This window comes from Rhinolophus hipposideros (genome assembly GCF_964194185.1).
Source record: "Rhinolophus hipposideros genome assembly, contig: HAP1_SCAFFOLD_100, whole genome shotgun sequence".
Lineage (NCBI taxonomy): Eukaryota > Metazoa > Chordata > Mammalia > Chiroptera > Rhinolophidae > Rhinolophus > Rhinolophus hipposideros.
Genome location: NW_027669401.1, coordinates 103689 through 247867, shown reverse-complemented (window position 1 = coordinate 247867; position 144179 = coordinate 103689). Strand labels below are relative to the sequence as shown.

General features: G+C 40.0%; 3 protein-coding genes and 1 pseudogene across 4 annotated transcripts; 3 read left to right on the top strand and 1 right to left on the bottom strand.

The window, feature by feature from the left end:
- Positions 1 to 8772: 8772 nt before the first annotated feature.
- Positions 8773 to 9327, bottom strand: LOC308495609 (large ribosomal subunit protein uL22-like; annotated as a pseudogene). The gene has a single exon. The product of its transcript is annotated as a large ribosomal subunit protein uL22-like (transcript).
- A 15476-nt stretch (positions 9328 to 24803) lies between these two features.
- On the top strand, positions 24804 to 70161 carry LOC308495607 (uncharacterized protein). Its single transcript, XM_081080576.1, has 9 exons — positions 24804 to 25190; positions 28623 to 28737; positions 28899 to 29072; positions 34176 to 34282; positions 35598 to 35735; positions 38079 to 38149; positions 46524 to 46557; positions 49066 to 49138; positions 67943 to 70161. Exons 1-9 carry the CDS (start codon positions 24940 to 24942, stop codon positions 68108 to 68110), a joined length of 1131 nt encoding a protein of 376 aa, XP_080936702.1. The 5' UTR covers positions 24804 to 24939; the 3' UTR covers positions 68111 to 70161.
- On the top strand, positions 68357 to 89986 carry LOC308495608 (uncharacterized protein; the record flags this gene model as incomplete). Its single annotated transcript, XM_081080577.1, has 11 exons — positions 68357 to 68409; positions 70454 to 70526; positions 72186 to 72362; positions 73026 to 73059; positions 75591 to 75663; positions 80394 to 80478; positions 80806 to 80867; positions 83738 to 83810; positions 86813 to 86883; positions 88056 to 88193; positions 89612 to 89986. Exons 2-11 carry the CDS (start codon positions 70499 to 70501, stop codon positions 89984 to 89986), a joined length of 1116 nt encoding a protein of 371 aa, XP_080936703.1. The 5' UTR covers positions 68357 to 68409; positions 70454 to 70498.
- Positions 89668 to 141637, top strand: LOC308495606 (ankyrin repeat domain-containing protein 26-like). The gene is made up of 11 exons (XM_081080575.1): positions 89668 to 90528; positions 91868 to 92017; positions 95112 to 95182; positions 95522 to 95615; positions 101847 to 101956; positions 103240 to 103294; positions 109862 to 109876; positions 110297 to 110502; positions 111694 to 111777; positions 138123 to 138171; positions 139488 to 141637. The coding sequence occupies exons 1-11, from the start codon at positions 90028 to 90030 to the stop codon at positions 139560 to 139562; spliced, it is 1410 nt and encodes a 469-aa protein (XP_080936701.1). The 5' UTR covers positions 89668 to 90027; the 3' UTR covers positions 139563 to 141637.
- Positions 141638 to 144179: the final 2542 nt, after the last annotated feature.

The window sequence follows — 144179 nt, the reverse complement described above, 5'->3', positions numbered from 1 at the left end:
GACTCACCCCAGGCAGCCCTACCAGGCCCAGGAGGGGCGCTCTGGAATAGAGTCTGGGGGCAGTTACTAACGCGCTAGCTGCCCCTGCTCTGCTCCCGGGGGGTTAACCTCAGGGTGGTGTGAAGAGCCAGGCAAGAGGAGCCAGCCCGGAGCAGGCGGTCTAGATAGCGAAGCAGAATCCTGCGGAATCTTTCCGAGAAGCCAGGAAAGGGCGCATAGGCCTCTTGCCACTTGTATTAGGATTCCCCCGCACCCCTGTGCTGGCGGCTCGTTTCCATCTCACCAGTGGGCAGCGTGGATGCTCATCCACACGCTGCTTATTCCCACTGATTTCAGCAGCGTCAGCTCCTTAATTCCAAAATCAAGGCTTCCAGGTATGACGTCCTTCTCGGTCTTCAGCACAAACCTGCTCCCAGACTCCCATCCAGACCACCTGCAACCCCACCCTAATTGCTGTTCTCCAGTCTTGCTCGAGGGTCCCCTTGCCTGCCAGGCGCTCGGACCGCACCACCTTGGCATAGACCTTGACCCTAGATCAGATGACTTCTGCGTCAGGTATGTGCATTCCTCCTCACCGTGCTTAGACTGCAACCAAGCGCGGTTCTCTCTCCTTCCTCGTCTTGTTTCCTTCCTTTTAATTCTGACAAATCCGGAAGCATCTTCCCTCCTCTGGTCCAGTATAGCAAGACTCCTGCTTCCCAGGTACAATCCAGGTCAATGCAGTAATCCCCCTGCCTGGGGCAGCCGAAACATCCAGGAACAAAACCAGGTGTTTTATTCCCTGGTAAGAAAGGCCGGAAAAGCATCCTGCAGGCTTTTGGTTTATAATGAAAGGTCTATTTTAAGCGTAAAATCAGGTGGAAAGCCATGGTGCTCAGTTACCTATATCCAGATGTAAGGCTTTTAATAGAGCTCCCGCCTAGTTCCAAGGATGCGTGGGACCATCCTCCTCTTTCCGCGGGGTGCAGCGACCCCCTGTGGATATGGCTTTATAGAGGGACCCCGCGGGGAAGACCGACTCCGCACACATGGTTTAATTAGTAATTTATTTTGATTATCGCCGTTCGTCACAGTTATCACACTGACACCTTGGCGCAACCCTCATTATCCCGGTCGGTGCCTTGAGCCAGCGGAGTCGGCGCAGGAGAGAGGAACAGCAGGATATTTGCAGCGGGGCCCTCGGAGGGGCGGGGCCCTCGGAGGGGCGGGGCCCTCGGAGGGGCGGGGCCCTCGGAGGGGCGGGGCCCTCGGAGGGGCGGGGCCCTCGGAGGGGCGGGGCCCGTCGAGGGCGGGAAGGCCCGCACTGCGGTCCGCTGAGCGTCGCTGGCGGGGGTTGCAAGGCCGCCAGGCAGCCCGAGGCTCCCGAGTCCCCGCCGCCGCCCGCCCGCGGGTCCTCTGTCCGCGTCTGCATCCGGGTGCCCAGCCTCCCCGAGCGGGAACGAGGCCGAGGAAAAGGTGACCCGGGGAGAGGCGGGAGCGCGGGCGCGGGGTGACGCGGCGCCGGGACCGGTAGGGGTTGCGCGAGGCGGTGGCTCCTTCTCTGTCTTACCTGGAAGCTGTTCCCGCAGACCCCTTCCTGCCATCCTGAGACGGCAGGGGGAGTGGGTGGCGAGGGCTGGGGGGTCCCTCCTGGGGGTCCTGACCTGGTGGGAAAGGGGCGGAGGGCCCGTCCGTAAGCGCCCTGCCCGCGTCACCGGAGGTGACTTCCTCTGCGGGCCGCGAAGGGGGGGTCAGGTGATGCCCCCCCGCGGGTTGGGGCTCCCTGTGCAGCTAGTGCCGCATTATAAGGGAAGTGCTGAAGGGTCACCTTTGGAAGACGTAAGAAACTGAAAACTCCTCTCGCTTTAGGAAACGGCCCAGGAACGCTGAACAACAAGTGACTTCCCTCAGGTGGGGGGTACTGAACAGCCAGCCGAGAGGAATCTTCATAAACCGTGGTGTCTAGAACGTGTGTGTGAGTGTGTGTGTGGACATGTGTACATACACACTTATATACATGCATTTAGACAGAGAATGTGAACATTGGATGAGGCTGAGGAATTGCTTTTACTGTTGGAGATGTGTACGCTGGAATAAACATCGAGGAGAGGAAATGAAACCAGGTTCCTCTGCCTCCTCCACCAGGAAAACTTGTAGGGAAATGTATGCCACAGAGATATTTAAGGAAAACCAAAGCTGTAGGACCTAAGGTGGTGGTAGGACATGGAAAGCCTGAGATCTGCTTCAACAAGTGGCATTGTGAACAGGAAATCCCCCTTGCTCTTTGTCTGGGGGCGAGGCTAACCCTCAGGCCCTGCCCAGTCTGTAGTGGGCTGGGCGGTCCTGAGAGGAGGCCAGGGCCAGGGACCGCCCTGGAACCGACTACCCTGGAGAGAGAGGACAATGATTAGAGTCTGTGGGATGAATGATCCATTTTTCTACTGGGACAGTTTCAGTAGTTTTTTAGATATTGTGAACAGCATTATAAAAGTAGTGTCTTTTTGTAATTGACCTCAGATTGCATCTTATGCTATGGAATCCAAATAAACCCTCCAAAATCCAAAACAAACTTATTCTTGAAAGGAGGTGGTCACTGTATTTATTACCTTACCATGGAAGGCCCCCCTTAAAGTAGATCTCCGAGCCCTGCATTTTGTGAGCTTTATAGATACTTGAACCGTACGATGTGTTCTTTGGAATCTATGGAACAGTAAATACAAAGGAAAAGGAAAAAAGTAAACTTTGTTTTTGAAAATAACATCTATTTCATTCAGAAAAAAATATATTAAAAGTTTTCATTGTTTTCACTTTGATGTGCATGAGGATTGAATAACAGAATATATGTTAGGAATTGATGTCCAGATACCTTTGCATTAAGTTGGGTTGGTGCAAAAGTAATTGTCGTTTAAAAGGTTAAAAATAAATGCAAAAACCTCAATTACTTTTGCACCAATTTAATAGTAATATAAAAAACAGTACTGATTTTCAAGGTAAGTTTTAAATGTTGAATTTAAGAATCAGGAAGTGAATGTCGTAGAACTGTAGAAAAACTCATAATACTAGCATGTGGGTTTGTCACCTACACAGCAGAAAGTGTTTTACTTGTGTTAGACTTTAAAATACCTTGCTAAACTATATTCGCATTTCATTTCAACAAACATTTACTGAGGGCCTGCTGTGTGCCAGTATCTAGAAAGAATGAAATAGAGATCTTGGCCTAAGTTTGACAGGAAGATGGATGGGCATGGGGTGAACACTTTGCAGAAAAGGGCCAGGGAGGTGGAACACAGGTGGAACACACTATTGGGTACGCAGAGGAAAGAACGGGACATCTATTTGAGCTGCTCATTGAACTGTCCAGTGGCTGTTTGTCAGGGCAAAAGGGGGCCATTCATTTCAAGCACAGGGAAGAACACAGATACAAGGGCATAGAAGCAAGAGTGCAGGTAACTTTGAGCTCTGTAATGTCCTCTGGGTGTGAGTGGCAAGGCGACAGATGATATTGGTGGTTAAGTGACAGCCAGATCCTGAAAGGCCCTACTTGTCTCACTCAGGAAGGAGCTGGACCTCTGTCTTGTGTGGGAAGGGTTTTAAGCAGGCAGATGAGCTCATATTGGGAAAGAAACCAGTGGGAAGGAAAGATCTGAGAGTCAGACTGTGTAGGAGACTATGAATGCATTATGTTCAATACAAAATACATTCAGGAAGTATTTGTTGGACCCCCAAATATGTCAGGTAATGTCCTAGGTGCTGTGGACAAAATAGGCAGAAATCCTGTACTCTGTGGAGTGCAACGTTGATATCTACAGTCCAGACAAGACAAGAAGGACCTGACCTAAGCTGGCGAGGATGGAGAAGGGGTGGAAGTGACTGCCTTTGGTGACCCATTAGTGACCCATTAGACTTGGAGGAAGAAGAAATGGGAAGAATCAAACACAATTCCCAGGTTTCTGCCTGGGGAGATGAGGTGAAATCTATTTCCATTTTCCATGTATTAGCAAACTGCAAAATCAGGATACCATTTCTGGCATACAATGTGAGAGTTGTTTTTATCCCACTAGAAGGATACATACTTTGAGTTCTTTTCCCAGGATGGGGAATGCATTTCTGAGATTGGATGGCCAAGAATAATAATTAAAGCAGTTTGCATCTAATTGCTCTCCTGCTGGCTTTTCTAGTTATCCTACAAATGGAATTTAGATTTCTCCAATTGACTACAAAATAGCATTTGGCTAAATATTTATGATCATGTTTTCTGTGGTGTTGGTGTTAAAGCAATTCAAAATCGTGAAATCCTTTTCTGTCAGTTTTATAGCTCTGAGACTGACCCCAGCCTAGTGAGTTTGGGACAATAGCTGAAAATGACGAGATGGCATCAGATTAAGCATGTTTGTTATAATTTTTTTCTGCATTAGTTTACAAGTGTTAAAACATGTGCCTCAAAGGACTTAACGTAAAGATAGAATTTATTTCTCATTCAGCTGAATAATCCACAGGTGGCCTGGCTTATGAACCATTCTCTCTTTCCTTGCCTTCTATGACCCAGCCCTCACCTTGTGTCCTCACTTCCTCTCTGGCTACGCCTCAGTCCCATGTACAGATGTGTATCCCACTTCCCAGCCCCTGTATTTACACCTTCCAACCACTGAATTTACTCTTTGCTCTGGTTTATCTCCCCTATGCCCAAAGTTTAAATGATCACCTATGTGAAGTTGATTCATAAATAGATGTCTCCGTTTTAGTCCTCTGAGTCCTTCCTGATCTATAGATCCAGTTAGTTTCTTGACATGTGCACTGGGCTGTCTCAGAGATTCCTTCAGCTCAGCAGTTCTTAAACTTATTCCTCAACCTCCAAACCCAGTCCTATTTCTATATTCCCTTTTCAGTAATGGGCACCAACATTCATCAGGCTCTGCTAGCTTACCTCTCACCCAATCCATCATGGAATTCCGGCAGTTTCTTACGTCCACACTCTCTTCTGAATTCTTCGCTTCCCTCAGTTTCCATCTTGGTCTAAGATAGCAACGTCTCTCATGTGGTGTATTGCATTAGCCTGAAAAGTGGCTTTGCTGCCTCCAGTATGAGCTGTACTGGGCAGAATAACCCTTTCAAAAGCAAATCTGACCGTGCCATCTCCTAGGTAAGACACTTCAGAAATTGCCCTCTACACATAGGAGAAAGACTAAAATTCGAACTGTGAGGGACCCGGGACTGCATGATCTGGCTTCCACCTCAGATGCTGGCTTTCCCCAGCACCACCTCCCGCACCTTTCTTTCTATGCTCCCACCTCTTTGGCGTTTTTCAGGCTGTGCCACTCTCTCTTGTCACAGAACCTTCTCCCATGCTATTCCTTCTGTCTGGATCATGCTCCTACCCCTCTACTACTTACCCAGTTGGCTGCTGGCTTCCTACAGTAAAAGCTTAAGCTTCACGTCCTCATGGCACCCGTTCTGACTTCTCTTGCTTCTCTCTTGGCACTGATCATGGTTATAATTTTTCATTTGCTTGTTACGATTGGTGAATGTCTGGCTTTCCTGCTAGGCTCACGTTCCACAAGGTCATGAATCATGTCTGTTTTTATTCATCTTTATGCCTCTAGTCCCAAGCAGAAAAACACAATAGTAACTGAAGAGATATATGTAAGAGGAAAGATGGCCTGCATGGCCCTATAACATTTGTCTATCTACATGGAAACTGTGTGTAATTACTGTTAGATTTGGGATGTCTTGAGAGTTTGGTGAAATGGCCAGCAGAAAGCTTCATGGCACACATGAGAGGGCGTGTAACAGGCTATTGTGTGTGTTCTTTTAGAGGAGGTTGTGCATACAAAAAACTAATTTCCCAGAAGAAATAGATTGTTGCCTTCACTTTATTTCCTCTAGACAAAGAATAACAATGAATGGAAAAAGTTAATTCAGGACAATTTCAGGTAAGGTCCATACTATGCTGAGAACAGAGAGAGTATTGTAGGACAGTCAAGATTATCTCAGATTGCCTTTGGAGAAATGCAGTGGGTCTTGTTCCCCACACATTGGGAAGCACAGAGAATGAAGTTTCAAGAAATATTACCCGAAGAAAAAACCTTGTGTTCCTAAGAGTTGGTCCCACCTTTTCTCCTGATGCGGAGCATTTATTGTGTTCTTCTGTGTAGCCCTAACCCATGGGACTTGAGAGAGGTCACACTATCCATGTCCCAGGAAGAAATTCCACGTGATCCATGCCAGTCATTGTGATCCAGTTTTTTGTGTCAGTTACTGAATCAGATGTGGGCATTTTCACCCAGAGAAATGCCAGAAGTGTTCTGAGTCCATTTTCTGTTTTTTTAATTAAAATGTATTGGGATGCCAATGGTTGGTAAAATTACATAGGTTTCAAATTCAATTCTGTACTACCATATGCTCATATCACATTATGTGTTCACCACCCAGAGTCGGTTCTCCTTCCATTACCATATATTTGACCCTGTTTACCCTCATCTCCCATCTCTCTCCCTCCTTACCCTCTGGTAACCACTAAACTATTGTCTGGGTCTATGTATTCTTTTTGTTTCTTTGTTTGTCTTGTTTCTTTGTTGCTTTAGTTTTATATCCCACATATCAGTGAAATTAAGTGGTTCTCGACTTTTTCTCTGTAATTTATTTCGCTTAGCATAATAATCTCAAGATCCTTCATGTTGTCACAAATGGCACTATTTCATCTTTTCTTATGTCCCAGTAGTGTTCCATTGTGTATATATACCACATCTTCTTTATCCAATCATCAATCGAAGGACACTTTGGTTGTTTCCATGTATTGGCCACCGTAAATGAAGCAGCAATGAACATCAGAGCACTTATATCACTCTTTGTAGAAGCACATGGGAAATAGTCCTTCTCCCCCTCCATACTGTTGTATCTGACTGATCTGGAAAGTGCTGCACCAGCTTGTGACAATGAGGAGAACTGGCCTACAAAAGAGTGACATGCTAAGGATGGCTGAGAGGGAAGACAGAGAGCACTGAGGTGGCAGGCTAGCCTTCCTCATTGAGGGGGCGGGTGGGCGCGCACAATTTGCTGGACACACGTATAAAAGTTCATGTTTGGTTGGTGTGCACAAGAGAACTTTGTAAAACATTATGTGCTTCAGTTTCCTTCTGCTTTTTATTTATATATAAATAATCTCCATCATGGAACAGTCTTGTAGCAAGTATTTCAGGAATAAGAGTGACGGTCAATCACTTTCGTCAATTTCATTTACAGGTGAAAGAAAAATTGTGGCATAGGAATCACTGAAAAATCCCTTAGCCTGTCTAATGGTCTTCTGGGTCTAGAAAAAGAGAATTACTGTTTATCCCATGAGAGTCATTTCAGGATGACTACACATGTCACACCTGGCTCATTTTGCTTTTCCAATATTCTGGTTCAGGAGGCATTTACCATATTTTCCTTGGACATTTTCTAGTCTGCTACCCTCAAATGAGGCTTTACCTGTTTTCCTAAACAATTTTACCACCAAAGCACCTATATAATTTGTTTGGCAATCTTGAATCTTGGCCTATGATGTCCAAGCAAGGAAACCCATGTCTTAATCATATATTAGATTTCTCCGAGTGATTAGCTGTTCTACTCTGCCTCTAAACTTCAGAACTCCCAGAGATACCAGTAAATCCTTCCCCTGGAAGGCCAGGTTCTATCTAACTTGGTCACACCTGGAGACAAGGAATGTGATGGAAGGAAATCACATTTATTGAGCACATACATGTAGCAGGTACTGAATTAGGCCCTTAATTTCTGTTATTTCATTTAATTCTCATAACTCTGTGACGTATGAATTTTTCACAGTTTATAGAAGGGGAAAGTAATGTATGATTTAATGATTTGCCCAAGGCCACACAGTTAGAAAATGGTGGTCGCAGACTATGAATACAAAGCTCTATAACAACAAAGTTCATACACTTTTACCTAGAGCAGGGCAAGAAATTAATTCCTCTGAATGAGGACTGGTATATATCAGCCATGCTGATGAGGCAAGGGTCACCTCAGTGATATCAGTGCAGGTGTGAAAGAAAAACCGTGGAGATAAGCAAAACATTCCTTTCAGAAACCAGAAACAATTCTGGAAAGGTAGGACTAGAAACTTCCACAGCAGTGATGTGTGATAGAACTGTTTATGATGATCGAAACGTCCTCTGTCTGCCCTGTCCAATATGGCAGCCTCTCACCACATTAGCTATGGAGCACAGTGTGCTGGGGGTGGGGTTCATGGCGAGACTTTGTCTCAGCCCTTCCTAACCGCTTGGATGCGTTTTCCCTCTTGTTTACCCAATGGGCAGGGGTCGCTCTACCAGTTGTTAGTTTTTCTTTTTTTTCTCAGAGTAAATTATTCCATATATAGCTGGAGATTTGGTGTGCATGTGGGGGGTGACGAGTTCAGGATCTTCCTATGTGGCCATCTTAAATCAGAACGCAGTCCAGCAATTTCAAAATGTCACGGCCCTGCTTTCCGGCCTCCATTGTGTCTGATGAGCAATATGCTGTGCATCTCATTGCAGATCCTTTGTACTGACTTCGTTTTTTGTTGCTCTGTTTGTTTGCTGCTCTCCAGATTGCTTGCCTTTGGCTTTGAAGAGTTTGGTGAGGTGTCTGGGTAGGAACCTCTTTGATTTATAATTTTTGGAGTTCATTAAGCTTCTTGAATATGTAGACCTGCATCTTTTATCAAATTTGGAAAGTTTTCAGCTATTGTTTCTTTAAATATTCTTTATGCTATTTTTTTCTGCTTTTACTTTTATTAGCATTTGTGTGAGGCTGAATTTATTCCCGGGCCATAAGTTTTAGTTTCTTCACTTTCTTCTCAGAGATCATTTCCTTCTGTGCAACCTCCTCTTCTGGTGTAGGAACAATAACAATCTGCTCTTTCTCAGTTAGGATCATCTCTCTGTTGCAGGGAGAGCTCCTGTACGGGTTTCTACACCCATGAACTCTGGAAGTTCTGGGCTGCATCTCGGGAGCCCTGTTCACCTGGATGTGTAATGACCAGAGAGTCGATATCTAAACCCTTAAGTTCAGCATTACTCTGCATTTTTCAGCATGTGCAGTAAAAATTCTGCTCTCTTTTTGGGTTGGACTGTTTGTCCAACCCTATTGTTTGGCCCGGGCACACCTCCTAACTCCACCGTTATAACAACGGTACAGCACACATTGCTTTTGTAATGTGACATCCTTTAGATACTTGGTGGCTTTTCAGATATGCATACTCTTGATGACCTGGGCAGTTTCACGAGTGTTCTTAAAATGAACAGGTAGATTCGAACCTCTTGATTTACATGATTTTGTGGGGTTCTCTGAGTCAAGCGAACAGCGAACCATTTTCAGAGGTCTCCTCAGGCTGCTTACGAGAAGAACTCTTTATGGTTTTAAAAAAATTTATTTTATTTTATTTTATATTTTCTGTCTTCTCTTCTTCTGGGATTCCCACTGTATGTTGGTTTGGTTGAACTCTTGGGCTCTGTTCATTTTCTTCATCCTTTTGCCTTTTTACTCTTCCAATTGAATAATTTCATTAGGTCTATTTTCCAGGTTGCAGATTCTTTATTCTGTTTATACAATTCTGCTATTGAAATCCTGTAGTGAGCTTTTCATTTTAATTACTATACTTCTCATCACTAGGATTTGTATTTGGCTCTTTTTAATATTTTCTCTCTCTTTATTGATATTTTCTATTTGTTCACACATTATTCTTATGACTTCCTTTAACTAGTTCAACATATTTGAGATACATGATTAAAAGTCTTTGTCTAGTAATTCCAATCAGTGTGCTTCCTCAGAGACAATGACAGTTAACTTTAATTTTTGTATGAATGGGCCAAATTTTTTTCCATGCTTTGTAATTTTTCATTGAAAACTAGACATCCTGAATATTATCATGTTGTCTTTTCAATCAAGGTTTTCTCCCTCTAGGGTTTCTGTTACTTGTAGGTTGTAGCTGCTTGTTTAAGGAACTTTATCAACTATTTTACATGTCTGTATTCTTTATTATTTGTGATCTCTTAAGTCTCTGTACCTCTAGCTATTTTTCAGCTAGTATTTTGACCTAAATTTTCTTGAACATTAGAAGCAAAAAATAAAAATAAAAAGAACAGAGAGAGAGAGAGAGAGAGAGAGAGAGAGAGAGAGAGAGAGAGAGAAGAAGAAGAAGAAGAAGAAGATAGAGAGAGAGAGAAGGAGAGAGAGAGAGAGAGAGAGAGAGAGAGAGAGAGAGAGAGAGAGAGAGAGAGAGAGAGAAATTTAAAAATATTTTTAGGGGGGAAATTCTATCTGTTTCTACATGTTTGCAGCCATTCAATGGAAGGTGGAATGTGTCCTGAATCTGAAGAAGTTCAAACAATAGAAAAAGCACATAGGAGCTCACTGATACTAGCTACCATTTACTGAGTGCTCACCATGCCACACACTGTGAGAAGAGCTTTACTGCTATTGTTTCATTTAATTTCCATAACAACCATTGAGGTAGGTATTGATAAAATCCACAGTTGACAGGGAAATAAGTATTAGAAAGTTTAAGCAACTAGTTCGTGTTTTTCAGCTAATGGGAGGTGAAACCAGGATTTAAAACGTCAGCGCTCTCAGCCTGGGCACTATGTTGTCTGCTCCTTAGAAGTGGGATCACATCCCTGCCTTTTCATTTAAATTAATATTCCTCGGACATGAATCTCAGGAAATTGCTTGCTGCCCTTTCCCACTATGCTTCCAGAATGTGTTTCCTTGCAAGTGATGAAGTGGAAATGACACCAATGAGTATGAATGAGTGGATGGAGGTGAAGGTGGGAATGGTGAAATAATGAGTCCTGTCCATGACAGACACCCATTTGCCCCACAGCCAAAAAAAAAAAAAGAAATTTTTTAAATCCTAATCTTTTCCTGGCTTTGCAAATTCAACCTAGGCTGGGGCACTCCTTCAGTGCTTAGCCAGGCCATTCACAACTGCTTCTTACCCTTTCCTTCCTGCTACACTGAGCCCAGAGATCAGCCAATGGTGAAAGCTTAGAGTTTTCTTGTGTCTTTCCTGAGCAGGCAACCTGCCTTGAGGATGTGTGTGTCTAAATTTCCAGCATACAGGAGTGCCTTTGAATACCTCAATTTTACAAAGAAACTCCCTCTCTAGCTCTTCACCCATGGCTTTCACTGGTCTATTGTGTGCCTCAATCTATAATGTTTTGTCCTTACTGGCTGTGGGTTGACAGTTTGCCCTAAATTGCTTTTGCAGACTGCCTGCCTCTTTTCACCAGGAGTGAGTTCTGAAGTAGTCAAAAGGGGGCAATGCTTTGTGTGTCTTCTAGCTTTCAGACAGGTTTGAACATACAAATACCTCTTTGTTAACAAGCTCTGTTCTGCGCCCTCTGAAACACAGCCAAGGGTCCCATATCAGGAATACAGGCCCCCTTCTTGAAGACCACCACCAGCACTGTCCTTACCAGGCAGTGGGTTGGAACAAAGGCTAATTAAAATGCCACAAAACATTCTATCATTTTTAAGTTGTTTTTTTCTCTCCCAGATTTAGTGTTCACTTTGTTGATATAAAGACTGGTTGTTTTCTAGAGTTCTGTCAGAGTTGATTTTGACAATTTTATGTATTTTTTTAAAGTTTCTGTGGTGAAACAGGCTCTACGATTAGCCTCTTCTCTTTTGTGCACTTATGTCAACCCAGATATATTTTGCAGTGTGTTGTGAGTTCAATCCAGGGCCCCAAACCAACAAATTCCACAACCAAAGTAAATTGCTTTGTTACGATAAATCTTGATTATGATGAAGACTTTCTTAAATTAGAGTATCAGGTTATAAAAGTTTAAGATAAAAGTACCTAAGGTAAACTTTGAAATCTGAAAGATTAATGAGGACAACAGTTGTATATGACGTTAACTCTCATTCTATCTTTCAAATTTCTGTATTTTGTGATGTAATTTTTTCAGAGAATGGAGAGACTAAAGTATATTATTGGGTATCGTGATATGACTTGACTAGTTGAGGTGTTGACTTTCACTACATGACCTATATTTTAATGTTCAGTAGACAATGAGAGAAAAGATTTGAAGGTGGAACACCATAGGAGTTCAGTGAATAGACTTGAAGATATTCCAGTTACCAAGAAGGCAATCATTTAAGCAGTTTATCGGAATGAACGAGAAGAGTGTAAAAACCTTAGATTCCCTGGAACCCAGCGGTCTAGATTCTGATTTAATAGGTTTGTAGTGAAGCTGCAGATTCTTGTGTCTAAAAATTTACTGATATAATTCCAGTGCTCAAGCTGATTTGGACATCACTGGCAGCAAAATAGCCAATTTCTTGAATTTTCAATTCACATAGTATGGAAGGCCTCAATTAGAATTATTACACTTAGAAAACCATCTATATGCTTGGTGAGGAATTCACATCTCCTTTGAAAAGGATCATGAGCAAGGAGTAGTTTACTGTATGTTTGAGAGGCACAGATTTTTCCAGATTTTATCGTCAATTGACCTATTTAGTATAAGCTTTGTCATTTCCAAAATGTCAGACAATTTTGAAATAGTTTAGAAGCTCAATATACCATTACATGCCATAGAATGAAATTCCTTTTGGAGCATAACCTTTTAAAAACCTCTCACTGTTGTTCAAATGCATCTCTGCCAAACAATAAGTATGGAACCCTAGGATGTATTTGCATTAGGGTCTGTCTGAGGTGAATGCATGTAGGCAAAGAATAACCATCACATATGAGTGTGTGTGAGACAAACAGGACGGGGATATCTTAGGGATGGTCGAGGAGGTGCTGTCCAGAAAAGAGTTGAAATTCTCAGGATAACAGAGAAGTAACAGTGAGAGATGTCCAAAGAACTTTCAAAAGCACTCACATGAGGATGAGTTTTATATTCAAGCCCAGAGAAGGCATGTATTAGACCATCATGGCCGCATGTGTGACTTAAGAATTTTCCTGCTCCCTATCCTTTTCTCATTGGGCATATTCCCACCCAGGAACCAACTTGACAAGATGGAAAGGAGAAGAATCTATGGTTGTGAGGCCTGGCCAAAAAAAAAAAAAAAATTTATTCTACTAATTACACAACAGAGTGTTTTCATTCTGCCTACCCTCATGCTTTTTTGGTTTGTTTTCCAAGAGATGTTGTTTCCTCTCCAGAATAAGGAATTTATGAGGCAATTTACTAGTGGTACCCACAGTGGCCACGTCCCTATACCTACTGGGGCCATGTTTCTCCTCCTTAAAACTAGGCCAGAAACCAGTATTCACAAGGAATGGAGTTGGCTCCTTGCTTGGCTTGGGCTCAGCTTGTGCTCTGACAACCAGAATATCTCTGGGCCCTGCCCCAATGCTGGTCTCATCTTAGTTTAGGGCCCTGGATCTCAGGCTTACAAAACCTGTGACTTAGGGCCAGTTGTGTGGCTTGGATCTGGCCCCTGCTCCCATACTAATCTTTTTTCTAGATCTCCCATCTTTCCTTTGAGGACCCCAGTGTCTCTGACCCCTGTTCTGACTGACGACTGCTAAGAAACCCTCTGGGGTTGTCAAAGAGCTCCCTGCCCTGACTCCATTTCTGGTTCCAGCCTTGCTTCTGGTTCTAGCCTTGCTTCTGGTTTTAGGCTCCCTTCAAGCTAGGATCAGACTGGGCTTGGGATCTGCCTCTTACACAACCTTAGAGGGACTGAGGATCATGTCCTGGAAAGAGAGGCAATGTTCTCAAACAACAAAGTGTCAACTGATTGTCATTGGTGCTAATTCAATGTCAAGAGGATTTACAATTTGTGGTGTGGTGAAAGAGGGAAGTTTATTCAATGTAAACTGCTCAAGTGTGATACAGCAAAGCTATGGTGAAGCTCAATAGTGCTACAGTTCAATTAAGAGACAGCACGGCTGTGCGTCTGCATGGCTTTGAGATGGCCCTGGAGCAAGGCCCCTCTCTGGCTTGATAGTTCTGCTCTGCTACAGTCTGGTCTGGCCCACTCCACCTGCTCTCCTCCACTCAGCTCTGGTCTGCCCTGCTTTGGTGAGATGTCTTCGGTATTTCAACTCCAACTAGGTCAACTCAGGCTTCAATAACAAGGGAGAGTGTGGTCTCGAATGGGGTTGGAGGGGGTGATTTATACAGAGAGAAGTCCCCACCTCAGGTCCCTGATTGGTCTTCATGCCCATGAGAATGTCAAATCTCAATTTGATTGGTCCAAAAATCACAGTCTTAATTGGTCAGAGTGGAGCCACTCTGTTTGGTCGGTGTAAATGCTAATGGGGTTATAGCTGTGCAGTTCCAGCTCTTATTGAAAGAAGAAACAGCTCAATCCTTTTGGTTGAAATACAATTCCAGGATCTCCTTTGTACAGGTTAGCTCCAATGGTAGGAACACAGTGCAGGCAGAATGTTCTGTTCAGTATGGGAGGCACGCAGCTTAGAGCAGGCTTCTCCCTGAAGGGCAGTTTGCCTGAGAGGCCCTTGTTTAGAAATGGCTGCTAGGCTCTGTTATCATAATTGAGCTCAGTTAGCCATCAGGAACCCTTCTTGGTGGGTATCTTCTCAAGATCACCAAAAGTAGCTGCTGGTTATATTGCCCATCTCCACCCTACCCAACAGTTTCCGGGAGAATTTCCAAGGAAGTCAGTTTGAGCTCTGATTACTTGCATGCAGATGCTGGAGCTCTGTTGGGCAGCACGTTATTTGTCCTGTAGCCGGACCACCTCCATATGTGTCTGTGGCCTGTCCTCTCAGGAGTCCAGTTAATACAAGGAACATTTTAAAGGCAAATAATATGTGTGCCTGTCTTACATGATCCACGTTATTGGAAGACTTTAGCTTGTTCACAGGCAAACACATACAAATCACACAGATATTACATGTGTTGTGATTGACATATTTTTTCCTTCATGGGACTCATCCGGTGGCATATTTCTCAGTGAAGGCTTTAATGAACCTGGTTTCACCTAATTTATTTTTTCTAACTAGAATTATTTTTCCTAACTACACATGTAATATATACACATATGTTAGAAATAATTATATACAATGAAAGTTGAAAATAAAAAATCCAAAATCTATCCCTAAACCATCTTTCTATACCATTCCTCTCTTTGAAGAACATGGCAGAAAGTGGGTGTTTGTCCTCACAAACTCTATGCATTTATAGGAATATCAAAATATATGTAAATATATATTTTCATAAATATTATTGAATTATTTGCATATGCAAATTACATTTTTGACCGAAGATGTACAAAGAGCTCACCATAACATGTAAGTGCATATAAATTTATCTTCTTCTTTTAAATTGCTCCATAATTTTTCCAGTGTATGGGTGAAACATAAATTAATGAGTCATAACCTTATTGATAGACATGTGAGTGGTTTAGAGTCTTTTACTGATACAAGAAGTGTCGAATGAATGAATGTCTCTTATTTAGAGAATAAGAGCTGTATGTATGAGATAATTTTAGAAGAGGTTTACTAGGGCAAAGGGTATCCCTTTTTTAAATTTCTACAACCATTGATTAAGATCTGTAGAAGTTGTATCAATTGACACCTTCATAAACAGTGTATAAGGTTTTGTTTTGCTATAGCCTATCTCAGAATGTCAGTCAGTCAAGTGTTTGATTTGTTCCATTGGCATATTATTTTGGTTTTATTTTTAATTTATTGCTTAGAATCATCATATTTCCTCTTTGGGTGAACTATCTTCTATTATCTTTTGCCAGTTTTCCTTTTGGATTGTGGGGATTTTCTTCTGGATGTATAGGAACCATTTATATATTGAAATGATTATGTTTTGCTGTCTTTTGAGTCATGAGCCTCCACCCTGCCTCACCCATATCGCTGCTTGTCAAGGCTGTGTTTTCAGTTGAATTAACTAATTCTTTTCTTCTATGAGCTCTGGATTTTGTGTCATAATTGACAGACTTTTCTTTTTTTCTGTTATTATAATTACCTACTTTTTTGCATTTAAGTATTGATCCATCGGGGGGATTCATTTTACTGAAATACATGAAAGTAAGAATCAATGACATTGAGTGCTTGCTGTCATTCAAAACTTGTGTTACTTTTCCATAATATAAAACTGAAATGGAAACATGACAGCCACATTAAGGACGGATTTTCTAGTCCTTTTGACTCGAATGTGACCAGGAAACAATTACAAAATATGCAAAGAAGTGGTATGTGTCACCACAGGCCAAGACTTTTAAGACTTTTAAGAAGTTCTCTGTCCGGTTCACCATCTAGACATAGGCAACAGAGGAGCCTATTTGAAATATGGTGACGTAAGTTACCAGGAACTTGGGTCTCTGAATCACCAGGGGCCAGTCTTCAGTGACTGTTACATGAAGGAGAAATACACTTCCATTGTAATAAGCCACTAAAATCTTGGGGGCTTATTTATTAAAGTGGCTGGCATGGCTTTACCAATAAAGAGTCCAATGAAGAGATAGGTATCTCTAACCACTCGTATGTGAGCACACTTCATTTTATTTAGTGAGTGTTCTGCCCACTGCCGATGAAAGGGAATTGCTAGTAACCTAGCATCTGTAAAGGCCCTGGAATGGAGGTGCTTTATCAGCTGGTGATTTTTAGAGTTAACCACATATTCAAGTGAGAATTCTGTTCAGTGCACCTGTGTCATCCACATGAGTAGACCAGAACTTGGCAGAATCTGAAAGTAAAAAACAGAGGTATATCAAACCAGTCAAAGCTTCTTATAATTCACCTATTAAACATCATAATGCATTTCAAAGAAGACATCTAGGACAAAGTTAAATTAGAGTTGTATACCAGGACAACAGTAGAATACTAGTTCTGGCTGAAGGCAACAGAGTTACCTATTGCATAGGAAATTTATTAATGACCTATACCATCCAAAATAGGCATCATTTGTCAACACGAATGGAGAACCAAAGATTTATCTGCGGAATACATGAAGAAGGAACTTGATGAACAAATAAAAAACAAATATTTGGTGCTTAAGCTGAGGTTGATTGAAAAGCGTGACTGTATGAACTTTTCCTCTTGGCTGTCTGGCATGAGCCAGATTTTACAAGTAGTTCTTTGAAGAACTACTTTGAAAACCAATCTAGTGCTTTACAGTAGTATTGAAGTAGTTTGTGAGTGCGTCTTCTATTCATTTTTGCTGCAATCTCTTCAAAACCATTTGTGAATCTTTAATCAAAGCATTCAATGAAGGGAACACCTTGGAAACTGAAAGTTTTGAAGCCTTTAGCAAATTGGAATTATTAAAAACAGAGTGTGTAAATAGGAAGCTATTGAATTTGTCACTACCAAAGCGAGGAAGGATGTGAATTAAACACAGACAGCTCGGTGTATCTGGTTTAAGTTTGAAATGTTATAACTGTGTTTTGTAATTTCCTCCCTTTTGAGAAGAATTTTTTGATGAGCTTCCTGGGGATGAATTTGCATTTGTATTGAATAGAATGAAATAGAAAAGGCCTGTTATTTTGCAACATCTCCATTTGGTTTGGCAAAACATTCAAGATAATCAGAAATAGAAACAACTTATTTGCTGAGTTTTATGGCATAAAATATTTATCTAAGAATGGCAGTGTCAATGAAATAATGAAGACAATGCTGACGAAAATATTTGGACTAAAATATTTAAACATTTTCACATATAAAAGCATAAATCATAAGCTCCACATAGTAGAATTTCCTTGAGCTTTCCAGGAATCTCACCATAGGTAGAAACAACATTTTTTTTCAATAAAATATGGGCTACAGAGAAGTGTCGATTAAAGGCATCAACACATTCAAATTCATTAATGATAAAATGCAAACTTGAAGAATATTGCCATTTTATAAACCGACTAAAAATAACAAGTTGGAGCACCAGAAAGGGAGGAGAAATATTTGAAGAAATAAAGGTTAAAATATTTTCAAGTATGATGGAAAGTATCAAACAGGTTCAACAGCTCAAAGAGAACCTTAGAGGCCTGAATAGAAAACACATCATACACAACCACATCATCGTCAAATTTCTGAAAACCAATGATGAAGAAAAAATATCTCAAAAAGTAGCGAGAGAAATAAAAAAGGCAGATTTTATTGAGAAGAACTATGTAACAGGGAAGGCTGACTTCTAATCCAATCATTACATCAAGAAGACAATGGAATGACATTTTCAAAGTACTGAAAGAAAATAACCATGCCAACATAGAATTCTATGCCCAGTTAAAGAATTCTTTAGTATTCAATAATGTTGTAAAGATTTTGTTGGGTATCCGATGGACATGCGTCCTATTTGGGAGACCACCCCAGGGATTCTGTGGATACCTGATCATGGCATTGTACACCAGAAGCTAAACATTAATGAATGCCAACTATAATTTTATATATATAATGTGATGGTTCAGTGTGAGGTCGGAGGGATAGATGGGGGAAGGGGGGTTCACAGTGTGAGGGATATAAATGATGAACGTCTAAGTATTACCTTGTCTTGTACACCTGAAACTAATGAATAAAAAAAAAAGAATTCTTTAAAAAGAAAGAGGAAATAAAGACATTGTTTGATCCCTAGTCAAAGAAGAAATCACAAGGGAAATAGGAACTTATTTTGAAATGAATGGTAATGAACACACATCGTATGAAAATTTCTCGGTATAGTTAAAACTGCATTTAAAACAAAATGTGTAACATTAAAGGCTTTCAGAGAAAAGAATAAATGTTTAAATCCATGGCTTGAACTACCACATTAAAAAGCTTGAAAATAGAAAGAAAATTAAAGTAAAAGTAGAAAACAAGAAACAATAAAGAAAAGAAATCAATGAATTAGTGAATGGAGAAATCATAAAGAAAATTCAGAAAGCCAAAATTTGGTTCTTGGAAAAATATGATATCATCAGTAATCCCTTGATCAAGACATAAAAGGATGTAATACTCATGGTCAATATCAAGAATTGCACAGGAGACATCACTGGGAGCTTTAAAATGATGCTAAGAAAATAATTAATGGCCACTTATGAATATGGGTAAATTCCTTTAAGATAAGACATACCTAAACTGACCCAGTAAGAAACACGACATCTGAATGGTCTTACATTTGTTAAAGGAAATGAATTTGAAATGCAAAGCCTTCCCAGAAAAACTGAAGGCCCCAATGATTTCACTGGTGAATTCTGCAAATATTTAAGGGAAAAATAAAGAAATGATTTTAATTATACATCATAAATTTCAAAAAATAGAAGAGGAGGATTATTGACCAGCTCATTTCCTGAAGGCAACATAACCCTGATATCAAAACTTGAGAAAGATGGTACAAGTAAATGGAAGTACAGACCCATATCTCTCATCATCACAGGAACAAATATTGACAAAGTAGTCACAAAACAGAGCAATATTGAAAATCATCATATGACATGATCAAATGTGAGTCATCCTAGGAATGCAATGTTGGTGTCATATTTTTTTTAATTTATTTATTGGGGTGAAAATTGTTAATGAAATTACATAATTTCAGGTGTACAATTCTGTATTACATCATCTATAAATCCCATTGTGTGTTCACCACCCAGAGTCAGTTCTCCTTCCATCACCATATATTTGATCCCCCTTACCCTCATCTCCCTCCCCCCACACCCCTTACCCTCTGGTAACCACTAAACTATTGTCTGTGTCTATGAATTTTTGTTTCTCATTTGTTTGTCTTGTTCTTTTGTTGTTTTTGGTTTATATACCACATATCAGTGAAATAATAGGGTTCTCTGCTTTTTCTGTATGACGTATTTTGCTTAGCATTATACACTCAAGATCCATCCATGTTGTCACAAATGTTCCTATATCATTTTTCCTTAACGCCGAATAGTATTCCATTGTGTATATATACCACAACTTCTTTATCCATTCATCTATCGAAGGACATTTTGGTTGTTTCCATGTCTTGGCCACCGTAAACTAAGCTGCAATGAACATTGGAGCACACGTGTCTTTATGTATAAATGATTTCAAATTCTTTGGGTAGATACCCAGGAGAGGGATTGCTGGGTCATATGGTAATTCTATTTGTAATTTTTTGAGGAACCTCCACACTGCCTTCCATAGCGGCTGCACCAGTCTGGATTCCCATGTTGGTGTCATATTAAGAAGTCATTCAACATAAAGAGAATTAGATTAAAGTAAGAAATGACATGATAATCTTAAAAGATGGATGGAAATTGTATGATAAAATTCAGTATCTATTCGTGATAAAGCATCTCAGCTTACTCAGAGTAGAGAGAATCTTTCGCAACCTGATAGAAACCGCTATGAAATACCTCCAGGTAATTATTATACTTGATGTTTCCCATAGAGATGGGAACAAGGCAGTGATCCTGCACTTAGTATGTTTTCCCACGTTTTTCTGGATGTTTTAAACCAATATAATAAGACAAGTAAGAAATAAAGATTATATCAGAAGAAATAAAATGGCTTTTATGTGCCCTTCCCATAGTTGTATAGATATACTACTAAAATCTGCAAGAATAAATGAACATAGTCAAGTTACACTATATAAGGTAAGTTTACAAAATCAATTGTATTTTTATGTACTAGAATAACATGGGAAAGGAACTTAAAATTAGTATTATTCAAAATGCCATAAAAATAAACAATACTTGGAAGTAAATATGCCTACATCTATAAGATGTTCTTGAGACAAATTAAGGACATAAGTCAATACACACATAGACTATTTTCACAGATGGAAGAATCCATATTGCTAAAATGGCTATTTTCCAACTTGATCTGTAGATTCACCATAAACTAGTCATGATCCCAGAAGGCTTTCTCTCTCTCTGTCTCTCTCTTTTTTTTTTTTTTTGGATAAATTGACAGGTGATTCTAAAATGAATATTTAAATCTAAAGAAACTAGAATAGCAAAAACAATTTGGAAAAGAAGAAAAATGTTGGACAACTTACACAACCTAATTTCAAGAATTACTGTACAGCTTTAATAATCAAGGCAGTGTGGTATTGGCTTTAGTACAGATAATAAGATCAATGATTAGAAAAAAACCACACATAAATTGTCAACTGATTCTTTGACAGAGGTACCAAGTTAATCCAAATTAATTAGGGAAAGGATAGTCTTTTTACTAATGATGCTGGAAAAACCAGAAAACTATTATGGAAATAAATGAATCTCTTTGCATACTTCCTGACAAACACAAGTTTATGGATCAAATGTAAAATCAAAACTACCGTGTTTCACCCAAAATTAGACCTAGCCGGACAATCAGCTCTATCGCATGTTTCAGAGCAAAAAATAATATAAGACTGGGTATTATATTATATCACATTATATTATATAAGACCCGGTCTTGTATTACAGTAAAATAAGACCGGGTCTTATATTAATTTTTGCTCCAAGAGATGCATTGCAACTGATTGTCCAGCTAGGTCTTATTTTCAGGGAAAGACGGTGTCTGTTTTGAGAACAACACAGGGATGAATTTTTTTGTAATCTTGGAATAGGCAACATTTTCTTAGAGAAGACACAGAGAGCTCTAACCAAAAATGGAGAACGAAGGGGAAGAGGAGGAGAAGATGAAGAAGGAGGAGAAAGAGAAGAAAAATGGGATTTCAAAACTTTAAAAACTTTAGTTCATCAAAATACACCTCTAAAAGAATGCATAGCAAAGCCCCAGATTGAAAGAAAATGTAAGTTGAACTTTTACGTAATTATGCATATTGGAAATATAATGAAAATAATACTCTATGCAAGCATAACATAAAAATCTGAAAAATACTCTTCATCTAGAGTAAAATATTGTGTCATGTAGAATCGTAACTTGCTAAATTTCAAAGATCGAAAATTTCTGCACTTGGAAACAGCTACGTCCACTACTTAGGAGGTGCATAATATATAGAAGCACTGCCAAAAACTTGCACTCAGTGCTTGTGACAAAAAGGCCAAAATACTCTCCAGAGCATCAGAAATAGTCTTTCTCTGCTGGAATCCATTTCTGAAAACTCAGAAAAACGCAACAGCTAAAATTGGACTCTTTCCTCTGAAATGGTAGATTAGAATAATAGTAGATACTTTTTCCACTAGCTGCCAAACTTACGTAGTGATTAAGGAGAAGTGATTATTAGTTCATAGCATTTTAGGTTCAAATGTATATGCAACTTAAAAGCACAAAAACCTAATAGTAGCCTTAACGTGTTATAATGTAAGGGTTTCATCCCAAGAAAGTTGTCAGAGCTATTACTGGTTTTACCTCGATTACTTCGATTTTTACCTCGATTTTTAGCTATAATCTTCCATGATTTATTTCTAATGATTTACATATTTAATTTGTTTCACTTAACGTAAGGATGTTTCTCAGAATGCCTAATCATGTCTAAGTTTAATAATTGTATTATGTCTGTATGATCTGTGCTTCTGGGTGTTGGTAAATTCATTTTTATATTTCCCACTCAGTTTTATAATGACAAAAAATGATTAAATACTCAAATATTGGCAAAATAATTGTACAGACAAGTGTGTTGACACTGCCAAAAATGAACAGTCAGTAGTGTGGTTAGTTATGAATCGATTAACTTAATGCAAACTCACCTTTGGAAAGACAACTGAAGGATTTAAGTGACAAATTTAAGGTGGGTTTTTAAAAAGGTGTTTGAAAATCAAACCGGCTATAATAATACTGGTCCAGTTGTCACAAATTGACAAGTGAATATAATACCAACTAAAGAAAGGATTGGAAATGTGGATCTTTTCTAGCCATTCTAGACTGAATAAATTGGTGAAATCCTGAGGCAAAACAGCAAATTTCCTTTCTTTCTTAACATATATACTGAAAAGAGAAAGAGATTTCTAGTTTCACAGGCCTTATTCAAAAAGCAGATAAGTACAAAGTATACTCCAATTTTTAAAGAAGATTTTTGGGTCTAAGGTGATAGATATTGAGGTTGAAAATAAAACGTTTCAAAATACAAGAGTTTCCCTCACAAAGTGATAAGCCCCCAATGTACTACCCCTGTGGCAGTGTTCATAGCTGTTACAGTACCACTGACTATTCCCTATGCTGTACTCCACATCCTGTGGCTATATATGTGTTAAATTGTGGTTGACATTCAGTATTGTTCAGCCTCGGGTGTACACTGCAGGGGTCGGGCGTCTACACCGTCCGTGGGGCGGTCTGTCTGATGGGACGGGTGCCCGTCTGACGCTTGCAGGGTTTTCACGGCATTGTTGATTACATTCCCCAAAGTGTCTTTCGTATGTATCCCCGTGGCAATGTTGTGGCTACTGATTTGCACTTTCTGGTCCCCTCGGCTTCTCCCCCACCCCCACCCCCCAGCATCTGGCAACCCTCGGTTTTTCCTCTATATCTCTGAGACTGTTTCTGTTTAGTTTGCTCATTTAGGTTGCCCACTTTAATGATCATTTGAAAACGGAAGTGGCGGGGGATTTCATTGGTTTGTCACGGTGAACGCCGCTGGGGAAAGTGCAGTTGGCGGCGGGCAGGCCGTCCCGCGGGTCCTCGGCCGAGGCCACAGGGGGCCCTGTCGCGTCTCCCGAGGAAGGCCGCGCCCAGGCTTCGCAGAGAGGTCCCTGCCCGTGGCCCCGCCCGCGGCCCCGCCTCACGTGTGTGCCCTCTTCTTGCGCCCGCAGAGCCCCCCGGCGCGGACCCGGACACGCTGCGAGCCGGCGCGCGGGGCTTCACCGGCTGCCTCTCCGCCGTGCGCTTCGGCCCCGCCACCCCGCTGAAGGCGGCGCTGCTCCCCGGCCGCCCGGGCCCAGTCGCCGTCCGCGGACAGGTGGCCGCGTCCCGCTGTGCCCCGGGGGCGGGGCCCGGAGCCCCGGCGCGCGCGGCGACCCGGCCGCCCGCAGGTGGCGCAGGTGCGTGGCCCTCCGCCCGCGGCCTGCCAGCCGCTCTGCGTCCCGAGGCTCCCCGAAGTCCTCTGTGGGTCCGCCTTCCCCTTCTCTGCCCTTTCCAGTCTCAGTGCCTCGGCTCTCGTTCATTTCTGTGGCTGCGATTGTCTGCTTTCAACTGTTTGTGGATTTTCAAAAGTCCGCCTTTCCACCCCCCTGTCGTTCTGCCTTTTTCTACTGTAGGTCGTTCTGGACCGACAGATGGGGGCGAGCCCTGGGTCAGAGCGGACGGACATGGCTCCGCGGTCATTGGAGGTAACAGGCCCGCGAAGGGCACCCTCGGAGGTGCTGTCGCTGTCAGCGGGATCCCCACGGGAGAACCGCGCCACGGAGGCCTCAGAGGCAGGCCACACCCCTGTGACGTGTGGTGCACAGGTGGCCCCCGTGCGGCACGGCTGCCAGGGCCCTAAAACTGCCGTGTTATGCGAAACAAGAGCTCCTACAAAAGGGGTTAGGCTCCAAAAATCAAAAACACAAAGTATCATATTTTTATAATTCAGTGAAATATCTTGATTAAAGCAATTTTCACCCCCCCCCAAAAAAATACAAGAGTTTTCTCTGGGAAATCAAGCTTTTAAATGCTTTTGTGTTTTATAAATCGAAATTAATACATTTCAGTTTTAGGGTACATAAAGGTATTTTTTCTTCTCTCATTTATGGTTTTTGCTTCCCCCAAGTTCTCTGCCTGTTACATATCTGCTTTCTTAATTCAGGAAATGAAATTTCCTATTTCATTTTGCTCAGACGACCCAGCAGAAGCCTGGGCCAGCGCCCACCGAGGTCCGAATGGAACTCAGCGCTGCCCACAGGCCACCTCTGAAGCTTGAGGCGCCTGGGCCTTGCACGTAGGCTCCGGGTGCCCTTGACCTTGGCCACGGGGCTCTGTGCTCATGCGCAGCCCTCGGCCTCTGCCCCGTGCACCGTTGCTTGGTGACGGCCGTTCTGGGCGGAGAGATTCCAAACCGCCTTGCTGTCCTGCGGGGATACTGTGGCGACTGGAGTTGGCTGCTCTAGAGGCTACTGTTGGCTGGGCGCGGAGAAAACAGGCGTGAGAAGTGCGGAGGAGGTTCTGAAGCCCGTGGCTTGGCCATGAGGAGGTTCATTGGCTTAGGGATTCTGAAGGTCAGGTCCGGCTTGGGTTTCCGAAGGAGACCCCAGAGCGATGGTGGTGGCTGGCAGCCTGAGACCGGAGGTGGGGTCACCTCGGAGTCCGGGTACTGCATCCCAGACAAAGATCTCCAAAAAATCCACAGAGCTGCCTCCAGGGGCGACGTGGCCGGAGTGCAGAAGCTGCTCTCGCTCCATCCAGAGAGACTGAACGACAGAGACCGGCAGAAGAGGTGAGCGGGCCTGGGGGGCCGCTGGGCACGGGCCGGAGGCGGCGGGGGCCTGGGAGAGGGGCCCACCTGCCGGCTCCCCCGGGAGGAGCGCAGCCTGGGCGGGGCCCTTACCTGGGGGCCAGGGCCCAGGCCCACGTGGTGAGCACCAGGACAAACTCTCAAGGTCCCGTCACTCATAATTCCCCTTATAAAGCACTTTACTGACAATGTTAAACCAATTTAACTAAATATCAGTAATAGAAATGAAAAGAAGTATATGCAGCATTTTACTTTTGATGTGCACAGTTTTAGACCACATTGTTAAACACTATAGAAAAGTCCGTAATGAGAAAACTAATTCCCATAATAGAGCGACTTGTGGGCTAAAAGTTCTTCAGCTAAAACCCAGTATCCGTTTTACATCAGTGTCCACCCATGTATGTATGGTGTTTATTGAGGGGCCTTAGAAGGGAAGCTTCCAGTGGAAGATGCCTGTGGTCTTGGCTAGGAAGACTCGTTTTCTCACCGTGTGTGCTCTTCCTCTAGTTATCAGTTTTCCATAAGCCAACTAAACTCTCAGGGTTTTAAAAGTTTTGGGTTGCACATGCTCTTTGATTGTAGTGATAAAATTAAGAATCATTCTGTATAGTAGACGAAGATTTGCCCTTCTAGGTGTCAACGGGTGCTGTATTGCCACAATTTCTTTACTAAGAGCTGAAAAGAGAGATAAATGATTGGAATATAGCAGAAAATGCCCAAACACCCTAATATATGCAGGATGTTAGAGCTTCATAGTGATGACATTTAGGGTTAGTAGAAAATATGAATTACTCATGAATGATGGAAAAATACCTGTTAAGTATTTGGAGAAAATTCGTTAGATTTTCATATCACAAAAATAAGATCCAGATGTACTGTAGATTAAAAACTATAAATATACGAAATGAGGAAAGTACCAGAAGAAAACAGAAATTCCTATTTATACATTTTTTTATGTTGGCGAAGACTTCAAAAAAACCAAGAGTTCAGAAGGTTGGTTGAGCAATATAAGAAATCAATAGTCTCTGTATGTCAGATAATAATACTAACAAAGCACAAGAAAAGGTACTTGTAAATTATGTACAGCATACACATATCAGGGAAAAGTGTATCTTTGTTTTATAGAGAAGTGTCTGAAATCAACAGAAAAAAAGCAGTCGAATTTTGAATTTGACCAAGTTCTTTCTGTGTATCTATAAGTGACCAATACTTAGTGTCCTAGGTAAAAAAAAAAAAGGAATTAAAGTTGCAAAAGAAATGAAAACTTCTTTTCCATCCTCAAAGGTTGAGAAGATGAGGAACCATGGTACTTGTACAGCTGCTTCAAATTTAAGTTGCTTCTGACTTTTCAAAGAGGCAGTTTGGTGATAAGTACCACATTTAAAAATGTATATTCCCTTTACCCATCAATTTCAAGCACTAAAATATCTTTATGAAATAATTAGATAAATCACATACAATTTGCTTTTCTCAGCACTGCTTACAATATCAATGTCTTGTGAAAAATTCACATCAACGGATTTCGTAAATAAATTGCAGTGCGTCTGTAGGGTGGAATTACCTGAGACCATTGAAGGTGGTATGGATAATACATACATGTTTACATGCAAAGATGTACTTTGGTAGATTGGAAAAGGAGAAAGCATTCCTTTGATTATATAGACACACACAGACTATGATGTTATTTTAGCCAAAAATATGTGCAAACTTGATATCTGAGTGTTTGTACTGTGACATTTTCTTTTTTAAAAAATCTGATCTCTACACTGAACATATACAGGAATTCTAGTAACAGCTTGTTATTAATAAAGTAATCCCAGGTAATATTTCATTATTCCCAGGAATATGCATCTTGTACAGATTAAAACAATTTCTCACTTCTATGTCCAAATTTTTTTTTTAAAGATTGGTATATTCTGGCAACTTTTAGCCTCTTCAAAAGTAAAGGCAGTCTTTTTATCTGTGCTGGTAGAAGTTCATGTATCTATATTTCTGTACACACTTAATTTTTTATTATATAGAGCTTCACTACCTATAATATTAAATGATTTTTGATTCATCATTTTGGTTCTGTCTTTATGGAAATCAAAAAGAGCACATATAAGTGATTATTACTATTGCAGAAGTACTGCATTACTATAAACATTTTGTTTAAAAACATTGAACTCTCCAGCTGTAGTTATCCCTTCTTTCAATGCATTTATTCATCAGATATACACTGAATACCTGTTATGGAGCAGACACAGTCTACTCGGGACTCTCAGAATGTATCTCTCAGGCCCTCTTCATCCTTAAAAAACTTTATGTTGCCCAGTAGGAGCGAAATGAAAAATTGTAAATGGAAGTATTAGTACCTAATATCCATTGAAGCTTTTCCTCCCTCGTTTCAAACAAAAGGATTTCTCCAGTTAGGACATTGTGAACAGTGACCAAACTTGCTGTTTAGCTAGTGTACAATAGTATTAAATACGAGTATCGATCACTGGAAATCATCCGATTTTCATGTAATCTATGAATCAAAACAGTCAATGAAAGGAGCCATCCCTAGTCACTTGAATGCTGAGTCTCTTTTGGCTTCAGGTTTCTTGAAAATCAAAACAAGAATTTCTTGGTGATGTTAGTCCTCTTTCCCCATGATGCTCTTAAGAATGAACATTTATTTAGATGCCAACTTATGATGAGAACTGCGGAAGGTCTGGTGTGTTTCCATTATTTCACTTCACGTTAGGGTGGTAGGATGCCCGTTCTTATAAATACCAGTAAGAAATTATTTAAATGCTCCAACTATACTTTCAAGGCATTCTGAATTATACATTGCCTTCCAGAGTCAGAGGTGTTAAAATATGAGAAAAGAAGCATCTTAGAATCACTGAAATACAGTGTTCTTTCTTAATCCTTAAAACACAGCTGCAAAGTAGGTGGAATGATATCATTTTACTTAATTGAAATGTTGTCTTTTAAAGTAGTAGTGATGGTAATGATTCTGATAATATTACCAAACAGTTATTGAGCTGTGTGTTTTGTGCTAGGAACCTAAGTAAACACTTTGCATAGATTCCCATGTAAGCCCACAACAGTGTCCTGTGATGTTAACTACAGTTTTTATCCCCATTTTGTTGATGAGGAAATGGAGGCACACAAAGGCTAAGGGACAGCTAATAAGTGGTCGAGTTAAATTAGGATCAGACCCGAGTTGAGCTGATTCCCCAGGGCATGCTCTCTGTAGTCACATAGGCTGCTCTGTCCTTAGTGTGGCGAGTAACAAGAGCTCGTGAATATTGTACTTTGTGCAGAAGAAAACTCCATGTTGGTTCTGAAGGCATTGGAGTGGCGCGTCATGTTTACAATTGCGTGCAGAGCTGCATGTTTGAGACAGTGCCCTGTAATGTCCTAAATGTCCTCTCACCCTCATAGGACTGCTCTCCATTTGGCCCGCGCCTTTGGCCATGAGGAAGTGGTGACTCTTCTAGCAGAGAAAAAATGCCAGATGAATTTCGGTGACAACAGAAACAAGACAGCTCTAATAAAGGTATGTGGTAGCCAGCTCTGTCAACAGGAGATGGATTTTATTTAACTATTTAGAATAAAAATGAAATAGTTTCAATCAACTATAACTAATTGTGGAAACTTGTGGAATGCTTACTTTGAATTCCCATAATTTACCGTTTATTTAATGACGTATCCTGACAGGCCGTGGAGTGCCAGGAAGAGGAGTGTGCAACAATCCTACTACAGCATGGAGCGGATCCACATGTGAAGGACTTCCGTGACAACACGGCTCTCCACTACGCGGCCATGGGGCACAACACCGCGATAGCTGAACTGCTGCTGCAACACCAGGCAGACATGGAAGCAACCAATGAGGTATAGATCCACAGACTGTATTTACACAATATTTGTAATACATGTGTTTCAGCCACAAGCATTTTATTTCTAGTCGATATATACAGCATGCTGTACACCTGGCCCTGTCGCCATAGAAACAAGTCCAAAGCCAAGTCAGGAAGGGGAAATGGGGTGGCCACAGAAAGGGCCCAGCTCTGTCCTGTAAGAGTCCTGTTACTGCTTAGGAGTCGGTGCCAGGTTCACTCACACCAAGGACTGAAGACCCCGGGGGAGGGAAGTATGTGGGGGTGGCAGCTGCAGGGCAGGGCCTAAGAGATGGGTGTTCCTGGGGGTGTGTGGGAGGAGGAGTGGAGCCTGGGTCCCGCCAGGGAGCTGGGGGTGTGCAGGTAGGGAGGGGAAGCAGCAGGACACTGGCCCTGAGCACCCCAGGCCTCGGGGATTCTGAAGATTAGGGCAGGAAGGCCAGTCACGTTTGGACATCCAGCAAGGGCATCCACCTGCGTTCCTAGCCACTCTGCCAGCCACGGCCCCCCTTGAGGTCTCCACCTCGGAGTGGAGCTCCTGCTCAGCCTTGTGGAGGTGCTGGGCAGGTTTTAGGTGTACAGAGGGAGCAGGTGATGGGGACGCGTTCACCCCTTTTTGTTCCTGGACGTACATCACTGCTCGCCACTGCAACCCCAGCAGGAATGCCCTTGGTTGACAGAGGAAGGGTCAATTTTACATTTTTGGAAGCTCAAGTGTTCCCTGAATGCAAACAGTTGGAACTTAATTTTCTAAAATTTTACTTTACGTGATGATACCTCTAAAGTAGCAGTAGAGGGCACAGCTCTCTTTTATGCACTTACGACAAATTACGTGTGAAAACAAAACTTGTTACAGGCAACACTTCCTTTTTTAAGTGTTTTTTCACGTCCGAGTTGTTTTCCAATTAATGCAAAACAATGTAGGAAGGCAAAATTTGCCTTTGAAATCGGCTTTACCTTAAAACTCAAACAAACAAAAAAGCATTTTACAATATCATAGAAATCTTCCCGCTGTTGACAAATTTTTTTTTTTATAAACAAACGATTTATATAAAGCTATTTAGTACTCATTGGCTAAAGCCTAAGAGGGAAAAAGGAAAGGGAAAGGAAATAACCATCAGAAATATGCAGGGCAATTTGGAAATTTGGCTATTGAAGGGAAATAACAAGAAGAGGTTTTTCAAAACCTCATGGACACAGACAGCAGTTCAATATTTGCCAGAGGGTAAAGGGGGGAGGGGAGATAGATGAGGAAAAAGGGGTCAAACATATGGTGGTGGAAGGAGAACTGACTCTGGTGGTGAGCACACAATGCGACATATAGATGCTGTATCATAGAAATGACACTTGTAACCAACGTAATTTTACTAACCAGTGTCACCCCAATAAGTTTAATTAATAAAAAAGAGGCTTTTTATTTTTGTTTTTCTTCAGTTTATGTGCTTAGTCAAGGTCCTCTTCAGTTTTGGGGGATAATAATCCTTAGTTTTGAGAGAGAGTTAGTGAGTTTTAAACTTCCCTGAGACCACATCTGGGAAGGCTCCGAATCCACCAGATTGCAGTGAACAGGTGGCAATTAAGTGGGAAAGGAGGGAAGGACAGACAATTAAGTGACATGTCATCTGTTCTGGCAGAAAGAGCCACCTAGGGAAGAGTCTAAACTCTGCTGTGAAATGTAGACTGTCCCATGAGAAGTAAGGGGTTTAGCAATAATGAAATCAAGTTGCATTTTAATTGTTAATCCCGTTTCCACTCCTACCCAGGAAATTAAGTGTGGTTTTCATAAGTGACATGTCTCTTCCACTTTTATTTGGCCTAATCGTCAATGTCAGAGGAAATTGGTGACTTAGGCTAGAGAAGAGACCGAAGGGATCGTCTCCCGGACTAGTTCTCGGCTAGAATTCTGCTGGCGAATCACAGTCACCCTAGGAACTTGGAAACCATTTACAAGCTAGGCTCTTCCTGAAGGTTTTGACTATGGAAAGCTAATAAGGCCTGGACATGTGTTGTTTAGAAATATCTCCCTGAGATTCTGATACAACTCTTGGTTAAGAACTACTAGTGCAATGTATCAATTCGCAGATCTCAAATACTTAAGAAATCTCTAGAAGAGGTGGAGTGTGAGAGGTGATTCTCCTTCAGCTCTCTCCTTCCCAACGCTCTTCGCCTGACTTTTGAACTGTCTGTACCTCTGGGCTCGAGAAGTGGAAGGAAATATCATTGGCGGTACCTGCTGGCTTAAAGAAGAAAACCTTTTTCCTTTCAGCCATCAGTCATTCACTGGCGCTCAGAGAATCTTTAGAAATTTGCTGATGGGTGGTCTCCTAATGCATAGAATCGGGCCCTTTAAGAATTTTGCATGTTTGTTTGTGCTCAGGTTGTTAGATCAACAAATGCTTACTGCAAGTGGGGTTTTCCTGCAGTAATAGGAAATTGTGAACCTACTTTTTTTGCCTGTTGTTCTGTAAATCTCCAGTTTTCTTTTCTTTGTTTTTAATTAAATTTATTGGGATGACAATGGTTATTGTATTTAAATGGGTTTCAAGTGTACATTTCTATAATGCGTCATCTGTATGTCATAGTATGTGCTCACCATCCAGAGTCAGTTCTCCTGCCTTCACTGTATGTTTGACCCCCCTTACCCTTCTCTACTATCCACCGTCCCCCCCTTACGTTCTGGTCACCACTGAACTGTTGTCTGTGTCTATCAGTTTTTGTTTCCTTGTCTTGTTCGTCTGTTGCTTTCAGTTTAATATCCCTCATATGAGTGAAGTCGGATGGTCCTCGACTTTTTCTGTCCGATTTGTGTTGCATAGCATAATAATGTCATGGTCCATCCGTGTTGTCCCAAAGGGCAGCATTTTATTTTTTCTATGGCAGAGTAGTATGCCATTGTGTATGCATACCACATCTTTTTTATCCAGTCATCTGTTGAAGGACAGTTTGGTTGTCTCCACTCCTTGGCCACCGTAAATGATGCTGCAATGATCGAAAGTGTGTGATAAATTCTCTCAGTATGTCTGTGAAATTCATAGAGCCGTGGCATAATCACGATGGTAGGTTTAAACATGAAATCCCATGAAGTTAGTAGCAATACAGATGGGAAGTGTCAATAATTTAGTGTCAGCAGTCCTATAATGTAATTGTCCATTGGATTAACAATCTGAAAAATGAATACAAATAGATTATGGTTTGAATAAGAATGGGAAAAATTCTTGAAGTGGGTGTAATGAGTCTAAATGACAGTTTTATTGCATGTTGGGGCCCAGTTTTTTAATGAAGCATATGATACTAAAAAACAGAAAGATTTTACATACAAATATTCACATTATACACAAACGTTTGGAAACAGCAGATAAAACATCCCAAGTGGGCCACGGACTAATTATGGCTCCTTGATATGTTTAGTTTACCTCCATATGTTGAGTGAACATCGAAAGTTTTGGAGACTCATGAAGAAATAAGGATGTCAAGCTTCTCCTAAAGAATCAAGCCTGGTCCCCTTGAGCCCTGACTACAGATGGGTGTCCTGTGGCGAGGCTGCGCCTCTTATATGAGACATGTGTTCCCTAGTGTGCTACTGTCCCCACCTGGCTTCTTCACTTACTTGGGTCACCTTCTTTGCCTCCGTAAGCACTGGAGTGTGCGATTCCTGTTTTATAGAATATTTTGATAAACGCTTCAAGATTTTCAAGACAGTCTATATTGATTTATTATACGTATTCTGTATTAATCACCTTAGAATGAGACTGAGTTTTTCAAGCTAGAATTCCTAAGTTGTTTTTCTTTTAAAAAAAACAAAAAACAAAACACTTCCTTTATCATTATACGTCCTATAAATAATCATACCCATTGAAATGTCTTTAAGTCTTATGAGGTCAATGATGGTTATAGTTGTAGATGTTATGCATAGTCCAGGCAGTATTCTATCATCCTCCTCAACGTGGTTCCTTAAAAATGCAAGTGATTTAGTCACTTTCATGATGCTAAAAATCATCCATATAGATCAGTATTAAAACGTTAACTGATAAGCCATGATGTTTTATTTCGGAGTTATATTTTGCCTGAGCTATAAAATAATTTTAAGTAGCAATTAAAATAGAAACAGAATAAAAAACAGATTTTTTCAAAAAGTAGATAGGCATTGGGGTCCCAAGATTATCCTTGTAACTGAGAATAAAATTTCACATTGAGCTTACCAACAGCCAAGATAAAATCCCATCGTCTTATAATGGGAGAAAACCCATGGACCATTTAGTGATAAGCAATCAAAGGTCATTTGAAGCCTAACTCTTTTTAATTTAGAGTCCATTTCCTTAGTGACCCTTTTGGAGCAGGAGAGCCTGAAGTTGACATCTGGGATCCTGAGAACATGGATAGAAGAGAAGCAAGCAAGTTTGTATAAACTGCAGAAAACCTTCACTTCTGTTGGAAAGCTCTCCAAACTGTATCCCTGAAATTCTATGATACTTCAGATGTTAATGTTTGCCACAGAAAAGTATTGTCAAATCGGGATTAAGCGACCTGAAACACTTCTTTAGTAATAGCCATATAAAGCACAGTTTTATATTTCTCAAATACCGGTGATCTTTCTGGAATATTCCTACTGGGGCACAGTAATTAATTTCTGCTAAAGTACATATTCTTTGGAATATAATGTAACAAACTCTACCCCAGAAATAATTATTTAGGTTATCAATTCAATAAAACGACTTAAAGCATTTACGTCTATGTTTTCGAACTTGGAGATACAGGGATGAAGAATAGCCCCTGCCCTCAGAAAGCTCTGGGTTCAGGTGGGGAACGATAAAATAACTGCAGTATAGTGCGATAGAGATTGTGATGGGAGCAAAGTTCTTGGCACCAGGACTGTCAGTGTTTGAAGGGAGTTCTGGAGAATGAGGTGGAAGTCCATCTGTTGGAGAGGAAGGAGGAGGATATTTTAAAGGGAAGGAGCAGCAGACGACAACACAGAGGGCTACTTTTTATTTACTTTCTCTAGTGTATGTTCAAGTTTAGAGGATCTTTTATGAGTTTTCAAATTCAATTTAGAACTATCTAGCTTTTTAAGCTATAAATTGTTTTCTCTGTTTTACAGTTTGATTTTACACCACTTTTATTTGCTGTGTATAAGGACCGCTGGAAAATGGTGGAATTTTTACTCGAGAGACATGCAAACATACATGCAGTTGATAAGTGGAAAAGGTACATTTGTTTGTTCTTTTTTTTTAACTTAGAACTGTTTTAGAGCGGTAACAGTTACTCAAGTCAGAAAGATTAAATTAAGAAGAAGAGGATTAACCTATAATTACAAAGTGAAAAATATCAGCACATCGTCAGTTAGGTAGAAAAGCAATTATTCTGCCTGGTGAACAGGAAGAACCGTAGCCTACAGGATTCATATTCATTTATGATATCGACTGATGTCATTTGTCATTGCAGTTTTTGGTCACATGGTATTATATTAGCTAAAGGGTTTTCACAGTAACTTTACTAGTTTTGTATAGTATGGACTCTAACTTAGTTTATGATACAATATTGGATTTAGTCTCTCTGACAGTTTTTTTTAACCTCTACTGTGTATTCAGGTTTCCTTAAAAGATGCACGTTAAACGTAAATAGGAGTTGATTTTGTTGTTTGGATGACTGCTTTAAATTGTTTTCTTCAAGGAATACTGATGTTATAGGGTTTGCCCTAAGTGACTGTGAATTACTACTACCAGATATTCCTCAGTTTTTATCCTTTTTCATTTCTAGTCTATTTTGATGGTTTTTTTTTATCATTTTTAATTGGTATGGGTAGAAGGGAGAAAGACAGCATTAACTGAATAAACTTCTTCTTTAATGAAACAAGTCATGGATGGGTGATTAAAAAAGAGATGGGCTTTCAGTTCACTCAAGACTGGCTTCAATGCTCAGCTTTCCTATGTGTCACGTGTGTGACCATGGGAACATTACTGTCATCACCAAACATGTTTCCCGATGTGGAAACGAGGGAAATAATATCTCCTTCAAGTATGGTCGTGTGTCATGACCTGGCATGTGATTCAGTGCCCAGCACATGCTTATGAGCACCGTTAACTCAATGATGACAATGTTTACTAGAATTAGTACTAATATTATTGTTTTGAGCCTGCCAAGTAGCTTTAACTTGCCTGACTTCTAGCTGACTTTGGATGTACCATATATAAGACTAAGGAAGAAATGGGAAATTCTTCATTGAAATCTTCACCTACTTCAGATAAGTGACCTCAGCAGAGTTACTTGTCTATTAGAGAACTTTAAATTAGCACCTTCTAGGTAATACCCAAGTGGAGCAAGAGGCTTTTTTTTTGTTGTTGTTTTTATGTCCCTTCATTTTAGACACAATTTGGACATAATTTACAAAGATGAACACTTAAGCATGTAAATGGTCAATTCTATACAGATAAGCAATATATTGAACTTGGTAAAGTCTCTCAATGTTGCTGTTTACGTAATTTAAGTTCCTAAGGGTGAAGTTGTCTCTCCGTTATTTCAGAACAGCCCTCATGCTTGCTGCAAAGAATAAGTCCTCAAATACAGTCCGGCTTCTGCTTCAGGCAGGTGCAGATGTCTTTGCTCAAGATGACATTGGAAGGACTGCTGAAGAATATGCTTTATCTAAGGGTTTGACGGAGTAAGTGTGTACATTGAAATGGTAGTTATCAACAAACTGGGCTTCCAGACACTTTCACTGTTACTTCTTAGGGAACAGGTGAGACGTCCTAACTGGGGTCAGGCAGGGGGGGGATGGCAGTGAGTTAGTAGACATCCTCAGCCAGAAAACAAACAGTCAGACGTGTGAGACGTAGCGAAGGGACAGATTCCTTATCCCAGAACTTTGAAGACCTTTATCTTTAGGGATCCCCACGTTCTCCATTTCATTCCAAGCATAACCCCTGTGTTTCAGGTACCAATAATGTCTCTTCTCTGACTTTTCCAACTAGTTATTTGGGGGTGTAAATTGTACAGTTTAGCAGGAAATTCTCTATTTTCTGGAGGCTATTGGCTATGCTCCCCTCTTGAATTTTTCAAGAAGCCAGAGTGTTCCCTAAGTCCAAGGGGGACCATCCTCTTTCACAAGTTAGATGGAGAGGGAAGGAAGGTCATTCTGGTCATTCATTGGTTTCCATCGATTGTGTTGCTGCACGGTTGCTATAGAAACGGTCCTGTCGTCATGACTCCCTATGCTCCAAGGTTCCCTTGCTGATCCCGAGTCCTCTGTGTCCATGGTTTTCCACACTTGGACTTCAAAGTGGCGATATTTTTAACTTGACATGCAGATGCTCGCTTACATCCTTAGCTCCTATTCCAGAGCACCAGCTCCCTGTCCCGGGAGTCTGGACTTCTAGCTTTAGCCACACACAGCCTTCCCCAACACTGAAAAACTATGCGGGGCCCACATCTTAGCCCAAACCCCATGATGACTTACCCTTTGGAGTGTCTTGTTGTGTCTTCTGCCGGCACATGTTAGTTGGAACTTTCTGAGCTGTCAGAGAGGTGCCAGTAATGCTGCAGGAGAAGATCAGACTTTCCTTTCTCCTGTTACCAGATCTGTACCCCAAGGCCACTTGCTATCCCATGGAGTATCTTTCCTTAGGTCCTGGAAGTTCCCATGCGCCTTTCCCAGAGTAGTAGACACTAACTTGCCTGTGATTCCTTAGTTAAGATGAGGCTCAGTGATCTGTTTTCCAAAATAATGAAAATCTGGCCAGTGACTTGACTCTCCCTCAGGTTTCAGAGTATTTAAAATTTTGCCTGACACGGAAGCCAGTAAACAGAAAGCTCTGGATCTAAAGGAGGTTACTTGGTGTTAGAATAGCTGCACCCCTTCCACGCCTCATGAGTGTGCATGTGTTCTATCTTCCACGTCAACTGGGGATGCCTAGGAAGGTTAGAAAGATCTGAGAGGTCAGAGTTTCAGGAGGTAGACATGAGACGGAAGTAGTCCAAGCCAGGTCTTGACTTCTGTGACTTTTCTGCCACTGGTGTGATTAGCTACGATAATAGGGGCAGTTATGTTATCTACCTTATTGAGGTAACATATTTCTAAACGCATTTAATTACAAATTACATAATAGCTGAGATGTACTGAATTACAAACCACAAAGAGAGTAGCTGATAACCAAAATTAAAAACATTTTCTGTAAACTGCAACATTTGAATGTTAAATAGAACCTATGAAAAGCACACATTAGGTTTATTTGGAATTCCAAAATAATTTCAAAAACTAAAGCTCAAAAAAAGTTATTCCGTTGCCTTACAATTTTGCTGTATTACCTATTTGATCCTCTGACAACCTGTAAAATAAGGCAGTGAGATGCTTGGTTTGTAGAGGAAAGCTCTGAGCCTAACAGCGGTGACTTCCCCGAAAACGGATCTTGTGGGCTATAGAACTAGGATTTCTGAGTTCTCAGCTCTCGCCCCTGCTAATTCTAATTAACTGACTGAACTGTAGTGCCCTCAGCATGACTGGTTCACCTTGCTCTTTTGTCTTCTTTAATCACATGCTTAAGAAACATTTTGTGCAACTTACTATGGGTTTTTTTAACTTAAATTTACAGGGGTGACATAGGGGTTTAACTTAAATTTATAGGGGTGACATAGGGGTGACAATAGGGGTAAAATTACATAGGTTTCAAATGTACAATTCTTTAATATATTGTCTATATATCACATTGTGTGTTGACCACCCAGAGTCAGTTCTCCTTCTGTCACCATATGTTTGACCCCCTTTACCCTTTTCTACTATCCCCTCTTCCACTTACTCTCTGACAACCACTGAACTGTTGTCTGTGTCTATGAGTTTTTGTTTCTTTATTTGTTTGTCTTTAGAACTTACAAAATTGAAGCGTATGGGATAATTCAAGTTTTTATATTAGCTCAGACATTACCTGAAATACTCTAAGAATTCCATGTTTTGATAAATGTTTTCCTGTCAGTATTAAAACAGTAATATTCTCACCTCTTTTATACATAGCAACGCCCAACTAATTTCTGATTATAAAAAGGAAAGGAGATGTAAAACGTCTTCTGACAGTAACAGTCGAGGTAAGACTCTTAATGGTGAAGTATTCTTTGTGGTCCTACCAGACATACAGTAAGACTAAGAAAGTTTTGCTATTGAAAGAGCTGTTAAAAAAATGTGTATATTGCATGTATATTTTTTCTTTGTTAGTTAATGTCTTTCTTCATAGTCTAGTATTCAGAATTATTATAAAAGTTAATTGTAGGTAATTTAAAATCTGAGAGAAAAGAAACTCATTTATCTAGTCATGACCCCTACAATCCCATGTGATATTTATGTAAATAAGAAAAATGATTTTTAAATTAGTATGTTGTATGTTGCTTCTATAATCACCTTATAAGTTGGTCAATAAGTTGGACTTGTAAAAATAAATATTTGTTTAAATTTTACAGCAAATGGATTACATGTAGTGATTGAATTCTTGTTATTACATTGTGGTTTGTCTCACCATAATGTAACTAAAACTAGGAACTCAACAATACCTTCCTAGTCCCACAAACAAATGGCAAACAATAAGAGCTGCAAAACTTAGCCAGTGTGAAGGAATCGCAGTGAGACTGTTTTTAAAACGTATCTACTGATACAAGTCAGTAAAGCTGTGCCTTGTTGAGAAGCATGGGTTATTTTCCATGTGGATATGCCAACAAGGTCTCACTATTATCACCTTTTTTCCTCATAAGTCAAAACAGAGTGAGACATGTTGACCTCATTAGAAGATGTTTTCTTCTGTTAGTTGGATAGTTGTCATGACAGTGTAATTTCTCTAGAACAATATGCTCTGTAGCCACTAGTCAAAAGATAATCATAATAAATGTTCCCATAGCCTAACTTAGGACTCAAAAGATTATAATAAAAGTACAGAAAAGTTTCACAATGACAAAAACGCTATTCTACTCACTGAATGTGGCACCTTGTGCACTGTGCAATCTGAAATGCCCGAGGACCCCTTTAACTTAGTAGACCTCTATCAAAGCACTTGTGTCGGTGGTTTTGCAAGTTATAGGAAACACAGAGATGAAACGGAATTTGATCTTTAATGTGCCCCTAAGACTTTAGAGCTGTCCCTGGTTTATTTCTATGGTTTCTTAAAACAGATTTTTCAAGGGCGATCTTTTCATTTATTTATTTATTTGCCTCTGCAGCCATTTGCTGTGTAACCATCAGGTGTCTTTTAGGCACTAAGTGTTATTTTGATGTTGTAGAAGACAAGCATTTTAAAACCACAGTCCCTACCTCCAAGAGCGTGTTCTTATTATTGTCATTTTTATTATTTATTATACTTTACACAGTGCTTACTAGGTGCCAGAGCCCACTGAGAGCTTATAATTATCATTATTGTTTGTTATTCGGTGTGTAGTATCAGATCTGACAATTAAGTTTGAGAACTTGCCACCGTGCGCTTACATTGGCAGCACTGTACAAACAGCTCAGTAAGGTTTCATAACCTTGGTATATCAGTGTCTCAGAGTTGTGTTTGTGTTGATGTGTGGCTGTGTCTTGCTGAGTGGCAGTGTCTTGCTCGTTGTTGTTGCATGTTTTTGTGTGCCATTGCGAGGCTGTCTGAGCTTGAATCAGAGCTATGATCAAACATTAAATTTCTTGTTAAACTTGGCAAGAGTGGAAGTGAAATCAGGAACATGTTAGTCCAGGTTCATGGGGATAATGTCATGAAGAAAACGGCCATGAACAAATGGATTAAACATTTTTCTGAGGGGAAAGATTGTGTCACTGATGAAGAGACGTCATGGTGGCCAGAATTGACCAGAACTGAGGAAAACATTGCAAAAATTCATTGAATTGTGAGTCAAAATCATTGGCTGACTGTGAGAAGCATAGCAGACCAAGTAAACATCGATACAGAAACAGTTAGGAAAATTTTAACTGAAAATCTTGGCATGAGAAAGGTGTGTGCAAAAATAGATCCAAAGGGGCTCACCGATGAACAAAAGCAAAGGAGAGTCAAAGGTTGCCAAGACCTTTTGGAGAGGCAAGACAATGTTTTGAGCCGTGTTTTCACTGGTGATGAAACCTGGGTGTACCAATACGATTCTAAAATAAAGCATCAAAGTGCACAATGGACGTCAGCCAATTCTCCATGACCAAAAAAGTTCTTCCAGTCCAAATCAAGAATCAAAACAATTTTGCTAACCTGTTTTGATATCAGAGAGATTATTCATTATAAATTTGTACCAACTGGACAAACAGTTAAGCATGTTTAGTTTTTGGAAGTTCTGAAAAGACTGCATGAAAATGTTAGAAGAAAACAACCTCAACCTTTGGCCCACTATTCATGGCTGTTGCATCACGACAATGCACCAGCTCACACGGCGCTGTCTGTGAGGGAGTGTTTAGCCAGTAAACAAATAACTGTATTGATATACTCACCCTACTCACCTGATCTGGTCCCCAATGACTTCTTTCTTTACCCGAAGATAAAGGAAATACTGAAAGAAAGACATTTTGATGACATTCGGGACATCAAGAGTAATACAACAACAGCTCTGATGGCCATTCCAGAAAAAGAGTTCCAAAATTGCTTTGAAGGGTGGACTAGGCACTAGCATCGGTGCACAGCTTCCCACGGGCAGTACTTAGAATGTGACCAGAGTGATATTCAGCAATGAGGTATGCAGCACTTTTTCTAGGATGACTTCGTGAACCTAATTGTCAGATCTCGTGGGCCAGACACTTTATGTCCATGATGATGATTTCGGTTGTAAAAACCTGGGTAGGATTTAAGGGAAGTATGCAGTGTGAGTGGGAGTTGGCCAGATAAAGAGGCAGGACCGTGTTGGGCAGGGGAAACAATAATCAAGATTACAGGTTTGGCAGAAGGAACTGCAGACATAGGCTAAGATACACAGTGAACTTCGCAGGATTTACAAGCAGTTCAGTTTTGATGGTATAAAAAGCGTGCTGTGGGAATGGTTGAGAAGGTGGTGAACACCTAGGTAAGGCGAGCTTAAGAAAGTCTTTAGTTCTAGAGAAAGGAGTTGCTCTTATCCTGTAGGCCTTGGGAAATATATCAGTTAGAATAGTTTAGCTGCAGGTGATAGGTGACCTAATTAACAGTGGTTACAACAGGAGGCACCAGGATGGTTTTGGTGGTTCTGTGATGCCATGAGTTGCCTGTTGTTGTCCCTGTTTCAGTTGTGAGGTTGTCAGTGTTTTGTTTAAGTCTCATTTGCTGGCTGGTTAATTAGCAACGGCTCCAAGCATCATATTCTCACAGGACAATATCCAAAGGCTGAAGGACTGCGTTTCTGTGGTATATAGTTGGCATACCACATTATATCAGTTCAGGTGTACAACATAGTGATTTGACATTGATATACCTTGCGAGGTTATCACCACAATATGTCTAGTAAGCATCTATCACCCTTCAAAGTGACTGTAATATTATTGATATTTTCCCTGTGCTGTCAACTACATCCCTGTGGCTTAGATATTTCATCACTGGAAGTTTGTACTTCTCATTCACTTTCTTTTTCGTTCATCTCTTCAACTCCCTTTCATCTGGGAACAATCAAGTTGCTTTTTTGTAGCTATGGGTCTGTTTCTGTTTTGTTTGTTTTGCTTTTCTAGGTTCCACATATAAATGAGATCATAAGGTATTTGTCTTTTTCTGTCTTCTTTCACTTAACATAATACCTCTAGGAACTTCCACATTGTTACAAAGGGCAAGATTTCATCTTTTATGGATGAGTTATTATTATATCAGTTATATTAAGGATGAGTTAATTATTCTAATATCAGTTATAGTATTACTGTATACACACACACACACACACACACCTCACACACATATCAAATCCTCTTTATGCATTCATCTATCGAAGGACGCCTATGTTGCTTCCATATCCTGGCTATTATATATACTGCTGCAGTGAACATAGAGGTGCAGGTGTCTTTTCAAATTACTGTTTTGGTTTTTGTTGGACAAATACCCAGAAGTAGAATTGCAAGATCTCATGGCAGTTCTATTTCTGATATTTTGAGGAATCTCCATACTGTTTCCCCCAGTGAATATAACAATTTACAAATCCAAAAACAGTGCAGGCTCTGTTTTTCCTTTCCTCCACTTCCTTGCCGACATTTGTTATATGGTGCCATTTTGATGGTAGCCATCTGAGAGTAATGAGGTGGTATTGCTCTGTGGTTTTGATATCTGTTTCCCTGATAAACGGTGATGTTCAGCTATGTGATTCTTTTAAATAGGAAGAAGACTGAGAGGCTGCCAGTAGATCCCTTAACATTTACAGGCTAGGGTACAGCACATGCTGGTTCCCACAGCAGTTAGGGGTAAAGCAGTCACTGTGATTAGCTTAGTGTAATCATTTTTCTTTGTGGAGCTGGAGAGAGGCCATGTTCTTTGTGTATTGGGACAGTAAATATCCACACAGCATTGTGGTTCTCCAGTGAGAATGAAGATGAAGAAATGGCAAGTGGGCAGGGACTCAGCAATGGTTACTGCAGGGATCATGGGAGAGTTTTGAGCAGACTAGGAACAAGATGAGACGGCATTCGGACACTCTGGTTGTGGTATAAAGCAGGGACCAGCAAGCTTATTCTGTAAAGGGCCTGATTTTAGGCCATGTGGTCTCTGTCATACCTACTCAAATCTGCCATCATGGTGTGAAAGCAGTCGTGGGCCAACTGAATAGGCAAGACTGTGCTACAGTAAAGCTTTATTTACAAAAATTGATGGCAGGTTGGAGTTTGCTGGCCCCTCACATAGAGGATAGATTGAAGAAAAGCACATGAAAATAAGTGGCAGACAAAGGAAGCTTTTACTTCCTTGGACTAGTATCAGTCCATTGTGATATTTTTCACCCATCCATTTTGAAAGAAAAAAAAGTCAGGAAGGTTAATTTATTCAATTTAACATGTTGGTCTTTGCTGGCTAATGTCTTTCTCATTTGTTTTGCTGAAAATAAATCCTATATATTTAGGAAGCAACAATAAGAGTCGGTGGTGTTTCATTTCTTCCCCCTGTGAAAGCCATCTGCTAAGAGCCCCTGTTTGACTAGGGCAGTGGCTGTGGAAAAATAAAGCAGAGCCTGGAGAGTGTTATGGTTAATACAATTTAGTGATGATTGAATGTAAAAAGTTAGTGGGGAGTGAGAAAACTAAGATGATTCCTAGGTTTCCAGAATGTGCACTAGCATTTCAATGGGACATGAGAAGAGTGACTAGGACATTATCAGATGGAGAGAGAAGAACAGCAGGTCAATAGGGAAGACACGTTTTTTTCCTCTGAATGTTGAGTTTCTTGGTATATCCATGGGGAACTCATCCTACATGGATATAATTTTTTGTTTCCTTTTCACATATTCTGTTAACCACTGCTTTTTCATACTAGAGCTATGTTTTTAGTTTTATAAGCAATAAAGAAGTTTAGAAAGCAAAGGAACTCTATAATCAGTGTACATTATTATACTACAAGTGATAGTTATATGTTTTTCTGTAATTATCCCAGTTACTTGATTGATTCATAACTCTTATAAAAAGGACATAAACCCTACCTAGTTGTAGAAAATTGACAGTGTGATCTCTTCATTTGCTATATAGGAACTGATAGAACATGTTGTCATTAGGATGTTTTATTTTTTATTCTGATTAAAATAGGATGGTTGCTTGTTTTACAGTATTTTCTGACATCATTTCATTTATCCTCTTTATGCCTTTATTCAAATATATCTAGCTCTACAGGAATCTGCAAAAGAAGAATAAAAAAAAAACAAATTTAATGATAGGTAATCTGCAAAATCACCTTCTGACCTTAATCATGTAGAAAGCATCAACCCAAAGAATGAAAATTTCATATAATGCCATTTATTAGAGATTCTTAACACCACCCCTAGGTTTGGTTATTCACTAGAGCACTTTACAAGACTCAGCCTATAGCTGTACTAATGCCTGTGATTTATTACAGTGAGAGCAAAATCAGCAAAGAGAAAAGGTGTATGTGACAGTGTCTGACAGGAGGGAACCAGGCGCAAGTTTCTAAGACGCATGTCCTGCGGAGTTAGCAGGATGTGCTTAATTCCCCACTGTTAAATTCTGGCACCACATGTGAAATGCTGTCTAGTGGTACCGGAGTCTCATTAGACTCAGTGCCTTCATGGAGTGCTTTCATGGCACGCCAGTCACATAGGCAGCGTCCCCCTAGCAGGTGCTAACATTCCTGATTCCCAGAAGGAAAGCGAGTGTCCAGCATGAACCACCTTGTTTGTACAAGCATTTCAGGCACGGTGAGCCACACTTAGTTAGGGAATGGTGGGAACCCTCCCCATATGCAGGTTTCCAGATACCAGCCAAGGGCCAGCCATTCAAGCAGGACTTTCAAAGGATAGCAGTCAGGCCTGCTGTATGAAATCTTTTCTGCACAGCAGTTATAGGCATGACTTAATTTTTGGTGTAGCTTAAAATTTTATTTTAATAGCAAGTAATATGGTGACGTGCCTTGGTACTGGTTTTGGTTGTATCATCCATTAAAAATTGCAGTGCTGGTTACTTTTTTGCCTTTTCGTGAGTATTTCAAAGGTATTGTACATACATTACTATGGCAATAACCATGGCAATTACAATCTTTTTGTGTGATTAATGTTTCAATATAGCTTTTGAATAAAATCAGCACAATGATTTTTGATTTACAATGAGAATCAAAGTTGTCCTGTAAGTACAGGGACGATTCCATTTTGATTCACTTGGCATCCCTATTCAGCATGCTAAAGCGAGATGTTCAGTCACGTTTATCAGTGATTTTCTTGTGTAAGTATTCCAAAAATCACTTGCTTTGTTTATGGCTTTTCATATGCTTCATTCGGTTGGGTGAATAATCATATTCTGATACTGGATCTTTATATTCATTTTCAAGGTGACTGTATTTTGAAAATAGCATTAATGTGTTCATATCTGGTAATAGCAGGTTCAGTGGAAAACTTTTATTTTTTTTTTAATTAGTAAGCCTTCGTTTTTAGAGCAGGTTTAGGTTCAGGGCAAAATTGAGTGGAGAGTAGAGAAAGTTCCCTCAAAACCCATGTCCCCGTCCACACAGAGCCTCCCTCACTGTTGACACCCTGCCCGCGGGTGGTACATTCACGACGACCCATGAACTGCACTGACTCAGCATGACCACTCACAGCACACACTTGACGTTAGAGTTCACTCTTGCTGTGGTCCAATCTGTGGGGTTTGACAAACGTATAATGACAGGTCTCCACCCTTCCAGTCTCACCCAGACTAGATCCACTACTAGATACCCTCTGTGGCGTTTCCTCAGCCCTCCCTTCTCCCTAACCTCCGGAAGCCACACGTCTTTCTACTGCTACATAGTTTTGTTTTTTTCTGAATATCATATAGTTGGAATCATACAGTGGCCATCTTTTTGACTGTTTAAAAACTTAAAACTCCAGGGTCATTGAAGGTAGTTATTCAAGATAACCTCTTTGTCTTTTTGGGGGGGGGGTGTTTGTTTGTTTGCTGTTATTCATCGGCTTAGGATTTGATGACATATGACTTACAAGGTAAAAAACCATGATTTCTATACACATTTGCCACTATGGGGAGGGATGAGAAAAATGGCATCACACGCTGCTGTACAGCAATAACTCTTTGGACCTTCCTGCTCTATGAGGTGAGCCGGATAGATTCTCCAGCAATGGAGGGAAACAGTCTCAGGGGTTAGACTTGATAAAACTGGAATCGCAAAGTCTTTCATACTTATCCTGCACTGGAGAGAGGGCCAGAAAGAGTCTGTTTCCTGTGTTTTGCCGTGCTGCAAAGTAGACTGCCTTTGACTAAGCTGCTAATGACAGGGTGTTTCATCCTAAACTGAATACCCTTGACTGAAGAGCGGCACAGCGGTACTGTGTCAGAGCAAAACAAGTGGACTCTCTTCTAACTGCTCTTCATGACAGAAGTGCAGAAAAATCATGCTATTTAAATTGGACCGTGTTAGTTTATGATACTGATTTTACTACTGATACCATTTTCGTTCACTCCGATGGGTTTGGTAAGGATTACAATCATTGTAAGTAGCACTTGACTTGTAGCTATCAAATGATTGCACATCCCGTTTATTTTTCTCTCATTAGATATAAATGTATAATACATACAAACATGCATAAGTACATGCATGTACATACATATGTGTACGTATATATGTATGAATATATAAATATAAATATATATACACACATATATATAGGAGAGGAAGTAAAAGTTCTTCATGTATTAATTGCCCACCAGTTGTATCAGTAACATTCACTCTACTATAGTCTTCAGGGATGTTCCCAAAGAAATATTTTTTCATCACTTCAGTCTGATGCTTTCAAAGTTCTGTGTTTTTCTATTGTGTATTTACAATGTATTTGAATTTTTTTCTTTTAACAGTGGATGAGTGTTCTCAATGCGACCATGCAAGCAGGTAGGATTTTATGGATTTCTAAAATTGCATGTTAACTAAGAGACTGCGGAGAGAAGCCAGTAAGCTTTAATGAGTGTTCTGCTCTGGGCTAGACCCTATACTATGTGCCTAACATTGGTTATCCCAGGTCGTTGGCACAGTAGATTTGCAAAGTAGCTGTGCTGTTCGGCCGTTTTTATTCATTAGAGGAGTATGGTTCCAGGAGGTGGATTAATTTAACCCTGATTCCATAGTTACCAAGTGGCTGACATGTGATGTGACCTTCAGCCTGCTTGGTTTCCCAAGTCCGTTCTCTTGTCCCTCAGCCTATACTGAGAAGTGCCTGGACAGGACTGGATTCAAGATTCAGGTACAAGTCAGGTGGCCTCAGAGAGTCCCGTTTAGTGATGCCTTAGTGCTGATTTAGAAGTTTCCTATCAAGCCCAGTTAGCCCAAGCTCTGTCTTAATGTACTTGACAATTGCAGCAGTCACGAGAACCTTGTTTTCACCATCAGTGTTGAGGGCAGATGTCAGTTCGCTGTGGCCACAGAACCACAGGTTGTACATAAGCAAGACCTAATCAGATAAATGTTTTCAGGGATAATGCGATGTACCCTTCTTGGGACGAATCGTTGTTCTGTAAGTGAAGATCATCTATGTATACACTGTTGTGTTAATTCAGCACAAATTGAGAGGATATTTTTCATTGATTTTTCTACTTACTGACTCCCATTACTGTGTTTCCATTTAAGCTAGTACGCTTCCCTCATTCTAGGAAGTTTTTTCTTTTTTTCTAGTCTTTCTTCCTTCTTCCATGACTTTTCTTGATTTTTTACCTTTTTCTCTGCTTTTCTTGGGGTTTTTTTGTTGCTGTTATTTTTTTCCACTTCTGCCAGCTAAGTATTCTCCATTTTTCCAGACAGAACCAAAAATACATAGAATTCCAGGTGTTGAAGGAATGTTATCAATTAATTATTGCAAACACCCCTAGTACTTCATGCTGCCATTAATGTTTTGGTCAAGTGGTTGATCACATGAGGAGTTTGAACTCCAAGAGATTGAAGTGACTTATTTGACTACAGTGAGTGATGAAATGAGATTAGTATAGGTTTCTAAGCCCAGTACACTTCCTTCTTTATCATCCTTTGGGTGAGTGTTTTAATTATGGAAAGGTCTAGTGAATGCAATGGAAGAGGCTAAGAATGGAATTAGCACGGGAATCCACGTTTCAAGAGGAACAACACAGGTTGAGATAGGAATAAGGCTCTTAGAGCAGAGATTAGACATCAGATGAGGGAAAAGAGATCAGAATGGTAGGGTATGACAAGGTAAAGAGAAATTACAGGAAGGAAGGACACAGGATGTTGGTAGTTGTCTAAAAAAGCAGATTAAAATAAGGGTCTCAAGGGCGTCCTGCCTGAACAGGTTGCTGCTGTTTTGCTTGTTAAATTGGAGGAACCAGCAAAATTTAAGGTTTATGTGAAAACATATTAAACCTTTGAGCCTCTGGAAACATTCTCTTTATAGCAAGTAGGAATGTGGTATCTTCCACCTGCACCCGGAATTACAGACGGGGTCCCCTTGAGTCCAAAGGCACTGGAGATTGCTGAACTACATAGATCTATGGCCCACGGCAGGTGTCTCGTCACCTCCACCTCTTTGCCCAACGCGCTGATGTCCTTCCCATGGAGATGGAGGGTTGGGCAGAGGGAGGACTGATTGTGAAAACAGTAATGGAGTTGGGTAGGTGGTAACATGCCTGTGTTGGGAGTGGATGACTGAGGCTCCATTTAGCTTGTTTTCCAGGAACAGCGAAATAGAGAACTCCTACTGTGGGTCATTTGAGCCCAACCTTGTTTCAGGAGTCTATGCCTTCGTAGGCTGAAGTTTTCAAGTTTGGAGATTGCCAGGAAGCTGTGCGGACAAGTGATCTGGGAGTGGGGAGGCTAACAACGTACATATTTGTTCTTTGACTTTTGTACATGTAAGCTGCAAACATTTCATGCATTTCAGGGACCTCACTGTAGTGTTTTTGAGTGAAAACAAGGAATGGGGTAAGTTTAGTAACTGCTTTCTATGTTAAAGAAGCAAGACTGCCGTTTTTGACCCACACAGATTAATCTTTGAACCAGGGACAGACCATGGAGAAGGGTTAGTGTATCGTTCTACCTTGATTTAGGTCATTGCTTTTGTCCCAGTTCAGGTTCCTATTGTCAGCTATTAATTGCGTTTTCAATTCAGCCTTCAGGACTTTTGGTGAAAACAAGGTACTCTCAGGTGTTGCCAACATGTTTGCTGTCATTCTTTGTTATGGAAACTTAGAGTGTATCTTCATTAAATATTGCACGAGTTGGGAGTGGTGGAGGCAGCAATAGATAACTGATAGCTTTTCTAGAACATCGTCTAAATTTTAATCATATCAAGAAACTTCATTTCCTATGCAGATAGCTGAATTTTGCTCCCTTTGTGTTTGTTGTTTTTGTAAAGGAATGCACTCACTGTTTTTGTTGTGTATTTTTACCCTAAAGTCTTTCCTGGAAACCTGGCAGGAATGATTCACGGGCTATATCAGACGATGGACTCTTGGATGTTGGTACCAAGGTAAAAGGCTCCTGTGTGAAATTAACTTTTTTACTCTGAATTTAGTTTTGTGTAGCACTTGTAAAATTTAATAGTGTTCCCCCTACCATTGTTTTATGTTTGTAATGGAAAATGTGTCACTGTGAACCATTTTATAATATATCACCACTTGAGGGTTTTTTTCCTTTAAATTAAAGTTTATTGGGGTGCAATTGTTAATAAAGTGACATGGATTTCAGGTGTACAATTCTGTAATATATTATCTATATCTCACATTGTGTGGTCACCAGCCAGCCAGTTCTCTTTCCATCACCCCATTAGACCCCATTTAGCAATAGTCCTATTTCATCTTTACTTACCACCGAATACTATTCCATTATTTATATGTACCACAACTTCTTTATCCATTCATCTATCGAAGGACGTTTTGGTTGTTTCCGTTGTCTTACCCACCGTAAGTAAAGCTGCAATGAACATTGGAGCACACTTGTCTTTATGATTCAAAGTTTTCAGATTATTTGAGTAGATACCCAGGAGAGAGATTGCTGGGTCATGTGGTAATTCTATTTGTAATTTCTTGAGGAACCTCCACACTGCCTTCCATAGCGGCTGCACCAGCCAGCATTCCCCCCAACAGTGTATGAGGGTTCCTTTTTCTCCACAGCCTCTCCAACACTTGTTACTATTTGTCTTGTTGATGATAGCCATTCTGAATGGGGTGAGGTGATATCTCATTGTGGTTTTTATTTGCATTTCTCTGATGATTAGTGATGTGGAGCATTTTTTCATATGTCTATTTGCCATTTGTAAGTCCTCTTTGGAGAAATGTCTCTTCAGGTCCTCTGCCCATTTTTCAATTGGGTTGTTTGTTTTTTTGTGTGTTGAGTTGCATGAGTTCCTTGTATATTTTGGATATTAGCCCCTTATCGGAGGCACTGTTTGCAAACTTTTTCACCCATTCAGTTGGTTGTCTCTTTATTTTATCGATGGTTTCTTTTGCTGTGCAGAAGCTTTTAAGTTTCATATAGTCCCATTCATTTATTTTAGCATTTACTTCCATTGCCTTTGGAGTCATAAAATTCATAAAATGCTCTTTGAACCCAAGGTCCATAAGTTTAGTAACTATGTTTTCTTCTATGCAGTTTATTATTTCAGGTTTTATGCTTAAGTCTTTGATCCATTTTGAATTAATTTTGGTACACGGTGACAGATTTCAGCCCTGTTTCATTCTTTTGCATGTGGTTTTCCAATTCTACCAGCACCATTTATCGAAGGAGCTGTCTTTTCTCCATTGTATGCTTTTTGCTTCTTTGTCAAAAATTGTCTGTCCATATTTATGTGGGTTTATTTCTGGGATCTCAATTCTATTCCATTGGTCTATGTGTCTGTTTTTCTGCCCATACCATGTTGTTTTGATTATTATTGCCCTTTAGTACAAGCTAAAGTCAGGGAGTGTGATACCTCCAGCATTGTTCTTTTTGCTTAGGATTCCTTTGGCTGTTGATGTCTTTTGTGGTTCGATACAAATCTGATGATTTTTTTGTTCTATTTTTTAAAATGTGCTATTGGGATTTTGATGGAGATTGCATTAAATCTGTATATTGTTTTGGTAATACGGGCATTTTAACTATGTAGATTGTTCCAATCCATGAGCATGGAATGTCTATCCATTTCTTTGTGTCTTCTTCAATTTCTTTTAAAAATGTCTTATAGTTTTCAGCGTATAAATCCTTCACATCCTTGGTTAAGTTTAATCCTAGGTGTTTTATACTTTTTCTTGCAATTGCAAAAGGAATTGTTCTTTTGCTTTCTTTTTCTGAGATTTCATTGTTAGTATATAGGAATACAATGGACTTTTGTACATTGATTTTGTAGCCGGCAACTTTACTGTATTTGTTGATTGTTTTCAATGGCTTTTTGGTGGAGTTTTAGGGTTTTCTATATATAGCATCATGTCATCTGCAAAGAGTGACAATTTAATTTCTTCATTCCCAATTTGGATGCCTTTTACTTATTTGTCTTGCCTGATTGCTCTGGCGAGGACTTCCAACACTATGCTTAAAAGCAGAGGTGATAGGGGACAGCCCTGCGGTGTTCCTGAACGTAGAGAAAAGGGCTTCAGTTTTTCATCATGAATTATGAGATTAGCTGAGGGTTTGTCATATATGCCCTTTATTATGTTCAAGTATTTTACTTCTATACCTATTTTATTAAGTGATCCAATCATAAATGGATGTTGTATCTTGTCAAATGCTTTTTCTGCATCAATTGATATAATCATATGATTTTTGTCCTTTATTTTGTTTATGGGATGAATCACATTGATGGATTTCTGAATGTTGAGCCATCCTTGTGCACCTGGGATGAATCTGCTTGGTCATGATGAATAATCTTTTTAGCATATTGTTGCATTCGATTTGTTAGCATTTTTCTTAGGATTTTTGCATCGGCATTCATCAGAGATAATAGTCTGTAGTTTTCTTTTTTTGTGTTATCCTTACCAGGTTTTGGTATCGGTAATGTTGGCCTCATAAAATGATTTAGGGAGTATTGTCTCTTCTTCAATTTTTTGGAAGAGTTTGAGTAGGACAGGTATTATATCCTCTTTGTAGATTTGGTGGAATTCACTAGTGAAGCCATCTGGTCCTGGACTTTTGCTTCTGGGAAGGTTTTGGATGACTGATTCAATTTCCTTAGTGGTGATCGATCTATTTAGATTTTCCAGTTCTTTATGATTCAGCCTAGGAAGGCTATATGTTTCCAAGGACCTGTCCATTTCTTCTAGGTTATTGAATTTGGTGGCATGTAGTCCCTCATAGTATTCCTGGATGATGCTTTGTGTTTCGGTGGCGTCCGTGATAACTTCCCTTCTCATTTCTGATTTTATTAGTCTTTTTTTATCTTACTGAGTCTACCAAGGATTTGTCAATTGTATTAATCTTTTCAAAGAACCAGCTCTTTGTCACATTAATTTTTTCTATTCTCTTTTTGTTCTCTGTTTCATTTAGTTCTGCTCTGATTTTTATTGTTTTCTTTCTGCTGCTGACATTCAGTTTCATTTGTTCTTCTTTTTCTAGCTCCATAAGATGTAAAGATGAGGTTATCTATTTGGGATTTTTCTTATTTCTTGAGATAGGCCTGTAATGATATAAATTTCCCTCTTAAAACTGCTTTCGCTGCATCCCCAAAATTTTGGTAGGATGTATTTTCATTTTCCTTTGTTTCTATGTATCTTTTTTCCTTCTGTAAGATAGTTTTTGTTTTTTTATTTTTTTTTGAAGCTTTTCATTGTTCCCTTTCCAGTTTACTGTTTTTTTCTGTTTTTCACATTCTTTTATTCGTTTCCGGTGCACAAAACAATGTAATAGCTAGACATGTATCATTTATATCCCTCACACAGTCATAACCCCCTCCCCCCTCCACTGCCTCTCTGACATCTCACACAGCCATTACATTTCCACTGTCTCTATTCCTAATGCTGTACTCCGCTTCTTGTAACTATATGTAATATATATGTAATATATATATTTATATAAGATATATATATATATATAGTATGTATATATATACATTTTATATAAAATATGTATATGTATTATATGTACATGTAAATTGTACTTGACATTCATTATTCAGCTTCAGGTGTACAGTGCAGTGATCAGCCATCTACATCATCCCTGAGGTGGTCTCCCTAATGAGACAAGTATCCATTGGATACCCTACAAAATCTTTACGAAATTATTGATTACATTCCCCAAATTGACTCTCGTATCCCCGTGGCACTCTTGTGGTTACCAACTGTTCATTCTGATCCCGTGACTTTCCCCCTTATCCCCACCCCCTCATCTAGCAACCCTCAGTTTTTCCTCTGTGTCTTTGAGACTGTTTCTGATTAGTTCATTCATTTATTATTTTCTTTAGATTCCCCATATGAGATCATATGGTATTTGTCTTTCTCTGTCTGACTTATTTCACTTAATATAATGTTCTCTACGTCCATCCATATTGTTGCATGGTAAGATTTCATTCTTCTTCGTGGCTGTGAAATACTCCATTGTATAACTGTAACGGTTTCTTAATCCAATCGTTTACCAATGGGCATTTCGGTTGTTTCCATGTTTTGGCTATTGTGTATAGTGCTGCAATAAAGATAGGGGTGTATAAATTTTTTTGAATTAGAGTTTTGGATTTCTCCTGATAGATACCTAGGAGTGGAATTGCTGGGTCATAGGGTAGTTCCATTCTCAGATTTTTGAGATACCTCCATACTGTTTTCCATAGTGGCTGCACCAATCTGCAATCCCACCAACAGTGCATAAGCGTTCCCTTTTCTCCACATCCAGGCCAGCACTTGTTGTTTGTTGATTTGTTGATGAAAGCCATTTTGACTTGGGTGAGGTTGTATCTCATTGCGGTTTTTATTTGCATTTCTCTAATGATTAGTGAAGTTGAGCATTTTTTCATATGTCTGTTTCCCATCTGTATGTCCTTTTTAAAAAAATTACTCTCCATGTCCTCTGCACATTTTTTAATTGGGTTGTTTGTTATTTTGGAGTTGAGTTGACTGAGATATTTTATAAATATGGGATATTAACCCCTTATCAGATATATCATTGGCAAATGTCTTCTCCATTCAGTAGGATCCCTTTTTGTTTTATTTTTTTTTATTTTTTTATAGTTTTATTTTATTTTATTTTATTTTTACATCCCTCACACCGTGAACCCCCCTCCCCCCATCCACCACCACCCCGACCTCACACCGAGCCATCACATTATACACATAAAATTATAGTTGGCATTCATTAATGTCCAGTCTCTGGTGTACAATGCCATGACCAGGCATCCACAGCATCCCTGAGGTGGTCTCCCAAACAGGACACATGTCCATCGGACACCCAACAAAATCCCCAAACACTATTGAATAAGTTCCCCAAAGTAATTCTCAAAAAACCCTGAGGCCATCCTGTGGTCACCAGCCGCCCCCCAATCCCTTCACCCTTCCCCCCATCCCCAACCCCCTCCCCCCTGCCCATCTAACAACTCTCGGTTTTTTGTGTCCCCAAAACTGTTTCTGATTAGTTCATACACATATTCTTTTCTTTAGATTCCGCATATAAGTGAGATCATATGGTACTTGTCTTTCTCTTTCTGACTTATTTCACTTAACATAATGTTCTCTAGATCCATCCATGTTGTTGCAAATGATAAGATTTCTTTTTTCTTTATGGCTGCGTAGTACTCCATTGTATAAATGTACCACAGCTTCTTAATCCAGTCATCGACCGATGGGCATTTCGGTTGTTTCTGTATCTTGGCTATTGTGTAAAGTGCTGCAATAAACATAGGAGTGCATACAGATTTTTGAATTGGAGCTTTGGATTTCTCCGGGTAGATGCCTAGGAGTGGGATTACTGGATCATAGGGTAGTTCTATCTTCAGATTCCTGAGATACCTCCATACTGTTTTCCATAGTGGCTGCACTAATCTGCAATCCCACCAACAGTGCACTAGCGTTCCCTTTTCTCCACATCCCCGCCCGCATTTGTTGTTTGTTGATTTATTGATGATAGCCATTTTGACTGGGGTGAGGTGGTATCTCATTGTGGTTTTTATTTGCATTTCTCTGATGGTTAGTGAGGTTGAGCATTTCTTCATATGTCTTCTTGCCTTCTGTATGTCCTTTTTAGAAAAATGTCTCCTCAAGTCCTCTGCCCATTTTTTAATTGGGTTGTTTGTTTTTTTGGAGTTGAGTTGAGTAAGTTTTTTATAGATTTGTGATATTAATCCCTTATCAGATATATCATTGGCAAATATCTTTTCCCATTCAGTAGGATCCCTTTTTGTTTTATTGATGGTTTCCTTTGCTGTGAAAAAACTTTTTAGTTTGATGTGATCCCACATGATTATTTTTTCTCTTACTTCTCTTGGCTGAGAGGATGTATCAGTAAAAATCTTACTCCAGGTAATGTCTATAAAGTTTCTTCCTATATTTTCTTCTAGAAATTTTATGGTTTCAGATCTTACACTTATGTCTTTAATGCATTTTGAATTTATTCTTGTATATCGTGTAAGGAAGTGGTCCAGCTTCATTCTTTTGCATGTGTCTGTCCAGGTTTCGCCAACACCATTTGTTGAATAGACTGTCTTTACCCCACCATAAATTCTTGCTTCCATTGTCATAGATTGAATGACAATATAGGCATGGATTTATTGCTGGGCTCTCTATTGTGTTCCATTGATCAATGTATCTGTTTTTATACCAGTATCGTGGTGTTTTGATTACTGTAGCCTTGTAGTATAATTTGATGTCAGGTATCATTATACCTCCCACTTTATTCCTATTTCTCAAGATTGCCGAGGCCAACCAGGATCTTTTATGGTTCCATATAAATTTCAGGATTATACGTTCTATTCTTGTGAAAACCATCCTTGGTAATATGATAGAAATTGCGTTGAATTCGTATGTTGCCTTAGGCAGTATGGACATTTTCACTCTATTAATTCTTCTTATCCCTGAGCATATTATGTGCTTCCATCTATTTGTATCCTCTTTAATTTCTTTCTTCAGTGTCTTATAATTTTCTGAGTATAGATGTTTTACTTCTTTCATTAAATTTATTCCCAGGTATTTTATAGTCTTTGAAGCAATTGTAAATGGGATTCTTTTCTTAATTTCTCCTGATACTTTATTATTGGTATATACACATGCAACTGATTTCTGAATATTAATTTTGTATCCTGCTACTTTACTAAATACATTTATCAGTTCTAATGGTTTTTTGGTGGAGTCTTTAGGGTTCTCTCTATATAGTATCATGTCATCTGCATATAATAACAATTTTACTTCCTCCTTACCAATTTGGATGCCTTTTATTTATTTTTCTCGTCTGATTGCTGTGGCTAGAAGTTCCAGCACTATGTTGAATAGAAGTGGAGAAAGTGGGAAACCTTGCCTTGTTCCTGATCTTAAGGGGACTATTTTAGCTTTTCCCCGTTGAGTGTGATGTTAGCTGTGGGTTTATCATATATGGTCTCTATTATGTTGAGATATGGTCTCTCTATTCCCATTTTCTTAAGAGTTTTTATCATAAATGGCTGCTGGATTTTGTCCAATGCTTTTTCTGCATCTAATTGATATGATCATATGATTTTTATTTTTTATTTTGTTAATGTGGTGTATCACGTTAATTGATTTGCGGATGTTGAACCACCCTTGCATACCAGGAATGAATCCCCCTTGATCATAGTGTATGATTTTTTTAATGTATTGCATAATTATGTTCAGTAATATTTTGTTGAGAGTTTTTGCATCTATGTTCTTTAGAGATACAGGCCTATAGTTTTTTGTTTGTTTGTGTGTTTTTTGTAGTGTCTTTGTCTGATTTGGGGATCAGAATGATAGTGGCCTCGTAAAAAGGTTTTGGGAGCCTTCCCTCCTTCTGAATTTTTTGGAATAGCTTGAGGAGAATAGGTGATAATTCTTTTTTGAATGTTTTGTAAAATTCACCTGTAAAGCCATCTGGTCCAGCACTTTTGTTTGTTGGGAACTTGTTGATTACTGATTCAACTTCCCTGGTGGTAATCAGTCTATTCAGGTTTTCCGTTTCTTCTTGAGTTAGCCTTGGAAGGATGTATGCTTCTAGAAAATTTTCCATTTCTTCCAGATTGTCTAATTTGTTGGCATATAGATGCTGATAGTAATTTGTTAAATATTTTTGTATTTCTGTGGTGTCTGTTGTCACTTCTCCTCTTTCATTTCTGATTTTATTAATTTGGGTCCTCTCTCTCTCTCTTTTTGATAAGTCTGGCTAAAGGTTTGTTGACTTTGTTTATTTTGTCTAAAAAACAACTCTTGGATTCATTGATGTTTTTTATTGTTTTTCTGGTTTCTATTTCATTTATTTCCGCTCTGACCTTTATTATGTCCCTCTTTGTACTCCCTTTGCGGTTATTTTGCTGTTCTTTGTCCTGATCCCTTAAGTGTGAAAATAAACTGTTGATTAGTGATTTTTTTTGTTTCTTTAGGTAGGCCTGCAATGCTGTGAATTTCCCTCCTAGGACTGTTTTCGCTGCATCCCATAGATTTGGTTTGTCATGGTTTGATTTTCATTTGTCTCGAGACATGTTTTGATTTCTTCCTTGATCTCATTGTTGATCCATTCGTTATTTAGTAACATGTTATTCAGGCTCCATGAATTTGTCTGTCTTCCAGTTTTTTTCCTGTAGTTGATTTCTGATTTTATAGCGCTGTGGTCAGAGAAGACAATTGGTAAGATTTCAATTTTCTTACATTAATCAAGACTTGTTTTCTGGCCTAACACGTGGTGTACCTTGGAAAATGTCCCGTGTGCGCTTGAGAAGAACGTGTATTCTGCAGCTTTGGGGTGAAATTCTCTGAAAATGTTGATTAAATACAAATGGTCCAATGTGTCATTTAAGGCCATTGTTTCCATATTGATTTTCTGTCTGGAATACCTGTCCCTTGTCAGAGGTGTGTTGAAGTCCCCTACTATGATAATATTACTGTTGAGTTCTGTCACTATGTCAGTAAATATCTGTTTTATATATTTAGGTGCTCCTATGTTGGGTGCATAGATGTTTACTAGGGTTATGTACTCTTGTCGGACCAATTCCTTTATTATGTATAGTGCCCATCTTTGTCTTTTAATATATTCTTCAGTTTAAAGTCTATTTTGTCAGATATAAGTATTGCAACTCCAGCTTTTTTCTCATTTCTGTTTGCATGAAATATCTTACTCCAAGCCGTCACTTTCAGCCTGTGTGTGTCTTTTGATCTGAGGTGAGTCTCTTGTATACAGCATATACAAGGGTCTTGCTTTCTTATCCACTCAGCCACCCTATGTCTCTTGATTGGAGCATATAATCCGTTTGCATTTAAAGTGATTATTGATAGGTACATAGTTATTGCCATTTTTAAATTTGTCGTTAGATTGTTTTCATCTTTCTTCTGTTTACAGAAGCCCTTTTAATATTTCCTGCGATGCTGCCTTAGTGGTAATAAATTCCTTTAGCTTATTCTTTTCTGGGAAGCTCTTTATCTCTCCTTCAATTTTAAATGATAGCCTTGCTGGATAAAGCAATCTAGGTTGTAGGCCCTTGTTTTTCATCATTTTGAGTACCTCCTGCCCCTCCCTCCTGGCCTGCAATGTTTCTGTAGAAAAGTCATTTGATAGTCTTACAGGAGTTCCCTTGTATTTAACTTGCTATCTTTCTCTTGCTGCTTTTAGGATTCTGTCTTTGTCTTTAATCTTTACCGTGTTAACTGTAATGTGTCTTGGTGTGGGCCTGTTTGGGTTTATCCTGGTTGGAACTCTCTGCACTTCCTGGAGTTATACGTCGGTTTCCTTCACCAGGTTAGGGAAGTTTTCAGACATTATAACTTCAAATATGTTCTCGATCCCTTGCTTCCTTTCTTCACCTTCTGGTATTCCTGTGATGCGCATGTTGTTGCGCTTGATGTTATCCCAGAGGACTCTTAAGCCATTTTCGTTGTTTTTTACTCTTTTTTCTTTTTGTTGTTCCATGTGGGTGATCTCTGCTGACTTGTCTTCATGTCGCTGATTCGATCCTCTGCTTCATCTAGCCTGCTGTAATTCCTTCAAATGGGTTCTTTATTTCAGTTATTGTATTCCTTAGTTCTAACTGGTTGTTCATTATGATTTCTCCATCCTTCTTTATGTCGTCACTAAACCCCTTCAGTATTCTTATCATCAGTGTTCTGAACTCTGTCTCTGACAGGTTGGTTACCTGTATTTCATTTGGTTCCAATTCTGGAGGTTTCTTCTGTTCTTTTATTTGGGACATGTTTCTTTGTTTCCCCATTCTGGCTGACTCTCTGTGTTTGCTTTGATGTATTAGGTAGGTCCCTTATGGGTCTTTGTTTTTATTGGTTATCTTACGTAGTATGCGTCCTTTATATTTGACTTGCATGACTTCCTTCTTCTCCTCTGCGTGTGCACCAAAGGTGACTCTCGTTTTGTGTATATTGTCCTGTTAAAGTTGATCTTTAATTGCTTTTGGCTGGTCAGTAGGTGGGATTGACTCCTAGGCTGCCTAGTTGTGAATCTTGGCTCTGCCCACAGTGGTAGTTCTGCTGAGTGAGGGTTGACTGCTCACATGAGGCTTGGCCCCTATGGGCTCTTGTGCCTGTAGAGAATTCCTTCTGGGTGTGTCACTTGTAGGTCAAACCCGATAATACTCTAACTTGGTCTGGAGTCGGCCTCAGGGTGTTTTGAATCTTGTGCCTCTTGAGCTGGGCCCTGGTATAGAGCAATTTCAGAACAAAGCAAATCACCCAGCACAACAGCAACACCAACAGCAAAGAAAAAACAAATACACCCATGTAAAAACAACTGATAACCCACACTCAACACCGGCAAAAATATCAAAAATACACAAACAAAACAAAACAAAAAAAGCAGCGTCAGTCTTTGCTTAAGCCTACCAAGTAATCTCCAGGTTGTCCTCTCCTGTACCAAAGAGTCCTCTGCGTCTTGGGCAGGCAGAGACGCTCACCTGGTGCCCAGAGTGACCCTGGGACGGCAGTTTTAGATGTGTGGTGCCATAAATTCTGGATGTCAGTTTTTACAAAGTCAGTGCATTTTCCTCTCTTGCCTGCACATATGCGCACTGAGAGTAACACAGCCAGCCCTGTGCCCAGGTCTCCTGAGTCTTAGGGTACTTCTTCCCTATGTGTGTGTGGAGGGCAGGAGATTTCTGAGTTGATGAAAGCCCAGAGCTGCGTCTGCCGCCTACTGCTGATCCCTGGGAGTGCCTCCGCAGTTGTAATTGCCCTGCCCTAGGCAGGCCAGAAAAGGTGAGAGCTGGAGATGGAGGAGTCTTCTCTCTCCCAACCCAGTAGCGTCACACTCTTCCCAGCCTCTTCCCTGAGTCAGAGCTGCAAACCGGGTCCTCCCAGATCCTGAGTGCTCTGACTCCTCTGTAAACTGACACTGCTCTTCAGCTCAGGGGCCAGCTTGAGTCTCTGGAAAGGCAGGGGTAGGATTGGGAGAGTGGGCGGAGGGGCCCAGGTGTGTTGATCATGTCCTTTGTCCGACCTAGGGCCCAGCTGGAGGTCTCAGCTGAGGTGACTGCCTCAAATGCTGGATATGCTGCTCTCTTGGCAGGAGAGATCAGCTGTGGGATGCAGGGAAAGAGCCTATGTCTTGGCTCTTGTGGTCTCTGTTCTGTCCTGGGATCCTCTGTGTCTCCACAGCCGCAGATGCGGGCTGAGGTCGCCACTCCGCCCCCTTCTGTCTTCCCCTGCTCGCCCAATTTGCCCAGCTTCAAGTAATCCTCGAACGAGTCTCTTACCTTTTCTGTGTGATGAGCAGAGTCCATTGACCTGGTCAAAGAAGAAATAAGAGGATAGATCAAAAGATACATAGAAGAGTGCTGCCATTCCTATGATGTCACTCTTCGCTGCTGCCATTCCTATGATGTCACTCTTCGCTGCTGCCATTCCTATGATGTCACTCTTCTGTGTATCTTTTGATCTATCCTCTTATTTCTTCTTTGACCAGGTCGTTCTTTAAAAGTATGTTGTTTAATCTCTATGTATTAGTGGTTTTTCCTGCTTTCTTTTTGCAGTTGATATCCAATTTCAAAGCCTTGTGATCAGAGAATATGTTTGGTATGATTTCAGTCTTCTTAAATTTGCTGAGGCTAGTTTTATGTCCCAATAGATGATTTATCTTTGAGAATGTTCCATGTACACTCGAAAAGAATGTTTAGTCTGATGTTTCAGGATGAAGTGCTCTATAAATGTCAATTATGTCTAGTTCATCTAATGTGTCATTTAGGGCTGCTATTTATTTATTTATTTTGTTTGAATGATCTATCCATAGCTGTCAATGATGTATTTAAGTCCCCTAGTATAATTGTGTTTTGGTCAATTTCTCCCTTTAGTTCTGTTAGTAGTTTCTTGGTATATCTTGGTGCTCCCTGATTGGGGGCAGAAATATTGATGACTGTTATGTCTTCTTGTTGTATAGTCCCCTTCATCACTATGAAATGTCCATCTTTGTCTCTTGTTACCTTTTTTATCCTGAAGTCTGTTTCATCTGATATCAATCAGTATGGTTACACCTGACTTTCTCTGGATACCATTTGCTTGGAGTGTCAATTTCCATCCTTTCACGTTGAGTCTATGTTTGTCCTTGTAGCTGAGATGTGCCTCTTGGAGGCAGCATATGGTTGGGTTTAGTTTTTTGATCCAATCAGCTACTCTGTGCCTTTCTATTGGTGAGTTCAATCCATTTACATTTGGGGTGATTATTGATATGTGAGGATTTCCTATCATTCTATCTTTTCTTTTCTGGTAAGACTGTGTCTCCATTGTTTCTTTGCCTTTTCGTTGTTGTCTCTTATTTCTATGTGGTGGTATTCTATGATTTTTCCCTCTGTTTCTTCTTTTATTACATTATGTATTTCAGTTCTGGATTTTTTTTGAGTGGTTACCATTAAGTTTATGTAAAAGAAAGTTTGATATTTAGAGTATTCCATTTTCTTCAGCATGCTTACTTTCTCCATTCCCATTTTCCGGTTCAGACCTTTACTCTCCCCACTTTTATGTTTTGGTTGCCACAAATTGTCCCTGTTGATGGTGGTCGAATAGCCTCCTTCAGCATTTCTTGTAGTGTAGGTCGTGTATTAGAAAATTCTCTCAGCTTCTGTATGTCTGGAAAGGTCTTTATTTCTCCTTCATATCTAAAAGATGTTTTTGCTGGATATATTATTCTTGGCTCATAATTTCTCTCTTTCAATAGTTTGAATATTTGGTTCCACTCCCTCCTGCCTCGTAGAGTTTCTGCTAAAGAAATCTGATGACAATCTAATGGGCTTTCCTTTGTAGGTTACCATCTTCTTTTCCCTGGCTGCCTTGAGGATTCTTTCTTTGTCATTGATTTTTGACAGCTTCAATATAATGTGCCTTGGAGAAGGCCTGTTGGGGTTGAGATAATTAGGTGTTCCATTTGTTTCTTGGATTTAAGGATCCAGTTCTTTCCATAAGTTTGGGAAGTTCTTATCGACTACTTGTTTGCATATATTCTCTGTTCCCTTCTCTCTTTCTTCCCCTTCTGGTATGCCCATTATTCTTATATTGCTCTTTCTGATGGAGTCAGAAAGTTCTTGTAGAGTTCTTTCATTTCTTTTAAGTCTCAAGTCTCTTTCTTCTTCCATCCCTGTGATTTCCAGATTTCTAGCTTCGATGTCACCGATTCTTTCCTCCATCTGGTCAACTCTACGACCTAAACTGGCTGTTTCATTTGTCATTTCTTTTGATTTCTTAATCTCCAGAAATTCTATTTGGTTCTTTTTTTAAATTTCAGTCTCTTTTGTAAAATACTCATTTTGTTCTTGATTATGTTTCTGAATTCATTAAACTGCCTGTCTGTGTTTTCTTGCATCTCATTGAGTTTTTTCAGAACTGTAATCTTGAATTCTCTGTCATTTAAGTCACATATTTCCATATCTTTAAGTTTATTTTCTGGAGACTTTTCAATTTCTTTCTGAGCTGTGTTGTTGCCATGGCTATTCATGGCAATTGATGATTTATTATTTCTCTTCCTAGACATCTATAGGAGTGGGTTGTGCAACAGGTTGATAGAAAGAGGTCTTTCTTTTGCTTTCCAGTAGGTTTTGGGATAATGTTTTATTTTCTGTGCGACTGCAGCCGTTTGTTCTGTCTCACACTGTAGTGTTATGTTTTCTGTGCGCTATTCCGGCTTCTCACACAGTGGTGGGATTCCCTGGAAGGCGGGCGTCTCCTCTGTGAACAGTTCGCTGGGGTCACAAGGCCCTGCCTCCGTGGGGAAATGCGGAGAACTTCTGAAGTTCCAAAGCTCTTCCTGCACCAGATTCAGAGCCCCTGCATTTCAGCAGTTCTGTTTATTCCTGCAGGGGTCCACCCAGATAGGTGGGGACAGGGGTGGCACCGGTGGGTTGTGAGAGATGGCCCAGAGCAATGGTGGTGACAACCACCTCAGCGGGTCCTGCTTCCACAGCTCCCTCCTCTTTGCTGGAAGTACTTGGGCTGTGAGTCCTTGACTGCAGACCACAGTTCTCAGAACTGCAAATATTCTGTTCTTTTGATCTGACACTGCTACTGTTCTGCTTCTAGCACTGGGCAGGTGGGGGCGGGTCGAGCTCTGGGAGGGTTGGGAGGGGGCAGCTAGTCTCAGTGTCTGAGTCTTCCATTCTTTACTCTGCAGTGAGGGCTTACCACTGTTTTCATCCTTCTTCCCTCAGTCTTTGCTCTGAGGTCTCTGCCATTAACGTTGGGTTCAGCTGTGTTATATGCTGTCCTCTCAGCCCTGTGGGCCATAAGCGGAGCCCTAGTAGCACGAGTTCTTTCCTCTTCTGTAGCTGTACTAGTTCCGGGACTCAGGGAGCTCGGAGCACTAAGCTAGGTCTGGGTCCTGAGCCTGCATGGCCCCGTCTCCGCACTTCTCCCTTCTCTCCTCCACCGCTCGAGCAATTTGTCCACCTGTAGGCTATTGCAGTAGTACGCCCCTTAGTCTAGCCGGTCTGCTGCGCAGGGAGTCCTTTGTGGAGTGATAGTTGTTCAACTTGTTGTAAATTCCAGGGAAGATTTCAAGAGGCACACCTCACACTGCCATTTTCACGACATCACTCTTTCTTTTTTCCCCTTAACTTTAGGAAGTATTGAACATGGTGACTGAAAAAAAGAAGGGGCTGGGAAATACATAGTGATAGTTAAATTTTATTGGGAGGTTTCCCACAGTGATGGAGCTATGCAGTTTGGTTAAGGGTAAGGAATCTTAATGTGACTTTTACATTACATCAGTGGGTCTTTTATAATACTCGTGCCTACGTGAAATCTGTAATGGATTCATTTACTTATTGTAATAGTCATGAAATCTTCCTGATACATTTCAGTTTTTAAAACTATGTAGCATGTAATATATAGTTTTTATTTTATTACACTTTGTATTTTGGTATCACATAGTTGGTAGGCGTGAGTGTTTTCTCTATGTTTTTTTTTTCTTTTTTTAAGTTATATTCAGTTGACATTCAATATTATTTTATATTAGTTTCAGGTATTCTGGGTTCATCATTTAGACTAAAATAATAGAAACTTTGAAAATTTAGAACTCAAGTTCTCTATCTCAAAACCCATATTACAAAGGGATTCCACTATGTCCTCAATCATTACATTATGAATATATTTAACTGTCTTCATCTAATTGAAGAGTACATGTTTTGCTTAAAATAATAACTAATTTTAGAAGCAGAGGTTCTTAAACCATATACTAAAATGTCAAATTTCAGAAGGTTTTTAGTTTCGCTTCTTAAATGTAAAATTTTTCATTTCTGTTATAGTTGACATTCCATGATGTCAGCCTCAAGTATACAGCATAGTGGGTAGGCATTTATATAATGTGTAAACTGGTACCCCGATTAGTGTGGTATCCCTGACACCGTACTTAGTTATTACAATGTTATTTACTGTATTCTCTGTGCTGTGCTTGACATCTTCATGACTATTTTATAACTGCCACTTTGTACTTCTTAATCCTTTTTCCATTTCAAGCATTCCCCCAACAATTCTCGAACCGGGCAACGATCAGTTAGTTCTCTGCATCTATAAGTTTGTTTCTCTTTTCTATGTTCATTTATTTTTTATTTTTTGCATATCACCAATAAGTGAAATCAGGTGGTATTTGTCTTTCTCTATCTGACTTTTATCACTTAGAATAATACCCTCTAGGCCCACACATGTCACAAACGATAAGTACTTATTGTTTATTACAGACAAGTAGTATTTTGTTATATATATGTCCCACTTCTTCTTTATCCAAGATGATGGATCCTTTGGTTACTTTCTTATCTGGACTATTGAAAATAATGCGGCAACAACCATAGAAATGCATATTGCTTTTCAAATTAGTGTTTTGTGTTTCTGTGGAGGAAAACCCAGAAGAGGGACTGCTGTGCCACATGGTACTTCTATTTCTAAATTTTTGAGGAACTTCCATATTGTTTTCCATTGTCTGCTCGGATTTGCAGTCTCACCAACAGTGCACAAGGACTCTTTTCTTCACATCCTCAACAACACTTGTTGCTTGTTGATTCATGGATGATGGCCATTCTGACAGTTGTGAGGTGGTAGCTCATTGTGTTTTTAATTTGCATTGCTCTGATGATTAGTGACACGGAGCATGTTTTCGTATGTTTCTTGGCTATCTGTGTGACCTCTTTGGAGAAAAGTGTATTCAGGTACTCTTCTCATTTTGTAATCGCATTGTTTGTCTTTTGGTGTTAAGGTTTATGAGTTCCTTATATGTTTTGGATGTCAACCCTTTATCAAATATATCATTGGCAAATATCTTCTCCATTCACCCGCTCGTGACTTCATGTTGTTGTTGGTTTCCTTTGCTGTGCAGGAATTTTGTAGTTTGATTGTCGTGTATATGGGTCTTGCATTCTTAACCATTCAGCTACCTTATGTCTTTTCTGGAGCATTTAATCTATTTACATTTAAAGTAATTATTTGTAGGTACATAGTTATTGGCATTTTATTATTCACTTTTCTTCTCCTCCTCCTGCTCTTCCTCCTGCTCTTTTTCCGTCTTCTCCTCCTTCTCTTCCTCCTGCTCCTCCTACTTCTCCTCCTCCTTTTTTTTCTAGTCATGGTTTTACATTTCTTGTAATAGTGGTTTCCTGGGGCTGAACTGCATCACCTCCTTTTTCTCTGGCAAGCTCTTTACCTCTCGTTTGATTCTAAATGAGAGCCTTGCCGGATACAGTGCTCTTGGTTGTAAATTATTGCGTTTCATCACATTTCTATATTTCTTGCCCATTCCTCTGGCCTTCAGATTTACTTTTGAGAGATCACCTGACAGTCTTATGCGAGCTCCCTTGTATATAACTAACTGCTTTTCTCTTGCTGGTTTTAATATTCTCTCTGTGTCTTTACCTTTTGGCGTTTTAATTCTGGTATGTCTTGGTGTGGGCCTGTTTGGCTTTATTTTGTTTGGAACTCTCTGTGTTTCCTACACTTGTGTTTCCTTCAACACGTTAGGGAAGATTTCCGTCATTATTTATTCAAATAGGTTTTCAATTCCTTTCTGTCTCTCTCTTCTCCTTTTGATAGACCTACGAGTTCTGTTACACTTTATCTTGTCCCAGAAGTCCCTTAAAGTATTCTCTCTCTCTTTTTTTTTTACTCATAATCATTTTTCATATCTTTTTCTTCTGTTCTGATTGTGTGTTTTCTGCTATCTTGTCTTCCAAATCACTGATTTGAACGTCTGCCTCAACCAAATCTGGTGCCGATTCCATCTATTAATTACTCATTTCAGATGTTGTATTTTTCATAGTTGAGTTTTGTTAATGATTTCCATGTCCATTTTTTATGTTTGCTGTCTCGGTTGAAGTGTTACAACGTTTATCTATTTTTCCCCAAAGTTCACTGAGCGTCCTTAGAAGTAGTATTTTGAACTCTGTGTCTGGTAGATAGCTTGTGTCCATTAGTTCTTGTGTTTAGTTCTTTCTCTAGAGTTTTTTCCTGGTCTTTCGTTAGAGAAATGTTTCTTTCTGTCTTCTTTTTTCACTGCATCTTTATTGTTGTTTCTCTGTATTCTGTAGATTGCTAATTCTCCTCATCTTGACAGTATTGCCTTACATACCAGATGTCGCATGGGGCCCAGTGGTACAGTCTCCCCGGTCACCTGAGCCGGGTGCTCCAGAAGCTCGTGTGGGTGGTGTGTGCCCTCCTGTTGTACTTGAGCCTTATTGCTGTTGGCACATCTGGGTGTGGAATTGACCCTCAGGACGACTGGCTGTGACTACAGTAGATGAACCTTTGTGTGTGGGCTGACCCCACAGAGTGAGATCGGCTGTAGCAGGGCTCCGGTGTCTGCTCAGTCCATGGCTTGGGCGTGTCATTTGTGAAGCTAATTTGGTGATGTTCTGGTGTCACTTGAAGCTGGTCCAAGGTGTGTTGGATTTGGGGCCTCTTGGGAGGGGCTGTGGGGCAGGCCCAGGTCAGCTGCTGCTTGTGCCCAACCGGGAGCCACCTAGGGGAAGCTACAAAGTGACCTGCTATGGATAGCTGCGTTTGTGAGTTTGTAGGCACCTGCGAGGCGCTATGTTGTGAAGCAAGACAGGCTGATGGATAGGATCCTAGAAAGAAACGGAAGTCCTCAATATCATAAATTGCAGCCCGAGTGGCTGTTGTAAACTAGAATTGTGATGATGCAACACCTCTGCTTCCTGAGTGACTCCCCATGACGTGAGTGTAGAATTCATCTGCTAGCATGACATGTGCCTTCTTTGATTTGGTTCTGATTCTGCAGTTGTCTCTCCATCCCATTCTCAGAGTTCCAGGCTAACCCCATTCTTCTTCTGCCCTCACCTACAATATGTTATTTTATACGCAGGCTTTTGCGCCCGCTGCCCTTTCTGGACTCTCCTTCATGGTTTCCCTCAGTACCTCGTATGTCTTTCAAGATGCAGCCCTATTTTTGCAGCATCTGGTACAACTGATTGTTGTTTCTTTTGTGCCTGTACTCTAATTTCTTCATCTGAGGTGTAGAACTGGAGAGTGGTACTTTCCTTTCTGATTGTTTTCACGAATTGTAATATATCGACCCCTACTAGAATATAGTACAAAATCTTTCATTTCTATTTCCAGCTTCCCCTGGGTCTATGCCTATGATTCGATGGCTACGATAGTGGTTTGTTGTCTTACTGACAGAAGGACTGAGTGAGCGAGTGAACGAGTAAATGAATATGATGTTTGCTGAAGTTGGGTTTTTCTTTTCTTTTTTTTAATAGAAAGAAGCAACCAAGCCGGCAACTGGAAAAAGAGAAAATGGTGTGGATATTATTGAAAGTGCTCCACAAGAGCAAACAAAAACTGATATCTTGACTTGTGTTGATGGAGCATACCAAAATAATACAAGTGATAATTTAGTGACTATCTATGAATTCTTTCTAGCTTAAGTGCTGCTATACACAAATCTAACACGTGTAGATCCAACTGTGATTTTCATTTCTTATAAGCATTTCTTCCTATCTTTTTTGCAAAAGTATCCCCACTACTAACAACTGCTTCTTCTTGCAAATGCTTCGGCCCCCCGAAATTCTTTTCTGCTATTACTTTTATGGAAATATTTTTGAATGTGTATTTAAAATTCGTAGTGATATATGTTCATATTAATGTTCTGTGACTACATTTTATAGTTAAAATATCAGCATTAAGATTCGGAAAAGGAGCTGTGAAATCATGTTGGGATTCTGAGGTACTGTCATTTTTTATCATTATTATTTTAAATATCACCATTCAGTGATGTTAAAACGTAAAAGGTATGCTTTGACTATACTTTCTCACCTCTGCATTTCCCCACCTAAATTATTTTCTTATGGTTTAGCCTATAATTAATAAAATACATATGTGCTTAATATAATGAGACAGCGTAGTACAATTCTGCTAACTTGCAAGGTTCACTTAAGGCGGTCGGTGTAGAATAGTATAAAACAAGAAGGCTTCCAAGTCATAAGGAATCAGTTGGGTTCTGAAGTTAAGTTCACCTAAAAGCTAAAGCATTATTCCAGCTTGAAGTATGTCCAAATGCATGATTCTGTGGTTTTTATGGTTGTGTAAATGTCCTAATGAGATTCAGAAAGAAAGAATTTGGAATTTAGGGTTTTTTATACCTTGGAACTTGAAAAGATAATGCCTGATACATGCAAGTATTATTGTATTTGTATTCTCCAATAGATCTGCAAGGAACTTTTCCAGGGAAGGAAGAGCATTGTTAATAGTAATACTATGTAGGATCATACTAACAACAATCGGCCGAGTGCTGCTTTAATACACAACAACTGCCCTGTTCAGTTAAAATAGCATGCATTGAGTATCTTGATGGCAACCATGCTTGTAGTAATAGAAGTACAAAGTAATGATGAGCCAATGTGAGATGACAGCTGTGAAAAGAGAGAGGAGGAGTGTGATCTTCTGATATAGGCAACTGCAGCCTACTGGTGTAGACACTGTGTTTGAAGATAAGAACACACTAGAACCCTGGATAGGTCACTTACTAGCTGTGGGATCTGGGGGAAACTTCTTTTTAATCTGTTGGATGTCAGTGACCTCATTCATCATAAAGGTACTTATGCCTACCTTTCAGGGTGTGAAATGAACTAATGTGGTAACAAATGTGAAAACACTTTGCGAAGTGTAAAGGGAGCTATAGAAATGTAAAATCAATGATCACAGTGGGCGGTAGTGACTTACCAAATGGTGGGGACACTTTTTGTAAACCTGAAGGACAATCAAATGGCAGTAGTGTCAAGAATAGAGTGGAAAAGTTAGAAGGGGCATGTGGATTTCTAATCTGGGGGATGCTAAACTTCAGGAGACTGTGATAGGCGATACCCTGTTGATGTGTAGTGTTTCGGTACTTGAGGCTCTGTTGGTGCGAGCTCAGTGTTTTGACCTGAAGTAAATGTCTGTGTGGGATACTGCCACGTGAAGCATGAGAAGGAGCCAGTCATTTGAAGGTCTAGGAGCGAAACCTGCTGGGCAGGGACAGCAATGGATCGTGTGGGTTCATCATTTTATTCTAGTGTCTTGGAATGGTCAGGAAGCAGGAAGAGGGCTAACCAGCATCAAACCATTTTTATATTTGTTGTTTGTGTGGAAAAGAAATAAACTGTGCATGGCAGATGCCCGGTATATTTGAGATGGTTAGTAAATAAATGTTCTTATCTTTTCCTGATTAGAATTTATTAAACTTTTTTGAAAAGTTGCATAACTATATATAATGTTTTTCCTATTGTTTATTTAAATATAATTTAACAAAAAGCTTTTCTTACAACTTTGTCATTCTATTTAATCATTTTTCCTATCAAAATTTTTATCAAATAAGAGTTTGGTTTTTCCAAGCTCTTGTTGACCTAGATGAAGTAGGTTCTAAAATGTTCTGTTTACACTCAACAGGACATACACCAAGGTTTCTTACCATGTCAAGCAAGTATCTTGTTTTAACACTAAAAAAACAAACAAACAAAAAGAATGTATCATTAGAAATATTTCAAGTTATAGGAAATACACTTTTCAAGGTATTAGTTTGGTGCAAGAGTAATTGCGGTTTACAACGTTTAAAAAAAATTGCACAAACTGCAGTATCATTTGTACCAAACTAATATTTGCTTAAATACATATTTTTCAAAAAGTCCTTTTCTTGGAGATTATAACATTAATATTGTTATCCTGAATTGTTAACTAGAGATTGCATGAAGTGTCCATTAGTTACTAATCATCTTGTTTCCTAACCCCTTCAGCCGAGCATTGAAGTGGAAGATCCTGTTCCGTACAAACCTATAGGAATGGACGATGTGCAACCCTTCAGACCAGGTACACTTTGTAATACCAATTTAATTTTGGGAAGGAGTACGCAAGGACATGTGACATGCTTGCAGTCTTCTCTTCCTCATTCCTTTTTTTTGTTACAAATTTAATGGAAGGATTTGACATAAATAACGTGATGTCATTGTTAGTATCGGTGTTTGATGAAAAGGTATTCACAGGAATAAGAAAATGAGATTTTAAAACGGTGACTTCACTAAGATAGTTCTCCGTTTGTTCGATACCCTAAATGTCCCAGTTTGGAATCCCTGTACTTAATACGGGTTACCAATGATCACACTGGAAGATTTTTCCAGCGATTTCAAATGGTCATTTGAATTTTAACATTTACCCAAGTAATCTCCAGTTGCTACCATGACAATTCTTTTTAACTTTACTTCCTCTTAGTGTTGTAACACTGATGGTCTTAAAACCAGATGTTCTGCTGAGCAGACACTGGCTATGTGTGTACGTGCGCCTATGGTGTCTTCGATTATTAAAAATGGGAGAAGTAATTAATGGTAATGAATATTTGGTAGACACAATCTTTGAAAATAACAATTCTGAAGCTTTTGTGCCTTGGGATGCTTTTATGCTATTAAAAATTATTGAGAATTCCAAAGAATATTTTTAAGTCGGTAGTCTCCATAGATAGTTACAATATTAGAAATAAAAACTGAACAATTTAAAATAGGAGCACACACAGTCATGCATTCCGTGAGCCATTGGAGCTACGACCCAGTAACCATAGAGCTATGATGTCACCATCAGAGCTGTGATATCACGGCTGTGGAAAGCTCTACTGTACACTTAGAAGAGAATGAGAGTGAAAATGGCAAATGACATTCAGTCTTTCTGTGAAAATAGCTTTGACCTTTTCGGGCCCCTCGACTGACAGACCTTGGGACTTCACGGATTCTCGCATGACATTGGAAACCACCGTTTTAAATGATTTACGGGCTTCCTGGATGTGAAGTGATAAAAGAGGATTTAAAGCTTCACTTCTACAATTGTGTTTTTCTTTCACTTGTCTTAAAAAGTTATAAGCTGAGAATATTGTTTAAAAAACAAAAGGAAAATAGTTTTGTTATATATTCATTTTCTGTCTCATGGTACCCTGTACTCTTTGGAGCTCATGGGGACCTCGTTTGATCCCATTTTTCCTTGTAAACAATAAGGTCGCCCAGGACTGTAATTTGTCATGTGAATATCTGTTTATCTAAGGCTTAAAAATGAATTCTGAAGATATTGGGGCATTTAGAAAAGACCATTTTCTTGTAATAAGTAGTTTCTTATTTGGAATTGTACCATTCAATGAAAGTTTTTTAAATCCATGTTTGTCACACATATTTAAAATTAAGATAAGCGGTTAGACATAACTTTTGATAATGACAAAAAATGTCACACACAGCACCATGTTAAGTAATAAGAAGAAAAGCTTTAATTGGAACCACATTATATAACAGAAATTGCTGAGTGACAATAGTTAATTCAACTTAACTTACGTGAATGGCAAGTATAGGACACCTAAAATAAAATGAGCTCTGAAGGAGTAGAGTGTTTGGGAGAAAGGAGGACGTGGGACTGCTTCTCTGAAGAAGGAAGTTTTACAATATGGTCAACTTTGTGTTATTTTTACCTCCTCATAAACGAAAATTTTATTTTCAGATTTTTCCAGCTGGGATTCTACTTCTTTGACTTTCAATCATGGAACTTGTCAAATATCCGGGGATTCGAAATTTGGTGATAAAAGGCCATTTGCCACACACTCAATGAGACCTCTGTCAGCACCCACAGAGTTTGGACAGATGCCCGTAATAGACAAACGAAAGACGCAGGTTGTAGGTGTGTTCCTCTTACATAATTCTTCCCTCCATGAATTGTGTGAATCACAGCTACAAGAAAACAGAGAAAGCAAAGAAGGAAATAAAAAAAACAGAAAGAGTTCAACCCTAGCCCACCTCTGTGTAGGTTGATCGTAGTTATGAATTTCCTATAGTCATTTTGTAGCAAAATCTGCTTTATGTTTACGCAACTCACAGCCAAATGGAATAAGTTTTAGCAAGACATTGGCATTCTTCCTCAATCAGAGTAACATAAGGAAATAAGAAAGGGAATAAGGAGAAAGGGTGAATCCATTTAGACTAGTATTTCACGTACCCTGGGGAGTATATATGCATACATGCACACATATATAGGTACATATGTATATATCTGTATATATATATATATATATATATATATATATATCTGTGTATATGTGTATGTATATAAATATATAAATATAAATATACACACACACACACACACACAGATATACAGCAGAGGAAGTAAAAGTTCTTCATGTATTAATTGCCCACCAGTTGTATCAGTAACATTCACTCTACTATAGTCTTCAGGGGTGTTCCCAAACAAATATTTTTACATCACTTGAATCTGACGCTTTCAAAGTTCTGTGTTTTTCTATTGTGTATTTACAATGTATTTGAATTTTTTTTCTTTTAACAGTGGATGAGTGTTCTCAATGCGACCCTGCAAGCAGGTAGGATTTTATGGATTTCTAAAATTGCATGTTAACTAAGAGACTGCGGAGAGAAGCCAGTAAGCTTTAATGAGTGTTCTGCTCTGGGCTAGACCCTATACTATGTGCCTAACATTGGTTATCCCAGGTCGTCGGCACAGTAGATTTGCAAAGTAGCTGTGCTGTTCGGCCGTTTTTATTCATTAGAGGAGTGTGGTTCCAGGAGGTGGATTAATTGACACTTGGTTCCATAGTTACCAAGTGGCTGACCCGTGATGTGACCTTCAGCCTGCTTGGCTTCCCAAGTCCGTTCTCTTGTCCCTCAGCCTGTACTGAGAAGTGCCTGGACAGGTCTGGATTCAAGATTCAGGTGCACGTCAGGTGGCCTCAGAGAGTCCCGTTTAGTGATGCCTTAGTGCTGATTTAGAAGTTTCCTATCAAGCCCAGTTAGCCCAAGCTTTTGTCTTAATGTACTTGACAATTGCAGCAGTCACGAGAACCTTGTTTTCACCATCAGTGTTGAGGGCAGATGTCAGTTCGCTGTGGCCACAGAACCACAGGTTGTACATAAGCAAGACCTAATCAGATAAATGTTTTCAGGTATAATGCGATGTACCCTTCTTGGGACGAATTGTTGTTCTGTAAGTGAAGATCATCTATGTATAGACTGTTGTGCTAATTCAGCACAAATTGAGAGGATATTTCTAATTGACTTCTCTACTTACTGACTCCTCAGACTGTGTTTTCCTTCTGGCTAATACCTTTACCTTGTTCTAGGAAGTTTTTTCTCTTTTTCCAGAGTCTTTCTTCCTTCTTCCATGACTTTTCTTGATATTTTACCTTTTTCTCTGCTTTACTCGGGGTAGTTTTGTTGCTGTTGTTGTGTTATTTTTTTCCACTTCTGCCAGCTAAGTATTCTCCATTTTTCTTGACAGAATCAAAAGTACATAGAATTCCAGGTGTTGAATGAATGTTATCAATTAATTATTCAAAACACCCCCTAGTACTTCATGCTGCCATTAATGTTTTGGTCAAGTGGTTGATCACATGAGGAGTTTGAACTGTAAGAGATTGAAGTGACTTCTTTGAGTACAGTGAGTGATGAAATGAGATTAGTATAGGTTTCTAAGCCCAGTACACTTCCTTCTTTATCATCCTTTGGGTGAGTGTTTTAATTATGGAAAGCTCTAGTGAATGCAATGGAAGAGGCTAAGAATGGAATTAGCAGGGGAATCTACATTTCAAGAGGAACAACACAGGTTGGGATAGGAATAAGGCTCTTAGAGCAGAGATTAGATAGAGATCAGATGAGGGAAAAGAGATCAGAATGGGAGGGTATGACAAGGTAAAGAGAAATTACAGGAAGGAAGGACACAGGATGTTGGTAGTTGTCTAAAAAAGCAGATTAAAATAAGGGGCTCAAGGGCGTCCTGCCTGAACAGGTTGCTGCTGTTTTGTTTGTTGAATTGGAGGAACCAGCAAAATTTAAGGTTTGTATGAAAACATATTAAACCTTTGAGCCTCTGGAAACATTCTCTTTATAGCAAGTAGGAATGTGGTATCATCCACCTGCACCCGAAATTACAGAGGGGGTCCCCTTGAGTCCAAAGGCACTGGAGATTGCTGAACTACATAGATCTATGGCCCACGGCAGGTGTCTCGTCACCTCTACCTCTTTGCCCAACGCGCTGATGTCCTTCCCATGGAGATGGAGGGTTGGGCAGAGGGAGGACTGATTGTGAAACCAGTAATGGAGTTGGATAGGTGGTAACATGCCTGTGTTGGGAGTGGATGACTGAGGCTCCATTTAGCTTGTTTTCCAGGAACAGGGAAATAGAGAACTCCTACTGTGGGTCATTTGAGCCCAACCTTGTTTCAGGAGTCTATGCCTTCGTAGGCTGAAGTTTTCAAGGTTGGAGATTGCCAGGAAGCTTTGCGGACAAGTGATCTGGGAGTGGGGAGGCTAACAACGTACATATTTGTTCTTTGACTTTTGTACATGTAAGTTGCAAACATTTCATGCATTTCAGGGACCTCACTGTAGTGTTTTTGAGTGAAAACAAGGAATGGGGTAAGTTTAGTAACTGCTTTCTATGTTAAAGAAGCAAGACTGCCGTTTTTGACCCACACAGATTAATCTTTGAACCAGGGACAGACCGTGGAGAAGGCTCAGTGTATCGTTCTACCTTGATTTAGGTCATTGCTTTTGTCCCAGTTCAGGTTCCTATTATCAGCTATTAATTGCGTTTTCAATTCAGCCTTCAGGACTTTTGGTGAAAACAAGGTACTCTCAGGTGTTGCCAACATGTTTGCTGTCATTCTTTGTTATGGAAACTTAGAGTGTCTCTTCATTAAATATTGCACGAGTTGGGAGTGGTGGAGGCAGCAATAGATAACTGATAGCTTTTCTAGAACATCATCTAAATTTTAATCATATCAAGAAACTTCATTTCATATGCAGATAGCTGAATTGTACTCTTTTTGTTGTTGTTGTTGCTGCCTTTGTAAAGAAATGAACTCACTTGTGTCTGTTGTGTATCTTTCCCCGGAAGTCTTTCCTGGAAACCTGGCAGTGATGATTCATGGTCTACGTCAGACGATGGACTCTTCGATGTTGGTACCAAGGTAAAAGGCTCCTGTGTGAAATTAACTGTTGTGCTCTTAATATAGTTTTGTGTAGCGCCGAGTTGTAAAATTTAGTAGTGCTCCACCTATCATTGTTTTATGTTTGTTATGGAAAATTGGTCAAGGTGAACCATTTTATAACATATGACCATTTGATGCTTCGTTGTTTTGTTGTTGTTCTTTTAATTTTAGTAAGTATCGAAGTTGGGAGCTGAAAAAAGAAGGGTCTGGGAAATGTATAGTGATAGTAAAATTCTATAGGGAGTTTTCCCACAGTGACGGAGATATGCAATTTGGTTAAAGGTAAGGATTCTTAATGTGACTTTTACGTTATACCAGCCTGACTTTTATCATACTCATCCCGAAATGAAATCTTTAATGGATCAGGTACTCATTGTAACAGTCATGAATTCTTCCTGATACCTTTCAGTTTTAAAACTATATAGCATATGACATATAGTTTTATTTTTTTACGCTTTGTATGTTGGTAGGGTATACTTGTTAGGAGGGAGTGTTTTCTCCATTATTTTTTCACTTACATCCCGTGGACATTCCATATTATTTTATATTAGTTTCCGGTATACCAGGTTCATCATTTAGACTTAAAATAATAGTAGAAGTTTTGAAAGTTTAGAAATCATGTTGTCTATCTCAAAACCCATATTACAAAGGGATTCCACTATGTTCTACATCATTGCATTGTGAATATTTTAAATGTCTTTATCTAATTGAAGAGTATATGTTTTGTATAAAATAATAACCAATTTGAAAAGCAGAGATTCTTTTTTTTTTCAAGTTTAGTGTTTTAATGGCGTGTTTGATTACATGGTTTTTGATGTGTGGGCCCCTGCGCCCGTATAAGCAAGAGCGACACAGATTTTCATTTAACTGATATGCTGAAATACTCCATAGTCAAATCAACACTTGTTCTGTACCTATTCTGTAACAAGCATGATCTGATTTAATCCTCAGAATAGCCTTGTCAAGAAAGGGAATCCTCATGTTCAGAGATAAGGAAATGGAGTCCAAGGCAATCTAGGCAGCATGTCTTGCAGTAGCCAGGGAGAAGTTTGAGGGTTTGATGCAAAATCCACTTGGCTCCAAAGCTGATGATGCTCTTAGCTGCTCCCTATAAAAACATGTCCGTGAGATTTTATGCCCATTGACCATGATGCATTGACCAAAGTAAAGAAAGGAGCCGTGTCTGCAAAAGACAGGATCCTTTCTTTACTCTGGTGAAAAGCAGTGATTCTTAAAAACTACATAATAAAATATTAAATTTCAGAAAGTTTTTAGTTTAAATGTAAAATTTTTCATTTCTGTTACAGTTGACATTCAATGATGTCAGCCTCAGGTGTACAGCATAGTGGTTAGGCATTTCTATAATGTGTAAAGTGGTACCCTGATTAGTGTGGTATACCTGACACCATACTTAGTTATTACAGTGTTATTTACTATATCTTTGTGCTGTACTTGACATCTACATGACTATTTTATAACTGCCAATTTGTACTTCTTAACCCTTTAACCTTTTCAGTTTGTTCCCCAATACTCTTCCCTCTGAGCAACGATCAGTTAGTTCTCTGCACCTATGAGTTTGTTTCTTTTTTCTATGTTCATTTATTTTTTTTTACATATCACCAATAGGTGAAATCATGTGGTGTATGCCTTTCTCTATCTGACTTTTTTCACTTCGAATAATACCCTCTAGGTCCACGCACATTGTCGCAAATGGTAAGATTTTGTTCTTTGTTTACAGCCAAGTAGTATGTTGTTGTGTATATGTACCACTTCTTCTTTATCCACTACGATGGATACTTCAGTTATTTCTTTATCTGGAGTATTGTAAATTATGTAAATAGAACCATACAGATGCATACATGTTTCAAATCAGTGTTTGGGATTTCTGCGGAGAAAAACCCAGAAGTGGGATTGCTATGCCACCTGGTAGTTCTGTTTTCAAATTTTTGAGGAGCTTCCATATTGTTTTCCATTGTGTCTGGTCAGATTTGCAGTCCCACCAACAGTGCACGGGGCTTCCCTTCACATCCTCATCAACATTGGTTGTTTGTTGATTTATTGATGACGGCCATTCTGACAGGTGTGAGGTGGTAGCTCATTGTGCTTTTAATTTGCATCGCTCTGATGATTAGTGGCACTGAGCATGTTTTCGTATGTCTCTTGGCTATCTGTGTGACCTCTTTGGAGAAAAGTCTATTCAAGTACTCTTCTCATTTTGTAATTGCATTGTCTTTTGGTGTTACGTTTTATGAGTTCCTTATGTGTTTTGGATATCTTCTCCCATTCATCTGGTCGTGTTTTCATTTTGTTGATGGTTTCTATTACTGTGCAAAAATTTTTGAGTTTGATGTCATATATATGGCTCTTGTAGTCCTATCCATTCTGCCACCTTATGTCTTGACTGAAACATTTAACCTATTTACATTTAAAGTAATTTTTATACGTATGTAATTATTGCCATTTTATTATTCATATTTCTCCTCCTCCTCCTCCTCCTCCTCCTCCTCCTCCTCCTCCTCCTCCTCTTTCTCTTTCTACTTCTACTTCTTTTTTCAAGTCCTCGTTTCACATTTCTTGATACTGGTTTGTTGGTGCTGATGCCATCATCTTTTTCTCTGGCAAGTCTTTACCTCTCCTTTGATTCGAAATGAGAGCCTGGCCGGATGCAGTAATAGTAATCTTGGTTGTAGATTATTGCTTTTCATCACTTTCAATATTTCTTGCCAATCTCTTCTGACCTGCAAATTTTCTCTTGAGAGATCACCTGACAGTCTTATGAGATCTCCATTGTACGTGACTAACTACTTTTCTCTTGATGGTTTTAATATTCTCTCCATGTCCTAACCCTTTGGAATTTTAATTATGATATGTTTTGGTGTGGACCTGTTTGGGTTCATTTTGTTTGGAACTCTTTGTGTTTCCTACGCTTGTGTGTCTATCTCCTTCTCCAGGTTAGGAAAGGTTTCCATCATTGTGTATTCCAATAGGTTTTCAATTCCTGCTCTCTCTCTCTCTTCTCCTTTAGATAGCCTTACGGATGTTGTTACACCTGATATTGTCCCAGACATCCCTTAAAGCACTTTCTGTTTTATTTTTTTTTTTATTTATATTCATTTTTTTTCTGTTCTGATTGGGTGTTTGTGCTACCTTGTCTACCAAATCACTATTGAACCTCTGCTTCACCAAATGTGGTGCTGATTCCATCTATAAATTATTCATTTCAGATATTGTATTTTTCATTTCAGACTTTTTTAAAACGATTTCTATGTCCTTTTTATGTTTGCTGTCTCTCCGTTGAAGTTTTACTTACTTTGTCTATTCTTCCCCTAATTTCATCTAGCATCCCTATAACCAGTATTTTGAACTCTGTATCTGGTATATTGCTTGTCTCCGTTTGGTTTACCTCTTTTTCTAGAGTTTTATCCTGTTCTTTCATTAGAGAAATGTTTCTTTCTCTCTTCTTTTTTCACTGCCTCTCTGTGTTTGTTTCTCTGTATTCTGTAGATCTGCTAATTCTCCTCGTCTTGACAGTATTGCCTTACATACCAGGTGTCGTGTGGGGCCCAGTGGTACAGTCTCCCCGGTCACCTGAGCCGGGTGCTCCAGAAGCTCGTGTGGGTGGTGTGTGCCCTCCTGTTGTACTTGAGCCTTATTGCTGTTGGCACATCTGGGTGTGGAATTGACCCTCAGGACGACTGGCTGTGACTACAGTAGATGAACCTTTGTGTGTGGGCTGACCCCACAGAGTGAGATCGGCTGTAGCAGGGCTCCGGTGTCTGCTCAGTCCATGGCTTGGGCGTGTCATTATGGAGCTATTTTGGTGATGTTCTGGTGTTGCTGAAACTGATCCCCAGGTGTGTTGGATTTGGGGCCTCTTGGGAGGGGCTGTGGGGCAGGCCCAAGTCAGCTGCTGCTTGTGCCCAACCGGGAGCCACCTAGGGGAAGCTACAAAGTGACCTATTGTTGGCAGCTGCCTTTGTGGGTTTGGAGGCACCGGGGAGAGGCTATGCTGTGACACAAGACAGGCTGATGGATAGGATCCTAGAAAGAAACGGAAGTCCTCAATATCATAAATTGCAGCCCGAGTGGCTGTTGTAAACTAGAATTGTGATGATGCAACACCTCTGCTTCCTGAGTGACTCCCCATTACGTGAGGGTAGAATTCATCTGCTAGCATGACATGTGCCTTCTTTGATTTGGTTCTGATTCTGCAGTTGTCTCTCCATCCCATTCTCAGAGTTCCAGGCTTACCTCATTCCTTTGCTGCCCTCACTTACAACATGTTGTTTCACACCTCAGGCTTTTGCTCCTGCTGCCCTTCTGGAATCCCCTTCATGCCTTCCCTCAGCACCTTGTATAACTTTCAAGATGCAGCCCTATCTTTGCAGTATCTGCTGAGCTTCCCTGATACAACGGATTGTCGTCTCTTTTGTGCCCTTACTATACTTTATTCACTTCAGGTGTCGAAGTGGAGAGCGGTACTTTTCTGTTGTTATTTTTCATGTATTATATCTCTACTCCTACTAGAATGTAGGACAAAATGTTTCATTTCTATTTCCATCTTCCCCTGGGTCTGTGCCTATGACGGCTACAGTAAAGTTTTCTTGTCTTACCTACGGATGGACTGAGTGAGTGAGTCAATGAGTAAATGAATAGGATGTTTTCTGAAGTTGGGTTTTTCTTTTCTTTTTTCTTTCTTTTTTTAATAGAAAGAAGCAACCAAGCCAGCAATTCGAAAAAGAGAAAATCGTGTGGATATTATTGAAAGTGCTCCACAAGACCAAGCAAACAATGGTAATTTGACTTGTGTTGATGGAGCACACCAGAATAATATAAGTGGTAATTTAGTGACTATCTATGAATTCTTTCTAGCTTAAGCTCTGCTATAAAGAAATCTAACATGTGTCGATCCAAATGTGATATTCATTTCTTTTAAGCATTTTTTCCTATCTTTTGGGCAAAAGTATCCCCACTACTAACAGCTGCTTCTTCTTGCAAATGCTTCGTTCCCCTGAATTCTTTTCTGCTATTACTTTTATGGAAATAAGCACGACTGAATGTGTACTTAAAATGCATAGTAATATATGTTCACATTAATGTACCTGTGACTACATTTTATAGTTATAAAGTCATCATTAGGATTAGGACAAGATGAAGATGAAGAATCACCTTGGGATTCTGAGGTACTGTCTTACACTATTATTATTATCATTACTATTTTAAATATCACCATTGAGTGATGTTAAAATGAAAAAGGTATGCTTTGACTTTACTTTCTCGCCTCTGCATTTCCTCATACAAATCATTTTTTATGGTTTATCCTATAATGAATAAACTAGCTATGTGCGTAATATAATAAGACAGCGTAGTACAATTCTGCTAACTTGCAAGTGTCACTTAAGGAAGTCAGTGTGGAAAAGCATAAAACACTAAGGCTTCCAAGTCATAAGGAATCAGTTTGGGTTGTGAAGTTAAGTTCACCTAAAAGCTAAAGAATTATTCCCGGTCAACCTATGCCCAAATGCATGACTCTGTGGTTTTTGTAGATGTGCAAATGTCCTAATGAGTCAGAAAGAAAGAAATTGGATTGTAGGGTGTTTTTTTTTTAATAATTTGGAACTTGAAAAGATAATGCCTGGGACATCAAAGTATTATTATATTTGTAATGTCGAATAGATCTGCAAGAAACCGTTCCAATGAAAAAAGACCATAGTGAATAGTAATAATACGTAGGATTATACCAACAGTAATCAGCTGAGCGCTGTTTTAATACAGGACAACTGTCTTGTTCAGTTAAAATAGCATGCATTGAGTGTCTTGATGGCAACCATACTTGTAGTAATAGAAGTACAAAGTAATGATGAGCTGATGCGAGGTGACAGCTGTGGAAAGAGATAAGAAAGGTGTGATCTTCTGATACAGGCAACTGCAGCCTACTGGTCTAGACACTGTGTTTGAGGAAAGAACAGAATGGAATCCTGGATGGGTAACTCAATAGCTACAGAATCTTGGGAATAGTATAAAACATGTAGGCTTCCAAGTCATAAGGAATCGGTTTGGGTTGTGAAGTTAACTTTACCTAAAAATTAAAGTTATTCCAGTTCGAACTATGCCCAAATGCATGACTTTGTGGTTTTTGTGGATGTGTAAATATCCTAATGAAATTCAGAAAGAATTTGGATAGTAGGGTTTGTTTGTAACTTGGAACTAGGAAACATAATGTCTGGGATATCAAAGTATCATTATATTTGTATTGTCAAATAGGTCCGCAAGGACATTTTCTACAGTAGGAAAAGCCTGGTGAATACTAATAATATGTTGGATTACACTAACAACAATTTGGCTGAGTGCTGCTTTAATATGTAACAACTGTCGTGTTCAGTTAAAATAGCAAGCATTGAGTAACTTGATGGCGACCGTACTCGTAGTACTAGAAGTACAATGTAATGATGAGCCAATGTGAGATGACAGCTGTTGAAAGATATAAGAAAGGTGTGATCTTCTGATATAGGCAACTGCAGCCTACTGGTGTAGGCACTGTGTTTGACGATAAGAACACACTAGAATCCTGGATCGGTCACTTACTAGCTGTGGGATCTTGGGGAAACTTCTTTTTAACCTGTCGGATGTCAGTGACCTCATTTGTCGTAATGGTACTTATGCCTACCTTTCAGTATGTGGAATGAACTAATGTGGTAACAAATGTGAAAACACTTTGCGAAGTGTAAAGGGAGCTATAGAAATATAAAATCAATGATCACAGTGGGCCGTAGTGACTTACTAAATGGTGAGGACACTTTCTGTAAACCTGAAGGACAATCAAATGGCAGTAGTGTCAAGAATAGAGTGGAAAAGTTAGAAGGGGCATGTGGATTTCCAATCTGGGGGATGCTAAACTTCAGGAGACTGTGATAGGCGATACCCTGTAGATGTGTAGTGTTTCGGTACTTGAGGCTCTGTTGGTGCGAGCTCAGTGTTTCACCTTGAGTAAATTTCTAGTTAGATACCAGCTTTGTGCTGGGCAGTTAGACACTGAATGGGGAAGTTCAGGGGTTCAGCTGTAGCTGTAGGAGCAGAAAAACAAATGAACAGTCCATTGTAAGTCACTATATCTGGGTCATTTAAAGAGAATGGAGAATGCTGGGTTAGAGAATATTGTCATGGGGGGGGCACGGTTGTAGTTGGAATAGGAGTGGGAGTGCAGTTTCGGTGGTCAGGAAAGATCTTTCTGAGGGTGACAAAAACGGCCAAGTGAAGCATGAGAAGGAGCCAGTCATGTGAAGATCTAGGAGCAAAACCTGCTGGGCAGAGACAACAATGGATCACATCTGTTCATCATTTCATTCTAATGTCTTGGAATGGCCACCAAGCAGGAAGTGGGGTAACCATCATCAAACTGTTTTCATATTTGTTGTTTTGGGTGGAAAAGAAATAAAATGTGCATAGTAAGTGTCTGGTACATTTCAGATGACTATAATAAATAAATGTTCTTATTTTTCCCTGATTAGAAATTATTATACTTTTTTGAAAAGTTGCATAACTATATATAACATTTTCCCTATCATTTATTGAAACACAATTTAATGAAAAGTTTTTCTTATCTCTTTGCCACTTGGTTCAATCATGTTTTTCTATCAAATTTTTTGTCAAATAAGAGTTCGGTTTTTCCTAGCTCTTGTTGACATAGATGAAGTAGGTTCTAAAATGTTCTGTCTAAACTCAACTGGACATACACCAAGGGTTCTTACCATGTCAAGCAAGTATCTTGTTTTAACACTAAAAAACAAATGTCATTAGAAATATTTAACAGTTATATCAAGTACACTTATCAAAGTATTAGGTTGTTGTGAAAGTAATTGAGGTTTAAAAGGTTAAAAAAAATTGCAAATCTGCAATTACGTTTGCACGAACCTAATATATGCTTAAACACATATTTTTCAAAAAATCCTTTTCTTGGAGGTAATAACTTTAACATTTTCATCCTGAATTATTAACTAGAGATGGTGTGAAGTGTCCATTAATTACTAATCATCTTGTTTCCTAACCCCTTCAGCCGAGCATTGAAGTGGAAGATCCTGTTCCTAACAGAGCTGTAGGAATGGACGATGTGCAACCCTTCAGACCAGGTACACTGTGTAATACCAATTTAATTTTGGGAAGGAGTACGCAAGGACATTTGACATGCTCACAGTCTTCTATTCAGACTTACTTTCCTTTGTTACAAATTTAATTGAAGTATTTCACATAAACAACGTGATGTCATTGTTGGTATCGATGTTTGAGAAAAAAGACATCGACAGGAATAAGAAAACAAGATTTTAAAAGGGTGACTTCACTAAAATGTTTCTCCTCTTGTTTCGATATCCTAAATGTCCCAGTTTGGAACCCCTGTACTTAATAGGGGTTCTCAGAGGTTAATAATCAAACTGGAAGATACTTCCAGCGTTTCAAATGGTCATTTGAATTTTGACGTTTACCCAAGTAAGCCTCAGTTGCTACCATGTCATTTGTGTTTTAACTTTACTTCCTCTTAGTGTTGTGACACTGATGGTCTTAAGCCAACCAGATGTTCTGCTGAGCAGACACTGGCTATGTGTGTACGTGCGTCTATGGTGTCTTCGATTATTAAAAATGGGAGAAGTAATTAATGATAATAAATATTTGGTAGACACAATCTTTGAAAAAAGGCATTCTGAAGCTTTTGTGCCTTGGGATGCTTTTATGCTATTAAAAATTATTGAGAATTCCAAAGAATATTTTTAAGTCGGTAGTCTCCATAGAAAGTTACAATATTAGAAATAAAAACTGAACAATTTAAAATACGAGCACACACAGTCATGCATTGCGTGAGCCATTGGAGCTACGACCCAGTAACCATAGAGCTATGATGTCACCATCAGAGCTGTGATATCACGGCTGTGGAAAACTCTACTGTACACTTAGAAGAGAATGAGAGTGAAAATGGCAAATGACATTCAGTCTTTCTGTGAAAATAGCTTTGACCTTTTCGGGCCCCTCGACTGACAGACCTTGGGACTTCACGGATTCTCACATGACATTGGAAACCACCGTTTTAAATGATGTACGGGCTTCCTGGATGTGAAGTGATAAAAGAGGCTTTAAAGCTTCACTTCTACAGTTGTTGTGGTTTTCTTTCACTTGTCTCATAGATTTAAGCTGAGATTGTGTTTAAAAAGCAAAAGGAAAATGTTTTGTTATGTATTTGTTTTCTGTCTCATGGTGCCCTGTACTCTTTGGAGCTCATGGGGACCCAGTTTGATCCCATTTTTCCTTGGAAACAATAAGGTCGCCCAGGACTGTAATTTGTCATATGAATATCTATTTATCTAAGGTTTAAAAACGAATTCTGAAGATATTGGAGCATTTAGAAAAGACCATTTTCTTATAATAAATAGTTTCTTATTTGAAGTAGTACGATTCATTAAAAGTTTTTGTAAACCCATGTTTGTCATGCATATTTAAACTTAAGTGGTTACACATAACTTTTGACAGTAACAAAAAAAAGCATACCCTGCACCATCTTAACTATTAAGAAGGAAATATTTAATTGGAAACACATTATGTAATAGAAATTGCTGCGTGACAATAGTTAATTAAACTTACCTATGTAAATGGCAAGTGTAGGACACCTAAAATAAAATGTATTCTGAAGGAATAGTGTGTTTGGGGGAAAAGAGGACGTGTGACTGCTTCTCTGAAAAAGGAAGTTTTACAAGATAGTCAACTTTGTGTTATTTTTACATCCTGATAAATGAAAACTTAATCCCAGAATTCAGATTGGGATTCTACTTCTTTGACCTCCAATCATGAAACTGGTCAAAGATGCAGGGATTGGAAAGTTGGTGATAAAAGGCCATTTGCATCACACTCCATGAGCAAAACTCTGTCAGCATCCACAGAGTTTGGACAGATGACCGTAATAGATAAACTAGAGACTCAGATTGTAGGTGTGTTTCTGTTATGTAATTATAGGCTCCATGACTTGAGTGAATCACAGCTACCAGAAAACAGAGAAAGCAAAGAAGGAAATAAAGAAACAGAAAGTGTTCAACTCTAGCCCACCTCTATGTAGGTTGATCGTAGTTCTGACTTTCCAATAGTCATTTTGTGGCAAAATCTACTTCATGTTTACTCTGTTTATGGAACTTAACAGCCAAACAGAATGACTTTTAGCAAGACATTGGCATTCTTCCTGAACCACAATAACATATGGAAATAAGAAAGAGAATGAGGTGAAATCGTGATTTCCTTTAGACTAGTATTTAGCATACTCTGGGGAGTGGGCAGCAGAATTATACTTAGAACATTAGGACCAGATGGGAAAACTTCATAAAGATCTAAAGGTTGCCTAGTGAAACAAAACATAGTTTCTTAGCTTTAGTTTTATATTCTGAATTCAAAAGTATCAGTTAAAACTGTATGTATTGTAAATGAAAAAGCACCTTCCGAAACCAACAATCAAATATTTCTTGGATTTTCTATGGCTTTATATATTTTAGAATTGACTTTCCCAGCAGTGATGGGAATCTCAGCTGTGTCCGCAGTCTGTCTCCTCTTCTCTGTCTTCTTCCTTAAACCCCAGTGCTGAATCCTCAAAGGTGAAAAGAAATTTTCAGAATAGTAGAGGAAAACATTTCAGATATAAGGAAGGGTGTACACTGATAAATGCATCAGAAGTAAGTCATTCTGGAAACAATGAATGACATTGCAGTTGAATCTTAGGGTGTTGTTCAAAAGGTATATTACGAGGTAGAGAACAGAGTATATAGTGCAACTCGATGTGTTTGTACTGCATTTCTAAATTGTAGGGTTTTTTTCTGATTGTTTTTCTATCGATGTTCATTGAATGAATTTGTGGATGAATTTTTGACATGTTTGTATGCCTTTCACTTTGTGACATCTCATATTTCCCAAATGGTTTGTTAGCTAATTAGAAGTGTTAGCTAATTAGAAGTATTTCTTAAGTAAAGTAAATATTCAGGAAAAGATGACGCTTAATTTGAAGTCTCAGTTGATAAGATGTTATTTTCTGTATTTATAAAGATTATAGCTTTTATCTAATTGTTCTAAGTAGTTCGTTTTAACTAATACATAGATTTGTCAGCAGGACAACACCTAGGAATGACATCAGAGGAAGGACAAGCGAGGCTTGATGGAAATGAAAAGAACTACACACATGTATGTGAAATTTAATTTTAAATTTCTAGTATAATATGGTTTTCTGTGCTTTAATAATATAATAGAGTCCAATTGAAATTACCTTCCATGCTAGCCTTTTAGAGTCAAAAGGTCATAACTGAATGATATTTATAACATTTGAACTAGTTACAAAACTTAAAATGTTGTTAGAATCTATAGATATTCATAGCTCAACTTTATCTTTGGATTGAGGCAAAAATAATAATAATAAAGTCCTGAATGTTGTTTGCTCCTTTAATTTTTATAACTCCCTTAAATAAAAAAGAAAGTAACATCAAATACTGAATCACATGATGAGACAGTTGAAATTATGAACCATGTAAAAATGATGGCCACTGATTCAGGCTCACGTGAAAGGAGTCATGATTTTCAGGGGTTCAAAATGTGCAGTTCCGTATGGCTGGTCACTAAGGCCAAGGTTAGAGATGGATTCTTCCTTGTGACCTCTGTGTAATGGACTCTGCGTCTACATTCAGGGAGAGAATGGGGTCATGCACTCAACTCAACTGCTTTTTAAGAGAATCACATCTTCTCAGGATGGGACCTTTGGTTGTTAGGACACAAACAGTAACTTTCTAATATCTTTCCTTTCAGTGTAGGAAATCAGTAAATATGATTTAATTTTTTGTCTGCTCTTACTAGTGGGTATTGAATAAGTTAGAATTCGATGCAACAGATAATTATATCAATGTATAACACAATGTGTAACACTCATAGTGTATAATGTGAATTAATATTTAGGAATTTACTTCTCTTACTGATTGATGTTAATGATGTGGGCTTCTAATTAAAGTTTGCCTATTCTCCAGTTATTAATCTTTAAAAGATATTCTTAAATTCACTGTAGGGGCTCACTATTTAAGACATGGTGGGGTGAACTATTTTAAATGAGAAAGCCTCTGTGACATTAAAAATCATCTACTGTTTCATTTTTTGGGTGGATTTAACATATAACCAATTGTTTAGTTCAAACAGTGACAAAATTAGTTTTGCGGATTCATGTTTTTCTTCTAATTTAGACTAAGGCAAGTTATTTTTCACTTTCTAATTAAAGTCCGATAATTTGGGAGTAAGTAAACGTAGATTAAGATTTTTAACAGTTAAATTTTAGTTATATTCTAATTTTTCTTTGTTCATATTCGATTCTCTAGGTTGTACAAGAGGAAAACAACACTCAGAGGCCACTTTCCCGAGAACAGGACAACAAAATATTACATGACACAGTTCTGACCAATTGCCTTCAACAACAAAAGGAGACAGAAATAAATCTTAAGAAAATGAATTCTGAGGTATTTTGTTTAGTCATTTTCAAATATGTGTGTATGTACATATTTTAAAAACCAATGTTGTACATATGGGAATTGTAGAGGATTTTAAAAGTGTGTGTGTGTGTGTGTGTGTGTGTGTGTGTGTGTGTGTGTGTATTTTAGGGAGAGTGACATTTTTGGTCCATTGCAATAAATCATATTCTTGATTGAAATCCTTTTATGTCCAACAGTCAAGTAGTGACATTCCCAATGTGTCATCTAAAGGGGAGGTTTTCAATACTTTTTACAGGGATCGATGAGCTTTCTACAATCTCAAAACTATTGTTACTAATAACAGAAGTTTCAATTTGAGGCAGTGATTTCATCCCCTTGCTGTATTAGTAGAGAGGTCAGTTTTCACTTCCGCTGATTGTAAGGAGTAGAAGTATAGCCAGTGCAGAGACCATCTTTTAGATCTCATTCTCCTACTTTTGAGAAAAGGAACAATTTGTTCCAAGTAGAGTCCTATTTCAGTGCTAGGAACTTTTGAAGAAAATTGTATGCCATGATGCATACTTAGTGATAATTTATTGGTGAGTGTTTTATTCAAAGAAGTCAGTGTGTTTTCCCCTATTTCTCATTTATTTCTCCTTTAAACATTATGAAAAGGAAACAACACTTAAGCAGCAGCAAATATTTTCTAACAATAATTTTCTATTTTCTAAGAAGAGCTCTATAATTTTTAGCCTATTTACCCTGAGTTTTTTTGAAATCTAAGGCTTCTTTTGAATTTATATATTTACACTAGAAGAGCAGCAAGCACCCTATTGTAGAGTCCAAAGTCCTGGGAAAAAATCCTGAACTTGCTCATCTTTGTAATCATTCTATTTGAAATTGTGATAACGAAGAGTTCATTGATGTATAAAGAAGTGTTTAGCGTAATGCCTAGATTTATCAGTGATTAGTAGATTTCATCTTACAACTGACTCTGAAAATATTAGAAAAGTAGAATATCTTTTGAGTATTCTTGGGAAAAAAATTCTAGGAAATGTAATCAGTCCAAATGTATGCAGAGTGAATACTCTTACTGTGGGATAGGTGTATATTCACACGGTGACCTCTATTTTAAAATGTAGTCATACTTCTTAATATTCTATTTGATGCCTTCTGGGTTTGCTGCCTTTCCAGTTCTGAGACTCTTAAAATTCTCTGATGATTTTAAAATTCTCTTTTTCACTTTCATGGATTCAGCATCTTATATTATTATTTTTTTAACTTTGGGGAATTTATGCTCGTATAAAGTTGGAGGTTTGGATTCAGCATTGTATTTTTACAGTGGGATATCCACGTACTGCAACCTTTTCATTATATAAACACTTAGGTTCTTCTTTAATTTCAGAGGATATCATGATATGTCATTTCATTGAGTGCTAGCTACAAGTCTCCTTTGTTTTACTTAGGATTCTGAGAGTTACGAAAAAGCAAAAGACATGTTGCATGAAAATCACGTGTTGCAGGATGAAATCGCCATACTAAGACTACAAAGGGACACACTCATAACTCAGAAGCAGGAAATGGAAAAAAAATACTTTGAGGACACTGCAAATGTAAAAGAAAAGAAGGACCGTCTTCAAAAGACAATAAAACAGAATGACGAAACGCTAACAGAAACAGTATTTGAATATAACAGACAGCTTAATGTCCCAACAGCTGAGAATACAATGCTGAACTCTCAACTGGAGAATGAAAGACAAAGCAAAGAAAGATTGAAAACAGAAGCGGAATCCGACCATCATCATGAGTTTAGTAAGCAATTAATTCTTTCCAGGAATTAAGAGATAAATGCTTGCATTTCGTGGACAACATCGGGTTTGCTATGTGTAACCTAAAAGAAAACAGTGAGATTCATTCTCAGCAACTTCCTAAAGCTGGAAGTAAATCCAATAGCTTAGACACTGAGCTCCCTCACGCAAGATATGATGTCAGAGAAAGGACATTGGTTTCTGAACCTGTACTGAAAGACCTAAACCAAACTCAGTGTCAAGAGGAGGAAATTGAACACATGAATCAAAGGGAACCAGAAAAATTGAACCCGTATACTGGAAAGCTGGAATCCCTAAAGGAGGAAAGATCTGACCTACAGAGTGGAAACATGCTTCTTCGAAGGCAACTGGATGATGCATTCCACAAAAGTGACAATAATGAAAAGTCAGGAATGAATATTGAAGAGCAGCTTCAGGGGCTTAGAACAGTGCGTCAAGCTGAATGTGAAAAACAAGATCCAGTGGTGAAAGAGAGCCCTAAGGAGTTAGTCAGCAAATTGAATCACTTGAAAGGAAGAATGTGCCAGTATGAAAACGATAAATCAGAAAGAGAGGTAAGTATCCAGAAAGATAGTTTTCACATTTCCTGAAAGAAAATTCAATGTTCAAATATTTGATGATGGCTAAATGTTGAATCTAGCAGAATATTAAAAATATATAGATTACAAATGTATTTGCTCTAACAGCTTAAAAGCATACATTGTATCCAGCAAACAAAACTTAGACCTGTGAGGTGCTTTACTTTGAGTAAAGGCATTGTGTTGACTATGAAATTTTAAGGTATAAATTGTTATTAGATACATATTGATATGAATGATTTAGTCTTATACTGCTACAATAATAATTTTCATCTTTCTGTTACCACATTGTAATACCATTATGAAGCAGATAAATGGAAATGCTCCTATGCAAACTGAGTTTTTAGAGATAGAGGTTCAATTAAGTGGATTACCTAGAGAGTTAATTCTAGATTTCCCACATGAACTGAAGTGTAGATGCTGTCCCTTTCCCTCAGTAGTTTCTTCCACATTTTAGTTGGTATAATTTTGTTTTTATTCATGTCAATTTGATATAAATTGGAACTATTTCAGTCTCAAATAATGTATTCTTAGGACCTGTGACCTCTTTAAAGGCAGCTAATTTTTCATTAAATCATAATTTGGGACAAATGTGAGGAGTTTTATCAAAACTCTACTTGATTTAATCTTCCCATTGCTATCTATAATTGTCCTTGAATATTTTTACAAATTCATTTTTCTCATCACAAGGCCCATTTACTATCATTTGGACATAAGTTTGTCCATTTCAAAGAGAATTTAGCAGTCTCTGATTTATTAATTTGGCACTGGGTCTCCATTTTCAGACGAGTGAGGGGAGGCAGGATTCATGTGTAGCAGGAAGGGAGGTCCAGGCCATGAAGACCACTGGAATGAGTTTGCTTTTCTTCTAAGATACAGGAATCTGTTGGAAGGTTGTGAGCAGTGGACTGCATATGTGAGGACCTGTGAAGTCAATTTAAGCCTGTGATAAAAAAAGGGGGAAAACATTCCACAATGTATACTTGACGACCGCTAGTCCCACCGACATACCAATTTCCCCTTGAGATGTCAGTAGATTGTTAAGCTCTGCGGCTTCATCAGGGGAAGTGGAGAGTGGGGCTGAATCTGTTGTTCAAGTAACCTTCGTAATAGTGAGTGGGCAGCAGGATAACACCTTCTGTGTCTTACCCAGATTCAGTAGACAGAATTGTGTCCAAAAGAAGAAAACAAGGTGAACTGATGCATGGGGTGATCTTTTTCGAGTTACATATTATATTAATATGTTAGAGTTAGCAAATTTTAACATAATTTAATAGATGTGATTATAAGATCACTAACAGAATCATCTTTCTAGATGCTTGGGAGACGATTTCAACAAGAGCTACCTGACTCCACAAAAAAACTGTCTATGTCAGAGGCTTCACTGGAGGATAGATCACGTTACCGTATGAATTCAGAAGCTGAGACACAGGATTTCAAGACATTAGAGCATATCAGGAGTCAGGTATGTGTGAAATGTAACCTGTCAACAGTTCATCTATAGTTGATTAATATAAAGTGTTTTAAGACCCTGATTTTCAAGGGCAGCTTTCTTTTGTGTTTTCGGTGTAATTAATTTATTATAATTTTATTATCTTTATAATGCACTTCTTCCTTAAACTCTGGCTTCCATCCTGCTATTTGCAACGTATGTTTTTTCTTATATCTATACCCTTGGTAACGTTGAGAAATAGGCAGCATTCCTCATAGAAATCGAGAGACTTTCTTCCTACTAAACAATATTTTGTAGTGATATCTCCATTACCAGGATGAAGCAGCCATTTAAAATCAGAAGATAATGCTTACTAGAACGATTCAGAAATTTGTCTTATTTCTTATCATCACTTTTGTAAATGGTTACAGCATTGGTATATATTTCATGGACTTCAAACTAACTTGTACAGAAAGTTCAGTATACAAACCAGTTGAAGTAGGCATTTCCTTCATTTTGTTTTCATTTTTGAAATATTGTAAAAGTGTAGAAATATGTTGATCATTATAGTATGCACACCCACAATAGAGAATTAAGAAAATAATCCAGATTCACTATATTTGTGTGTTTTTTAATCTTCATTGGGATGCAATCCCCATATCATATTTCACCATTTAAAATATACAATTCAATATCTCTTGTTACATTCAGAGAGATGTGGAACTATCACCACAATTATAGAACATTTCCATTACCCCCAAAAGAAACCCCACATCCCTTAGCTGTCACCCTATCTTCCTGTCTCTCCCAGCCTCAGGCAACCACCAATCTACTTTCTGTCTCTGTAGATTTGCCTACTTTGGATATTTCATGTAAATGGAATCACACGATGTGAGGTCCCTTGTGACTCGCTTCTTTCACGTAACATCACGTTTCCAGGGTTCCACCGTGTTGTAGCACACATCAGTTGTGAGCTATTTCTTCCTATTGCCCAATGTTGCTTCACCTTGTGGACAAAATACTTACCCATTCATCAGCTGATGGAACTTTGTGTTGTTTCCACTTTTTGGCTGTTAATAATTCTGCTATGAACACGAGTTTACAAGTTATGGTGGGAGCCAGTGTTTTGATTTCCCTGCCCCCGGATTTCTGGCTCCCAATCTGGCCTCTCCATGAAGCTTTCTCTGACTGTTTGAACTCTCATTGAACCCGTGTTCCTCAGCACTTGTCGGATAGTCTGTGCAGAGCAATCAAGCCCTAAATTTGACATAGTTTCAATTTTTCATGAGAGAGAATTCTGTCTTTCTAAGTATAAGTTTGTCTAAGGGGAAATAGTATTTGATGTGATGGCACCTATCCTTGCATAAATTGAAAATGTTTTCTTCAACAGTTGTTAGGATAAAATTAAATATTTTATACCAAACCAATACTTCCCCTTGGAGACATTGATATAATTAAACTTTTATTCTGAAAATATTTCTCACAATTATATATAAAACTGAAAGCACATCTCTAATAGAAAATTGTTCAGTGAAATGCTCATGTTCCCCCTGTCCATAAAAATAAAAAACTAAAATAAAAGGGAGCCAGCCCTTCCTGTCTGCAGCCAGCCAGGGTGTACAGGTCGATAGCACATTCTAACTACAGCTCGGAGGACGGCTTTTCTGATCTGCCAGAGCGTGCTGCTTCCATCTGCTCCTCTGAGTTCTGACACATCCCCACAGAACCAGTTGCTGGGAAGGAATTGATTTGGAAAGTTGGCTTTAGCACTAGAGTCCGTTATTTCCATATCAGTGGCTTTACCCTGCCTCTCACGGTCATATAAATTGTATGCTCAATCCAGGAGGTGGTATTTGCATTGTAGTCCATACTCATTATGGACTACACTGAGTGTACATAGGAACGTATACATTATTACAAGCAGAGAAAATGTACTGTTGGCTCTTGGAATTGGTAAAAGGATTTTAGTACTGGGGTTATATTCTGGGCTTAATGCTCCCCATTTTTTGACATTGCTGATAGTTTGATGAATGATTTCAGTGTAACTGGTGTAAGAGACCACTTCCATTCGCATCCCATCTGTGTAAAATATCAAATTTTATTAGAACCTAAAATACAGCAACAATAATGCTAACTGCAAACCCTTTGATTTTACTGTGTGCCATGTCCTTTTCTATTACATATGTTCCCTAATTTAATCTTCCCAATATCCCAGTGAGGTAGATGCCACTATTGTCTCATTTTATACATGAAGAAACTGAGACCCAAAAAATTTAAGTATTTTGCTCAAGGTCACCCAGCTAATAACTGGTGGACTTGGGATAAAAACCCAGGCATTTTGGCTCTTATTTAGTTACTGCCCCTCAAACTATTCCATGACTATCTGACTGCCCCCAAGAGTAGCCTGTTAACTTTCATAATCACTGGACTAGCCTGGTAATTCACTTATGTGAATATTTAAAATTAGAGTTGATGGGATGCTTGGAATACAGTATGTTTGATTTCTTGGGTATTTGTACCACAAGGTATGATAATTGTGAGAACTCATTCAAGAAAAAGTGCTCCATACCTCGTTGCTGACTATCACTGCGGTCACAAAGCTCCCTTTGGGAAGCTCTGCACCAATGCCACCGCCTAGTTCACAGTTCAAAGCACTTCTGGAACTCTTTTTCTGGAATGGCCATCATTGCTGTCATCATATTACCCTTGATGTCCTGAATGTCATCAAATAGTCTTCCTTTCCATATTTTCTTTATCTTTGGATAATGACATATTTAGTCACTGGGGACCAGATCAGGTGAGTAGGGAGGGTATTGCAATACAGTTATTTGTTTACAGGCTAAAAACTCCCTCAGACACAGTGCCCTGTGAGCTGGTGCATTGTCGTGATGCAAGAGCAATGAGTCGTTGGCTAAAAGTTCAGGTCGTCTTAACTTTTTCACACAATCTTTTAAGCAATTCCAAAGAGTAAACTTGGTTAACTGTGTGTCCAGTTGGTAGAAATTCATAATGAACAGTCCCTCACATATATATAAAAAAAGGGGAGCAACATCATTGCAACAGGTTTGCGAACTTAATTGTCAGATGTCATAGATCATCAGTAAACATAACTTTTTCTTTATTTTAGCTGCAAGAAGCAGGAGCTCGACATCCAGAGGATGCACGATGCACTGAGAAGATGCAAGATCACGTGCCAAAGTATAAGTTAAAGCAGCACAGAAAATAACTTGAGTATTTATAAAGCAGATGTGTAGTGTAGTATGACCATTAGATCAGTTATAACAATAAACACATGAGTGTGAAGCTGGGTCAAAATGTCAGCTTTGAGCTACCTTGAAAAGAATAATTTGTGTACATTATCTCTAATTTTGCACATTATGCAAAATTCACAACTAGAAAAATAGCACAATTGCCAAATCATGCGCTTTTCAAATTGTAAGATTTTATGTAGTTGCACCATAGATATTTGTTCAGTGATTATGTGGTATGCTTTAAAGTCAATGTGTGAGAATAATTATGTCAAAATATTCACTTTAGGCTTGAAGCTGAAAATACTGACCTAATACTGATAATTCAAAAGCTAATGGGCATAATCGAACAACTTCACAGGCACCTGTCAGGTACAAGTTTGGTAAGTGAATCTCTTCATTTCTGTCATACTGCAAAGGAATTTCTATGTCTGTCATAGTACCATATAAGGATATTTTAGACAATAAGAACAGTCTCATTAATAAAAGTACTGTATTCATGTTGATACTACTTGCTGGGAGTAACGTAATTCCTCTCCACAGAGAAAGAAATCTCAGTTCATAAAATTAATGATTTTTGTAGTAAGATTTTTATAGAAAAAGATTGTGATAGTCTAAAGGCAACATTTGACATACACCATGTTTCAATTATCCTTTCGTTTGTCCAACATTTGGGTTTTTCCAACTGTTGGCTATTGCTATTTATGCTGCCACAAACATCGGACTACAAATATCTGTTTGAGTCCAGGCATTTGAGTAATGATTTGATCCAGAATTCTAAATTTCCCTTGAAATCTAAACCCTTTAGTGAGATTTGGAGAATGAATTACTTTTAATGTTCTAATTTGTTTTCTTCATCATTAACGAATACTGGGTCATTAGGCAAATGTTTCCTGAAAAGAATATACTTTTCTCCTTGTTGGATTTTGAAAAAGAAAAGAGATGCCAGTGTAAAAGTAGAAATGAATGCCCAATCAAGTCCTTACATAGTAACATAGTGCTTCTAGCTTTGCAAGTTTAGAAACCAATCTTTTTCCACTCACTTGAGTTAATCATACGCTTTTAAAGATTGAACAGTTCGATGTCAGAAAAGATTGATGTGTCATCCAGGATGACAATTTCCTGATGGACAGTGAAAAACGTGTCACTATCTTTCCTAAGCAGAGCAACATTCCTCTGCCATCCTCCTGTCCTCTGTAGGAGAGGCTCCCTAGGATTTCTCATCATAAGATCGCATTGTGACCCCTGAGGTGGACCAATGACATAGATGTACCTTCCAGCTGGTGTCTTTCAGTCACAGTAGCCAGGTCTAAGCAATTTCATTAGACAGTCATGCCCATCAAGGGAAACAGAAGATTGTTCTGATGGTCCTTCTTGTGGCCAAAGAAACTTTGAAAAAAAATTTTTGTCTAGACTTCTTGTCAATTAAGTCACATTATGTTGCTAACATACTTTTCATATGAGTGACATGATAATGTGTTGATAAGGAGTCTTACATGAATGTGAGTTCCATGAGTTGTCACATCACAGCTTTATAGAGAAATCTATTATATTAAGGTATCAAAAATTGAAAAATTGGGGATTTGTGGTCAAGATAGCAGAGTAGGTAAATGCCATGCTTGCCTCCTCTCACGACCACATCAAAATTACAACTAAACTACAGAACAATCATCACTGAGCATCACCTGAAGTCTAGCTCAACCAAAGTCGTCCTACCTCTAGGGACATACAGAAGAAGTCACCTCGAGACTGGTAGGAGGAGCAGAAAAACAGAACGAGCTGATGCCAGACCCTTGTGCGACTGTCAGAAGTCTAGAAGGATATCTTGCTTGTCGAGGTCCACTAGGGGTGTGAGATGTCCCAGCTCCACACCAGGCATCCTAGCCCAGGATTCCAATGCTAGAGAGAGATGTCCCCATAGCTTCTGGCTGTGGAAACCACTGGTCATTCTGGTTGGGTGAGATGAAAAGGGTGGCTAGAGTCCCAGTTGATTCTTTTATAGGGCTTGGAATGGGCTTACTAACTGACAGATTCATTTGCCCTGAACTCTAACACTGGGCAGTAGTTCAGGGATATAAGGGGAGGAACTAAGCTTTTTGCCTTTAGGGTGATGGCTGGAGGGGAGCTTCTTCCCACACAGAGGTGCTTGTGGAATCCATTGTTTCTGTACTGATCCATCACCTGCTGCAGTGTGAGACATAGATGGCCTCCATCTCTTGAGTCTACATCAACCTGGCTAACACTGTCCACCCACCCTGGTGATTCCCTGAGAACCTGCCCCACCTAACTTGAGAGCCAACCCAAGCTTCTTCCAGTGACTTTTCCAAAAAAAAAAACATCCTGTCTTGGCTCATGCTGCAGACTTGCCTAAAATCTCTCAAAGGTTCACAAAACCTAAACAAGCGTTATGTGGCCTCAGCTGTCCTTTACTTCTTGCTGTGTAGACCCAAGATGGCACTAATGGAAGCTGGCTATGGTTCATAACTGGAACTCTTGAGGCACCTCCAAAGCCGGTGCAGGTGGCAGCCATCTGCATCCTGCTTTGTGGTCAAGCTAGGTGGCCCTCTGCAGGACACAGGCTGCAGCTGAACTAGGCCTGTGGCCGGGCCACTTCTAGGAGTCCCTAGGGCTGACATACCTGGTGGCCATCTTTGGACAGAGCAGGAGCATCACCGCTCTGGTGCCTCCCAGAAAGACACAACCAAAGTGTACACAGGGCAGACACCAGTGCCCTGCTAAAGCAAATCCTGCTCTATAGGGGCAGCCCCTGCAAAAACAGCTCCTCCACTGTAGTCATGGTCAGTCCTCACAACCACACAGTCTGACGATCAATGCCTCCCATTGGCATGCAAACAGCAGCCAAGGCTGCACTACAACAGGAGAGCACAGAGAACTCACACAAGGGGCAGAGCTGCCGCCCCCGGCTCTGGGTACCAAGGAGGCTGTGCCGCACGGCCCCACAGGACACCTACTATATAAGGCCACTCAAATAGGCCTGGGAGACACAGCAGTCCTACCTCATACACAGAAACATTCAGAAGGAGGGAGCCAACATGGGGAGTCAAGGAAACATGCCAACTAAAAGAACAGAAGAAACCTCCAGAAAAATACTGAGCAAGATAGAGACAAGCAATCCATCAGATGCAGAGTTCAAAACACTGGTTATTAGGATGCTCAGGGACCTCAAGAAGAACTTCCACTAAGACATAGGAAACATAAAAATGAAGATAGAAAACATAAAAATGAACCAGTCATAAGTAAAGAATAAAATAACTGAAAAAGCGAATGTCTTAGAGGGAATGAAAACTGACTAGATGAAGCAGAGAATCGAATGAGTGATTTAGAAGATACGGTAGCAGAGAATACCCAGTCAGAACAGCAAAAAGAATCCAAAATATGAGGACAGTTTAAGGGACCTCTGAGAATGTCAAGCATACCAACATTATCATATGGGGTACTACGAGAAGAAGAAATGAAGGAATTCGAAATGTACTTGATAATGACTGAGAACTTCCCTAACTTGGTAAAGGAAATGGACATATAAGCCCAGAATTTCAAAGAAGATGAGCCCAAACAGGCCCATACCAAGATACGTCATAATTAAAATGCCAAAGTTTATAGGCAAATAAAGACTTTTTAAAACAGCAAGCAAAAAGCAGTTAGTAACCAGTAAAGGAGCACCCATAAGACTAGCAGGTGATTTCTCAAGAGCAACTTTGTAGGCCAGAAGGGATTGGCACAAAATATTCAAAGTGATGAAAGACATGCCTACAACTAAGATTTCTTTACCCAGCAAAGCTATAATTTAGTATCATAGGACAGATCAAGAGCTTTCTGGAGGAAAAAAAAAAAAAAAACTGAAGGAGTTCATCAGTACCAAACCAGTATTACAAGGAATATTAGAGGGACTTCTTTAAAAGGAACAAAAAAGGAAGAACAAAAACATCAATCATAAAATAGCAGTAACTACATATCTATGCACAATTACTTTATGTGTAAATAGATTAAATTCTCCAATCAAAACACAGGGTGGCTGAAAGGATAAGAAAATAAGATCCTTACATATGCTCCCTACAACAGACTTGCTTCAGATCAAAAGACACAGAGACTGAAATTAAAGGGATATTTCATGAAAACAAAATAAAATTTAAAAAGCTGTGGGAGCAATACTTGTATCACACAATATAGACTTTTAAACAAAGGCTATCACAAGAGTTGAAGAATGACCCAGATATCCCACTTCAGAGAATTTATCCAAAGAAACCGAAAAATGCCAATTCGAGGCGATGTGTACGTCAATATGTTCACTGCAGGATTCTTTACAATGGCCAAGATGGGCATGCAGCCTATCAATGGATGAATGGATAAAGAAGAGATGATACATGTATGCAATGGAATATTGCTTGGCCACAGAAGGAAATGGGCTCTGGCCATCTGTGGCGGTGTGGATGGACCTGGAGGGTACAGTGCTGAGTGGAGTGTGTCAGACCGAGAAAGATGCACTGTGACTGTGCTTCTAAGTGGAATTGAAGAAGAGAACAAACAAACAGAAAAAAGTTCATACATACAAAGGACATTTTGTTGGTTGCCAGCTGGGGGTTAAAAGGGGAGAGATTAAAAAGTACAAATTGGTCGTTACAAAGTAGTCATGGGGATCCAGGGTTTAGTATAAGGCATGTATTAATGATATTGCAATAACAACACATGGCATCAGATGAGTACTAGGTAATTTAGGGTGATAGGTGGGAGAGGAGTTAGGAGCAGGGTGGAAAAGGTGAAGGGGTTAAAAAGTACAAATTGGTAGTTACTAAATAGTCACGGGGATGTAATGTAAAGCATGGGGAATATAGTTAATACTATGACAATAACTATGTATAGTGCCAGGTGGGTACTGGATGAGTCAGGGGAATCACTTTGTTAAATTACTTAAATTCTAACCACTATGCTGTACACCTAAAATTAATATAAAATAATATTGAATGTCAAAAAATTGAAAAATTTGTAAAAACACCCAAAACTGATTAAGCTTATACCAAAATAATGAGGGACGATAGGTTCCTAGGGGAAGTAATTAGGATCTCAACAAAATTATCAGCCACCATAAGGTCTACCCTGTAAATCAAAAGTTTAATTACGACAGGTTTCAACGAATTCGATCAATAGCCCCCCAGGTGAGAGAGTACCTGGAGTAAGACATTTGATTCACACAATGTGAGAGGAAGCATCTGGACTGGGAAGAAAGGATAGCTCCAACTGACTTAAGCTGTCAAACAAGATGGTGGAGTGTACTTGCGAAAGGAATTTCAGAACACTTCCATAGGTCAGGTCAGGTCCCAAGGAATAGGAAGTTATTCAATAGAGCAAACAAAAATGGAAAGGCGAATAGTAGATAATGTGAACCTTATGAAAAAACTTATGCATTCTGAGAGAAAAATAGGACAAAGTATGCTGGTCAACATCCTAAGGGTGAGGAGCTGCCAAGAACTGAAAATAACGCTATGTTCACAGTAACAGTGATAAGAATCCCCATGAAATGTACCAGATGAGCTGATCCACAGCAAGTCATGGTGTATGAGTGTGTGGTTGAGGGACACTGTCTATGAGGAGCTCCAGGGGAAAAAGGAAAGTACAGATGACCTCAGTAAAGGGGTCAAGGCTGCCACTGTAGATGAGGGAATGTGGTTTGAAGCACTGGGATGTAAAGAACTGAGAGCATTTAAAAAGAGGAATAGAAAAGGGTCAAGGCCTGACCACCAGGACTGCTGTTCAGAGATGAGTTGGGCTAGGAAGACTATAGAAAGGGTGTGGGCATCCTTATCAGTTGCTGCTGAGAAGTAAAGCAGGACAAGGACTAAAAGAGATGACCCTGAAAAATGTTTTCGCGCAATTATAAGGACAGAAAGTCAGGCTCTCATGTAAAAGAAGAGAATAAGTGGCGAAAATATGGACCTGGGGATGAGACCACACATTAAAGAGGGTTAGAGTCCAAGGAGAAAAACAAGATGACAGAAAAAGTTACAGGAATCAAGAAAAAGTTATGTGTTTATATAATATAGAGAAGATAAACTTTAGTTAAAGAGAAAAATATTTACTAGAAAAGCAGAAATTGAAACCTATGGAAGAACGCTTAACAGAGAATGAGTGTCTTCCTCTGATGCTCATATCAGATTATCACAATAATGTAAGGTGGACTGCACGGGAAGTTTTCAAAGATTATCGTAGAAAAATGTGATTCCATAAGCCCTGTAAAATTTTGAACTGTTGATGAAAATGTCTCTGGAGGCATTTCTACAAACTGAAATGTAAATAGAGCCACTATTTAAATCAGGTCTTTAACACTTAGTAGTTTTACATGTAAAAACGTCTGTTTTTAAGAAAGTTTGGCAATTTAAATTCCAGGAAACCAATGATGACACTGTAAAATCAATTTCAGCTGTTTTAAGAAAAGTCATTGTTTTTGAAATCTGCCCTTACTGGCATCAGGTTTATAAACTACATTTTATACACCTGTCTACATATATTCCTCATGAACTCATGAGGAATAATGTTTTAAAGAAAGAAGAGTGAGTCTCTAGAATTTTAAAATTAACTTTGTTTAAAAATGTTTTTCAAAGTCTGAGGATGAAAAGGAACAATTAAAGTACTATGAGAAGTTAGAATCTCTGCAATATAATTTGAATCAACAAAAGAAGAAAAATGATGAATTAGAGACCGAGGTTACCAGGTAAGGTTTTAATATTTCAGATCATGTCAACCATTAATTACTATTTAATTATAATTCTTACTTTATGAAAACCTAAGTACAAATGTATTTCATACCTGTAATTTTCATAATTAAACAAGTTATCCTACTTACGAATTTACATCAGAAACTCACAGCATAGTCAAACTTGTGTGAATGCCAAAATATTATACCTACTCTTGAATGATTCCTAAAACTATAATGACCGTGTCTTTTGCATATACTGTCAACTGCACTCTTCCTGGTCTCCATTGAATCTTTATTTCTGCAGGATGTCTGTGCTCTCTTTGGTAATCTTTCCTTCTTTTTGTAGTGTTCTTCCCTTCAGCATTCTAACAGTTTAATGTCTAAAAACCTATCTGTGGTATTGTTTAACAACATCAGAATTGTTATTGATTTGGCTTCTATGTTCTTTCTACTTTTTTGTCAGTTATAAAATATGTCATACATACCAAACCATATGTATAACTTAAAAAAGAATGAGATGAGTAATCATCTCACTCAGATAATAATGGAATCTTTCCCAACGTCTGGGAATCCCGCACGTGGCTTGCTTTCTGTTTACTTGCTGCTTACTGAATGAAGTTTTTTCTCTGATTCTCCTCAGTGTTTTTTCTCCCATGTCACTGTCTTTCTCTGCATTGTTTTGTATTCTTCTCATTTTGTTAACTTTGTGCTAGCAAAGATCTCTTCGTAAAACAGACTCGAAGAGACTGTGACACATTATCTCTCCAATTTCCTTTCTTCTAAAGCCCTGCCCCTTTCCTTTCCCCTCCACTCAGACTTCAGATTTTTCTTTCCGGTTTCTCTTTCTATTTTGAATGATCTCTTGTTGGTACCTACTTTCTTTTCTTCTGGCAGACTGCGGTCAGTAGGCACCGAATGGTATTTTGGTGTCTTTTCAAAACATCCACATATATTATACTTTTCTTCTTCACCTAGGATACTAATCTCTGGTTTATAGCTGATATTTAATATGTTTGATACTAACAATCTTAAGTGGATATTAATAATACTTTAATTATAAGAACCTTACATTGTTACAATATGAAGTCTGTATCATATGTATCACAATTGTTTTATGTTACTTACCTAAGGTTATAATTTTATTAGTATGCTTTCAAACTCTTATACTGGAACAAATAGGAGAGGATCATAATTTATAGATTTGTTTATTTTGTATGATAGACATATCATCTCTTTAAATAATTACTAAACATTTACTCTTAAAGAATTTGACTTACTCGTTTTCTACAATTCTGCAGACTGAAGACCCTCTTTCAGAATACAAGGATGCTACATGACAGTCAAAATGGAGAGGTTAGTTTCCTTGGAGATTTAGAACCCAATCAATCTGAAATGGATATTCAGATGGCTAGGTTAAAACAGAAGGTACTTTGTAATCCGTTTGGGACCCAGAAATCACTTAATTTGGGGAAATAGAAACCACTCAATGCTTTGAGCAGTACAATATTGATTTCTCTCTTAATTTTACAGACTCAAGCAGTGAAAAAGATAGCTTATTTTCTATATCATTTTTCTATAAAAGGGCATACTGTTACCTCTCCTATGTCTCAACCCTGGCTAGTGATCTAAAGCCAAGAAGGACACCGTTGCATGACCCCAAAGCACTGGCTCCAATCTTCATTGAGATGTAATGAACATAGCATGCAGTTCCATCATTTAAAGTATGCAGTGCAGTGGCTTTTAGTGTATTCAAAGCTTTATGCAGTCATCATCACAATCAGTTTTACAACATTTTCATCACCCTGGAAAGTATCTGTGTACTGTTAGCCTTCACCGTGTGCCAATCTGCCCTTCCCACTCTTCCTAGCCCTAGGGAACCACTAGTGAACTCTCTGCTCCATATTGTGGTTTTGATGTAGTTTTTTCTGATGACTAATGATGCTGAGCAATCTTTTCCCATGCTTATTATCCATTTGTATAACTTCTTTGAAAAACTGTTGTTTCAATTCCTTTGCCCTTTTAAAATTGCACTGTCTCTTTCTTGTTGAATTGTAAGAGTTCTTTATATATCCTGGATACAAATCGCTTATCAGATATAGGATTTTCAAATATTTCTCCCTTTCATTAGCTTGCCTTTTTAGTCTTTCAATGGTATCCTTTAAAGCACAGAAGCATTTTATTTTAATGGAGTCCAGTTAATCTATTTTTTTAAACACTCAGTTACGAACTCTTTCATGAAGACGTATAACTATGCTTTCTTCTAAGCTTTTATAATTTTAGCTTTTACATTTTGAGATAATTTTTATATCTGGTATGATGTAGAGCTCTAATTTTTTCTTTTGCATGTGGATATCCAGTTGATCCAGTATCATTTGCTCAAAAGACTATTCACCTCCAATTGGATTTTTTAGCACCCTTGTCAAAAATCACTCGGCTCTACATATGAGGTTAATTTCCGGATCCTTAATTTTGATTCATTGATCTATAGATCTGTCCTTACGCCATTACCAAATCAAATGTTATGAGAACGCTTCCCCAGTCATCTTGCATATTACCAGATGCCTTATGGAATAATAAAATGTCAATGTAGGGGAATATCTTTAATTCCACTTCTGTGGAGATGTTTTGCTTCTGGATGGAGACTGTGGCCTGCAGACCTTGGTGACCTTATGACATGATGGGATATTAGGCTTACAAAGTCGACTCATTCCTTTTGTTTTCTTCATTCAAAACATTAATCTTTAACCCAGTGCCTCCCTTTCCCTCCCATTTCCATCAAATGTCGGTAATAGGATCTGACACTTGGTGACAACTTTCTTCATTTTGTCTATCTCCTAATCCATAGCCTCTTCCATAGATTTCACTGTCTAGGAAGGAGAAGATGAAACCAGGACCATCTGCTTTCCTCTTTAGAAATCTCTCTAATCCATCATCTTGCAATTGAAAAGTAGATTCTGTTTGACCCGGTTCTTTTCTGAAACACTGGTGCCAATCTTGTTCTTGGCATAGATCCTACATTCTCAGAAACACATTGAGATGCATAGTTGTACCTTTAGCTTCATATATAATTAATGGAATAAATATTTCATCCCATCCAAAGAAAACATTTCAAGAGTACAGCTGTTAAAATTCAGGAAGTAATTAATCAATCAGAAAGAAATAATAGATTCGTGATGTGAATTATAAAATGTCAAAGCCTTTTTTGTGATACGGAGAAGCATTTTGGTATAAGATACAGAAGACATGGTCTTCCCTTCCCATACAAACAAGCTTGAAGTACGGTAAAGGAGAGATTGTATTTAAATAGTGCCAGAGGACACTATGATTGTTTTACTACTGAGATTAAAAATGATTCCATAATGCTCTCTATTTCCTCACCGAGGAAAAGGAAGTGAAGATTGAGTACTAGATTGATGAATAAATATTGAAAGCTGCCTATCTCTTTTAGAATTTTAGGGAATGGAAATCAGGAAAAAGGTTTGATTTTGGTTATTAACTGGCTATTTCTAGTTTTACAACTATCGTACTAGAAATCATATGTCTCCTTGCCAGCCTTCCTTATCCTGTACGTTGAGGGAAGCTTCTAAAGATGCCTACCTGCCTAGCTGTCGTTGAAGGGAACCCTTGAGATACTTCTTATGCTTTTCTTGTATTCACTGCTTCTTCTCATTAGCATTGTGTGTCATTAATAAGTCAATCTCCACATTACTTAGATTACACTATAAAGGAGACTAAAGGCATACCTCGGAGATATTGCAGATTTGGTTCCAACCACAGCAATACACTAGTAACCCAATGAAGTGAATCACAAGAATTGTGCATATAAATTTATTTTACACTAGTCTGTAGTCTATTAAGTGTGTGGTAACATTATGTCTAAATAGACAGTGTACATACCTTAATTAAAAAGTACTTCATTGCTAAACTGCCAAACATAATCCAACTGGGTCGGAAAAGTGCTGTTCATACACTTGGGGAATGCATGATTGTCAAAAGCTTTCAATTTGTAAAACATACTTGCAAAACACAATACAGCAAAGTGCAATAAAAGAAGATATCTGTAATTAATAACTTATCAGTTACGTTTCCTATTATCTCTTTTTTTAATCCAGGAGGTGTGGCTATTTTTTCCTTAAATCTCTAATGGAGTAGTTGAAATAAACAACAGTTATTTGACTCACAGATCCATACTTAAGAAGAGTGTGGCCAGAACCATCTGTCTCCGTTCCCCTCAGCTTCAATTGGGGCGGCTCGATGGCTGGAGGCTGGAATCATTTGAAAGTTTGCTCAGCAACGTGTCCGGTAGTTGGTGCCTACTGTTGGTCGGCTCTCTAGCTGGAGCAGACGGCAGGAACACCTACACCTGAACACCCGGCTCGCATTGTGGCCCGAGCCTCCCCACAACACGGGGCTGGATTCCAAGGTTCAGATCCTCAGAGACATAACCAACAGGAGCTGTGTTGCCCTTTGTGAAGGAGTCTTGGAATTCACACGAAATGTCTTTCAACATATTCTGTTTATTAGGAGCCAGTCACTAATGTTGACCCATATTCTAGTGGTTTTATGCAATGAATATTTCAAAATTTACGGACACATTTAAAAACCACCTTGATCTGTCCACTGGCCACAATTCTTTACGTTCCCCCCACATGGAAAATACACTCATCCCTACACAATACTCGCCACAAGTCTCAATTTAATGGCATCAGGCTCAGGTTCGAATCTAAGATTTTACCATCTTAGTCTGGTGCAAATGGTGATGAAGGGCCTGGGTTTTGGTTTCTAGGATAAAGCCCCTTGAGGACAATTCCTTTCAATATGAAAACATGAGAAAGGAAGAGACAAGTTATCTACCACCCACACACCCAACATTCTGCTCGACTGCTGAAGTTTCCCCTGCAGAAATAGAAAGTGGAAAGCACGTTAGTCCATAGCAATTCTGAAATACAGCCTGATGTGTGCTGTCCGTTCTTTGATTAGGACTGAGTCCTAATCATGCCAATGCTTCTCCATGGCCCTTTGCTGTCCCCTGTGAGCTCTTTGTTCTGTCCTTTTCATAAGAAATGACCTGTGCTTGCAGCTCTTCCCTCAGCGTCATTCCTCCACCCAAATGTCTAAGACCCACAGGCCTCCTCTATTTTTCACTCTCTTGGTTTTTATTAGTCCAAGGTAACAAGGTAGTTTTTTGCTACTTGATTATCCTAAAAACTTGGAGTTGCGTGAGAGTTTATTGGGGTTCGTGCCATTAGAAAAGCCACCGTCATACATCGTTTTGAGATAAGCTCTTGGGCTTCCTGTAGCTGTTGTAGGACCATGCCTTTAAAATTCTTTTCCTCCGAAGAGCCTTCCAGGAATTTAAGGCCCCGCTTTAACTCTTTCGAAGTCTTGAGGAAGGCTTTACAGTCTTGTCCTCATCCGTAGATCATGTCTTCCTGGGAGCACAGCGAATTTGATCTTCACTCAGAAGCCATTTCTTCATTTTAGCATGATTTGACAACAGGGCATGTGGGAGAGGCTGTAAATGGGAAACACATTTGAACACAATAAGTCCTGGTTCCTTTACAGTTCACAGTCTTTCGTTAGCTCATGTATCTCATGGATGTTACTTGGTTACTTCACAGCAAGAGTCCCCTTTCATCCGGATTTCAGACTCATTTTCTTCACTAGCTGAGAAGTCTTTGTGGCCATCCTCTTTAGGGGCCCGCAAGCCCCCAATAACCGTCTCTTGGAGGCTCTTGTGGGTGTCGTTCTCATTCTTCTCCACATCCTTTCGGGTTCCACCTACCTCCTGGTGGAAAGGCACTCCTACAGGTTTTAGATTGCTTTTCTTTGTGGCCTCACACCATTTTGAATATCATTATCAATGCAGTTGTTCATTGCTGCTCAAGAAACCAACTCAAAAGCTAGTGGCTCAAAACAGCATCTGTTTTGTTCACCAGTGATGCAGTTGAGTGAAGCTCAGTGAGACCAGCTCATTTCTGTTCCACTTGGCATCAGCTGCGTTGCCATGAAGCTGCGAATGAGAATCATCTAAAGGCTGTTACACACACGTGTAGCAGTTGAAGCAGGGTTTTCGCGGGGACGCCCACTGGGGCCGTCTCAGCATGAACATCTGTAGGAGGCCTCGCTGTGTGTCCTGGGCTTCTTCATCTGCAAAACATGGTGGCTGGGTTCTCAGGGCGAGCTTCCCGAGAGAAAGTCAGATGGAAGCTGTATCACATTTTCTGCCGCAGGCATAGCATTCTCACAGCAGTTCTGCCCTATTCCATGCACTAGAATCCAGTTACATCCTAAGGCCAGCACATATTAAAAGGGAGGGAATTTCATGGAGAAATGTCAAGAATTTGTAGCCATGTTTTAAAAACACTACATCCATCCACTCACCTCATCTTACCAAATAAGCATTGTATCTACAGGAAAGTAGTTCTACCCAACTCAGTATCACTGAAATTCCAGCAGATTTGTTGTTATTATTGCTGTTTAGGATGTTCTTGTATATTGTGGAAAGAGAGGATTACAAGATAGCATTATCGAATTAAGACACTTTTTTGTTGTTGAAAAAATGTAGCGATCATCTCACTAAACATTCACAGTGTGAGATGTGATTTCTCCTTAACCTTGGGAATCATTTCTTCTTGAAAGCAATTCAAATTACCATGAAACATTTGTAGCTGACGGAGGCCTAACTATCTCAAGATGAGTTACTTGTAACTCCCTACAACTTCGTAAGAAATTACGGAGAGTTAAAATGGGGAACAGCTGAGAGACTATCAACTCAGAGGTGACTTACAGTCATTTTATAGAAGAAAAACATGAACCAATCATTCAGGAAATCGTAGAAAATCAAGTACAGATGTTGTGTGGCAAAGTCGATGACAATAAAGGATACATTTTTGAGTCTCCTGGTGCTTTTCTCTTTGTTCTTCATTCTGAGTAATTCAAGTTTCCACATTCTAAGACTCTACGACAGTATGGATGACATTTTATGGCAACTGAGTTTATTTCACAAGTTGATACTGGTTTGGGGTTAGACTATTCTCAGTCAACTTCCTTCGTAACCAAATCATACTATCTTACTCATTCAGAATGATGCTCTCAAAGCAAAACTGGAAACTGCATCTTCAGAATGTCTCCATCTGTGGGGTGGCCAGTTGGCTCCATGGTTAGAGAATCGTGCTGGTTCCAATCCTTGGTAACCAAGGTCGCTGGTTCGATTCCCACATGGACCAGTTAGCTACACCCTCCACAACTAGGTTGAAAACAATGGCTGGAGCTTGGAGCTGAGCCCCCAGTGGGCGGCCGGCCAGTTGGTTCAGTGGTTAGAGCGCAGTGCTCATAACACCAAGGTTGCCGGTTCGATTCCCGCATGGGTCAGTGAGCTGTACCCTCCATAACTAGTAGATTGAAGAGAACAATTTGACTTGGAGCTGAGCTGCGCATCCCACAACTAGATTGGAAACTGTTACTTGACAGGGAGCTGATGGGTTCTGGCAAAAACACTGTTCCCCAATTCTAAAGAAAAAATTTGTTTTAAAAAGTTTTTTTAAAAAAAGATATCTATACCTTGTTGAAGAAAATCAATCTTAAACAGGAGTTATTATCTATGAAAGGAGTACAAATGTCATGTGAAAAAGTAGAGAATAAAAAGAGTGGAGATAAAAATTATTAAACCTCAAAATTCACATAGTCACGAATGTGGTAGAAAAGAGTGAAGCAGAACACAGTAAATTCTGGGATATTGAAGACTGAGCAAGACAGGATGTAGTAGAAAAAGTTTTTTAAATCTATTTTTACAGGTTAATTCATTGATTTTTAACACGCCTTAATTCATTTTGCTGCAAATTACGTTTTCGATATGCATAGTGTATGTGATTCTTCTACTCCCCTTAACGGCAGTTGTTTTTATTTTATTTTTTTTAGATTTCTGGAACTAAGGTGGTATCTGCTTCTCCTTTTTAATATTTCAGTTCCCATCATTATTGTCACTCAGTTGATCTTTGAGATTTGTTCTTTCTGAAAAATCATTTGATTTTTAAGACCAATTGATATAAAACGAGACTATTAGGAAATAAAGAAAATAAAATGCACCATATTCTTAGATTATTAAGTCATATTGTTCAATTTTTAAAATTTAAAATTGATTCTCTTATTGGAATAGTTAGATGAGATGATTCAAAATATTTTCATGATTCAGATCTATTTCATTCCGTATTGATGATAAATATTTTAAACTTCAGCTTTTTTTTACGTTTAAATTGCCCTCCAAATCATTGACTTAAAACTAAAGAATACAAATAGACTGTAATTATTCAGTTTATATTTATTTTTAAAATGTATCCTTTCTGTTGGCTTTAGGAACAAGCAGCATCTCAAAAAAACGTACACCCGTTAAATGACCATGATTGCGCTTCCGTAAGTGACATGGACATACTCAGAATTAAATATCTGGAATCTGAAATCGCCAAAGTGAAAACTTCTCATGAAATAGAATTGGAAAAATATAAACACCTCTACCTAGAGGAATTAAAACTTATCGCATCATTGCAAAACAAACTAAACAAGTAACTCCAAACAAAGTCAGAGAAAATCAATCGAGCTCATTAATTTGCCTCTAAAGTATAATTTTTATCCAGGCAGATTCCCGAGATTGATAGGAAATGAAAGCTTACTAAATAGTATAATTTTGGAAAATGATGTTAGTGAATAAATTACTTTTAAAATGTTAGTTAGTTCAGGACATTTGCATCTCTCCCCATTTTTGGTTTTACATGATTGTATTTTTCCTTCTCGCGGTTTTCATAGAGTTAATCTGATCTACCAGTCTTTAAGCAAAGTGTTTTTGAAGCTTTATGATTTAGACAACGCTATTTATTATAAAATTTCTTGTCAGAATTCCCCTAAATAGTTTTTAATGAGGTAACTATTTATTATAAGATAACAACTTAAACCCAAAGGGTTAAGTACTCTGCATGTTCTGGCACTTGGTACATGTACTGTCTCCATTGTGCTCAGTGTTATTATCTCTAGAGGTCGCTTTCAGACAAGCTCTTCTTTCTAGTCTTTCTGATGTCCACAAAGGCATATATGTGAAATACAGCAGAGGGTTAACAACGTAGGGGTGAGGGTAGTATAACCCAAGAAGTGGCTAAAAAGATAAGGTGGTGAGCCTGAGGGGGTGTGTGGAAGACAGAAAGCGCAGAGCCCACGCCCAGCGCCTTGGTCACAGTGTTATATTATAAGCTACACGCCTGCGGAGCGGTTTCAGTTCAGTAGGGTCACCCACCAGGCTCCCTCCTTCTCCCCCAGAGGCTGTTGTTCTCCATGACACCTCAGTCCTCAGGGTAATGAGGGCGTTACCCAAGGGCGGTGACTGCAAAGGCTTGAAAATATCTTGGTGGGATTTTTAAAAAATTCTAAACTCGTTTGCTATGTACGTCTCATGGCAATCCTCAAGAATCTTATTGGTTCAGCCATTGCAGAAGGCAGCAAGTATTATCTGTGAAGCCGTGGATGTCACTGATAGCCCGTTTCCTCCCTTCCCTACTTTGAATTTCTTCTTAGTCTGGCGTCCCCATAGAAACATATGTGCTTGTTAGGATAATTTGAAACCTATCCTTGTGCATGGTAGGTCTGCCCTGACGCATTTTCAATGTTAAAATGCTGTTTAATGGGAAATTTCTTTTACTATTTATTATGGCAACTTGAAAAAAATGCAAGTCATTCAGGAAAAAAAAAATTTACAATCTTCACAGTGCTAATGAAAGACTGGCAGAGGCTAGAACCGATCTTCAGGCAAAGGAACAGCAGAACGAGTTTCTCAGCACTGGTCTTAGGAGGTGAGTCCTTGAGCCACCTTGTGTTGGAAGTTTAATACTGAGTTACTCCTCAGTGAAAATCCTGCTCCAAGAGAAAATTTGGTGATTCCTAATTCAACCGCAGGGGCTTCAAATGATAGCATGGGGTATTACTGTCCCAAGGTTAGTTACATTAGCTTCTTTCCCTTGGGTTTCAGATTTCTTTCTTTTTTATTTCTTTGATATAATATTGTTTTGTTTTGTCTTATATATTCATTGGGGTGATATTGGTTAGTGAAATCATATGGGTTTCAAGTGTACATTTCCATAATACATCATGTATATATTTCACTGTGTGTTCACCATCCCGAGTCAGTTCTCCTTCCATCGCCATGTATTTGACCCCTTTTTCCCTCTTCTACCTCTCTCTCTCCCCCCTCACCCATTAAGTGTTGTCTGTGTCTAGAGTTTTTGTTTCTTTGTTTGTCGTTGATGAAATTTTGAGTTGTTTCATTGACTAATGCACACGAGGTAAAAGGCATAATTATGTGTGCTAATATGCATAGAAAGGAGACAGAAATTTTACAATCTTTTTTTAAGTCCCTAGAGCTCTCATGTGTTAAAGAGTTATTTGTTATTATTTAATAAATGTAACTAAAGTGATACATTTAAAATGCTTGAAAATTTGCCTTTAAATTTTATTTCAGATGTTAAATATCATTGCCTAATATATGCTTTGAGATGCTTTGGCTTCTTAATTGGTTTTAGTTGGAGATGATTCATAAAAATTTTAAAGTTTTGTGCATCCCAGTTTTTCTTCCCCTAAGCGTAAGTGAATGATGGCCGGCCAAACACCTAACCACAAATGGATGTTTATTATTAAATGAAACAGATATAATCCTTTTTAATAATTCGGCAAACTTATAATACTGCAGAAAGATTAGTCTCTGTTTTTATGGTTAAAGTTATCTTCTAACAAGAGAGTATATCCTTAATTTTTATTTTATTCGTAGCACTATCTATTTCAGTGTTTTAAAATGAGTTGCTTCACAGTTGTACATATTCTAAATAGGGACATTAAGCAAATAATTGAATTTTTAAAATGAAGTTCACTTATGTCTATATGTCTTGACAGCATTTGGGTAATTGATGAGTAAGGTGGCAGTGCTAGGGAGTCTTTAAATCACAACTCGTTTTCTTCGTGTGACGTGGTTGTTAAAAATACTCATTCTTGAGTTCTTGACCAGCAGGAGTTCTGTTCGGTTCTGTTTCATAGTTTCCATCTCTTTGATAAAGTTCTCCTCCGGGTCATTAATTTTACTCCTGAACTCATTGAACTGCCTTGTGAGCGTTGTTATATCTCAGTGACATTCTTCATGCTGTTACTTTGTTTTGTTTTACCCTCCAAAATGTTTATTACATTTAAGCAACATGGAGAATACAGGAAGGAAAGCACAAATCATCTGCTCGGAACAATTGGTCTAATTTATATGCAGCATACAATATAGAAAATTAGTTTAAACCGGTTAGTAGAGGTCAAATTGAGGAGGGCTATAAGTGAGTTTGATTTTTTTTCTCTAGGCAGCAGTAGGTATAAAAAGGATAATGAAATAATAATTCTTTCATGGGGGAGTATATAATATGTGGCAGAGAGTCTGTTATCTCCTTTGTATTTGAAAAATTAAGTGAAGTATAATGTATGTCGTTAGTTTCAGGTGAACAAGCTTTTCCTGTTTCGTGCTAATCTTTGGCCCTAGAAGTAAATACTGTATGTCTTTTGACTATTGACATATAGTATTTTATATAATATAGTATATAATATACTGAGCTTCTTGCTGGGGCTACAGCTGAAAATAGCTCAGCCCTGTTTCTCTTTGGCCATGACTCGACTGTGTTGAACTGGGTTATTTTAAGCTGAGGGCCAGATTGCTGATTGACAGGTGTTATATATGTGCCTGAAAGTCATCAAGAAGTGCTATTGTTTTTTGTTTGTTTGTTTTACTGTGCAGAAACTAGTTCTGGGTGTCTTCTTTTTTTTCAGTGAATGAGTATTATTATTTTTAACTCTTTTTTTATTATTAGTTTCAGGTGTACAAAACAATGTAATAGTTACACATTTATAATTTGTATGCCTCACATAATGATGACCCCTCTCCCCTCATCAACGACCCCTTTGACATCACATACAGCCATTACATTTCCACTGCCTCTATCCCTCATGCTGTATTCTACTTCTTGTAAGCATATATATACATACATGTATATGTGTGTGTGTGTATAACAATTGTAGTTAACATTAACATTCATTATTGTTCAGCTTCAGCTTCCGGTGTACAGTGCAGTTGTCAGGCATCTACATCATCTCTGAGGTGCTCTCCCTAATGAGACAAGTGTAATCAGATACCCTACAAAATCTTTACATTATTGATTACATTCACCAAATTGACTTTCGTATCCCCATGGCAATCTTGGGGTTATCGATTGTGCTTTGTAATCCCCTCACCTTCCCCCTTATCCCCACCCCCCTCCCATCTAGCAACCTTCAGTTTTTCCTCTGTGTCTCTGAGACTGTTTCTGATTAGTTCACTCATTTATTGTTTTCTTTAGATTCCATATATAAGTGAGATCATAAGGTATTTGTCTTTCTCTGTCTGACTTATTTCACTTAACGTAATGTTCTCTAGGTCCATCCATATTGTTGCAAATGGTAAGATTTCCTTCTTCTTTATGGCTGCATAATATTCCATTGTATAAATGTACCACAGTTTCTTAATCCAGTCGTCTACCGATGGGCATTTTGATTGTTTCCATGTCTTGGCTATTGTGTATAGAGCTGCAATAAACATAGGGGTGCATACATTTTTTGAATTAGAGTTTTGGATTTCTCCAGATCGATGCCTAGGAGTGGAATTGCTGGGTCATAAGGTAGTTCCATTCTCAGATTTTTGAGATACCTCCATACTGTTTTCCATAGTGGCTGCACCAATCTGCAATCCCACCAACAGTGCACAAGGGTTCCCTTTTCTCCACATCCTCGCCAGCGCTTGTTGTTTGTTGATGTATTGATGATAACCATTTTGACTGGGGTGAGGTGGTATCTCATTGTGGTTTTTATTTGCATTTCTCTAATGGTTAGTGAGGTTGAGCATTTCTTCATATGTCTGTTTGCCATCTGTATGTCCTCTTTAGATAAATGTCTCTTCATGTCCTCTGCCCATTTTTTAATTGGTTTGATTGTTTTTTTGGAGCTGAGTTGAGTGAGTCCCTGAAGTGGGGAGTGAGGATTGAGAAAAAAGAAGAGAGACAAAGATGGGATCGGGAGGGCAGGCAATTCTAAGTAGACTGCTGCAGTTCTAAGTAGAATGCCTCAGCCCAAGTTTATTTTTGCAGCTTATATACTCTGGGCATCAAAAAGTAACAGAACTGTCTGCAATCTAGTAGTTACAATAAAGGTAATACACAAGGGTGTGTTTTTTGGCCAGCTCCACACTTCCTGACCTTGTCTGGTTCTCTGTTCTCAGAGTAGCAAGTTTTGCCTTGCTGGGAGCACAAACCACTCAAGGAAGTCAAAGGTTCAACATTTCATAAAACCACACCTGCTAGCACTTCAGCACGGTTTCCCACAGGTCCCCCTTTTATATATAAAATTAACACAAGGGTTGCGCCTGGCTTAGGTGGTTGGTACAGATATGTCCATTTACCCGTCATAGGAGACCATCCCTCTAGCGAACGGTTCCTGTCTTAGGTTATGTACATTCTTACCAAATCCTTACCCATCTTTGGCTGCCGACCCATTGTAGGGGCTTTATACACGGGTGTCAGCGACACGGTGGACCTGGGCAGATAATCTCAACTCATGAACCTTTGTTTGGAGATCGATGAAGCCCTTGAGTATTACCTTTCTGAGCAACGGAGTAAACCACATGAATAGAGGAACACCAACAAAGATTATTACAAAAGGCAGTAGCAAATGGAACAGAGCTAGAAAGGAGGGGAATTCTCCTCTGAGGTCCGAGTACCAAGGACCTGAAATGTTAACAGGTACCAAAATGAAAGAGGGTCGGTGGAGAACTACAGCTCTACTTTTGTCATTTGACCAATTGATGCTATTACTTAGGATACACTGTATACAAGATACATTAAACTGGACCCCGTCAATAGGGGTGATGTTAGAATTTCCAATCATAAGCACATATGGAGCCTTGACACAAGCAGTGGTATTGCCTTCTACCTTGCCTCGTCCCTCGTCCATACTCATAGTCACTGTATCCACTGCTCCCACTAGTTTCCAAATATGTCGATGGGGCCGGGAGGTATACCATAATCCCACAACCACTCCAGCCTTAGTCCCTTGTTGGATATCAGCACCTGTGTCATGGCCTCCGAACCATCTATAACAGCTTGATTAAACCCAGGGACACTATATTCCCAGGGTTCTTTATAACATTGTCTCCAAAGGATGGATCCGTTGTTTTTTCTGTTCTCCTCACCGCAAGGATCATGGGCTTGTGGTGGAGGGATAAAAACATTATCCCTGATGTTTTTCCATCCTGCTGGCTGATGGGATATGACAGTCTGTCCTTGGTTGTCTCAGTGAATTGTCTGGCTGCCCACATGGAAACATCCAGTAACGCTGACATTATCGCGAAGCATATGAGGAGTCCTATGCCCAAGCTGCTATGATTGAATCCAACAGCTTGTAGGACGGCAGGAGCGAATGGATGTCCTAACAGCCTAGTGTCATTTGTCCCAACAATGACTTCAGGCCCGTTCCACACAGTGGGGTGTAGCATGGGAGGGTCAGGAACATATGCCCAGTATGCTGAGGCATCTGCGCAACCAGCAGGATCTCGAAGACGCTCATCAGCAAGCCGCACCAACCTCTCAGGCAGCCACCGGGCACCTCCATTGTCCTGTGAATAAACACAAACATGCCCTTGTCCCCAAATTAGGACTGGGTCTGGCCCATGCCACTGGTTAGTAACTGGATCCTGCCATCTCACTTGGGCATAATCTTGTTGAGTGTTAGGATGCCAGAAGCGATCTGCGGCAGATCTGCCACGCGCATCCAGGTTTAAAAAATTTAGAACAAAGAGTGTGATTAAGGATTGTATGTGGGGAGACGGGGTAGACTCTAACGCTGCTGCCACACATTTTTGACATAGAGTAGGGCTATTAGCCATACCTTGAGGCAGCACCAGCCATTGATATCTCTTCATAGGTTCTTGTAAGTTAGTTGAAGGAACACTGAATGCAAACCTTTTACAGTCCTTGGGGCACAATGGTATTGTATAAAAACAATCCTTTAAAGCCAGGATTCTCTTATATGTGTTTTTGGGTATAGCAGAAGGATTAGGCAATCCTGGTTGTAAAGCCCCCGTGAGCTCCATAGTCTCATTTATTTTTCTCAAATCTTATAACAACCTCCATTTACCTGATTTTTTCTTAATTACAAATATGGAGAGTTCCATGGAGAGTTAGAAAGTGCTATATGTCCCTTATCAAGTTGCTCCTGTTCCAGCAACCTTGCAGCCTGTATCTTTTCTGATGATAGGGGCCACTGTTCTACCCAAACAGGTGTGTCGCTTTTCCAAGTGATAGCATCTGCATGGGGTACAGGAGGAGTAGTGACCCCCGTTAAAAATATCCCAAGCCAGCTCTTTGTGGTAAGGGCGAGGGAAAGATAGGCTCTTTTCTCCCTTGTCCAGAGGGACCTGAGCCATCTCTAGGCAGGAGTCCCTGATGGAACATCATCTTAGTGACCTGTTGATTAGGGCTGTACAGGTAACCTCCCATCTGACTCATGACATCTCTGCCCCATAGATTGACAGGCAATCCTGCCACTGTGTATGGTTGAAAGGATCCTTCATGTCCCTCTTGATCTTTCCACAACAATATATCACTGCTCTGTTCTGGTGACTGAGATTGTCCTATGCCTTGTAATTGGGTTACTGTTTGCTGCTTTGGCCAGTGGCTAGGCCACTGATCTGCAGTTAAAACAGAGACATCGGCCCCCGTGTCTAAAAGGCCCATGAAGGAACGGCCATTAATGGATAGTGGTAATTCTGGCCTGGTGGTGAATGGCCTGGACCCAATAAGCATCTGATGAACCAAGGCCCGCGTCGCCTCGGGATTTATGGCCTGCGGTTTTACCCGGTTTGACATGTGGAATTAATGATTGTGCTATGCGTTGGCCCTTATCGATCACTGAAATGCCTCCAGGCGAATGTGTCATAATCTTGATCTCTCCTGTATAATCCATATCCACAACTCCCGGAGCAACCAATATCCCTTTCATGGTAATACTACTCCTTCCTAGGATGAGTCCCACAGTCTGTGGAGGCAGAGGCCCAAAGACCCCTGTAGGAATAGCTCGCATTCCCATCTCAGGTGTTAGTACTGTGTAGGCGGCGCTACTGAGGTCCAATCCTGCGCTGCCTGGGGTTGGTCGGAAGAGTTCCTGAATGGATTTCCCTGGTGGGGGACCAACTGCGGCAGCGCCCCATAGCATTGTTGCGGGGCCTGGGGCTGGCCCCTCTTCCTGTTTCCTGGAAGAAGAGGATTACCGGAGGCATCCCTCTTAGATTTGCATGCATTGGCCCAGTGTTTACCTCTCTTACATTTTGGGCATAATCCAGGTTGTTTTGGGCCCTCCTTCCTTTGAGGCTGACCTTGTTTATTAGGGAAGTTTTTGATCATATGGCCCGGCTGTCCACACCCAAAACAGTTGCCCTGTCCCTTTATTTTCTTTTGTTGTTGTTGTTGGAATAACATTTCTCTAACAGTCTTTCCTTGCAAAGCAGCGGCCATTGCAAGACCCTGTGTATAAGAAGGTCCTATTTTTGAGCACAACCAGACATAATCTGACAAGTCACTCTTATTTTTGTAAGGTCATAATGCAGCCTGGCATGCAGAATTAGCATTCTCAAAAGCGAGCTATTTAACTAACAGCATGCTGGCATCTGAGTCTCCCAGAATTCTTCCAGCCGCCTGCATTAATCGCGAAAGGAAGTCTTGGAAAGTCTCATCAGGCCCCTGGATAATTTTAGAGAGGTCCTCAGAACGTTTTCCAGGCATAGGAATCTTTTTCCATGCACGCCTGGCGGCAGCACTTGTTTGTGCATAAGCAGCCGGGTCAAAATTTAATTGTGTTTGCAAGTCTCTATAAGGTCCTTCACCTGCCAACATATCAAAGGAGATAGGAATGTTTTGTGTCTGATTTATCTCTGCAGTACTCTGACAGAATTCTGCAAAGTCAGACTGCCATAAGATATAGTCCCCTCCTGATAAGCAAGCCCTAGCAAGTTGCTTCCAATCACTAGGCGGCAGGGCTTCTGTAGCTAGTGATTCTAGCAGGGCCTGGGTGAACGGGGCATTAGGACCATATTGAGAACATGCCATTTTTAATTCTTTTAAACTTTTGAATGCAAAAGGCACATGGTCTCGGACAGGATTTCCTTGTGCGTCCTGTCTTTCTATCACTGGAAATGCCAACCCAGAATCTCCAGTATCTTCCCCTAACTTGCAGGCGGTTTGCAAAACCTTACGCAGAGGAGAATCACGAGGGCAAGTCTGTTCTGCCTGCCTCGATTGTACCATCTGCACCTGCACAGAGAGGGAGGCAATTGCTGACTGCAATCCATCAATCTCTGCCTGGAGAGGATTCAGATGTCCTGTCTTAGCACCTGTTTCTGTCTGAACCACCCCATTATAATCTTCAGGGTCATGATATCGAGGAGCGGCTTCCTCTAGGCCTTCCTCATCTAGGCCCTCCTCATCTTGGGCGTCCAGTCCGTTTAGCACACTTTTTAACATTTGAGTAAAAGACATTCTGCTTTTACCCTGTCCCATGATTTTTTACTCCCGACTGTGGTATCTCACCGCACCCCTTACCTTATGTGACGCGTCTCAGCTCCTTGCGGTGTCCTTCACTTTATCCCCAGTATTCAGGTCCCTGTTCGGGCGCCACTTGTCGGTGCCTGCCGACGAGACTAACAGTCCCTGAAGTAGGGAGTGAGGATTGAGAAAAAAGAAGAGAGACAAAGATGGGATGGGGGGGGAGGGGGGAAGGGGGGGCAGGCAATTCTAAGTAGACTGATGCAGTTCTAAGTAGAATGCCTCAGTTCTAAGTAGAATGACTCACCCCAAGTTTATTTTTGCAGCTTATATACTCTGGGCCTCAAAAAACTAACAGAACTGTCTGCAATCTAATAGTTACAATGTTGGGATACACAAGGGCTTGTTTTTTGGCCAGCTCCACACTTCCTGACCTTGTCTGGTTCTGTGTTCTCAGAGTAGCAAGTTTTGCCTTGCTGGGAGCACAAACCACTCAAGGAAGTCAAACGTTCAACATTTCACAAAATAACATCTGCTAGCACGTCAGCACGGTTTCCCACATTAGTGTATTCAAAGCTTTATGCAGTCATCATCACAATCAGTTTTACAACATTTTCATCACCCTGGAAAGTATCTGTGTACTGTTAGCCTTCACCGTGTGCCAGTCTGCCCTTCTCACTCTTCCTAGCCCTAGGGAACCACTAGTGAACTCTCTGCTCCATATTGTGGTTTTGATGTATTTTCTGATGACTAATGATGCTGAGCTATCTTTTCACATGCTTATTGTCCATTTGTATAACTTCTTTGAAGAACTGATTATTCAATTCCATTGCCCATTAAAATTGGTTTGTCTTTGTCTTGTTGAATTGTAAGAATTCTTTATATATCCTAGATACAAATCGCTTATCAGATATAGGATTTTCAAATATTTCTCCCTTTCATTAGCTTGCCTTTTTAGTTTTTCAATGGTGTCCTTTAAAGCATAGAGTTTTTTTTTTTTTTTTTAATGAAGTCCAGTTATCTACTTTTGTTTGGTACTGTCATATCTAAGACACAATTGCCAACTCCAGTCGTGAAGACATGAAGCTTCTTCAAAGCTTTTATAGTTTTAGCTTTTACCTTTTGAAATAATTTTATATATGGTATGATGTAGAGGTTTAATTTTTCTTTTGCATGTGGATATCCAGTAGACCCAGTATCGTTAGTTCAAAAGACTGTTCATGCCCAACTGGATTTTTCGGCACCCTTGTCAAAAATCGCTTGACTGTATATATGAGGGTTAATTTTTGGATCATCTTTTCCAATTTATTGGTCTATAGATCTGTCCTTACGCCATTACCAAATCAAATGTTATGAGAACGCTTCCCCAGTCATCTTACATATTACCAAATGCCTTATGTAATAATAAAATGTCAATGTAGGGGAATATCTTTAATTCCACTTCTATGGAGATGTTTTGCTTCTGGATGGAGCCTGTGGCCCGCAGACCTTGGTGACCTTATGACATGATGGGATATTAGGCTTACAAAGTCGACTCATTCCTTTTGTTTTCTTCATTCAAAACATTAATCTTTAACCCAGTGCCTCCCTTTCACTCCCATTTCCATCAAATGTCGGTAATAGGATCTGATACTTGGTGGACAACTTTCTTCATTTTGTCTATCTCCTAATCCATAGCCTCTTCCATAGATTTCACTGTCTAGGAAGGAGAAGATGAAACCTGGACCATCTGCTTTCCTCTTTAGAAATCTCTCTAATCCATCATCTTGCAATTGAAAAGTAGATTCTGTTTGACCCGGTTCTTTTCTGAAACACTGGTGCCAATCTTGTTCTTGGCATAGATCCTACATTCTCAGAAACACATTGAGATGCATAGTTGTACCTTTAGCTTCATATATAATTAATGGAATAAATATTTCATCCCATCCAAAGAAAACATTTCAAGAGTACAGCTGTTAAAATTCAGGAAGTAATTAATCAATCAGAAACAAGTAAAAGATTTGTTTGGGGCAGACAGCAGGAAGACCTACACCTGAACACCCGGCTCGCATTGTGGCCCGAGCCTCCCCACAACACGGGGCTGGATTCCAAGGTTCAGATCCTCAGAGACATAACCAACAGGAGCTGTGTTGCCCTTTGTGAAGGAGTCTTGGAATTCACAGGGAATGTCTTTCAACATATTCTGTTCATTAGGAGCCAGTCACTAATGTTGACCCATATTGTAGTGGTTTTATGCAATGAATATTTCAAAATTTAAGGACACATTTAAAAACCACCTTGATCTGTCCACTGGCCACAATTCTTTACGTTCCCCCCACATGGAAAATACACTCATCCCTACACAATACTCGCCACAAGTCTCAATTTAATGGCATCAGGCTCAGGTTCGAATCTAAGATTTTACCATCTTAGTCTGGTGCAAATGGGGATGAAGGGCCTGGGTTTTGGTTTCTAGGATAAAGCCCCTTGAGGACAATTCCTTTCAATATGAAAACATGAGAAAGGAAGAGACAAGTTATCTACCACCCACACACCCAACATTCTGCTCGACTGCTGAAGTTTCCCCTGCAGAAATAGAAAGTGGAAGGCACGTTAGTCCATAGCAATTCTGAAATACAGCCTGATGTGTGCTGTCCGTTCTTTGATTAGGACTTAGTCCTAATCATGCCAATGCTTCTCCATGGCCCTTTGCTGTCCCCTGTGAGCTCTTTGTTCTGTCCTTTTCATAAGAAATGACCTGTGCTTGCAGCTCATCCCTCAGCGTCATTCCTCCACCCAAATGTCTAAGACCTACAGGCCTCCTCTATTTTTCACTCTCTTGGTTTTTATTAGTCCAAGGTAACAAGGTGGTTTTTTGCTACTTGATTATCCTAAAAACTTGGAGTTGCGTGAGAGTTTATTGGGGTTCGTGCCATTAGAAAAGCCACCATCATACATCGTTTTGAGATAAGCTCTTGGGCTTCCTGTAGCTGTTGTAGGACCATGCCTATAAAATTCTTTTCCTCGGAAGAGCCTTCCAGGAATTTAAGGCCCCACCTTAACTCTTTGGAAGTCTTGAGGAAGGCTTTACAGTCTTGTCCTCATCCGTAGATCATGTCTTCCTGGGAGCACCGCGAATTTGATCTTCACTCAGAAGCCATTTCTTCATTTTAGCATGATTTGACAACAGGGCATGTGGGAGAGGCTGTAAATGGGAAACACATTTGAACACAATAAGTCCTGGTTCCTTTACAGTTCACAGTCTTTCGTTAGCTCATGTATCTCATGGATTTTACTTGGTTACTTCACAGCAAGAGTCCCCTTTTATCCAGATTTCAGACTCATTTTCTTCACTAGCTGAGAAGTCTTTGTGGCCATCCTCTTTAGGGGCCCGCAAGCCCCCAATAACCGTCTCTTGGAGGCTATTGTGGGTGTCGTTCTCATTCTTCTCCACATCCTTTCGGGTTCCACCTACCTCCTGGAGGAAAGGCACTCCTACAGGTTTTAGATTGCTTTTCTTTGTGGCCTCACACCATTTTGAATATCAGTATCAATGCCAGTTGTTCATTGCTGCTCAAGAAACCAACTCAAAAGCTAGTGGCTCACAACAGCATCTGTTTTGTTCACCAGTAATGCAGTTGAGTGAAGCTCAGTGAGACTAGCTCATTTCTGTTCCACCTGGCATCAGCTGCGTTGCCATGAAGCTGCGAATGAGAATCATCTAAAGGCTGTTACACACACGTGTAGCAGTTGAAGCGGGGTTTTGGCCGGGACGCCCACTGGGGCCGTCTCAGCGCGAACATCTGTAGGAGGCCTCGCTGTGTGTCCTGGGCTTCTTCATCTGCACAACATGGTGGCTGGGTTTTCAGGGCGAGCTTCCCGAGAGAAAGTCAGATGGAAGCTGTATCACATTTTCTGCCGCAGGCATAGCATTCTCACAGCAGTTCTGCCCTATTCCATGCACTAGAATCCAGTTACATCCTAAGGCCAGCACATATTAAAAGGGAGGGAATTTCATGGAGAAATGTCAAGAATTTGTAGCCATGTTTTAAAAACACTACATCCATCCACTCACCTCATCTTACCAAATAAGCATTGTATCTACAGGAAAGCAGTTCTACCCAACTCAGTATCACTGAAATTCCAGCAGATTTGTTGTTATTATTGCTGTTTAGGATGTTCTTGTATATTGTGGAAAGAGAGGATTACAAGATAGCATTACCGAATTAAGACACTTTTTTGTTGTTGAAAAAATGTATCGATCATCTCACTAAACATTCACAGTGTGAGATGTGATTTCTCCTTAACCTTGGGAATCATTTCTTCTTGAAAGCAATTCAAATTACCATGAAACATTTGTAGCTGACGGAGGCCTAACTATCTCAAGATGAGTTACTTGTAACTCCCTACAACTTTGTAAGAAATTACGGAGAGTTAAAATGGGGAACAGGTGAGAGACTATCAACTCAGAGGTGACTTACAGTCATTTTATAGAAGAAAAATATGAACCAATCATTCAGGAAATCGTAGAAAATCAAGTACAGATGTTGTGTGGCAAAGTCGATGACAATAAAGGATACATTTTTGAGTCTCCTGGTGCTTTTCTCTTTGTTCTTCATTCTGAGTAATTCAAGTTTCCACATTCTAAGACTCTACTACAGTATGGATGACATTTTATGGCAACTGAGTTTATTTCACAAGTTGATACTGGTTTGGGGTTAGACTATTCTCAGTCAACTTCCTTCGTAACCAAATCATACTATCTTACTCATTCAGAATGATGCTCTCAAAGCAAAACTGGAAACTGCATCTTGAGAATGTCTCCATCTGTGGGGTGGCCAGTTGGCTTAATGGTTAGAGCATCGTGCTGGTTCCAATCCTTGGTAACCAAGGTCGCTGGTTCGATTCCCACATGGACCAGTTAGCTACACCCTCCACAACTAGGTTGAAAACAATGGCTGGAGCTTGGAGCTGAGCCCCCAGTGGGCAGCCGGCCAGTTGGTTCAGTGGTTAGAGCGCAGTGCTCATAACACCAAGGTTGCCGGTTCGAATCCCGCATGGGTCAGTGAGCTGTACCCCCCATAACTAGTAGATAGAAGAGAACAATTTGACTTGGAGCTGAGCTGCGCATCCCACAACTAGATTGGAAACTGTTACTTGACAGGGAGCTGATGGGTTCTGGCAAAAACAGTGTTCCCCAATTATAAAAAATAAATTTGTTTTAAAAAGTTTTTTTAAAAAAAGATATCTATACCTTGTTGAAGAAAATCAATCTTAAACAGGAGTTATTATCTATGAAAGGAGTACAAATATCATGTGAAAAAGTAGAGAATAAAAAGAGTGGAGATAAAAATTATTAAACCTCAAAATTCATATAGTCACGAATGTGGTAAAAAAGAGTGAAGCAGAACACAGTAAATTCTGGGATATTGAAGACTGAGCAAGACAGGATGTAGTAGAAAAAGCTTTTTAAATCTATTTTTACAGGTTAATTCATTGATTTTTAACACGCCTTAATTCATTTTGCTGCAAATTACGTTTTCGATATGCATAGTGTATGTGATTCTTCTACTCCCCTTAACGGCAGTTGTTTTTATTTTATTTTTTTTAGATTTCTGGAACTAAGGTGGTATCTGCTTCTCCTTTTTAATATTTCAGTTCCCATCATTATTGTCACTCAGTTGATCTTTGAGATTTGTTCTTTCTGAAAAATCATTTGATTTTTAAGACCAATTGATATAAAACGAGACTATTAGGAAATAAAGAAAATAAAATGCACCATATTCTTAGATTATTAAGTCATATTGTTCAATTTTTAAAATTTAAAATTGATTCTCTTATTGGAATAGTTAGATGAGATGATTCAAAATATTTTCATGATTCAGATCTATTTCATTCCGTATTGATGGTAAATATTTTAAACTTCAGCTTTTTTTTTTCATTTAAATTGCCCTCCAAATCATTGACTTAAAACTAAAGAATACAAATAGACTGTAATTATTCAGTTTATATTTATTTTTAAAATGTATCCTTTCTGTTGGCTTTAGGAACAAACAGCATCTCAAAAAAAAGTACACCCGTTAAATGACCATGATGGCGCTTCCGTAAGTGACATGGACATACTCAGAATTAAATATCTGGAATCTGAACTCTCCAAAATGAAAACTTCTCATGAAATAGAATTGGAAGAATATGAACACCTCTACCTAGAGGAATTAAAACTTATCACATCATTGCAAAACAAACTAAACAAGTAAGTCCAAACAAAGTCAGAGAAAATCAATCGAGCTCATTAATTTGCCTCTAAAGTATAATTTTTATCAAGGCAGATTCCCGAGATTGATAGGAAATGAAAGCTTACTAAATAGTATAATTTTGGAAAATGATGTTAGTGAATAAATTACTTTTAAAATGTTAGTTAGTTCAGGACATTTGCATGTCTCCCCATTTTTGGTTTTACATGATTGTATTTTTCCTCCCGCGGTTTTCATAGAGTTAATCTGATCTACCAGTCTTTAAGCAAAGTGTTTTTGAAGCTTTATGATTTAGACAACGCTATTTATTATAAAATTTCTTGTCAGAATTCCCCTAAATAGTTTTTAATGAGGTAACTATTTATTATAAGATAACAACTTAAACCCAAAGGGTTAAGTACTCTGCATGTTCTGGCACTTGGTACATGTACTGTCTCCATTGTGCTCTGTGTTATTATCTCTGGAGGTCGCTTTCAGACAAGCTCTTCTTTCTAGTCTTTCTGATGTCCACAAAGGCATACATGTGAAATATAGCAGAGGGTTAACAACGTAGGGGTGAGGGTAGTATAACCCAAGAAGTGGCTAAAAAGATAAGGTGGTGAGCCTGAGGGGGTGTGTGGAAGACAGAAAGCGCAGAGCCCACGCCCAGCGCCTTGGTCACAGTGTTATATTATAAGCTACACGCCTGCGGAGCGGTTTCAGTTCAGTAGGGTCACCCACCAGGCTCCCTCCTTCTCCCCCAGAGGCTGTTGTTCTACATGACACTTCAGTCCTCAGGGTAATGAGGGCGCTACCCAAGGGCGGTGACTGCAAAGGCTTGAAAATATCTTGGTGGGATTTTTAAAAAATTCTAAACTCGTTTGCTATGTACGTCTCATGGCAATCCTCAAGAATCTTATTGGTTCAGCCATTGCAGAAGGCAGCAAGTATTATCTGTGAAGCCGTGGATGTCACTGATAGCCCGTTTCCTCCCCTCCCTACTTTGAATTTCTTCTTAGTCTGGCGTCCCCATAGAAACATATGTGCTTGTTTAGGATAATTTGAAACCTATCCTTGTGCATGCTAGGTCTGCCCTGACGCATTTTCAATGTTAAAATGCTGTTTAATGGGAAATTTCTTTTACTATTTATTATGGCAGCTTGAAAAAAATGCAAGTCATTCAGGAAAAATAAAATTCAAAGCTTTGTGTTTTACAATCTTCTCAGTGCTAATGAAAGACTGGCAGAGGCTAGAACCGATCTTCAGGCAAAGGAACAGCCCAAGGAGTTTCTCAGCACTGCTCTTAGGAGGGGAGTCCTTGAGCCACCATGTGTTGGAAGTTTGAATACTGAGTTACTCCTCAGTGGAAATCCTGCTCCAAGAGAAAATTTGGTGATTCCTAAGTCAACCGCACGGGCTTCAAATGACATCATGGGGTATTACTGTCCCAAGGTTAGTTATATTAGCTTCTTTCCCTTGCGTTTCAGATTTCTTTCTTTTTTATTTCTTTGATATAATATTGTTTTGTTTTGTCTTATATATTCATTAGGGTGATATTGGTTAGTGAAATCATATGGGTTTCAAGTGTACATTTCCATAATACATCATGTATATATTTCACTGTGTGTTCACCATCCCGAGTCAGTTCTCCTTCCATCGCCATGTATTTGACCCCCTTTTCCCTCTTCTACCTCTCTCTCTCCCCCCTCACCCATTAAGTGTTGTCTGTGTCTAGAGTTTTTGTTTCTTTGTTTGTCGTTGATGAAATTTTGAGTTGTTTCATTGACTAATGCACACGAGGTAAAAGGCATAATTATGTGTGCTAATATGCATAGAAAGGAGACAGAAATTTTACAATCTTTTTTTAAGTCCCTAGAGCTCTCATGTGTTAAGAGTTATTTATTATTATTTAATAAATGTAACTAAAGTGATACATTTAAAATGCTTGAAAATTTGCCTTTAAATTTTATTACAGATGTTAAATATCATTGCCTAATAACCAATGGTATGCTTTGAGATGCTTTGGCTTCTTAATTGGTTTTAGTTGGAGATGATTCATAAAAATTTTAAAGTTTTGTGCATCCCAGTTTTTCTTCCCCTAAGTGTAAGTGAATGATGGCCGGCCAAACACCTAACCACAAATGGATGTTTATTATTAAATGAAACAGATATAATCCTTTTTATTAATTCGGCAAACTTATAATACTGCAGAAAGATTAGTCTCTGTTTTTATGGTTAATGTTATCTTCTAACAAGAGAGTATATCCTTAATTTTTATTTTATTCGTAGCACTATCTATTTCAGTGTTTTAAAATGAGTTGCTTCACAGTTGTACATATTCTAAATAGGGACATTAAGCAAATAATTGAATTTTTAAAATGAAGTTCACTTATGTCTATATGTCTTGACAGCATTTGGGTAATTGATGAGTAAGGTGGCAGTGCTAGGGAGTCTTTAAATCACAACTCGTTTTCTTCGTGTGACGTGGTTGTTAAAAATACTCATTCTTGAGTTCTTGACCAGCAGGAGTTCTGTTCGGTTCTGTTTCATAGTTTCCATCTCTTTGATAAAGTTCTCCTCCGGGTCATTAATTTTACTCCTGAACTCATTGAACTGCCTGTGAGTGTTGTTATATCTCAGTGACATTCTTCATGCTGTGACTTTGTTTTGTTTTACCCTCCAAAATGTTTGTTACATTTAAGCAACATGGAGAATACAGGAAGGAAAGCACAAATCATCTGCTCGGAACAATTGGTCTAATTTATATGCAGCATACAATATAGAAAATTAGTTTAAACCGGTTAGTAGAGGTCAAATTGAGGAGGGCTTTAAGTGAGTTTGATTTTTTTTTCTCTAGGCAGCAGTAGGCATAAAAAGGATAATGAAATAATAATTCTTTCATGGGGGAGTATATAATATGTGGCAGAGAGTCTGTTATCTCCTTTGTATTTGAAAAATTAAGTGAAGTATAATGTATGTCGTTAGTTTCAGGTGAACAAGCTTTTCCTGGTTCGTGCTACTCTTTGGCCCTAGAAGTAAATACTGTATGTCTTTTGACTATTGACATATAGTATTTTATATAATATAGTATATAATATACTCAGCTTCTTGCTGGGGCTACAGCTGAAAATAGTTCAGCCCTGTTTCTCTTTGGCCATGACTCGACTGTGTTGAACTGGGTTATTTTAAGCTGAGGGCCAGATTGCTGATTGACAGGTGTTATATATGTGCCTGAAAGTCATCAAGAAGTGCTATTTTTTTTGGTTTGTTTGTTTCACTGTGCAGAAACTAGTTCTGGGTGTCTTCTTTTTTTTCAGTGAATGAGTATTATTATTTTTAACTCTTTTTTATTATTAGTTTCAGGTGTACAAAACAATGTAATAGTTACACATTTATAATTTGTATGCCTCACATAATGATGACCCCTCTCCCCTCATCAACGACCCCTTTGACATCACATACAGCCATTACATTTCCACTGCCTCTATCCCTCAGGCTGTACTCTACTTCTTGTAAACATATATATACATACATGTATATGTGTGTGTGTGTATAACAATTGTAGTTAACATTAACATTCATTATTGTTCAGCTTCAGCTTCAGGTGTACAGTGCAGTTGTCAGGCATCTACATCATCTCTGAGGTGCTCTCCCTAATGAGACAAGTGTAATCAGATACCCTACAAAATCTTTACATTATTGATTACATTCACCAAATTGACTTTCGTATCCCCATGGCAATCTTGGGGTTATCGATTGTGCTTTGTAATCCCCTCACCTTCCCCCTTATTCCCACCCCCCTCCCATCTAGCAACCTTCAGTTTTTCCTCTGTGTCTCTGAGACTGTTTCTGATTAGTTCACTCATTTATTGTTTTCTTTAGATTCCACATATAAGTGAGATCATAAGGTATTTGTCTTTCTCTGTCTGACTTATTTCACTTAACGTAATGTTCTCTAGGTCCATACATATTGTTGCAAATGGTAAGATTTCCTTCTTCTTTATGGCTGCGTAATACTCCATTGTATAAATGTACCACAGTTTCTTAATCCAGTCGTCTACCGATGGGCATTTTGATTGTTTCCATGTCTTGGCTATTGTGTATAGAGCTGCAATAAACATAGGGGTGCATACATTTTTTTGAATTAGAGTTTTGGATTTCTCCGGATCGATGCCTAGGAGTGGAATTGCTGGGTCATAAGGTAGTTCCATTCTCAGATTTTTGAGATACCTCCATACTGTTTTCCATAGTGGCTGCACCAATCTGCAATCCCACCAACAGTGCACAAGGGTTCCCTTTTCTCCACATCCTCGCCAGCGCTTGTTGTTTGTTGATCTATTGATGATAACCATTTTGACTGGGGTGAGGTGGTATCTCATTGTGGTTTTTATTTGCATTTCTCTGATGGTTAGTGAGGTTGAGCATTTCTTCATATGTCTGTTTCCATCTGTATGTCCTCTTTAGAAAAATGTCTCTTCATGTCCTCTGCCCATTTTTTAATTGGGTTGATTGTTTTTTCGGAGCTGAGTTGAGTGAGTTTTTTAATAAAGTTTGGATATATCAATGGCAGATATCTTCTCCCATTCAGTAGGACCCTTTTTTGTTGTAATGATGGTTTCCTTTACTGTGAAAAAAATGTTTAGTTTGATGTAATCCCATATGTTTATTTTTTCTGTTACTTCCCTTGCCCAAGGGGATGTATCAGTAAAAATCTTACTCCGGGTAATGTATGTAAAGTTGCTTCCTATATTGTCTTCTAGGAGTTTTATGGTATCAGATGTTACATTTAAGTTTTTGACCCATTTTCAATTTATTCTTGTATATGGTGTAAGGAGGTGGTCCAGCTTCATCTTTTTGCATGTGTCTGTCCAGGTTTCCCAGCACCATTTATTGAAAAGACTGTCTTTACCTCACCGTAAATTCTTGCTTCCATTGTCGTAGATTAAATGGCCATATAGGCGTGGATTTATTTTTGGTCCGCTTGTGTGTTCACTGTTAACTTGTCTTCTGAGTCGCTGATTCGATTCTCTGACTCCTCTAACCCACTGGTAATTCCTTCAAGCGTGTGCTTTATTTCACTTGTTGTATTCTTTAGTTCTAACTGGTTGTTCATTATGATTTCTCTATCCTTCTTTATGTCGTCACTAAGCTCTTTAAACATTCTTATCGTCAGTGTTCTGAACTCTGTCTCTGATAGATTGGTTACCTCTATTTCATTTGGTTCCAATTCTGGAGGTTTCTTCTGTTCTTTTATTTGGGACATGTTTCTTTGTTTCCCCATTCTGGTTGACTCTCCGTGTTTGCTTCGATGTATTAGGTAGATCCCCTAGGATTCTCGGTCTTTGCTGGGTTATCTTATGTAGTGTGTGTCCTTTATATCTGACTTGCACCACTTCCCTATTCTCCTGTGCGTGTGCTCCAAAGGTGACCCTGGTGTTGTGTATATTGTCCTGTGTAAAGTTGAACTTTCATTGCTTTTGGCTGGTTAGTAGGTGGGGTTGATCCTAGGCTGCCTAGTTGTGAGACTTAGCTCTGCCCTCGGTGGATGATCTGCTGCGTGAGGGTTGACCACTCCAATTAGACTTGGCCTCTATGGGCTCTTGTGCCTGTAGAGAATTCCCTCTGGGTGTGTCACTTGTAGGTCAAACCCAATAATACTCTGGTTGGGTCTGGAGTTGGTGTCAGGAGGTGTTGAATCTTGTGACTCTTGGGCTGGGCCCTGGTGTAGGGCAATTTCAGAACAAAGCCAATCACCAAGCACAACAGCAACAACAAAGTCAAAACCAAATACACTCACGTGTGAAAACAACCAGTAACCCACACTCAACACAGGCAAAAATATCAAAGATACAAAAACAAAACAAAACAAAAAACGCAGCGCCAGTCTTGGCTTAAGCCCACCAAGTAATCTCCAGGCCGTCCTCTGCTGTACCAGAGAGTCCTCTGTGTATTGTTCAGGCAGAGCCGGTCACCTGGTGCCCAGAGTGACCCTGGGACGGCAGATGTAGATGAGTGGGGCTATCGGGTCTGGATGGTAGTTTCTACAAAGTCAGTGCAGTTTCTGCTCTTGCCTGCACATATGCGCACTGAGAGTAACACAACCAGCCCTGTGCCCAGGTCTCCTGAGTCTAAGGTCACTCCTTCCGTGTGTGTGTGTGCGTGCGTGCATGTGTGCGTGTGTGGTGGGAGATTTCTGAGCTGCTGAAAGCCCAGAGCTGCGACTGCTGCCTACTGCTAACCCCTGGGCATGTCTCCACAGTTGTAATTGCCCTGCCCTGGGCAGGTCAGAGAAGGTGGGGACTGGGGATGGAGGAGTCTTCTCTCTCTCAGCCCAGCAGTGTCACACACTTCCCAGCTTCTTCCCTGGGTCGCAGTAGCTACAAACCGGGTCCTCCCAGATCCTGAGCACTATGGGTCCTCTGTAATCTGACACTACTCCTCAGATCAGGGGCCAGCGTGAGTCTCTGGAAGGGTGGGGGTAGGATTGGGAGAGTCGGGGGAGGGGCCCAGGTATGGTGTTTACTTCCTTTGTCCTACCTAGGGCCCAGCTGGAGGTCTCAGCTGAGGTGACTGCCTCAAACTCTGATATGCTGCTCTCTGGGCAGGGAGATGAGCTGTGGGACACAGGGAAAGAGCCCACCTCCTGGCTCTTGTGGTCTCTGTTCTGTCCTGGGACCACCTGCACCTCCGCAGCCATGGATGCGGGCCACGTCTCCCTTCCCACTTCCCCTGCTCGCCCAGTTTGCCCACCTTCAAGTCATCCTCCTACAAGTCTCTTAGCTGTTCTGTGTGATGAGCAGAGAGCATGACTGCTGTTTTGAAATCTCGGTCACAGAGATCACAATCTTCCATAACTTTGACTTGGTTTCTGGAGAAGTGTCATCTTCTCTCAGTGTTAACCATGTCACCTTGCTTCTTCATGCTGCTGAGTGGCTTGTTCCTCTACAGGCACATTTGAAGTAGTGAATACTTTCTTATGTAGGTACATTTCGATTTGAACAATTAAACAGGTATATAGTTAGAGGTCTTTCTTTTGTTTTCAGTAGATGGTACAAGAGTGTAATTTCTGTTTTCTCCCACAGGTGCTCCTTGAGTATGGGGGATCCAGGGGCGGGGACTTAGCTGTGGGTGTGGGAGTCCAAGCCTGGGTGACCAGGGAGATGGGTGTTGCAACTGCATCCAGGTCTCCAGGGTCTCTGGTCACCACCACCAAGCAGGTGGGGGAAGTGGGTGGTTGAGGGGAGCGTGTTCTTGAGCCCGCTGAGCTGCTACCTGGTTCCCTATGTCTACTGGTAGCACTGTGTGTGGTCGTGAGACTGGAGAATTGTTTCTGCTGCTGCTACTGGTCCCTGGTGGTGCCAGCACTGCTGCATCTGGAGAGGGGTGGGGGGATGCTGCTGCTGCCCCACTTAGCCTCCCCTGGGCAGTGATGTGGGAGCTGCACCCCGTCCCCTCCACCGCCACTGCCTTTGCTGGGGCTTCAGGCTCAGCCTTGTCCCCCTGGAACTGCAGCTGTGGGCTGTCCCTGTGCTTTCCTCCATCCTGCCTCCCTTTCACATCCAGTGCACCCTCCTTCCCTTTTACAGATGCGTGGTGTTTTAAGGAATCGTAGTGTGTTGAGCAGAAGATCCTTTCTTGGGCTATAGATGCCCGATGAGTTGTAGATATCGTGGAGATAGAAAGGGGTTGTCTCTCTTGACATGATGTTTACATCATTCCAAAGAATATCCATTTTGATCAATGCAGGGTGGTTTGTGGTTTTGATGGTGTTTTGTGGCCTCCTTTTTTTTTTTTTTTCAGTTTTATTTTATTTTTACATCCCTCACAACGTGAACCCCCCTCCCCCCATCCACCACCACCCCGACCTCACACCGAGCCATCACATTATACACATAAATTTATAGTTGGCATTCATTAATGTCCAGTCTCTGGTGTACAATGCCATGACCAAGCATCCACCGCATCCCTGAGGTGGTCTCCCAAACAGGACACATGTCCATCGGACACCCAACAAAATCCCCAAACACTATTGAGTAAGTTCCCCAAAGTAATTCTCAAAAGACCCTGAGGCCATCCTGTGGTCACCAACCGCCCCCCAATCCCTTCACCCTTCCCCCCATCTCCAACCCCCTCCCACATCTAACAACTGTGGCCTTCTTAATGCAGAGAAACATAGCACAGGCCTGTGCTAAATGGGGCTCCAACCTTGTGTTTTCATTTAGCTTCCCCTTAATAAATCATAGGAGAACAAAGCCAAGGATTTTCGGACAGCCCTTCGGCTAAATGGAGTCCAAGTCCTTCAAAGTGGTGAACCTGGAGGAAGGACTGGGTACAAAAAGAAAGTGAATGGCCAACGCTTCTGTAAATTCTTAAGCATGATGCACAATTAAAATGTTCTCAGTGGTTTCACCACAGAAATCAGAAGATGAAAGAGTGTAAAGGCAGAAGCAATGAGAGAGAATATGCTTGTGGACATTTTTCCTTTAATTATTTTTTGGTAGGAAAGAGGTGTTTAGTTTTCAGTATTTCCTCATAAATTGGAAAATTGTTTATGTTAAAGTCAATGCCCTCATTCAAAGGCCAACGTTGTTCCCTTGTGAGGCGTTGGGTTGCCCAATCATGCAAGGCTGAATAAGAGATGGAAAAGCCCCACTCTGTCAAGATCCAGAGATAAGTGTCCCAAATCACTAGGGAACACTGGAAAGACTGATGATGCAGTTGTGATGATGTGAGGTTGGACACAAGTGCACTAGATGGTAAAGAGAAATCTGTTTTGTGTTTCCCATTTCGCTATACTTAACCCCCACCATGAATATTACCTGTGTTGGTTTATATTGGTCAGCCAAATTTGATTCTGAGGAAAAGACAAGTCATTTTAAGGAAGAATTTCCTCAACTTGAGTTTGCTTTCTTTAACTCATGATTTTCTCCTTCAAGTTCCCTTTTCTGTGTTTAGAAATGTTTATGCTTTATAAATTGAGTGTGTTTGACTACTGCTAATAGGACTTGTGATGTTAATCTGTCTTTATTTTTAATAATGACTTTAAAGATAATACTTGAGTTAGAAAGCTACTATTTTGTTTCTCATGCTTTAACATTATTGAGCTACATGACAACGTTTTGCATATTCATTTTCTTTGAGTTGTACTCAGAAATTGATGGAATTTTCCGGAATATGAGGTAGTAGCTGGCATAGCAGGCTAGCCTCAATAGGGAGACTTATCCCATTCCTGGCCCGCAGCTCCTTGGTTTGGTGACCTCAGGTGACCTATGTAATCTCTGTGAGTCTTGGTTGCCTCTTATGCAAAATTAGGGACTTTCACTAAATCAGTGACTTTCAGACCTGAAAAATATTCTTTTTATCAAAGAATAGTACCGTTCTTTGAGAAAATTTTTTTTGTGTAATTACTGTGTTTACCCAAAAATAAGACCTAGCCGGACAATCAGCTCTAATGTGTCTTTTGGAACAAAAATTAATGTAAGATCCGGTCACATCACGTCACATCATATCATATGTCATACGCGGTCTTATATCATAGTAAAATAAGACCGGGTCTTAATTAATTTTTGTTCCAAAATGCATTAGAGCTGATTGTCTAGCTAGGTCTTATTTTCGGGGAAACACGGTATATAAAAACAGAGACCAAGGGTGGCCACATGCCTCAGTTGGTTAGAGTGCAAGTTCTTAACAACAAGGTTGTGGGTTCGATTCCCACATGAGCCAGTGAACTGCACCCTCCACCGCTAGATTGAAAACAATGGCTTGAACTTGGAGATGAACCATGGTGGGCAGCCGGTTGGCCCAGTGGTTGGAGCACTGTGCTCATAACACCAAGGTTGACAGTTCCATTCCCACATAGACCCGTGAGAAGCAATGGGTTGAGCTTGGAATTGGGCTGCTGGTGGGGAGCCTGTTGGCTCAGTGGTTGGAGCGAGGTGCCCATAACACCAAGGTAACCGGTTCAAGTCCCACATTGGCCAGTGAGATGCACCATCCACAACTAGATTGAAAAAAAGAACAATTTGACATCCGGGAAAAGCAAACTGTTCCTCAGTAGTCCCCAATTAACACAAAACAAACCAAAGCAGAGACGTGTAGAGCTACCTAGCTAAAGGAGGGATGCAGACTCCTAAGCTGTGCTATCCCGTGGGTGTCCCCAGTGGAACCTGAGCTTTCTCCGAGACGTAGTCTAGTAAGAACTGCCAGTAATGAGAAAATCCTTCTAGTTGAAATCCTTTGAATTAAAGTTTGCTGATACATTTTTTTGTGTATAATTTTCTCACCTTTCTATATATTTGATAAATGGAAAAGTATAATAAGACTGCAGATATGTTGTCCTTATTAATGTTGGACTTCAAGCTACTTCCACCATCTGAACACACTCCTCACCTAGAAATAAACATACCGTGTTTCCCAAAAATAAGACATAGCTGGACCATCATCTCTAATGTGTCTTTTGGAGCAAAAATTAGTATAAGACCTGGTCTGATATTATTTTATATTACATAAGACCCATTCTTATATTATGTTAAAATAAGACCGGGTCTTATATTAATTTTTGCTCCAAAAGTCGCATTAGAGCTGATGGTCCAGCTACATCTTATTTTCAGGGAAACACGACAGAAAGTGCTGAAGTAAATATTTAAGAAAAGAGCTGTTTTGGGGGAAAATAATAACGCTACATTGGTAGTTCCTTAATTCAAGTCGTGTAAAAATGTGATTTACATTTTATATTGTTGATTAACAATAACTTAAAACTGTTTCATGAAAGTCCTCTCCCTTTCTATGGTATTTAGTTATTGATTTTACACGGCCTGTCTGGTGATGTTGTTGTCACATTATTCACGTTATAAGCCCTTTCTATCAAGCCATTCACAAAAAAAAGTGTTATGCAAATATTGGAAAACAAATTTGTCTTCCCCTGTCGGTGCCTGCCGACGAGAAGAAGAGTCCCTGAAGTGGGGAGTGAGGATTGAGAAAAAATAGAAGAGAGACAAAGATGGGATCGGGAGGGCAGGCAATTCTAAGTAGACTGCCGCAGTTCTAAGTAGAATGCCTCAGATCTAAGTAGAATGCCTCAGCCCAAGTTTATTTTTGCAGCTTATATACTCTGGGCATCAAAAAGTAACAGAACTGTCTGCAATCTAGTAGTTACAATAAAGGTAATACACAAGGGCCTGTTTTTTGGCCAGCTCCACACTTCCTGACCTTGTCTAGTTCTGTGTTCTCAGAGTAGGAACTTCTGCCTTGCTGGGAGCACAGACCACTCAAGGAAGTCAAAGGTTCAACATTTCACAAAACAACACCTGCTAGCACTTAGCACGGTTTCCCACATTCCCCCTAAATTTGTACAAGGATTGGCTGTCACATTGTTGTCACCATAGTGTCTATTAGTTTCTGGATATTATTTTAAGCACTACTTTGGACATTTTGTGAGAGGATAGCTTTCAGAAGAAAGGTTTCAGTAAGACCACTCTAGACTGGGACACTTGTAATATAGTTTGAAATACTCCCACACATTTCATAATTAAATAGACTATAACTACAGCTATTTTAGTGTTTCGAAAATTGGACCTGATTTCTAAGGAACAAAGTCACATTTAAAAATTATATATTATTTTTTGTTTCTAACTCTACAAAGTCATAAATGAGAAAGTAAATTTGAAAACTGGCTCTAGGTCATACTTTATTCAAGCAGCTTTACGGAAATCTTTCTGTGCATACGAATACGGTAATGTTTCAGTCATAGACTGCAAAATCGTTTTGGTTATTGTTTCTGTCAGTAGAATTTTCACATGACGGCACAGTACCACTTTCATCATTTTATGTCTTTAAGGTTCTATGCTGAAAAATGAATAGCCTAGAATACACCTTAAGATTACTTTTCTAGAAGTGCAAGAATGGAAAGCTCATTTTAAGTAAAAGTCCATTAAAGTAAAAACAAAGAACAAGAAACATTTATAAAGGACAATTTTTCTAAAAATTGCAAAGTAATGCATTCAGTGTAAAATATGACTTGACTTGTTTAAACTTCATTGTACCAATCAAATCAAACGTCACTCTTTTGAAATTATGTATCTTAGGTAGACCAATATCAATTGCACTGTTGGTCAGATTAATCTAAATAGCATCTCATATAGATGGTCTCTATTATGTACAATCAAAATAAGCAGTAATTTATGTTATTCATTTTTAAACTTTTTTGTATTTATATAAATCATACGTTAAGTCTATTCTCTAAAGGCATTATTTAAAGAGCACATTTCATAAGATATATCATTTCTACAATAAAGTCTCTTGTTTACCTTAAATGCTATAATAAGATTTGATTTATTTCAGTCGCTGCTGGAGTACCAGGAAAAAAAAACTAAAGAACTATACAAAGACGGTATGTTGCCAAAATGTATTAATTCAAGTTAGATATCATTGATTTCTGGAATAAAATGTAAATATTAAATGGCATCCCTTTCCATGTTCTGATAATAGATACTACATTAAATATTTTCTTGGCCTTAGCAAATAAAAAAGGTGAAAGCATAAACATTCATAGTGAAGACAAGGTCATATGAGTAATATCTCAAGAGTCTATGTATCTCTTTTTATTTCTGGCCTGTCCCCTTCCTTTCTTCTGCCATCCCTATGGAACTTTCCACCTGCACGTTGAAAACGGGGCTTCATCAACTTTTATGTTTTTGCCAGTGATATGAGGCCCAATAACCAGACTTATCTAGTGATACTTAAGCAATTACTGTTCATATATGGTGTTTCCCCGAAAATAAGACCTAACCGGAAAATAATACCTAATGTGTCTTTGGGAGCAAAAATGAATATAAGACCAGGTCTTATTTTTGGGGAAATACGGTACCTCCTAGAAGGGCCAAGCTACCATATTTCCCCGAAAATAAGACCAGGTCTTATATTAATTATAGCTCCAAAAGACGCATTAGGGCTTAATTTCTGGTTAGTCTTATTTTTGGAGGAAACACTGTAGCTGTCACCTGATGGGTGACATTTAAATCTCCAGTCATTTACTTTGTCATTAGTTTACCATGTACCCTCAGGAGAAACTCCACATTGCTTTGCATGGAATGAAAACACCCAAATCAATGTAGTTCTCACCAAACATCTCAGCCTATATCTTGCTACCAACCCTCGTTTGCCCCTTTGCTCTAGCATCTAGCTAAACCAGACTACTTCTCGTTCCGTAGTGTTCTCCCCCATGCTAGTCTTCGCATCTGCGTCTTCCCTCTCTCTGGCATCCTCTGTCCTTGTCCTTCAGGCATCAACATCCATGTCACCTCCACCAGAGAGCAGACAATCAATACTGGGATGTCCCTTTTGTGGGTCCCACTCGCGTCCTGTTGTGCATTTGTATGGTATAGGGGCCTCTGAATGGAAATTGCCTGTTCATCTGTTCCTTCAGCTTATAGTAGATGATGGGTCAGGGCTGGACCGTGTCATCTTCGTCTTGTAACTTCAGTGCTTGTCGTACGACCTTGTTTATAAATGAATGAAGGATGAGACAACCAGAAGCTCTGATACTTGGCCACAATAGCAGTCAAGTCAGTGTGCAGCCGTGGGCAAACTGTATTGAATATGATCTCCTGTTGTGAGCTGTGGCCTCATCTAGAGGTTTTCTCATTCTTCTTAACACTTATACTTAGTTGTATTTTAAAGAACATAATTCTGTCTTTTTCTTTCCAGCTCCTGCTGAATTTGAATCTAAATTCAATCGAAAAGTTCCTCTATCACCTATTGATAATCTACTTGAGAATATAAAACTAGAAATCGTCTACGATTTGAAAAAAAAGTATAAGCTCTAAAATATAAATAGTACAAGTGTATTTACTGGGCTGTTTAAACAACATGTTAATTGTATCCCAAAATATATGGCATGTGAAATCCTTATTACAGGAAAATATTTTTGTATCATATGTTGTGGGGACAGAGCCTGTGGGGACAAAACCCCAAAAAACAGTTTCCAGGCTCTCAGCCTCACATAGAAAGGTGCTGGCTCGGGTAGTAAATGGCCATAAACTGTGATCAGATGCCAGCAGTTGTGGCTAGTTGGCCGTCAGCTGTAACCCGTAAGCCATTGGCCACTAATATAACGGCTGTGGCTATGCTAGCAAAAAGGAATGGGGGCTAGCAAGAAGATGGTGGCTGGCAAGCGCGGACTGCTGTTAGGCAGATTATGTAGATCCTACTTCCTGTGTCTCCAGCCCAGCCGCCAGCGAGAATATATTGGTTTGACTCCCCTATCTATGGCTCCGTGGGTGTTCCTTTTTGGCCTTACCGTGTCCTGCGTTCTTGGGCGGGGAGCGGGAGCTGAGACCCTGCACGACAAATGGCGCAGCGAGCAGGGTCCACCGCGTGACACATGGCGTAGTCGGCAGGATACGGTGCTGGCCAAAGCTCTCCGAAGGGCAGTGGAGCAGTTTGTGCGTATGAAAGCTCAGTCTGAGGAAGACCAGGAGGAGCAGCTGCCGGAGAGCTCGATTTCCGTGGAGCGGTGGGAAGATGTGGATGGTTCCCCAACCAGCAGAGGCCGGAGAAAGCGGAGAAAGCGAAGGTTGTTGCGGCCCTGTGGGCTGGGAACTGCTTGCTGACGCAGCCTGGATGCGGGACTTGTCCCAGGAGGAAACGCTTGCTGAGTCCTCATTGTGAGATGAGGGTGAGGTCAAGGTCATCCCTCACCCCCAGGACAGCCCTGGCGAATGACTATGGACTATGAGGAATTGCCTTCTATCCCTGATTTAATGGACGCTTGACTGTTTGGGAACATACCATCATGTAGTGGGACTGGCGGATGTTTGCTTTTGTGTCTTGACTGGCCACCATTGATAATATGTAAGCACCTTGATGTGAGCCACTGTTGTTCCAGCACGGTACCCCGAGAGGCCCAGAGAGAGAGTGGCAGTGCCCTGAGAGCCCTGGCTGTGTCCAGGAAGTCTGGCTGTGCCCAGAGAGAGTGGCAGTGCCCTGAGGCCCTGGCTGTGTCCAGGAAGTCTGGCTGTGTCCAGGAAGTCTGGCTGTGTCCAGAGAGTGGCAGTGTCCTGAGAGGCCCTGGCTGAGTCCAGGAAGTCTGGCTGTGCCCAGAGAGAGTGGCAGTGCCCTGTGAGCCCTGGCTGTGTCCAGGAAGTCTGGCTGTGCCCAGAGAGAGTGGCAGTGCCCTGAGAGGCCCTGGCTGTGTCCAGGAAGTCTGGCTGTGCCCAGAGAGAGTGGCAGTGCCCTGAGAAAAGCTGGCTGTGCCCGGGGAAACAGGTGGTACCCTAAGAAGCCCAGGATGTCTGGCTGTGCCCAGAAGTACTGGGGTGGTGCCCTGAGAAACCCTGGCTGTGCCCGGGGAGACTGGTGGTACCTTAAGAAGCCCAGGAAGTCTGGCTGTGCCCAGAAGTACTGGTGGTGCCCTGAGAAACCCTGGCTGTGCTCAGAGAGCCTGGCTGTGTCCAGGATATTGCATTCACCTCCAGGCTCCTCGCACAGGGACCCTCGCGGAAGACACTTGTCGCGTAGATTGTGAGGCGAGAACCTGTAGGGGTGGAGTGTGGGGACAAAACCCCAAAAAACAGTTTCCAGGCTCTCGGCCTCACATAGAAAGGTGCTGGCTCGGGTAGTAAATGGCCATAAACTGTGATCAGATGCCAGCAGCTGTGGCTAGTTGGCCGTCAGCTGTAACCCGTAAGCCATTGGCCACTAATATAACGGCTGTGGCTATGCTAGCAAAAAGGAATAGGGGCTAGCAAGAAGATGGTGGCTGGCAAGCGCGGACTGCTGTTAGGCAGATTATGTAGATCCTACTTCCTGTGTCTCCAGCCCAGCCGCCAGCGAGAATATATTGGTTTGACTCCCCTATCTATGGCTCCGTGGGTGTTCCTTTTTGGCCTTACCGTGTCCTGCGTTCTTGGGCGGGGAGCGGGAGCTGAGACCCTGCACGACAAATGGCGCAGCGAGCAGGGTCCACCGCGTGACACATGGCGTAGTCGGCAGGATACGGTGCTGGCCAAAGCTCTCCGAAGGGCAGTGGAGCAGTTTGTGCGTATGAAAGCTCAGTCTGAGGAAGACCAGGAGGAGCAGCTGCCGGAGAGCTCGATTTCCGTGGAGCGGTGGGAAGATGTGGATGGTTCCCCAACCAGCAGAGGCCGGAGAAAGCGGAGAAAGCGAAGGTTGTTGCGGCCCTGTGGGCTGGGAACTGCTTGCTGACGCAGCCTGGATGCGGGACTTGTCCCAGGAGGAAACGCTTGCTGAGTCCTCATTGTGAGATGAGGGTGAGGTCAAGGTCATCCCTCACCCCCAGGACAGCCCTGGCGAATGACTATGGACTATGAGGAATTGCCTTCTATCCCTGATTTAATGGACGCTTGACTGTTTGGGAACATACCATCATGTAGTGGGACTGGCGGATGTTTGCTTTTGTGTCTTGACTGGCCACCATTGATAATATGTAAGCACCTTGATGTGAGCCACTGTTGTTCCAGCACGGTACCCCGAGAGGCCCAGAGAGAGAGTGGCAGTGCCCTGAGAGCCCTGGCTGTGTCCAGGAAGTCTGGCTGTGCCCAGAGAGAGTGGCAGTGCCCTGAGGCCCTGGCTGTGTCCAGGAAGTCTGGCTGTGTCCAGGAAGTCTGGCTGTGTCCAGAGAGTGGCAGTGTCCTGAGAGGCCCTGGCTGAGTCCAGGAAGTCTGGCTGTGCCCAGAGAGAGTGGCAGTGCCCTGTGAGCCCTGGCTGTGTCCAGGAAGTCTGGCTGTGCCCAGAGAGAGTGGCAGTGCCCTGAGAGGCCCTGGCTGTGTCCAGGAAGTCTGGCTGTGCCCAGAGAGAGTGGCAGTGCCCTGAGAAAAGCTGGCTGTGCCCGGGGAAACAGGTGGTACCCTAAGAAGCCCAGGATGTCTGGCTGTGCCCAGAAGTACTGGGGTGGTGCCCTGAGAAACCCTGGCTGTGCCCGGGGAGACTGGTGGTACCTTAAGAAGCCCAGGAAGTCTGGCTGTGCCCAGAAGTACTGGTGGTGCCCTGAGAAACCCTGGCTGTGCTCAGAGAGCCTGGCTGTGTCCAGGATATTGCATTCACCTCCAGGCTCCTCGCACAGGGACCCTCGCGGAAGACACTTGTCGCGTAGATTGTGAGGCGAGAACCTGTAGGGGTGGAGTGTGGGGACAAAACCCCAAAAAACAGTTTCCAGGCTCTCGGCCTCACATAGAAAGGTGCTGGCTCGGGTAGTAAATGGCCATAAACTGTGATCAGATGCCAGCAGCTGTGGCTAGTTGGCCGTCAGCTGTAACCCGTAAGCCATTGGCCACTAATATAACGGCTGTGGCTATGCTAGCAAAAAGGAATAGGGGCTAGCAAGAAGATGGTGGCTGGCAAGCGCGGACTGCTGTTAGGCAGATTATGTAGATCCTACTTCCTGTGTCTCCAGCCCAGCCGCCAGCGAGAATATATTGGTTTGACTCCCCTATCTATGGCTCCGTGGGTGTTCCTTTTTGGCCTTACCGTGTCCTGCGTTCTTGGGCGGGGAGCGGGAGCTGAGACCCTGCACGACAAATGGCGCAGCGAGCAGGGTACCCCGCACGACAGAGCCCCAGAGAGCAGTTTCCAGGCTCTCGGCCTCACGTGGAGGGGTGCTGGCTCAGGTAGTAGATGGCCATCAACTGTGGTTGGATGGCCGTCAGCTGTGACTAGTTGGCCGTCAGCTGTAACCAGTGAGCCACTGGCCACTAATATAACTGCTGTGGCTACACTAACTGTCGGTGCCTGCCGACGAGACGAACAGTCCCTGAAGTGGGGAGTGAGGATTGAGAAAAAAGAAGAGAGACAAAGATGGGATCGGGAGGGCAGGCAATTCTAAGTAGACTGCCGCAGTTCTAAGTAGAATGCCTCAGCCCAAGTTTATTTTTGCAGCTTATATACTCTGGGCATCAAAAAGTAACAGAACTGTCTGCAATCTAGTAGTTACAATAAAGGTAATACACAAGGGCCTGTTTTTTGGCCAGCTCCACACTTCCTGACCTAGTCTGGTTCTGTGTTCTCAGAGTAGCAAGTTTTGCCTCGCTGGGAGCACAAACCACTCAAGGAAGTCAAAGGTTCAACATTTCACAAAACAACACCTGCTAGCACTTCAGCACGGTTTCCCACAGGTCACCCTTTTTTATATAAAATTAACACAAGGGTTGCGCCTGGCTTAGGTGGTTGGTACAGATATGTCCATTTACCCGTCATAGGAGACCATCCCTCTAGCGAACGGTTCCTGTCTTAGGTTATGTACATTCTTACCAAATCCTTACCCATCTTTGGCTGCCGACCCATTGTAGGGGCTTTATACACGGGTGTCAGCGACACGGTGGACCTGGGCAGATAATCTCAACTCATGAACCTTTGTTTGGAGATCGATGAAGCCCTTGAGTA

Excerpts from the sequence above, each read along its gene's own strand:
- LOC308495607 (XM_081080576.1), top strand. The coding sequence starts at position 24,940 with ATGAGGAGGTTCATTGGCTTAGGGATTCTGAAGGTCAGGTCCGGCTTG. Across the intron at positions 29,073-34,175 it reads ACATGGAAGCAACCAATGAG|TTTGATTTTACACCACTTTT; the intron begins GTATAGATCCAC and ends TCTGTTTTACAG. Across the intron at positions 49,139-67,942 it reads TCTTGGATGTTGGTACCAAG|AAAGAAGCAACCAAGCCGGC; the intron begins GTAAAAGGCTCC and ends TTTTTTTAATAG.
- LOC308495606 (XM_081080575.1), top strand. The coding sequence starts at position 90,028 with ATGTGTAACCTAAAAGAAAACAGTGAGATTCATTCTCAGCAACTTCCT. Across the intron at positions 92,018-95,111 it reads TAGAGCATATCAGGAGTCAG|CTGCAAGAAGCAGGAGCTCG; the intron begins GTATGTGTGAAA and ends TCTTTATTTTAG. Across the intron at positions 95,616-101,846 it reads ACCTGTCAGGTACAAGTTTG|TCTGAGGATGAAAAGGAACA; the intron begins GTAAGTGAATCT and ends TGTTTTTCAAAG.